Raw genomic sequence first — 114665 nt, forward strand, 5'->3', positions numbered from 1 at the left:
TACGTTCCTTGTGGTTGCGGGTAACGTTATTATTATTATTTTTTTTTATTATTCAGTTTATTTCCGACATGGTTGCATTCACAGTTTTCTTTTTCTCTCTTTTTTTTTTTTTTGTACATGCCGAAAAAGGAGACGAGAGAAGCAAGTTGCTTATCCGAGTCCCGTCCCCTATTTTGAACACAGAAAATTTACATCAGAGCTCGTCTCTCTGGTCAAACATTGTTTGGTTCTGAACACAATTTCATTTTTTTTCTTTTTTTTTTTTTTTGTCCTTTTTTGTGTAGGATTTATTCTCATCTGTCGTCAGTGTTTTCTTCTTTTTTTTTTTTATTCTTCCTTCTCCATCGTTGTTCGTGTCGTCCTTCTTCCTCGTAGATTTCATTCCCAAACGTTGTTTGTGTTCCTCCAGTTCAAAAGAAAAGTTCATCTTCTTTCTCATTGATGTGTTGATCTCGTATTCTTGCAAAAATGTCTTCCGAGTTTTCTCTTTATATCTAGCCAAGTTTGCAGCTTGTTTTGTCTATATTTCTCTTCATTTAACCAAGTTTCTGACAGTGCCATTATTTCAAACTTGTACAAGGTTGTAATGTAATCCTTAATGTTTTCAAAATTTGCATACATACTACGACAATTGAAATGAATTAGTGACAGACCTTTTTTACTCTTGGTTTCCACATTGAATTAATTGTCCGTAAAGTAAGCACAGTCTGAGTCTTGTTTCCAGTGTTTATATAGATCTGGATCCATGTCCGTGTTTACCATCAGTAATGTTGTTGTTTAGGTGGATCCTTCGTATTTTCCCAAGTCTTCCATCGTTTTGATTTTTATCTTTAGGCCTGTAATGATGACATCTTTCTCTCTTTCCTTTTGTTCCAGCTCTTCGACCCTTGCGTTCAACAGTTTTATTTCTTCAGCATTCCTCTCATTCTGTTGTTTCAGTAACTTTGCTTCACTTTGAAGGTTTTCCAGTGATTTTTCCAGCGTCTTTTCCAACGACTTTATCTCGGCTGTGATCCGTGTAGATAGATCGTCTTTGATCGACGATAGATCGTCTTTGAGGTTTCGTATCATCTCCTTGACCTCTTCCAAACCCGGATCAGGTTCTGTAGCGCCTGCAGGCGGTTTTTTGACCATTTTTCTTTTCGTCTTGGGCCCAAGTTTTATTTCTCAGGCTGTCCAGCTGCAGCTGTAAGCTGTTAATCTCACAAGGTCGTGCTATTGGAGCGAGTGAGCACACGTCCTCTCTCTCCGAAGACCAGAGAGAAATGATGGTGGGCATGAAGTCGTACGTAGAGAATTACCGGTCTCTCCTCCATATTGTTTGTTGCATTTTCTGCATCGGAGTACGTACACACAGTTGGAAGTGTTCAATTTTACTCCTTTTTGTGTAAAAAATATGTTCTTTGTTGTCAAAATCTCTTCTAACCTGCGTTGATCTTAAAGATCATGGGTGGGCTCTCATGGGAGGAAGCTTTGCTTTTATAAGTAGGTCTTGTAGGTTCAGATTTTTTATCAGCTGTGGGTGGTGTCGTTGGGGAATTTTTAATCCATTTTTAGTGTCCTCTTTTACGTAGGGACTGGAATAAGATGCGTGTAGCTTCCTCCAGATCCTCCGGTGTGGTGCACATTCTTTGAAACCCTAACAATTGTGGATGAAGGATGCCCTTAAACGTATGTTGTGGGTGGAAACTGGTTTTGAAAAGAAGTGAATGGGTATCGGTTGGTTTGAAATAGACTTTGCCTGTGTTAGTAAATGTAGGTCCTTTGAACGTTACCGTATCCAGGAAGTAAACCTCATTGTCGTCAATTGTAGGTTTCAGTTTGATCGAGGAGTGATGTGTGTTAGGGATCTTAATGAAATCTTCAAACTCCATTTTGGAATGTGTCCAGACTCCCCAGATGTCATTCAAATATCTGAGGTAGGTAATTGGAAATTTTGAGCTTTTTTGGTATACCGTGGTTTCAAAATCCGCAGCTCTGCCATGTACAGTACATGTTCAAAAGCTTTACAAGTGAGATGAATCTGTAATAATTTCAATAATTTTTTGTCCAGTGTGGTGTGCTCTGGATGTTTGGATAATAGTCTGCAGTGGTAATCGTTGCAATGGGCAGCTAAGGTATCCTTGGAATTAGTAAGTCTTGTTGAGGTAGGTACAGTATAAATGTTAGTCCTTTTTGGAGGAGTTGGACATGTGACATAGTTAAGTTTATCCCTGTGGTAAGGTCAATGATACCTCTTGTTTTTCTAGTGTCGGTTTGAGGTGTTTCAAGGCAAGGCAAGGCAAGGCAAGGCAAATTTATTTATATAGCGCATTTCATACTCAAGGCAACTCAATGTGCTTTACATGATAAAACATTCAATTGTTTAAAATCAATAAGAACATTTAAATCAATAAGAACAATTAAAATCATCAGTAAAATCAATTAAAATCATCAGTAAAATCAATTAAAATCATCAGTAAAATCATCATTACATCAACAACATGACAAAAAATCTCTCTCTCAATCATATGCAGTAGAGAAAAAAAGTGCCTTTAACTTTGATTTAAAAATGTTCACATTGGATGCTGACTTCAGCTCCGCTGGCAGTTTGTTCCACTTCTTTGCAGCATAACAACTAAAAGCAGCATCACCATGTTTACTGTGAACTCTGGGCTCCACTATCTGATCTGTGTCCATAGATCTGAGAGACCTGCTGGGTTCATACCTGACTAACATGTCACTGATGTATTCTGGACCAAACCCATTCACAGATTTATACACCAGCAGCAAAACTTTAAAGTCTATTCTGAGGCTGACTGGGAGCCAGTGTAAAGACTTTAAAACTGGAGTAATGTGCTCTGACCTCTTTGTTCTGGTTAAGACCCGAGCTGCAGCGTTCTGAACCAGCTGTAGCTGTTTGATGCTCTTTTGGGGGATTCCTGTCAGAAGACCATTACAATAGTCCAGTCTGCTGGAGATAAAAGCATGGACCAGTTTCTCCTGATCTTTCTGAGCCATTAAACCTTTCACTCTGGAGATGTTCTTTAGGTGGTAGAAGGCTATTTTTGTGATAGATTTGATCTGACTGCTGAATGTAAGATCTGAGTCAATCAGAACACCAAGGTTTTTGACTTGGTCTTTAGCTTTTAAAGATCGAGACTCAAGATACTTGCTGACAGCAGTCCTCTTTTCCTTGTTACCAAAGACAATCACCTCCGTCTTGTCATGGTTTAGTTGAAGGAAGTTTTCACTCATCCAGCAGTTTACTTTTTCTAAACAGTCACACAACACCTCAATGGGACCATGGTCATCTGGGTTCAGTGATAGATATAGTTGTGTGTCATCTGCATAGCTCTGATAATCAACCTTACAGTTCTGTAAAATTTGTCCTAAAGGAAGCATGTAAAGGTTAAACAGAAGGGGTCCAAGAACAGATCCCTGAGGAACCCCACAGGACATTGGTAATCTGTCAGATTCAAAGTTTCCAATGCTTACAAAATAGCTTCGCTCCTCCAAGTATGACTTAAACCATTGCATTACTTTTCCATTTAGTCCAACCCATGTTTGCAATCTGTGCAACAAAATTGTATGATCTACAGTGTCAAATGCAGCACTTAGATCCAACAGAATGAGAACAGATACTTTTCCTGAATCAGTGTTCAACCTTATGTCATTGATCACTTTGATAAGAGCAGTTTCAGTGCTGTGATGAGAACGAAAACCTGACTGAAATTTATCAAATATTTTGTTGAATGTTAAGAATTGACTCAGTTGGTTGAAGACCACCTTCTCAATGATCTTGGCCATGAATGGAAGGTTGCTGATTGGTCTATAGTTAGCCAGTATAGAGGCATCCAGTGTTCTCTTTTTTAACAGCGGTTTCACAGCAGCTACTTTCAGGGATTTTGGTACGGTGCCTGATTGGAATGAGCAGTTAATTATCTGACACAAATCAGTGACAATTGACTTTACAACAGTTTTAAAGAAGTTTGAGGGTATTGTGTCAAGGCAACACGTTGGTGGATTCAGCTGCTGAACAGTCTCCTCTATTGTTTTTGGGTTCACTGTAATAAACTCTAACATTGTAATTGACTCATCCCTCAGTGGTTGAAGCTGTTCAAGCTTTTTGTGATTTTGCTGGTTTGTTCTGATGTTTGACCTTATTGATTGTATTTTTTCATTGAAATATACAGCAAATTCATTGCATTTTCCAGCTGACAGTAATTCAGGGGCTATCTGATCTGGGGGGGTTGTGAGCTTTTCAATTACAGAAAACAACGTGAGAGAGTTGTTGACATTTTTGGCAATAATTTCAGAAAAGTATTGCTGCCTTGCTTTGAACAAGCCATCATTGAATTTTCGCAGACTTATTTTGTATAGTTCTAGATGAATTTGGAGTTTTGTTGATCTCCATTTACGCTCAGCTCTTCTACAGTCAGATTTCAAATTCTGCATTATCTCAGTCCTCCTCCAAGGTGTTTTCTGTGTGTTTGGTTTTCTCTTAGTTTTGATTGGAGACACCACATCTATGACATTACAGACGTTTCTATTATACTCATCCAGAAGATCATCAACTGTCTCAGCACTCAATGTTGGTGTCATTGCTATGGCTTCCATAAACTGTGCACTTGTGTTCTCATTTATGTACCTTTTCTTTAAACACACATAACTAGGGGGAACAGATGTTACAGTCTCTAGGTCAAAAAAGACACAGAAATGATCAGATAGAGCTAAGTCTCTTACATCAACAGCAGAGATATCAACACCTTTAGAGATAACCAGATCCAAAGTGTGACCTTGAGTGTGTGTCGGACCAGTCACATGTTGTATAAGACCAAAAGTATCCATTAAAGCATACAGTTCTTTGGCAGTATTGTCCATGTTATTGTCTACATGAATATTTAAGTCACCTGTTATTATTAAAAAGTTGTATTCAGTGCATACAACTGACAGCAGTTCAGCGAACTCATCCATGAATTCTCCAGAATATTTTGGGGGTCTATAAATGACTAAAAACAGAACTCTTGAATCACCCTTCAGTAAGAATGACATATATTCAAAGGAGATAAAATCACCAAATGTTATTTCTTTGCACTGAAATATTGATTTAAAAATGGCAGCAACTCCACCACCTTTCCTGCAAGTACGACACTTATTTAAATAAATAAAGTCTTGTGGCGCACTTTCATTGAGAATAGTATTACTGATACCATCATTCAACCATGTTTCATTAAGAAATAAAAAGTCCAAGTGATGTGTCAAAATAAAATCATTAATTATTAGTGACTTGTTAACAAGAGATCTAACATTAAGAAGAGCTAATTTTAAAGACTTTACTGGAGACACTGGTGGACTTTTTGGATGACATGTTATAGGAGTCAAATTTTTATCTCTATAAAGCTTTTTGCTTTTCTTTAATTTCACAATTTTACCTGTGTTACCTGTCACCACAGGAATTAAAGAAGCTGCATTAACTCCATAGGGCCCTGACTTTTTCTGGTTGTTCCTAAAAATAGAGCTATTGCAGTCTGGACCCAGCACACATCAGACCTGTGTCGCTCTAAGTTGAACACAGCTGGCCTGAGGAGAAGAGTGATCCTGAGCCTGGTATCTTCGAGGAGGGATGGGTGGTGCAGATTGACCATGGTGGGGTAAAGGGTGGGGTGTTAGTCTTGTGCCAGCCAGAACCAGCTCGTTCATCTGGGCAGTTAAATCCAAGAAGGCAGGGGTAGGAGAGAAGCTGGATGAGGTGGAAGTAGGTGAATTTTGGGGTGAAGCAGGTGGGTCCTGAGATGCGGGGGTTGGGTTGACCTCTTCATTTTGGCGATTTTTATTTCTTGCTGGAAGCTCATTGACTCCATGTTCTTTCCTTGTTGTTTTGTTCTCCGATGGTACATGTTGTCCTCTGTCTTTATCAGAACTGATAGCAGTGTGACTGGTGAAGTAAAACAAGTTGGATGTGAAGAGTTTTACTCCAGCCTTGTTTAGACACAGTCCATCTGCTCTAAAAAGATGACGACGTTCCAAAAAAATAGGAAAATTTTCTATAAAATTTAGTGAAAGGGCAGCACAAGCCGAAGACAGAAATTTATTCAAAGAGTAAATCCTTGAGAATTTCAGATCTCCTTTGCGGACTGGAGGTATTGGGCCTCTTGTTGATGTATTTCTTTGGTCTTTATATTCTGTTTAACGCACTGAGATCACTTTGTTGTAATTTGCGTTATATGAATAAAGTTGAGTTGAGTCAAAAAAAACTTTCAAAGTGTTCCAGATTATTTTGCCCGTGTCCTGGGTCCAGTGTTTATTATCTCGGGCTGTTGAAAAGTGTCCAGCCGTTTCTTTGTACCTTAACGTACAAGAAGGTATCCTGTCATTTGCAGGAGTCTGTTATGTTGATTCTTTAAGGTTGGGATGCTAGTGTTTTTCCTGTTGTTAATGCCAAATGATAGAAAGACTGTTTGCACAACGAAAAAGGATCAGAGAACCAATGCTTTTCTGTTTACTCAAAATAATCATCCTGCAAGCTGCCCTACAGGCCCCCATCTTGACAACCTGCAGGCCCATCCTCCCCCAAAGAACAAACACATTCCACAGGGACACAAGGAATGTAACCGGAGACATTTTACACCTTCAACATGAAGATTGAAAAGGTAGAAACAAACAACACAACTTAAAACACCATCCGATGCTTTAAAGGCAGAACTGTGATTTAAACTAATTCCAGACATGGGACCCTGACTTTAAGCATTTTCTTCACCTAAAGAAAAAATATTCATCATGTGTCTTTTTCTGACAAAATTTTAATCACTAATTTAATTATCTTTCTAGGGAAATGTTTATAGATATTCATATTCCATGATTATTGATCAAGTGTTTCTACTTTTATCTTTTGAGTAAAGTGTACAAGTTTAAATACTGTATCAATTTAGACAGATTTAGAGTAAACATTGGGTTAATTACTTTGAAGGGTGAATTAGCACAATGTAACTCATATAATAATGTTTACAGAAATTTTATTTAAGAAACTTAAGAAAACTAATTTTGTAACATATGCACACCCATCCTCCATTTTGCCCATAATGTGACACACACAAACTTTAGTTTTATGACTCTTTGTGTGGACATAGCCCCACCATTTTGTGTTTTTACAGTAGAGTTAAGACTCCCACTTCTTTCTGCTAACCAATTAGGACTACACCGCAAATGTGTGCTTAACCAACCAAATCACAGCTTGACATGTTTATAAAAGGCCTCTTTTATCTCCAGTCCTCTCTTGTACTTCTTGTCCCTTCTCCTCTTTGCCTCTGTCTTAAATAGTCAGAAGTTTTTTTCAGTTTAGTTATGCAGAATTTTTGAGAAATTATATAGTCTTCCTCCCTGGTCATGAAGTGGCTTCAAGCCATTTCTGCAATGACCGACTTCTATTTTATCTCATTTTTGAAATAGCAACAGTTTTTCTTTCATTTTGGAGCCATTTTTTATAGCTACAAAAGTAACTTTGACTCGAACGCTAGTGCTTTGATCGAAAAGTTCATTTTTGGAACAAAAAGCCTCCTCGCAGATGTTGCAGCACATGAAAAGCCCTGAACCTGCGAACGACACCCAGACTGTATCTCATACGAGTCGAGTCAACTTGGATGGAAAGAAGTACTCCTCCTGGTGAAGGTAAAACACACACTCAACACCGGCTTAAAACCAAATGAAATATCTAGATCAAAACCCTAAATTCATAGTCCATAGTTTTATTTCATTACTGTCATGACTTCCCCAGGTGATGATGTAGATGGTAAAAAAAAAGATGTCGTGTGGAAAAAAGGTCTTCGTTGAAACTGACTTGCAAAATAATACAAAGTTTATTAGCAGCTTAACAAGCAGGATCAAAAAGCAGGAGAACAGGAGACAGCGAGCCTGTGAGAGCAACGGGGGTCAGATCATGCTCTAAAGAAATTCAGCCAAGCAAACATATTTATGTTTTGACGAGAAACCTGAAACCAACAGGTTGAGTCTAAGGCTCTAGCCTTAGACAAAGAAAGAAAGCAACAAATGTTTACCACGGTGGTAAAACTCCCATGTATCAACAGACAAGCACGGGAACAGGCAACTTTCACGGTTCACAAGGCAATAAACATTCAAAGAGAATTGCTTCAAAGGTGGCTAGATTTGATTGTGAAACCATGTGTTCAGGCAACATGACAAAGGCCAATACTCCCAAATTTAAGTGAAAAGGTATATTGCATAAAATGAATGATACATGTGATACATTTATTGCAAGGTCGGGGGGTTCTTTGGGGTAAGGGAGTCTGGTCCCAGGGGGGTTGTTTAGGTAAACGTGGTGATTTAAGACGCAATATTGGAAAGACCCGTGTTGTGCAAAAATCTGTGACCTGAAAAAATCTGTGATCGGAGGTGGCGACAGTTCCAACACCTGTGGCTTCTCGGCGGACATTTACTCCCCCTTAAACATGTTTGTAATTCTTCTCCAGTCTGTATTTACTTCACCCACCGGAGCGTCATGTTTAAGGAGGGGTAAATACAGTAGCTCCTTAATAGCTACAAAGAGATTTAGCACTCTTCTTCTCTACCGCCGAGAAGCCGCAGCGGTCAAAGATTTTTTTGGGTCCCAGACCTTGGCGTAACACCGGCTTCGGTGAAGGAAGCCGAAACTACCGTAAAAATAGCCCAAACAAAGTCTAAACGCTCGCCTCAGGGCTTGCTCACAGTGGACTTCAGGAGAAATCCCCCCCCACTCACCCCCCTTATCATTCTGAATAGCAAAGTGGCTACCGTGGACTCCTTCAGGTTTCTGGGATCCACAATCTCACAGGACCTGAAGTGGACCTCCCACATAGACACAACCAGGAAAAAGGCACAGCAAGAGCTGCTGATCATGTTCTACACCTCCATCATTGTCTGGTTTGGATCTACAACCAAACTAGACAGACACAGACTACAAAGGATAATCAGGACTGCAGAAAAGATCATTGGTGTTGATCTGTCCTCCATCCAAGACTTATACCTGTCCAGGGTCAGGAAACGGGCAGGTAGCATCACTGCAGATCCCTCACACCCTGCACACAATCTGTTTAAACTCCTCCCCTCCAGCAGACGCTACAGATCACTGTACGCCAAAACTACCTGCCATAAAAACAGTTTCTTCCCCCAGGCTGTCACTGTGATCAACACTAAACAGTCATAGAGTGTCAGACCTGTTTCTGTTACTGTGAAATAACCATGGAACTAAACATAACAACCCTGGATCAACCTGTCACTGAGAATGTTCATGGACATAATATTTTCATTTAAATGTTCACCTGCACTACTCATCAATGCACTACTGCACTACTCATCATATTATTATTATTGTATTTTTATTTTATTTTGTTATTATTATTATTATTATTATTATTATTATTATTATTATTATTACTATTATCTTGTTATTTTATTTAGTTTGCACATATTAGTCTAACTACTCTTATATTTATGTTTATACTTCTTTTATTTATTTTTATTTATTCTAGTTGATTGTTATTATTTAATGTTATACTATCTGAGAGAGCACAGGTCACCAAGACAAATTCCTCCTGTGTATTCATACACTCTTGGTCAATAAAGTTGATTCTGATTCTGATGAACAGTTACCGTAGACTCACAGTAGGTGAAGCAGCAGTGGTCCTGGGTTTACTTAGCTTCTCTAATATGTCCCGTGTTCCAGGGGCTGGTGGTGTTGTGCCAAAGTCTGTGACCCGAAAAAATCTGTGTTAAGGGGGAGTAAATGTCCGCCGAGAAGCCAAATGCGGTCACAGATTTTTTCGGGTCACAGATTTGGGCACAACACAGGCACTCTGCCACTCGGCTTGGCTTCGGCTCTTTGTGACGTCATCGACTAGTCGACGTCGACTCGACTAGTATGTACATAGTCAACCTTTAAAATTATGAAGTCGTTCAACCCCTCGTTTTAACGCCCGAAACACGTTTGGTGTGAACGCAGCATAACACTGTTGCTCTTCCCTGTCATAAATTCATGATATTTATTTAGGATCATAAGCTGTTCCTCCTGTGAAGATGCTCGCTCTGCCAGTTTCCTCCATTGACTGGTCAGACGCTCCAATCTTCACCCCTTTTGTGTGAGCGCGCACGTACCGAGGCTGAAATCACTTGGCTTAAATTAAGGAGTTGTGATCGACAGCTCCTCTCTGACAGGTTAGTTTAAGCCAGCTAACGGAGAATAATCCAGGATATACTAATCTAGATTCGTAGTATAGGCCCTTTGCGTTTTTGTTGTCAATTTCATGTGTTGTTGGTATTATTGAAATTATTCTCTCTGTGTGTTTGTTTTTTTTTTTTGTGCCGTTTGATTCTGTCTTATGGTGTTTTTTGTACATGTACCCCCATTTGAGAAACACTGCTTTAAACTAGTTCTTGGAAATGCCTCACATGGATTCCAGGGATGATTGGCTTCTTTTCAGTGTGATTTCCTTCCTACCTTTACTCTAAGTAAAGTGTTACCCACTATTATAACATTAGTTCACAGAGCGTTTATTACTTTAGAGTTTGATGACATTACTCCTGATTTATTCCTATTTTTTTTGTTTTTCTTGTTGTTTTATTGAGCATGTTTTCTTCTTAGAAAACCAACACCACAGACACACAGTCGCCCCCATTACCTGGATTTACCTTTCCTACAGGTTATTCTCCATATGCTGTGATCACAGTTACCAGAACAGGAATCACTCTTTTTGTGTGGATTTTATTAAAAATAATCATTTAAATTTTTTATTTATTAGCAAATCTTTATAATATTATTCATAAATTCCTACCAATTAGTAATGTACCAAAGATTTATTTTATCTAGTCAGTTATTTAATGGAGTTCTTTAGTGGAGTTCTACTGGTTAAGGAAGTGGACTCATAACTAGAGGATTACAAGTTCAAGTCCCACTTTGGTTCACTGCTATGGGCCCATGAGCAAGGCCCTTTACCCTTAACTCTAACGGATCCCCAGAGATGCAGTTTTAAAGGAGCAGTATTATGAATAATTCACTTTAAAATGGTTTAGCTACAGTAAAATACAATCTTTTAGCCTAATTCTGTTTTCTCCCTCCTGATTTTTCTTGTGTTCTGACGTCACATCACAGAAACTCCTCCTCTTGACATTCCTGGCTCCTCCTACCCTGGAGCAGCATTTGTCTGACTCACAATCACAATAGCCTCTCAAATATCCATGTGTTTTACTGTAATGTGCAGTTTTTTGGCTGAAAACTATAACAGGAGTGTGTAGATAGCAAAATAAATTCACTATAGTAATAAAGCTGTGGCATGAAGTCTGCGTCTACAGACACGCCCACTCATGCATATGCATGAAGGCCTCAAAAGAGCCTGTTTTTAGAAGCGTCATGAAATTTACTTTTCAGAGCGCTAACACTAAAAATATAGACGAGTCTGGGAAAATAAACCTCAAATACCATGTTGTTGGGGTTCTTAGAACAAATGGAGATGTGTGAAAAATAGCATAATACTGGACCTTTAAGAATGGCCCAAGCCAGTGTTCTTCCTGTTATCAGAAGCTTTTTGTGATTATGGATGATTTACTTTATACTTCATCATGTGACTGGTGCTACTCTGTAGAATAGAAACACAGGACCAGTGAAGAGTCACATCTACTTCATTTTCATCCAGTTACTAGTTTAATAACAAAAGAGTTTACAAAAGTCACACATTTGATAGAAATGTATAGAATTTAATAAAAAAATTAGGTGAGATTTGGAAAGTCTAATGAAAACAACAAAATTACAGCTGTTGCAATAAATTGATAAAAATAATTTGTGTTCATCTTCACTTGTTCTCAGTGAGCACAGAACTCAAACAGTTAAAGAATGTGTGTTCCTCACATTGTGAAAAGCAGGTGACCACTGAAGGTGTTGTGGTTATAAAAAGCATCATCATATATCCAGGAGTTCACCCACAGACGCAAAAACACAACATCTCCCACCTCCAGCAGCAGCGTAGCACCATTAGAGGCAGCTGTTCTACCAGAAGACGTACTGTCAAATGCCATACAAATCTGTTGTCCGTTCTTCACCAAAAAGGCCCCCGAGTAATATTTAGATGTTCCATGAATGTAGAACTCAAAGTGATAGACCCCCCTCACTGGTGCAGTAAAGAGCCCTGTAGAACAGCTTGGTCAATGAATAGATTCATCTTATCATCTTGATATTCATTAAACCAGTGATGTTCATACCTGTATGTGGGTTATAGGCGTTTCCCAAATTTTCATACACATTTTTGAAGATCAGGTTTGTGTCTGTGTTAAACGGTCCTGTGTATCCTGATCCAGAAGCCAGCAGGGAGGTGGAGAAGGCAACCTTGCTCACTGTAAGAGAGAAAAGCCCTTTTACAGCAGCTGATGGTCCAGGAACAGGACTGATGTGGCACTGAGATAAAATCACAAACCTTCTCTGTCTTTCCTCAGAGCTTCCACCTGCTTTTCAGTGATGTTTGCTTTGGTTTTAATGGTGACCAGCTCTGCTGCCTGTGCTGAAAGAAAAACCTTTACACTTATTCTCTATTGAAAGAAAACAACCCTGTTTTTCATACAAGTATTCTTCATCACTTCAACCTTTCTAAAAAACTTTATCACTTTTTCAACTGAACATCAGGAGAGTCTTTAATGGGACCTTAAACCAGTGGTGGCTGCTGCTAAAACTGATGAGTGGGCGAGAAACTTCTCTTGGTTCAATATTAGAGCAAATCTGCAGCTGTAAAATATATCCTGTTGGCAGGTTTGGGCTACATTACATTTTTCAGTTACAATTATGTTTTTAATTACCCATGTTCAATTACAATTCTTTTTTTTATCCTCAGAAAGTCAATTACAATTATGTATGCAATTACTAAATTTCAATTACAATTAGTCACAATAACTGAGCCTGAAATAAATAACCTAATAAAAGTAAACCTTCCTCTTGTGTTAGCTGTCTGTTAGCATCTCTTATGATAACTGGCCTAAATCAGCTGTAAAATACACTAAAAACAAATATCTATCATCTCATTTATTTCCTATTTATTGGTTTTCTTGTTAAGCTTCAGAATCAATGAAAATATAGGTTTTAATCATTTTGGTGTGGGAGTCTGAGATGTTTTTGTGTCACTATACCCCTGGATAAAATGTGGGAATGCTTGATATGAAACACATTTTAATAATTGTTAACTACATAGTGTAGATCTGTACATAGAACTGTGACATTGTTCCCCAGTTTTGCATTAAATTAATGTTATTACGAATACGACAGCAACAGATTTTTAAAATTACAAATACAAATATAATTATCTTATACCATAATTGTAAGTAATTATCAATTACGCAATTACAAATATAATTAACCCCAACCCTGCCTGTTGGTTTAAATCAGGGTTTGAAACTGTAAACACATTTAATACAAAATATTCAACCCATGTTTTATGTTTTTTAAATGACTTCAGCACTCTAGTTTATTTGAATTTGCAACAAACTATAAAGTTATTTTTATGAAAATTTATTTTTGTATTTTATTTTATTTTTACCTTGTCTGCACATGCAGTCAGATGTCAACACTATATGTAGTTTAGTCTTTTCACGACAGCTATGCATGTTTTATTATTGCAATTAAATAAATGATTTTATTTTATAACATAAATGTGATCATTACCAGCCCTCCTCTAAGGAAGGGTGAACAAAACTTTATTAAAGCTGTAACCTTAGTGAGGGGGAAGGGAACAGTTCTGTCATTGCTAATGTTATACTTACTTTGGATTTGTTGCTGTTGTTGTGCATCTTGTTGTTGTTGCTGTTGTAGTAGTAGTTGTTGTTGTTTGTGTTGTTGCTGCAGTTGTTCCAGCTCACTTTTATGCAGTTCCAGTTCTTTCAGTGTGGTTGATTGTTCTAAAATATGAAGTAAATGTTGAGAACATGTGAGATAAATGAAGGACAGATGCAGCTTATTTGAATATACAGTGTATTTGTTTAAGCTTTAAGATGTTTATAAAGGCTGGGATACACTGTGTGATTTTTTTTCAATCGTTGTACTCAACTCCAGCTCAAACTGTGCGACTCAGACCCAGAGCCTGAATGTGCACAGCTCACGATTCATGTTCTCACACTGTACGGTCCGACACTCTGATACGATCAGACTGCTCACACTGTACGTTCATACACGACACGTCGGGGTCTTGTTTCCGGAAATGCAATGTACAAATTAGAAGAAGAAGAAGAAGAACACTGAAGCGTCACCATTAAAACAGACGAAGAAGAAAAACCCGGAAGTGGGGAGACGTTCGCCATTCTCAGCAAAAAGAGCTTTAAAAAAGAAAAGACGGCGATGTGATGGACCAGGAGCTGGCTGGACTAACGTGGGCATGACAGTCCGTCAATTTTACAGTGGTCCTACGGTGTTCGCGCATGCACAGTGTGAGCATCTACGGTAAGCCGGTCCATGGCACTGCTTCAACTGTGCAATACCCTCATGAGTAGCGGCTGGATTTTAAGCATGTTTGAAATCCTTACGACCTACGATTTCTGATCGGGAGCTGGTGTTAATCGCTTCTCGTGACCCCATGTATTCCACACCATGCACGACACACGATCTAGCAGAGACTTGCACAATCCCACGAAATAGTCGCACGAGTCAAAAGTTGGCTCAAAATGGGCCAAAAATCGCACAGTGTATGCCTGCCTTAACATAACTGTAACACTACATTGCACTCTCAGCTTAAAATAGTCAACCCTTACCCACCCCTTCCTACCCTGACTCCATGTTCCCTTCCCCATCACTAAGGTGTAACACTGCTCTCTCTTTTTATATTCTCCCTTTAATAAAGTGTTTCTTACTGGTGATGGTCACAGTAATGCAATTAAAGAAGGGGTGTCAAATGATTATTTTTTTAACTGTGATTAATCTCACAACTTCCATAATTAACTCATGTTTAATCGCTAATTAATCGCATATTTTGTATCTGTTCTGATTGTACATTAAAAGGATATTTTTCAACTTTATAATACTCTTATAAACATAGGAGTGGACCAATATGTTTACATTATGCAAACATATTTATTATTGCAACATTTAGGAATGGGCACATTAAATTGACAATGTACAGTAGTCCCTCGTTTATCACGGGGATTACGTTCCAAAAATAACCCGCAATAGGCAAAATCCGCAAAGTAGTCAGCTTTATTTTGTACTATTATACATGTTTTAAGGCTGTAAAACCCCTCACCACACACTTTATAGACTTTTCTCAGACAGGAATTAACATTTCTCTCCTGTTTAAACTCTCTCAAAGTTCAATTTTAAAACATAAACCTGTTTTCAACATACAGCACTTCAGAGTCACACTGCTAGTGATCACACATTGATGCAGAACGCATTCAGAGTCTTTGTTGACGATGACATCAGGCCGTCAACATGGACAATGGTCTGTTCACCCATTCAACCATGGAGTAGAAGCTGTGTGTGACAACCTGGAGCTGTATGTCAGGGTCTTTATAACCGGGACCGGACTAGGAAGGATTTGGTGTTGAGGAGAATCAGTGAGGAGGTGATAGAAGCAGGTAAAAGTTCTCTCTGTAGCACTGAGCTAGCATAGCATTAGCTGCTAATCACACTGGCTTTTTTCACTAGTGGTTTATGTTTATGAGAGGAGAAAAAGGAGCACAGCTCCTCGCTTCAGCAGGCAGTGAAAATCACCGAGTTGGATGTGTCGCTGGTAGGTGAACGCAGCATTAGCCAATCAGCAGGCAGAACACAATGCACATTCATATGCTGTAAAAAAATGCATCCAAAACTGCACTGTAAAAAAAATCTGCGAAACATCGAGGCCGCGAAAGGTGAACTGCAATATAGTGAGGGACTACTGTAGTGTCCAACTCAACATTTGGAAAGAATTAATAAAACAGCCAGTTTTCAAAGAGCTTCATCACAGCAGAGACATTTTCAATTCATCTAAACGTACCACCTCAAAGCAAATAGCACACAATATGATTGTGTCCAACCACCTCACATGGGTAGAAATCAAACATACAAACACAAAGTAAGCTCAACACAGGGTGTTACAAACAATAAAAATAAAACAAAGAAAGTGTGCCATTAAGTCTGTGTAATCCTGCCTTATCCTTTACCATCCTATTCTTGACAGAATGAACAAAACCATAGCGCTACTATATACAGTATGTGGGTTGTCCACATTACTTTCGTTTCTTAGCATTGTGCCAGTTGCTCAAAGGCAAAAGCATGTTTACATTTTCAGATGACAGAGGGGTGTTCCATAAAGCGGGTTATGTTCAAACTCTCAGTATGCTCGGGCTCAAACGAGGGAAGCTCTGAGTATCTCATTCCAAAACGTGAGGTATGTTCTTCTCTGAGTATGTTACCATGGCAACATTGTCCGTGAACTAAACCTGGTCACTATCAGGTTTTATCGAAGAAACCCTGGGTTTCTACCTGGCTCCTCCCACCTGAACACTGCTTCTGAACACTTTAATGTAACTTGACACTCTTTTCTGAAACATATTAGTAACATCACACACCACAGACGTGCTCACATCATTACTAATGTTGTGCTGCTTAACATTTTTTTTTTTTTTTTTTTTTTTGTGCAAATGATAGTTTTCTTTATAACATTGTGGATGCAGATCATTAAGTGAAAAACACTGAGAGGTTGAGCTGCATTAAAACATCTACTGACGTCTGTAGTAAAGTTCCCTGGATACAAACCTGTGAAGAATGTAAAGGAGGAGATGATAATTTAAATATGTAATGGCAAAGGGTAGCTTGAATGGGAAAAATGTGGTAAACAATAGTGAAAAAGGGCAAAAATGTGAAATAAAAAGAGGCAAAATGTAAGAAAAAAACAAACAAGTGTACTGGGCAAAATGTAGCTTATCAGGATGAAAAGTGGCCAAAAAATTAAAGAAAGGACAAAATTGGAAGATTTTTATTGCTAAACGGTAGCTGAAGTCTGAAAAAAGTTTTGAAAAAGGGTGAAAATGGGAAGAAGGAAGGAAAAAAGTAAAATGGGGTTAACGTTTTCCCTTTTTAAGGTTTTCTGGGTTAATAATGATTAAAATTAAGACATAGAGAGCCACATGTTGAGGATCACTGACTTAATAACAGCTTCTACATAGTGTCTTTGATAATGTAATGGACTGGTCTGGACGCAAAATGCTAGGGCTGAATTTTGGTCCCAGTCCACCCTGGTGTAAATGTTTCCAATATCTTCCACTATGTTCTAATACTGATTGATTAATACATCACATTACCTTCATTCTGTCTTTGCAGGTGCTTCACCCCCACCTTTAGTTCAGCCAGCTGGCCAAGGATGTCTCTCACAGTGTTGATGTCAGGGACAAAGTTCTGCTGTTGGTTCAGGACACTTGAAGGTTCGTCTCCTCCAGATTTGGTCTTAATGGTTTTATTCTCAGACTCAGCTTGGGGTACAGCTGTTGAGATGCAGCAGATACTGAGCAGCACTAATGGAAGAAGCAAAGCCATCTCTCTTCTCTGTCTGTGCATTTCAACTGTTAAAACAGCCTTAAATATATTCCTGACAGGAGGACGATGATCAATGAGTTACCAGAAGAGTTTATCAGACACACGTTCAGTACACAAATAATTCTGTGAATTATTGCTGAGGTCATGCTTGATGATTACTTTAATCTCACCTTATCTGAACAAAACCAACAGCATCAAAGACCTGTTGACCAGCTCTCTATCAATGTTTGCTTTAGTTATAATGGTTATACAATCCAACTTTTTAACTATGCATGCGCAATAATTTGACAAAATCACTTTAACCAACGTAATCTTTCAATGTGTTTTACATTGTGAAGCTTTTTCACTCCTCAAAACTCCTTAAATCAGCATTACCGGCCCACATACAAAGTTTGGTCAAAAAAGATAATAAAAGGTATAATGGTGGGATGTTTGTGTGTGTGTTAGCAGGTAGAGAGGAACGGGGCAGGGGGAGGTGATTCAGGGAAAGACTGTGATAGATTTTTAAATTATCTTGCTGGTTTTTAAGTGTCTAAATGGTCTTGTGCCTTCTTATCTTTCAGAACTACTTTTATCCTATAAACCTTACCAGGCCCTGAGGTCTTCCAGCACTGGCCTCTTAGTAATACACAAAGTCAGGACAGACACACGATGAGGCATCGTTCCAGTTTTATGGTCCACGTCTGTGAAACAGTCTGCTGGAGCACCTCAGGGTGGCAGAGAACGTTCATATTTTTTAGATCAGGCTCAAGAACCACCTTTTCAAATTAGCTTATAACTAATTATCTATTTATTTTAAGATTATTATCTTTCATATTGTATTGTTATATTTTGTTGTTTTTATAGTTTTAGGATTGTTATCTTTTGTTGTTTAGGATTACTATCTCAGTGTTTCCTCAGATGGATCCTCTGCACTAGGGGCTGTGATGGGCCGTGGCTGCAGTGGTTCTGTCTCTTGGCCCTCAAAGTTGGTGAATGGCTTTTGCTATTTTGCTATTTTGCTGGACCGCCGTACCGGTATATTGATTACACAACGTTCGGAACGCTACACTGCGCCGTGTCAGCCTTTTCAATGTTGCACTGCAAAGGTAAACAGTTGTGCTCTGGTTACCATGGTTACAGTGTAAATGGATAAGAAAGCTCTGAAGCTGCAGAACTAGTAGAACATGGTGACACAGGAGAACTTGTGTCAAAAAGAGGAGGAGCCATGTCTGTTGTTTGGTAAGCAGAACAAGTTGGATGCAGAGTGGAGGTGGAGAGTTAGACACAAGTTCTCAGACGTTTGTGAATAAAGGAGTTCAACAGCAGGTAAATCCCTACAACATTTGTTCTGCTTGGAAGAGACCAAACGTATCGTTAGCCTCTCTGCTAACTAGCCTGATGTTAGTGTGTGTGTGCATTGCGCACGGATGTATGAGGGTGTGTTTGTGTGCTTAGCACAAGTGTTTGTTTGCGCGTGCATGCTTGTTTGTGACTCGTGCCAGTGTTTGTGTGTATGTTTGTGTGTGAGAATAGACCATAATAAGTCAATCTACTGCAGTACTTCCTGTATCAAGCGCCTACAGCAGGACGTGCAGGTGTGTTTTAAATCAACCTCTATCTGCAGACCTCACACACTTTATTTAGTGAGCAGCTAATAATTTACATGCTCTGCACCTGCAATGCCAACAAAATAAAGTTGTCATACTTTTCATCAAGAAAAATAAACATTTCAATCTGAATGAGGAGAATCAGCATTAAGAGTTTAGTTCCTAAAAGCATATTATTGGCCTTACTTTACAGCACTGTAGCACTTTTATTTTCTTATTTGTTCACATGTCTGTTGGTTATTTTATGATGAAGCACGATTAATTTTTATATTAGACTTGCACTAAAGTTGAACATGATTTTTTTTTAAATGTATTGCTTGATTGATCAAGCTACATCACAGAAATTCTCTGTTTAGGGTTGAATGTTAAAATATGGTCAATAAAATAAATAAGGGACATCCTGGATGTGTTTTTTGCTCTTTATCTTTTTAATGTATTGGGAAGTATCGGGTCGGGACTCGGTATCGGCCAATTCTCAAAATCAAAGGACTCAGACTCTGGGGTAAAAAAACCTGACCGGGACATCCCTAGAATAAACATTGTTTGATTGATTGATTGTATTCCTGGAATTGGAGAGCTAGCACACCCCTGCAGAGCTAAGCCAGGCCGAACTCAAAGAAGTCAGTATAAATACTGGTAATAAAGAGCTAGAGAACCTGCAGCCCATCTGTGTGACATTTCTCCAACACTTACCTGGGGGTTGGGGGTTGGAGTCGGTGGCGTGGTGCGCTGGGTCCTTGGCTCCTTGGGGGCTTTTCGGGTCTGTATGGGGGGGGCAATGGCAGCCTCTCGGCTTGGGACCTTGGGGGCGTTCGGGGGGCTGCTTGGCCGTGGGGTGGTCGCCGGGGGCCCCTAGATCTCTCGCTCTTTCTGCTGGCCCGACTGCTTCTTCGGGCCCGGGGGCGGCTCATGGGTTTTGCAGTAGCGGCTCTTGGAATCACATTTGTCATGGACGCACTGGCCTTGGGCTGTGGGATAACACTCATACTGGGCTCAACCTTAGACACGTTGTTCCCAAATACCTGTTTTATGGAATTTCCACTCACCTCTTCCTCTGTTCACAGCCACCACCATTATTCCTAAACCACACACTGGTCACCAAACTGGCTTGACAACACAACAATAAACACAATATACACAACCACAATTTCACATCGCATCACTTAAAACTATTCCTCACCCATTCCATATCCTATCTTGTATCCCTCTTCCCTGCTAACTGCAGACAAGGTAAAAGAAATGAAAAAAAAAAAAAAAAAAAAAAAAAAAATATTTCTTTTATTTTGCGAAAATCTGTAATGGAAACCCAGCTGTAGATAACTCCAACTTGAGAACTGTTTACAAAACCAGTACTTCAACACAGTATAGAAGGTATTTTAGCCAAATGTCCAATAACAAACCAACTTTACCTCTATTTGGTTTCAGTGTCCGTGCTTTCCTTTCAGTGAAATACTCATTGGTGTTAATGGACATACAATGGAGCCACAAGCAGGCTCCGTCACTTTCTTCACCAACTCCTAAAGAAGATCCCAAACGGGATCAGGCAGTTTCAGGTTGTGGTGTTCCTTTGTAGGAGGTGATATTTTCTGATCCTTGGAAGGTACAATCGCCTACTTCTGCTGCAAAGGAAAAAAGTTCATCCTTTCACTTACCACTAACTGTAGACCCTCAGTCATTACAAAAATATTTTAACTGCTGATTGTTCAGTGCTTGAAATCCTCAATACCCTGTATTGTGTGATCATAGTTTACATATGTAGCCACTGAAGAACTGGGGAACCATGCTCGTATTCATATTCAGGACTTGAAATGGCTTTTTAAATCCAATCACACTTGATTTAAAACTGGCAAAAAATTATAATAGTGTGGATTCCTTTATATAATCATTTTTCTATGTGTCTTTGAATCTTCTGTGTTTTTCATTTTGTGCCTTACACTGACACTGTGTTTTGCACTCAGCCTGCTGATGAGACCAAAACCACAAGGACTTTTATCTCAAGGTTGAAGTTCCCGTGAAAGCCAGGCAGCTGGTGTTTTCACTTGATAACGTGTTCCACAAGCCTCAAACCAATTAAGAAACTTCATGAAACTGCCTCGTCCAAGTTTGACCAGAGATAACACCCAAACCCGCCCAGTTTCTCTTTTCTATTATTTCAAATGAAATGAGCCTTTTTTTGACAGGTTTATTTTTATCTATTTTGTTTCTTTATTTAATTGAGTAGGGACAGTACATATCAATGAACAAACAACAGATGTAGACATGTCAGATTTTAGCCATAGGCTAATTTCCATCTGACAGGTCATGGAGTTTTTAAGCTATATTGTATTTGTAAGCTGTTGATGGTAAGATGGTGGATCTAATTTCAAGAAAAAGGCTTAACTTTAATTAAGACAACAATGCTTTATTGAAACTGCAGGTCAAGAGCACACAGAAAAGCAGACATCACTCACTCAATTTCAATTTTCAGAGATTGATTGTGAAAAGTGACATGCAATGATGTCTGTGAGATTATACTTCACTGGAATGTACATGCCATTATGAAAGTTCACACAGTAGTATGGTGTACAATCCACAAGATTTTCAGCATCCATAAAAATATTGGCTTGGTGGGGGACCTCGAAGATAAATACTGTTCATTTCAACCAATTGTAGAGAGAGGTTGGCATACAAAACAATACAGTGATGCATTCACAATATATGTGTTTTTTCACAACTGCAAACTCTGACGACATTAGAAATCACGCAATATTTATCACATGTATGCTTATTCCTGAGACAACATATTCAACATGCCCTATTCCTAAGAGTTCTTCAATCCTTCCTTCTGTCACGGCTGTTGACCTCATTTGGAGACATGATTTATTGCTCTGGTTGAATGATGGAGTCCAGTCGAAGCGTATTATAAACTAAATGAAAAAGAGTACAAAAGAAGAAGTGTCCCATCCTGTTGGAATGAAAGGCGGCCCACAACAAGGATGGTCAAAAGTTCCCGGGGGAGAGGAAAAAGCAAGACTGACTAAAAAGTTCTAATAGCTTAAACTTTATACAGATAACAGAAAAAGTTCCACCCTGAGGTGAGGAGAAGGAGGATGATGAAGACGTGTATGTTATGAGGAAGGCTGGCGTCACTGTTATCTGTCCTTGATAGTGTGTGTGCGTGTATATCTGCATGTGAGTTTGAGTTTGGCCTTCAGAGACTGTGTGTTGCACTGTGGATACAACACGATCTGTACTGTTTAATCTAACATGACTCAGCTGTTCAAAAGTGCAAAGACTAATGCAGTCATCATGTATTAAAACATGACAAATTGTACACATTAACACACATTTGACGATATGATAATTAATATAATTGCCATAACACTTCTAATTTACATAGTGAACAGTTTCACCTCAGAGGCTGGGCCTATTTCATTTTCATTTAAAAAAATGTTGTTTTTCATGCACATTCTGACTACATTCATACAGTTGGTTGTGCTTCATGAGAGATTTACAAATATTCTTAAAACTACTTTTTAAAGCCCACTGTTTGAAAAAGCAATGCTTTGATTCAAAGTACATACACATATGCCTCACTGTAGGTCCAAGTGATTAAATCTGGGAGGGAACATGCAGCAGGTAATGTTGTTTAGGTATAATGTTATCATCTGGAAAGAGCTGTTTGAAATGTTTGAAATGCTGCTCAATTAAAAGCTTCAGCCTGGAAAGAGTTGAGAGTGCATTAATAGGTGAAAACAGATTTTTTTTACTATCTCCAACAGTTTATGTAGCAATTGTGTGTGAACATTTTCTCCATCTGTGTGAACATAACCAGCATCTGCCCTGCGGACTGTTTAAGTTTATTGTCATTTGATGACAGTGTAGTGACAGATATGGGGCAAGGCTACAGTAGAGTAAGGGAAACCAATAATTTCACAGTTAAATGTGTCCAAGTCCAAATGTCCAGAAAGCATACAATGCTTTAAAACTAATTTGATTTGATATGGGGCAAAACCTTCAAGAATAACATGCATGATGTCCTGTGGCATTTGATTGATTATATCAAAGTGGGGAACATCTTCTCCTCTTTATACCAAATGTTGTTTTTAGATGTTCTCATAGGAAATCAGTACTTGTTTTTTCAATGTCATTACATTGCCTATCATGATTTGCCGTTGTCCTTTTCACAAACAAATCGTCTTTATATTGTTTTTGCATCTCTTCAAAGTTGCATCCACAGTGCCTACATTTACTGTAGGCAAACCCAACTCCTTCCTTAAATCCTGCTACTTCATGTTGAGCAAGAGTGTCTCCACACTCAGACATACAGTAAGTGCATCATAAATTGTCCTCTCACCATCTGAAGTGACAACCTGAACACCATTATATACAGTAGCTCAATCAAATCATGGTTAATCCGATCAAGTATTTTATTGATACCACAATGGGAAATATCTTCTGATTTTACCATGACAAGCAGACGAATGGCAGCAAGTCCGATTTTAATCTGATATCGTTATGTGAATCGCTGGTAATATTTAGTATTGTCATTTTTAAATAAAAGTAAATATAATAAAAAAAAAACATTTTAATGCTTTCATTTGTTAATTTTCCTCCCTCTCTCTCAAGTACCCCCTGTAGTGCCATTGCGTACCCCCATTTAAGAAACACTGCTTAAGGACTAGGCTTTAGTAATGAGTTTGGAGCTCTAAACATCAGCACACACACACACACACACACACACACACACACACACACACTCAATTAGAATTACGTTTTCAATTGTCCACGTTCAATTACAGTTCAATTAAACTGGCTTCATTTTCCAATTACAAATAAATTATAATTATAATTTTTCAGAATCAGAATCAGCTTTATTGACCAGGTACAGTTTAGAACAATACGAGGAATTTGACTTGGTAGTTGCAGTGAAAGAAGACACATCAACACACCGGAGCAGCCTTTTGCGGCGCCCACATATTTAGGTGAAGAAGGGATCAACAACAGGAGGAGAGGAGGTGAGGGGAAAAAAACTGCCAGTTTGAAACTGATTTCCTTAAACAGAGAAAGCAGTGTGAAACCAGGAAAAAAACCGCCTCTGCAAACATAAATGTAAGCATGACACAGTCAAACAACTCGAGACAAGGCATGTGGGAAGGGTTGGGTGGGAGGTTGGCTGGGGGAGGGGGTCAGGTGGGAAGAACAGCAGGATTCCAGCTATTTGGGGACATGGGCGTGCTGCCAATGGGCGCTGCAACCACGCCTCCATGCAGCTGCGGATGGGAGGTGGGGAAAGATGGCCAACGAGGCATTTGAAGTTGAAGACCTGTAGCTGCGTTACTGACAACCAGATGACGTGTGGAAAAGTTCAGCATCAACAGTTCCAGGTGGGAATGTAGGGAAGGAGCGGGGGGAGGGAGTGGGGGTAAGAGCCGCCGTCTGCAGAAACTTCCTGGTGATAAGAGATGAGACAACCTTGGCTTTAGCCTTGGCTAGCTGGGGAGCCGAAAGGGAGATAAGCAATGTGATTTGATACAGGCTATGTTAATTTCCAATAGCCTTCTGTCCTGGGTCTCTCTGCTGTAATCCAATGAGTGGCCTAGTTTCCACTTCCAAGCCGGGTCTCGAACTTCTCCCAGTTGTTATCCATAACGCGTAGACGATCCAAAAGCAGCTCTTGCTTGCTTTTGATATCGATCAACACATGAGTCTGAGTGTTCAGAGCCCTGCTACATCCTTCAGAAATCACTGGCAGCTTTTCCAAAACAGTCGCCAGCGTAGTACGGACTTTTCGATAGATTAGGAAGCCACCAGCTCCGATCAGCAGCATGCCTACTATCATTATTCCAATCATGTAGATGTCCTCCACGTCTTCCACGGAAAGGATGGACAGACACACAACTCGCCACTTGTTCCAAGGGTCGAGGGTGTATCCAGCCGCAAACGTCCCGCTTGGACATGCGGGTTCACCACCCCCGGTTCTTTTTGTCGAAAAAATCTGATCGATAGCACTGAGAGACCAACTAATTAATTCCATTATTCCGGTTTTGGATGAGTTACAGAGAGAGGCTCTTGTTAGGCTTCACAAGACCAGACAAAGCAGCAGCTGGGAGAGAGATAAGAAGGAAGTCAATTACAATTACGTTCTCAGGGTTCTCTCAATATTTACAAAGAATTTATTAAACTCATTTGCTATGTCGGAGGGATTGGTGAATGTTGGATTTGCCTTCCGTGAATTGGGAATTTATTGTGCACTTTTTTGTTCTTTAGTCATTCCTTTATGATATTCCATGTGTTTTTGATAGTCGTAGCAGATTCTGAGTTTATCAGGTAGTATTTCTTTTTTGCTATACATAGTAAATAAGTACATTTGTTTCTATATGTTTTGTAAATGTTAGTATTCTGTAGAGTTGAATTTTTAATAAACTTTTTGTTGATCTGTTTTTCCTAATTGAGGATTTTAAGAAGCCTGCAGTAAACTAAGGTTTATTTAAGCTATGTTGCTTCTTAATTCTTTGGCTCACAACTGGGAAACTCTCATTAAATTCAGATAAAAACAATCACATAAAGATTTGGTAGGTTTTGTTTGCCTCCTTCTGTTCATAAACATCATTCCAGCTCACTTTACTGATTTCACTTTTAAATCATTTGATGTTCACATCGCTCATCTTTCCAAAATGTATTATTTCACTTGTACACTTTTTTAATGTTATTTCTTGTTGTAATATGAAAAACAGGAAAGTGGTCCAAAATGTCACTAAATAATAGACCTGATTTTGTTGGCTGATTAAAGTTGTTGGTTATAATGTTATCAGTAGCTGATTTTGGGGTTACTCTAGTTGGTTTATCAATAGGAGGAGAGAAGTATGATGAATATAATATGTTTAGGAAATCTGCAGTCAGGGGATGACTCATGGTTTGATAAGACTGATGTTAAAGTCTCCAAATAAATAACAATTTTTTTCTTCTTTATCATTAATATCAAGTGAGGCAGTGAGTTTGTCATTTAAAGAATTGATTTCTGCATGAGGTGGGTGATAAATACAAATAATTATAACATTTCTTCCACTAAAAGCAGGACACCATAATGGTTAAAAAAAAACTGATTATGTTTTGAATTCATTCAAGGTTAAGTCCAGGTCTTTTCTAATTTAATCTGATATTGATTTTGAATATTGCAACTTCGACCCCAATTCTTCATTTTCTGTTTGAGGATACTAAAGTATAATGAGGAACATTATATAGCTGAGCATTTTCATCTGAAAGCCAGGTTTCTGTTAATGCAATGATTGAGAATTCATGTTTTAATGTTGATTAAAAATTTTAAAATTGGTCATTATTTTTGGGAAGTCTACGTACGTATGTTCAAATGGATTCCAGAGAAAACAGTTTTAGTAGATAAATTATCCATTAGACTCTAAAATTCTTCTTCTTTATAATAGTTACAAATGTTGGATTCTCTATCAAATTTATTAAATAAATTAACATCAGGGTCATGTGAATCTATAAAGTCCAAGAGATGATAATTGTCAGGAGAGCAAGTGTTCAAAAATTCCATCAGAAAATATTTAGAAGATAAAAATCATTCAGTCAGATTAGACAAGGTGGTCTTAATGTCCATTTCTGCACCTACCTGGTGTTATTGTTTGTCACTTTTTACCCATTTACCCATTCAGGCTGAGATGAAAAGATGAAAGCTGTGTAGAATCTACAGGAAGGAGGTCTGAGATCCTTCAAACCACCCATAAACATTGACCAGCAGATGTCCTCAGTGAGCAACGCTTTTGGGACCAAAGTGAGTTTCTTGTAATATTGTAAACTTTAATGAATAATTCAGTGATAATCCTGAATCAAGTTAGTAAATACTGCTTGTTTCATAATATTGAAAAAAATTGATTTGATTATGACTTTTTATCTCATAATTATGACTTTCTCATAAATATGATTTGGTTTTAATTTTTTTGTTACTAGTAATAAAATGTCATAATTATAGAGATAAAAAAGTCTTACATATGAGATAAAACCATAATTATGAGACTAAGTCATAATCAGTGACGTGCCGTGACCACTAGGGTTGGGTAAGCACGTTGCAAATCGAGACCACCAATGACAATTTCATATGTTTCTGCTGGCAAGTGTTAATTCAATTCAAATCCATTTTATTTGTATAAAGCAATTTCCAACAAAGTCATCTCAATGCACTTATCAAAATATAAAATTCATAATAAGAAAGAAAAAACCCAATAAGATCCACATGAACAAGTGTTTAGCCATCTAACAAAATCAACATCATAAACACCATTAAAGAAACATTAACAATTATTTAATATAGCCTCCATACTCTCCCAACAAGATATATCTCATGACATGGCAGCACATCTGTTGTTTGTGTTGGAAACAGAAACACGGAAAAAATGACAACTTAGAACAGCCTCAGTGAGGAGCATCCACAAAGTCAATCCTTCCTTTTGTTCGATTCACTGTGAAAAGCATGAAACATGTTCTGACCTTACCTTTGCTGAAGCTCTGGTAACTCAGGTGTTGGTCTCCATCTTTCAAAAGCTGTCGTTTTTCCTCAAAACAAAGTTTCTCTATCATCTCTAGCGCTGTCATCCACACTGTAGCGTTATCCCGCCCACTAGCTAGAGAACGTAGCAGCAGCAGTCACGTGTCATCTATTCACTAATGTGTTGTGAACTTACGTATAGCATTTAGCATAGCGCAGTTACGTGCAAAGGCAGCTCTCTACGCTGCCTTTACGTGTAAATGGATGTCATATTGGGGACCTGACTGCGCATGCGCAAACACGTAAAATCCCGCAATGGGAACGGAGGCAGAAGAGCAACGTGCCTTTAGGAGGGGGCGTGGCCTCTCTCTGCCTTACAGTGGAGCGGAAAAAAAAAAAAAAGAAAGACTGTGCAGCTGTTCCAGGAAATAGCGCTGTTTAGTAATTTGGGCTATGAAACGCACAAAATGCGGACACTTTCAAACTTATAGGTACTGTAGGCTATTGGAAATGGAAAAATAAATAATTTATAATTAAAAAAAAAAAATTATAATTAAATAATCAAAATATCAATTCACCCTTGGGTAGGCACTGCCTACCTTGCCTACCCTGATGGCACGTCACTGGTCATAATTATGAGATAGAATTTATAACTTCTATCTCAAATTTATGACTTGGTTTTTAACATATTTTATGTTACGAATGATGAAAAGTCATAATTATGAGATCAAAAGTCAAAATGCTGGTAAGCACACGTAACATTGGAGACAAGAGCTGATCCGCTCGTACATGTTGTATTAATGAGAAAACGCACCTACAATTATCTAATGGTTTTAAAACATTTACAAACGTTAATGTCAAATGTATTAAGCGATGGACCAGAGTTGGGGAATATGTCAGACAGAATGAACTAAATTTAAATTCAGAAATGACATTAAAATGTTCTTTTTTTTTTCTAATATTGTAGTTAATATTTTGCCTAGAGGATGCATTTGGGATCAGCCTTTGAAGTTGGTACTAGTGAAAAGTGAAGTTAACAGACAATAATTGTGTTATTTATTTTCCAGATTGAGAGAGCTTAAAGAGGAGGATGTTATTCATGTAGCACAGCTTGAAGCAGGCATCAGGTGCAGGTGGAGTTGGGTCTGGCTCAAGTTGGAGGTCAAAACCAACATGAAGGGAGTGCAGTACAGTTTCCCCACTGTCTAATTACTTCAAAACATTGATAAAGCAGGGTTTGCCAAGTGTAGTTTTTGCTCAAAAGAAATTAATTATGACAGTAAGGGGTCACATGCTCTTTTGGCACTCTGTCAAACAGATGTGCACAGTCAGAAAGTATGCACCATCAAAACAACAGCCAGTGTCGTTTCTAATGACCATCCAAGTCAAGATGTTCCTATGAGCCCTGAAGCAAGGAGGGAAAGAGCCTGTACCCATAATTCAGCAAGTTGCAAATGCAGAGGTGCGTATATGGAAAATTAATTTGTGTCAAATAATTTTTTAGGCAACTTTACATTTACACTGATCTCTAAAGGTATTATGTGTAATAATTTCTGTTTGTTTTAATACTTGCTGTATGTAACAGAGATGGCAAAAGATGCTGAAAATGGAGAAGAGGAGGAGGGCTTTTGACTGCCAGACATCCTCTAGAGCAGCTGAGAACAAGGCAAAAGCAGTGGAAAAAGAAAGGGTGGCTCGTAAAAAGCATATGAAGCAACAAAGAAAGCTAGCTCTGAGAGGCATGTCCAAGCCTAAAGGGTCAAGAAATAAGGCAAATGATGGTAACTGTTAATGGTAACAGTAGGAGAAGTGGTGTTCACAAATCGAAAAAAAGGTACAAATTTCAGGTACTTTTATATTGTAAATTGTAATTTTTTATAAACCTCAACTTAGTAGTGCAAATAAATTATTTTAGGCTTGAATAAAATGGTGTTTTTGTCTAATTATACTATTTAGTGTTCCATATTGGTTAATTTGTGTTAAAATCAAAACAATTTTCTGGGGGACGATCTCCCCAGACCCCCTACAAAGAATTTTGTTGTCATCTTTTTCATGCCGTTGGTGTTTGCATGTCTGTATTACTTGTACTAGTAAAGCCAGAGTAAAGACACACTACTACTAGTAGTGATTGGTTGTACTGTTTTGTAGATCCAATGATAAGCCTGATATTGCTTGACCTGCCCCCTTATTAGCATATAATGCTAACTTATTGGTGACCCGTTTTGCTTCACTTCTAAACCTAAACTTAGTCCATGTCCTTTAAATGTGAGTCTAGTAGAGTTTAACTGGTTGGTTATCACTGGTATCACTGGTATTAGATGAAGGCTCAGTTTTCCAGTGAAGACGAAAAAGCACAAAAAGGAAACGTTGACAATCAATCACAGGCAGCGGGACGTTTAGTTTGTAAAGCATGTTGTTTTCCTGCATTACGCCACAATATTTATGTAACCATGTGCATCACTGCAGTATCTGTAACTACCGTAAGAGTTTGACAGGAAGGTTACATTTCTACATTAAAATGCTGAAGGAGATCCATGTGGTCGTTTCTCCGTCTCCCAATCAATGAAAGCACACATTGATATCATCATAAAGTTATAGACCAATAAATACGGTGGCCAATACAGAAAAAGTGGTTAAAAAAGGTGTCAGTATTGGAACAATTAGTTTAAACTGGCAAATAATGGCCATGACAAATCGTGAATGTGGTTAAATTGGCAAAAAATAAGCATGAAATATTGAGAAAAGAGGTTAAAAGTGACAATAATGGGTCAACATATGTGACATTAGGTTTAAAAGTGGTCGAAATGTCTTTTGAAGGTACCTGGCGACCAGTATCTTGTGACCATAAATGGGGTCCCCAAGGTTGAGAACCCCTGCTCTATGCAAAGAGTTAAATTAAGTAATGTACTTGCACCATAGTGTCTCGTCATCTTAAAGATGTAAATCATTGTTTTAATCAGAAAGAAAATGGGTTAAAAGTGACCAAAAATGGTGGAAAAGGAATGGGATTTTAAAAACCACAGACAATGGTTAAAATTGCAAATTATAGTGGCAGAAAACAGACAGAAAAAATGGGAAAAGGGGTTTACAATGTGAATATGGGAAAAATTAGTTTAAACCGGCAAATAAAGGGCATGACAAATCATAAATATGTTTAATTTGGCATAAAAATAAGCATGAAATATGGAGAAAAGAGGTTAAAATTGACAATAATGGGTCAACATATGTGACAATAAGTGGAAAAAAGGTGTGAAGGGTTTATAAGTGCTGAAAATGTGCAGAAAAGGCTTTGAAATTTGATTTTTTTTTTAAAAAAAAGGCAGAAATGGGAGTAATGTAGCAAAAATAATTAAAAGGAATTAAAATATGGCAAGAAAAAGTGATTAAAATACATTAAAATTTGGTAAGTTTGGTGAGTACATTTTATTTTCTAAAATTAAAATATTAATTGTGAATTATTTTTGTTTGTGTGATATTACAAGTAAATTAGGGCGAGCGCTGCATGACAGAGATGGACAGAACTAAAAAGGAGCAATGCTTAAAGTCACATGACTGATGGAATAAAATATAAATACACAAATAAGTCAACATAAAATTTGGAGATTATGACAGACACTTGTACAAGAAGTTATTGGATTTTTGTAATTGAAAAATTTTATTTGAAATAAAAGTTTTGTTTATCCCTTGTCAACCCTGATAAAGAAAAATTCAAACAATAATTAAAAATCAACAAACCATTAATTTTATGGTTTTTTAACATCTTTTCTGAACGTAAAATCCAATAACCAAAACACACACTGACCCCGAGCCGTAAACAGTACAGTAACACTCCAGTAAATATCCAAATATTACAAAAACAGAGCAAGATTTAAATCATAGACTGTAAAAAAAAAAAAAAAAAGACATTGACAGGAGAGAGATGCAATCCTTTAATTAACCGATGACATCCTATCAGAAAAATAAGATTTATATCTGATGAACTGCAAATAAAATAAATAAAATAAGTCCACTGATAACACTTGCGTAAATCGGGCGCTTTCACACTGATAAATTAATTAATTATTTCATTTATTCTGAGGTAATTCTGAGAGCCTCAGTCCTGTAGATAATATAAAATATAAATATATTTCACTGATCTGTATGAACGCAAGATCACAGCCACAGTAGACATGTTAAAAAAAAAAAGAGAAAGAAAATTTAGCACATTATGTCCAGCACATGTCTTGAAAGGAATGTTTGATTAGTTCAAGCCAGCTAACGGCGCTTAATCCAATCTAGATTCGTAGCATACCCCCTTGAGTGAGTAGATGACTCCGCCTCCTCCCCTCCTGTCACAGATGAAACTCATCACCTTGATTAGGTTCCTTATTTAAACAAGCTGCTCACATCACTCTTTTTTCCTCTGATGTTTGACACTCCAGGTTTAGCTGTTTAAAGCTGCACTACAACAACCCCATGCTACACAAATTAAGATGTTTGTTCATACATCACAGCTTAGGATGGATTTCTACCTCCTCAGTGCTTGAGAGCATTTTGACTGATTTCTAAAGACCCATAGAAGATTTTGTTTGTGACAAAAAGCTGAGAAAAACTGTTTTTCTGAAAAAACCTATTAGTGACTTTGAAGCAATTTTTTTTTCAACTTTGGTTTCCTTCTATGAAACTACACTGAGACCAGGCTTTGTATGGCAAAATTATTATTATTTTGCTATCTAGGTCAGAGTTGAATGTTTTTCAAGTCTCTCCCCCATCATTCTCCACACACGCAACGTCTATAGACGTGAATGGCACTCTGAGTTAATGACTTGGCAACATAACTCAACCATATGCTGAGTTTTGGTTTAAACACAGTCCACCCAATTGTTTTCGCTGTCATGCTTTAATGTCTATTTTTTAGCTAAGTCTCGCTGTGATGACTGTTTTTGCTATGTAATGCTTTGATGGCTGTTTTATTGGTCTGTTGTAGTTTCAGGCCTTTTTTGTTGCTTAATCATGATTTGAAGGAAGTATTGTTGCCATGTCATAGTTCGAGGGCCGTGTTGTTGCCGTGTCGTAGTTTGATGGCCATGTTGTGGTTTGAGGGTTACAGTGTCGTGGTTTGAGAGCTGTGTTGTCGAGTCATGGTTTGAGGGCTGTTGTGTTGCCAGATTAACAGAGTTGTATTGTTGCTTTGTCATGGTTTATGGGTTGTATTGTTGCTTAGTCATGGCAGAGCTGCCAAGCCTCACCCTTTGAGTGTGAGTCACGCAATTTGACACATTCTCACACCACACGCCACACTTGACATTTCTCACGCTTATATTTCCCCATTCAATACTCCATACATTTTTCTCATGATAATGAACTTTGGTCCTCGCGGCTTGCCGTAGCTCGAGTAACTCTGATTGACTGAGGAAATAACCAATCCCAGACCAATTCATGTCTCCTTGTGCCTAAATCTAACCAACCACGGCAGGCATCACACAATAATAAACCATAAGAAGCAACGTAAGGCGGGGCTTGACGAGCCGTCTCTAACGACACCTCAAACAACACGCACCAACTCGTCGACATGCTTTCAGAAAGGAAAGACAGACGGCGTCTGAGATGGTATATAACTACCCAATTTTGTTCACTGTTTATATTGCTGTGTGTGTGTTATAGTGTTAGTTTACTCGTCTAAAAAACTAACAGTTTGTGTCTCTCTCTCTCTTACTCACATTTGTATAAGGATGTTAGATCTGACGATATTAGATTGTTAAGGATTGAAACATGACAATGATCTCCCAAACCACGGAGATTGTAGAACCATCTGTAGTTCACATTTTAACCCTCACCGTGCCGTGTCTGAGTCATGTCTGTGGTTCATACACAGCACATCCAAAGGTTTTTTTCTCTGCCAAATCACACCATTTGCTAGTCAGCATGATAGCGTTACAGACCCCGAAGAATTATTAAGCGCTTAAGCAGGGCAGAAATACGCACCGCTATTCCTTTTTCACCATAAATAGGCATCGACGTGTATGGTTTTTAACTTAAAAAGAAAATTATTTTCCCATTTCATGAACGATGAGGAAGGAAGAAAAATATGAAAGTTGCAGAAGATTAATACAAGTCTGGAAGAAGCTGCACACCTCAAGGACCAAATGAATCCAACATTCATAGAGAATGAAAACATGGAAAAATGGATAGAAATCATTAAAAGAACACGGTAAACTGTTCCTCTTCCCTTTGTACGTTCAATCAGAGTGAACCTGATGATATATTCCTTTTAACTGAGGCATAGGTTGACATGCTAAATCTGCAATCTGATCATGTTTGTTATCACTACTGAGAGAAACACTGTGATAAGCTTTTTATTTATTTTTGAACATGTAAAAACAATACATCTCTGTTTCTGTTTACATCACGTGCGCCAATCATGGTGAGTCAATGCGAGAGCAGGACGAGCTTCTCAGAGTGGAAATACACGTATTATTCTACTCAGCTGTCTCCAAAAGATGCAGCGGTGAAGCTAAGCTAACGCTGCGATGGTGGGTGTGATGGAAGCCTCTGCACTGAAACAACAGCATATGGATTTTAACGGACTGTGACTGTTATCCAGGGACAGGTCAGCCAAACTATTGCACGGTATGTTGTTGTAAATAAGCAGCCTGTCACAACTGCTGAGTCACTGCTAACAGCAGCTCGTTAGCCTGATATGTTTAGCATTGTGTAGCTGAGAAAAATGCTGTGAATTTATTTTTCCACCATTATTTTTATAAGCATTTTCAAAAGCAGAATGTGCACCTGGAATACCCACAGCGTACTTTCCATTACTGTGCAAAGGCTGAAAAATGTAAGTTTTAATTTTGGAGCAGCTGTTTTGTGCTTTATATGCACATCATTTATGGTTGTTTTATAGCAGTTTTTGTTATGTATTTCATCCTGCATTTTGTTGGAGCGTATATGGTAGCCCACTCAAGTGCACATGTGCGTCTCGTTGCCAGGTCTTAGATAAACAGGCCAAACATCTGCATTACAAAAACATAAAAATCCCCACCCGTTATTTCTGCATACTATTAGTCTAACAGCATACTTACCGAGTGCGCATCGTACTGAGATTGTATATGCACATGCGCACTACCGGAAAATTAATTTTTGCTAAAAAATGTTTTGTTTATTTTCAAAGTGAATGGACACGTGTTTTCTTTGTTTATTAGATTATGTTAGTCTAAGGGTTATAATCTCAGTACGTGACATCAGTCCACTATGCCTCCCTGGTCACCGTTGAGCTGGTTAATCGTAAAGATTAGCCTTTCAGTTTGGTGTGGAAATATGGGACCTGGGAACCGCGAAGCACCGGTGGTCATTTTATAGATGGAGAAAAAGAATAACCTGGGCGGATATAATCAAATCACCAGTGACGTCCGGTGAGGACTAGGATACAATTTCATACGTTTCTGATGGCAAGTGTTAATCTAACAAAATCAAAATCGTAAAACACAATTAAAGAAACTTAAACAATTATTCCATTATTCATAAGAAGATATATCTCATGACACGGCAGCGCATACGTTGTTTGTGTTGGAAACACAGAGAAAATGACATCAACTCAGAACAGCGGTTGTTGTAGTTTAAGTGGCAACAATTTTAACTGGCGACAGACTTCCCTGAGCGTAGCTAGTGGCTGCAGCAACGGCAGATGTGTTAGATGACCAGGGTGCTAAGCTGCCCTTGACGACGCCGGATAGCTTTTATTCACGTTGTACAAGTGTCTAAAATGTTAATATGTGATTGTGTTATTGTGTTTACGGACGCCATACATGCAGAACACCGGACTTGTCGACTTGTCGCTTGGTGCAAAGTGAACTCACCACGTCTGTTGTAAACAGGAAGTTACGTTTCTCACACTTCTTCAGCCCGAAGTGTTTTAATTATGTTCTTACAAAATCTACAGTCTGATTGGGCTTTGGAAAGCACAGAATGCGGACACTTTCAAACTTGTAGGTACTGTAGGCTATCGAAAATTGAAAAATAAATTAAAATTATATATTATAATTAAAACAAATTTTCAAATGATCAATTTACCCTTGGGCTAGGCACTGCCTACCTTGCCTACCCTGACTGACCTGAGAATAAAGGCTTACAATTTTACATATGTATGCATCATTGTATTTATTTCTTTCAGGCTGCTAAGGGCTCGATTGGTTGGCCACAGTCTCATAGCGTCTGTTTCCCCAACCACGGTTAGGAAATGAAAACAGGAAAGATTTTAACAAAAACATCAACTCGTACTTTTGCTCTGCCGTTTATGGCGTCCATCGGTTGTCATAACAACAACAGAAGAATATCCGTTGTAAGGGGAAAAAATACAAATTGTTTACATAAACCTAATGAATATTAAGAAAGTTAAGAGTACATTTTTCAATATAAATGTCATCAAAACAATTCTAAAGCTACAATCTATCTGGAAATAAGACAATTTGCCACAAAAATTTACAGGTTTCGTTACCATCCCGATATAACTGAACAGAAATGGCAGGACATCAATTATCTGTGAAATAACTATTAATTAATGCCAATATGAATAACTTGAGGCATTTTGGCACAAAACATAAACAACATTACAACCAAAATGTTGGCAATAAATCACTTTAGTCTACCTCCGTCTCTGTCTTCATTCCATGTTTCTTTACCTGGTTGGTGCTAAAAGTCAGGCCTGAAGAGTCACACACATCTACTTCATTTTCATCCAGTTACTAGTTTAATATCAAGAGTTTACAAAAGTCACACATTTGATAGAAATGTATACAATATATTAAAAAAAGGTGAGATTTGAAAAGTCTAATAAAAACAACTAAATTACAGCTGTTGCAATACTTTATTAGTCAGTGTTATTCCTCTACGTTTTAAGATCAAAACCAAATCATGAAACAAAATATTTGCAGTTTCATTGATAAAAATAATTTATGGTCACCTTCACTTATTCTCACTGAGCACAGAACTCAAACAGTTAAAGAATGTTTGTTTCTCACATTGTGAAAAGCAGGTGACCACTGAAGGTGTTGAAGTGATTATTATTATCTCGTATCATGCTGTTCACCCACAGTCGCAAAAACACAACATCTCCAACCTCCAGCAGCAGCGTAACACCATTAGAAGATGCTGATCCACCAGAAGGCTGACTCTCATATGCAAGACAAATGTGCTGTCCGTTCTTCATCAGCGCAGCCCCCGAGGAATATGGAGATGTTCCATAAATGTTGAACTCAAAGTGATAGACCCCCCTCACTGGTGCAGTAAAGAGCCCTGTAGAACAGCTTGGTCAATGAATACATTCATCTTATCATCTTGATATTCATTGAACCAGTGATGTTCATACCTGTCTGTGGGTTATAGGCGTTTCCAATATTTTCAAACACATATCTGAAGATCAGGTTTGTGTCTGTGTTAAACGGTCCAATGTCTCCTGATCCAGAAGCCAGCAGGGAGGTGGAGAAGACAACCTGCCTCACTGTAAGAGAGAAAAGCCCTTTTACAGCAGCTGATGGTCCAGGAACAGGACTGATGTGGTACTGAGATAAAATCACAAACCTTCTCTGTCTTTCCTCAGAGCTTCCACCTGCTTTTCAGTGATGTTTGCTTTGGTTTTAATGGTGACCAGCTCTGCTGCCTGTGCTGAAAGAAAAACCTTTACACTTATTCTCTATTGAAAGAAAACAACACTGTTTTTCATACAAGTATTCTTCATCACTTCAACCTTTCTAAAAAACTTTTTCACTTTTTCAACTGAACATCAGGAGAGTCTTTAATGGGACCTTAAACCAGTGGTGGCTGCTGCTAAAACTGATGAGTGGGCGAGAAACTTCTCTTGGTTCAATATTAGAGCAAATCTGCAGCTGTAAAATATATCCTGTTGGCAGGTTTGGGCTACATTACATTTTTCAGTTACAATTATGTTTTTACTCATGTTCAATTAAAATTAAATTACAATTACAGTGACCAGCATTTTTTTACCAATTACAATTAAATTACAATTATTTTTATCCTCAGAAAGTCAATTACAATTATGTTTGCAATTACTAAAGTTAAATTAAAATTAATCACAATAACTGAGCCCAAAATAAATAACCTAATAAAAGTTAACATTCCTCTTGTGTTAGCTGTCTGTTAGCATCTCTTATGATAACTGGTCCTAAATCAGCTGTAAAAAAAACATCTATTTTATTTCCTATCTATTAGTTTTATTGTTAGGCTTCAGAATCAATGAAAATATAGGCTTTAAATATATTTGGTGTGGGTGTCTGAGCCTTATTTTGTGTCACTATACCCCTCGATTTAAATTTCTTTTTAAATGGTAAAATGTGGGACAGCTGAAACACATTTTAATAATTAACTACATATGTGTAGAACTGTACATAGAACTGTAACATGGTTCCCCAGTTTTCGGTTGAATTAAAATTGATTTTTTTTTTTTAATAGAATTTCCTGGGAAATTACAAAGTCAATTCTCTGAATTTAATTACGATTACGACAGCAACAGTTTTTTTACAATTACAAATACAATTATAATTATGCCATAATTGTAATTAACTATCAAGTATGTGATTATATTTATAATTGACCCCAACCCTGCCTGTTGGTTTAAATCAGAGTTTGAAACTGTAAACACATTAAATACAAAATGTTCAATGTTTTAAATGACTTCATCACTCTCGTTTATTTGAATTTACAACAAAGTTTAAAGTTATTTTTATGGAAATGTACTATTTTATTTCCTACCTTGTCTGCACATGCTGTTGAAGGTCAACACTATATGTAGTGCAATGTTTTCATGACAGCTATGCATGTTTAATTATTGCAACTAAATACATGACTTTATTTTATTGCATAAATGTGACCATTGTCAGCCCTCCCTAAGGAAGGATGATAATGGAAGGGTAGGATAATGGAAGGGGTGGGGAGGAGTCAACTATTTTAAGGTGTGATGTTACAGTTGTGCATATTGCGTTATGGGGTTTACTTTCACTTTTGGGAAATTTACAATAATTGAAACCTTTCATATTTCCTTATTTAAAGTGAATTTTTAGCAGCCAAACATATTGATTTTTTTTTTTCTAATACATATGAGAAGTTATGAATAGAACATTGTTTTGTATCAAATATTTATCAGATCCATTCAGGTGAAACACTTCAACAGTTCTGTCATTGCAAATGTTATACTTACTTTGGATTTGTTGTTGTTGATGATTAAGTTGCTGTTGTTGTTGTGTGTCTTGTTGTTGCTGCTGTTGTAGTTGTTGTTGTTGTTGTTTGTGTTGTTGTTGAAGATTTTTCAACTCACATTTTTGCAGTTCCAGTTCTTTCAGTGTGGTTGATTGTTCTAAAATATAAAGTCAATGTTGAGAACGTGTGAGATAATTCCACCCTATGAAGGTCAAATGCAGCTTATTTGAATAAACAGTGTATTTGTTTCTGTTTCACAGTCTGCTTTAAGATGTTTATAACATAACTGTAACACCACATTGCATTCTCATCTTAAAATAGTCGACCCTTACCCACCCCTTACATTGTCCTACCCTGACTCTCTCCCCTGTTCCTTTCCCCCTCAACAGGTGTAACACTGTACTCTCCAAATTAAACTCTTCCTTGAAGTTTTTTCTTTCCCTTCCTTATGGAGAGCTGGTGATGGCCACAATAATGCAATTAAAATAAAATGCATTTATTCAGTTACAATAATAAAACATGAAGAGCTGGCATGAAAACATTGCACTTCACCTTCGACAGCATGTGCAGACAAGGTATGAAAAAAAGAAAGTTTATAACATCAACGAATAAAAGCAAGAAAGGTCTGTGTGCGTGTGTGCGTCCGTGTGTGTGTGGAGTGAATATCTCCCCGAAACGGTATGAGTTCGAGCTGAAACTTTGTCAAAGGATTCCAAATACCAGTGTGCATTCGTTATTTTGGAGTAATTTGGCTTTGCAAAACAGTGTCTCTGATAAAGTAGTGGACAGGTCTGGACACATAATGCTATGGCTGAATTTTTGTCCCAGTCCACCCTGGTATAAATCTATGTTTTCAATGTGTTCCACGATGTTCTAATGCTCAGAAATGTGCATCACATTACCTTCATTCTGTCTTTGCAGGTGCTTCACCTCCACCTCATGTTTAGCCAGCTGGACGCTGATGTCTCTCAGCACAGTGTTGATGTCAGGGACAAAGTTCTGCTGTTGGTTCAGGACACTTGGAGGTTCGTCTCCTGCAGGTTTGGTTGAAATGGTTTTATTCTCAGACTCAGCTTGGGGTACAGCTGCTGAGATGCAGCAGATACTGAGCAGCACTAATGGAAGAAGCAAAGCCATCTCTCTTCTCTGTCTGTGCATTTCAGTTGTTAAACCAGCCTTAAGTATAGTTCTGACAGTTGGAAAATTATTAATGAATTACCAGAAGAGTTTATCAGACACACATTCAGTACACAAAAAATTATGTGAATTATTGCAGACGTCATGCTTGACAATTACTTTCGTTCAGATACGGAGAGATTAAAGACCTGTTGACCAGCTCTCTATTTAATGTGTGCTTTAGTTATAATGGTTATACAATCCAACCAATTTAATAATTGGCCAAAGTCACTCCACCCAACGTAATCCCTCAATGTGTTGTAAAGCTTTTTCACTCCTTAAAACTCCTTAAATCAACAATCTTAGCCCACATTATGCCATTAATGACTCCTCAAACAACACGTATTCACAAGTGAAATGCAAGCAGGAGAAATGTGACGTACACGGTTATAATCAGGGTATTGTGCGATCCACATGTGATCCACCGCTTGTATCGTATACATACCCCACCAAAAGACAAGACCCTGAAAAACATCAAGTGTGGCCAAAAATGGTAATAAACGGTATAATGGTGGGATGTTTGTGCGTGTGTTAGCAGGTAAAGAGGATCAGGGCAGGGGGGAGGTGATTCAGGGAATGACTGTGTGATTGATTGTAGTCCTTGAATTGGAGAGCTAGCACACTCCCGTAGAGCCGAGCCGAGCTAAAAGAAGTCAGTATAAATACTGGGAATAAAGAGCCAGAGAACATGTCTTCAACCCTTACCTGCTCAGCAGTCTGCTACAGATGGATAGTTATTATAAACTGGTGATGGAAACACCTGAAAGTTGAAAAAACACTCAAGTATCGCTATAAAGATTTTACGCTGTCAGGAGGAGGTATTTTAGACTATTCAATATTGAAATGTGTTGCAAAAGCGCTATGAAAACACTTTTTCCACAAGAAAAAGATCAGGAAATTTCTTAGCATTACACTTAAATTTTATTACAGCCACATTAGACAGCAAACATCAAAGGAATACAGAGTGTTATGAGGAGGTTTGGAGCATCCCTCTTCCTAGGGCAAAGTCACGCGGGATGAGATTTCATCCACTACAAAACCCCTATCCAATAGCTAATGTACACCTGGTCTACCCCAGACACAGCCCACGTCACAAAACAGAACTCAACTGCATCATGCCAGCGTAGCTCCTGCCACACAAACCTTGTTCCTGCAAACCCAGAACGCCTCCAGGTACAGACCAGCGAACAATGGAAAAGCAGAGCCGTCACTCACATAATTTCAATACATCCTTTTACCTACACTCCACTTACAATATGCTTCACTCACAATCCACAACATTTACGTTTGTCAGTCTTACACTGTACGTCTTCCCTCTGTGTTTTTAGGAGCTTTCATTTTTTATCTCTTTATTCGAACATGTACTTTACCTTTGGAGCCAATATTTAATCTAGATTAGTTTAGAAAAGTGATTCACTTTATTACATATAACTCTCACTTTTATTAGCTCAGAAATGCATTTCATCATGATTTAATCACCACATTGTTCTTGTTATTATTAAATTATGAAAAATAAAAGGTTAAATGGCAATCTCTAATTCCCCTGATTTATTAGCTTGGAGGTGGTTCTCAAGATCAGTCATGTATTGGTGAGTGGTGCAGGCAGTAGCGATGTTAGCTTGTCCAGGTTGGTACAGGAGGTGTGTGGGTAGTCATTTGTCTGCCCGTCATCATTTCAAAAGGTGGGACGCCGGATGATTTGTTGGGCGTTGCCCTGAATGCCATTAGGATGAGGGCAAGTTTGACATCCCAGTCCTTTTTGGTTGGCAGAAACATATTTCTTTAATATTTCTACTACCGTGCAGTTGGACCATTTCACCTGTCCATAGGACTGAGGGTGGTAGCTAATGTGAAAGTTATTTATTTATTTATTTATTTATTTATTCAGTTTATTTCCGACATGGTTACATTCACTTTTTTTTTTTTTTTTTTTTTTTTTTTTCTTTTTTGTACATGCCGAAAAAGGAGACGAGAGAAGCAGTTTGCTTATCCGGGTCCCGTCCCCTGTTTTACCATCGCAAATTTACATGGGTTTACATGTCTCTCTGGTCAAACATTCTTGATTTCTTCTGAACGTCCATCTGTAGTCAGTGTTGTCCTCTCTAGCTTAGCTTTGACCCCAAGGATCTGCCAGAGTTGTTTCATCGTATCAGCGGTGAAATGAGTTCCTCTGTCAGAGCTGATGCAGGTCGGTAAGCCGAACCTTGAAAAGACGTGGGTGACTAGCAGAAATGCTGTTATCATTGCAGTATATTTTGGTGCAGGTAGACACTCAAACCATTTCATGAACGCGCATGTCACTGTGAGGAAACATTTGTTTCCTCTGGTGGACTTGGTTAAGGGTCCGACACAATCGATTTGGAAGTCGGACCAAGGAATAGTGATGCCTCTTTTTTGTAAAGGCACTCAGTTTATTGGGTTTGATGGTTGGAACTGACAACAGGCGAGACATCCTTTTATGTAATCTGTTATCCTTTTTCATGTGTGGCCAGTATGCGATTTGTTGCAGAGCTCATTTAGGGATTGTCTGGTGTATTATCCCCCATGAGGCAAATCATGAAAGAGATTGTGGGGTCTTGGCCTGCTCATTGTTGATGAAAACGGGGTTTACCGATGCAGTGATTTGCAAGGACATTGGGTTTCGGTCTCGACAGCGACACGAGAGCATTCATTGAAACTGGAGTGGGTCAAAGGACCAGGGTGTTCCTGATAGCGCCCCCCTGTTTGGCGAGGGCATCAGCTTTCTCGTTGAGGTCCAGATCTAAACCGGGGACCTTTCAGTGGCGCTTGACCTTTTTCCAGTAGACCTGTACGTTGTGTTTTAACACCAAGTCGTCGCAAGCAGTGAAAAGGTGTCACGGCAAATTTGCGGTTGACCTCATTTGGAGACTTGATTTATTGCTTTGGTTGAATGATGGAGTCCAGTCGAAGCGTGATGATTTTATAAAAAAAAAGATTTATTATAAAACTAAATGAAAAAGAGTATAAAGAAGCTTCCATCCTGTAAGAATGAAAGGCAGCCACCACAAGCATGATCAAAAGGCTCCGGCCAGACGAAAAAAGCAAGACTGGCTAAAAAGTTATTCACGCACACATTTCTACACCGTTTAACCGTCCTACCCCCCGACAGATAAGAAAGAAACAACAGGGAGGAGGTCATTATGTTCTGTTTGTTTGGAGATGGCGCTCCCGGTAGCGGGGGTGATAATGAGATGTGCGTAGGTGTGTGTGTGTGTGTGTGTGTGTGTGTGCGCGTGTGTGTGTGTGTGCGCGTGTGTGTGTGTGTGTGTGTGTGTGTGCGCGTGTGTGTGTGTGTGTGCGCGTGTGTGTGTGTGTGTGTGTGTGTGTGTGTGTGTGTGTGTGTGTGTGTGTGTGTGTGTGTGTGTGTGTGTGTGTGTGTGTGTGTGTGTGTGTGTGTGTGTGTGATTACAGATCCAGAGTACCTCGGTTCTGATTGGTCGGTGGTCCCTCTTGTGGCAGACGGCTTGTTAAAGAAAAGTCTGAGGGTTCTGGCTTGTGATAGGACCGATGGCCCTGTTCCTTGTTCAGCGTGTTTTACAGCTTGTTTAGTCAGCAGGTTTCCACTGGTTCTGACTTGTGGCCTTCAGACTCAGCTCAGATCATGCAGGCCTTTGTTCTTGTGTTGGTTCAAGGTTTCAGCTCTTGCAGTTGGAACAGGAGGTTTTTCTTCTCTGGGACGTCCAAGTTTGTTTAAAAGGTCTAATGAAAGAAAACACTGAGGTTACAAAGAAAACAAAAGTTGACAAACGAGAAAAACGTACACTGCAGTGGGGTCGGCAGCACCACCGAAATCCAATTTTTGAATTTTGCGGTCTAAGCAATTGTATTGGTCGACGTGTTTTCGGTAGCCAATTAGAGTGCTTTGGATGTTTTGTGGGTTGTGGCTATCATGTATGTGTGATAATGAGAAACCTTTTGGAGCAGAGATCATATTTTCCTGGTTATTCTGGCACCAAACATGATATACCTTATGCAAAGTTAATGAGAGATATTCTTTAGGAACACTTCCTGTGAATAAAGAGAGTTAGTGGCCGCACAGAAAAATACATTTCAAACTTTTATCAAACATTTGTGTCTGCTTTTAGGATGTTTCATTGTTAATTCTTGGAGAACAGTAGAACACAAAGGAGGAGTGGAGAAGAACAAACAGTCGTAAATTCCTGTACTCAGCTCCTTTGTCTCTGTTTGAGAGGGAAAAAGGGGGAAACTCTTCCTGACCAAGTGGTCAAAAAGTGTGCCGTGGTATCTTTCATAAACATGACTTACACATTGGAAATAGATTCCGTTGGAGAGTAAAATAAATCCTGTATGCAGACAGGAGTCTGCTACATAGATATAATATACTGTGGTGTAATTGTTTAACATTTGTGCTATTGAACGCACCCCAGAGCTGTTGTTAGGATCAGCCAATAGAATGTGTGTATGTCTATGGCCTGCTCTGTTGATTCACGTGACGTCACTCACATTGCTGCATCGCAACAAAGCGACAGCGCAAAATTCAAATGGAGGGCAGGAAGTGAAGTAGCTTGGGAATCTGCCATCTGAAATCATCAAAATGCGTTTTGTGGAGTTTACGGTTGCTCCAATCGTTCTAACTGAAAAAAGGAAAAGAGATTTTATAGAGTACCGAAGATTGTCGTTCACAAAGGTGAGAAATGTAAAAAGCTCACAGAACGACGCCGTAAAAAGTGGATTTTAAACCTGTCTGCGGTCTGGAGGAGCAGAGGCTGCTGATGCCCATGTCTGTAGCGACCACTTTGTAAGAGGTACAGTTGGGCAAAAAAGTATTTAGTCAGCCACCAATTGTGCAAGTTCTCTGGGACCTGTAATTTTCATCATAGATATACGTCAATAATGAGAGACAAAATGAGAAAAAACAAATCCAGAAAATCACATTGTATGATTTTTAATGAATTAATTGGTAAATCCCTCAGTAAAATAAGTATTTGGTCACCTACAAACAAGCAACATTTCTGTCTCTCACAGACCTGTAACTTCTTCTTTAAGAGGCTCCTCTGTCCTCCACTTGTTATCTGTATTAATGGAACCTGTTTGAACTGGTTTTCAGTATAAAAGACACCTGTCCACAACCTCAAACAGTCACACTCCAAACTCCTCTATGGCCAAGACCAAAGAGCTGTCAAAGGACACCAGAAACATAATTGTAGACCTGCACCAGGCTGGGAAGACTGAATCTGCAATTGGTAAGCAGCTTGGTGTGAAGAAATCAATTGTTGGAGCAATTATTAGAAAATGGAAGACCAGTCGTCCTGGTCCTTTGCAGAGAAACAGCCCCAAAGCATGATGTTACCACCCCCTCCTGGTTAGTGAATAGAGAGGCACTATAACAGGGTGGTGGGTGGGTTCACACATTCAGGCCTGTCCCTGGCCCCACTGTGGTTGGTTGGGCCACTGTGCAGAGTTTAAGTAAATCTGGATGGTGCCGTCAGGCGTGGGCCTTCAGGGGGGAACTTGGGGATTCAGTTGGGGACTCTCTGTGCGGTATCGTCTTGCGGTGTGTGGTCATTCCTTGCGGCTGGGTATTGGCCTCATCTCCTGGTAGTCTTGGGGGTGATTTCTGATCTCCGATGTGGGTTTGCCTGGGGTGCGGTGAGGGGGTACTGGCGTCTTGCGCTGGGATGGCGCTGTCTGCCCAGTTGTGTGCAAATTTTGCAAGAAAGTGTCTGCAAATCACTGGAGCTTTGTAGCCCCCAGTAGCACCTCAATCCTAAACATGTAGCAGCTAGCAAGGAAAGCTAGCACGGACACTCGGACAGTGCTAACTTAAACATGCTCCGAGCATGCTGTGTCTCCAATCCACACTGGACAAGATGACAGGGTTCAGAGCCAAAATGAACAAAGTCAGTGGATAAATATTATCTGTAGGAGAGAAAAAGCAGCAAGTTCGGTGTTGCACATATTGTTTCTGTGTAAAATCTGTGAATGTGTGTTACTGTCAATGAGGTTTTGGAACAGCTCTTTCACAGTGAAAAGGCATTCTCATCTAAACTAGTAAAAAATATGTTTGAGAGGAAATGAGTGTCAACAACATCAATCAATATGGTTCATTGTGTGAGAGTAATGAATGTGCACCCCAGATTTGAAAAGAATTGGATGAAATAATTTGCAGACACACTAACTCTGAAACTGAAAGTTTGACCTGATGGTGGTACTACAGGAAAGGTCATATCATCACCACAACCAATAAGGTTCATACTATTGTTATACTGTTGTCAGTAAATTTGAGAAGATTTGGATGAAAACTATTCAAGATAAATTAATTGTAATTTAAAAGTTTGTCCTGATGGTGGAGCTAGAGAACAGGTCAAGGTTTCATTATCAAGGGCTTATTTTCTCATCCATTTTCTTGCTTATCCATTGCCGGGGAGCAGGGGCAGCATCCTTAGCAGGGAGGCCAAGACTTACCTCTCCCTTATTCATGTATTCAACAAATAAACAAAGTGTATGACACAAAAACTTGGTCAACAATTTTCTGAAAATCATTTTCTGGAAGCAAATATCCCTGGGGTCAGATTGACTCCAAGGGTGAAATGTGGTACTAATGATTGAGGATTATAAGAGGATTAAGCCTTAAATGTGACGATAACCAGAGGGGGGAGGAGGGGGAGGTGTGCGCGTGCATGCGTGACTGAGCAGTATATATGTATAAGCATTACGTCATCCAGCCAGCTGATATGATCTGTGAGTTGTGATTGGTTGATGAAGCTTTTCTGAAGCAACGACTAAAGACTGAACACACACACAAACATTCCTGCAGAGAGTAAAACCGGTCTGATCAGATTTCACTGCACAAAAACTGTGTGAATCAAGCTCGCTCGCACGCACGCATTAACACACACCTTAGCAAGTGGGTGTGACGCTGCACAGTGCATGAGTGTGGAAAACAAACTGTGAAACTGAGTCACACAGTCTGACACACAAATAACACACACACACACACAAACAGGTGCGTTCAGTTGGATTAGCTGAGGTACTCTGAGTAGAACGACACAAGGTAAGGTACACAAACCGTTTAGTTACAAGTTAATGTTTGACATTTCAGATGGAGGGACAGATGGACAGAATGACAGACAGAAAGAGAGACAGACAGAAAAAAAGAGAGACAGAAGGAAAGAAAACCGATGGACAGGCAGACACTCACTAGCTAGTACCGGTAGTCATTGTGTAAATCAGACGTGGGCAATTTTATCACAGTGTGGCAACGTAAATATTATGATCTGATCTGCATTTAGACTACTGACCAATATGAGCATAATACAGGAAAGAACAAAGGTTTTGTGTTTTTATTGTTGTTTTATGTACATTTGTCTCATTTTGTGCGTTTTTGTTCATGTTTTGTTTGGTTTTTGACTTATTTTGTGCATTATTTCCCCTCGATTTGTCTTTTTTTGTCTTCTATGTGTTTATGAAGTCATTTTGTGTGTTATTTAACTCATTTTTTGTATTTTTGTTCTTTTGTGTATATTTCTGCATATTTGTATGTTTTTTGGAGTTATTTTGTGTATTTCTTAGTTTTTTTTTTCTATTTCTCTATAATGTTGTACTTTTACTTTGGGGTGGTAAAAAAATTCAACTGAGTGCCGCGTGTTGCCTCCTGACTGCCAGTCTGGTTTAGAGAGGTCGCTCTATTGTCACACCTGTCCATGCAGCCTGCTTTCTGCTAGTTATCCAATCAGATCATTAGGTCCTCTTTCTACAGATGGCTACGCCACCTCGACCCCCGCCTCCAGTGCCAAAGCCCCGTGGTCGATTCTTTAGCAACGCCGCCACGGACAGGTGAGCTCTCTTTCTACTCAGCCTCCTTTTTAGGACAATGGAACGGAATACGATACAATAGATAATAGCAAAATATAGTGAAAGTCATTGTTTAGAAGATGCACCGGTTTCATCCAAACTGTGACTGTGACAATCCTAACAGAGGACAGAACGGGTTTATCTGCCTGAAACATGATTACAAGAAACACATACAAACAATAACAGGCACATACAAACAAACTAGCATAAAAACAGAAACCACAATGCAATCAGTCATTAAAAAACCTCTGCTTTTCAGATCCAATGAAATGCTCAGTGAAAATCTCCCACCAGTGGTCGGTGATAAAGGTAACACAAACACGCATATTATATATATATATATATATATATATATATATATATATATATATATATATATATATATATATATGTTACTGAATATTATAATGTATACATTTTCTGTAAATTTTTCTGCATTAATTTATTATGGAAAATGTGTAATTTAAACATCTTTGAAGAATGGACAGTAGCTAACAAGACAGGGACATTTGAGAAAACTACAAACAATTTTCATTACCATGAAATACAAGTGAGAGCTTGAAAATGTACTAAATTTCCATCCAAGATTGTCTTCTCATTTGTTCAAATGTACAGTGGGGCTAAAAAGGTATTTGGCAGCCACAGAAGTGGTCCCACTTAAAAAGATGAGATCTTTTCATTATAGGTACACGTCAAATGTAAGAGACAGGATGTGGGAAAAGGAAATCACATTGTATGATTTTTAAAGTATTTATTTGTAAATTCTTGCATAAAATAAGTATCTGGCACCAACAAACAAGAAATAACTCTGGCTCTCACAGACCTGTTACTTCTGCTTTAAGAAGCTCTTCTATGCTCCACTTGTTGCCTGTAGTAATGGCACCTGTTTGAACTCGTCATCTGTATAAAAGACACCTGTCCACACCTTCAAACAGTCAGACTACAACCGGCACCATGGCCAAGACCAGTGAGCTGTAGAGGCGGAAAGGTCCCACAGCTTAAACCAGCACATGACCAGGCCCGTCTAAAGTTTGCGGATTGACCATCTGGATGATCCAGAGGAGGGGACTGGGAGAATGTCATGTCAGATGTGACCTCAACCCAATAGAAAATCTGTGGAGGGAGTTGAATGTTTGTGTTGCCCAACAACAGCCCCAAAACATCACAGTTCTAGAGAAGGTCAGCATTGAAGAATGCGCCATAATAGCAGCTACAGTGTTAGTGTGTGCAAACCCGGTGAAGACCTACTGTTTAGTTTCTGCACCATTACACAAATAAATTATTTAAAAATCATACACTGGCCAAGTTTACATTTTAATCAGAATAAAAATGTAATTATCTTTAAACTGACCCTGTAAACACTTACATCGGAATGCAAATGTAACTATAAATTAAACTTAATTCCGAATTAGATGTCTGGTTTATTCCTCAATCTTGTAACCGTTTAATTCCACTTAATGTTAATTCCGGTCGTTCTGCGCATGCGTGACTTCTCGCAATGACATGCTGGTGACGACACAATCCAAGATGGCCGCCCAGATTGGAGCCAAGACTATAAATTTAATCAGTCTTCGAAGACATGGATATAATGAAAAGAGTGGATGGAAGGAATCTTAAACATCCTATAAATTATATTGTGCATTTAATTTTGATTTACTACCTTGTTTAAAAAAAAAAAAAGTAATATTTTTGGTAATAACAGAGTGGCTAAAATCTTTGAAGTCTGCATTGTCCACACTAAAGATTTTTTAGTGTTGTTCTAAGTAAAAACAAACAAATTACATATTTCACCTTAATTAATGTAACAGTTTCAGAATGAACACAACCTCTGTGTGATTCAGTGTCTCTTTATTGTAGCTCAGGTGATAGAGAACGGGAGGTTGGAGGTTTGATCCCAGTGCTATACATGTTTATGTGTCGAAGTGTCCTTGAGCAAGACTCTGAACAGTTGCTCCCAGTGGTCGACTAGCACCTTGCAATGCAGCTCTATCCTTGGTTTGTGAAAGTGAGTGTGAATGAGCCGATATTGTGAACCACTTGTTCCTCCTTTACCTCCGTCACTATGTCTACGACAGGAACACTGTAAAGTGAAATAGTGAAATGTCAACACTCTGTAAACTGCATTTACGATCAGTCCAAAACACAAAATGTTTTGGGGAGAAATCGATACTAATAGCATTGAAAATTAATTTTGTGTCAGGGGGACATCGTATCAGAATACATTGCCATAAAAATACTTTTTTTGATCCCAAGTGTCAAGTGTGTGGACTTTGTGTAGATCAGGGGTCACCAACCTTTCCGAAACTGGTACTTCATAGGTACTGTATACCCCCAAATGGCTACCAGTTAGAAAAACACCTTTTAAATACTACATTTTAATGGTTTCACTTTAACTAGAGGGTAAGATAATTAAGGAAGAATAGCATTAACTTAAAAAGGTAGGAAATGTTGAGGTTTCAACATTAAACACTTTATTTCTTCTAATATGTGTAATTGTTTTCATTGAATTTTATAGAAAATTCACCTTATGTTTCTAAAAACACAAGGTGTTTAATACCAAAACTCCAGCAGTGTTTAACTTTAATACGTACTAACTACATCTCTCATATGTGTTTGTCCTGGAAAGTAAATCAGATTTTAGATGGATCTCATTGGTGACTAGAGCTCCTGAAGGCCCCTCACATCATCCATGAGGGCTTCCTGGGGCCCCCGGGCACCGTGTTGTGACCCCTGGTGTAGATGATGATGTCACTCTCATTGCAGGTCAATCTCTGTCCACTCCAAACTTCCCGACATTGACGAGTGTCACGGACATCATAGCAGCCAACATCCCATCATTGGCAGGAATTGCGGCAGCAATTGGAGGCTCCGCCCCTCAAGCCCCCCAGGCCACATCGCCCCCCCCTGCACCCCCCTCTATGGACAGCCTTGCCAATAGCATTGCTGCCAGCATCCCTGCTTTGGCAGACACAGCTGGCACCGTCTCATCCCCTGACGCGGCTGTAGTTGTCCCCGCCCCTTCCTCCACACCTGCTTCTAACAGCTTTGACAGAGTTCTCAGCTCTCTCTCTAACATCCCAGGGTTTTCCGGGGAGGTAAATGCACCATCAGCCCCACCCCTGAGTGATGTCCAGCCCTCCCCCTCTGACAGAGGTAAGTCACACCCCTGAGTGAGCCATCAGAGCAGCTTTAGTATGTCACCCCCAACTGTCTATATCCTTGTGTCGCCCACATTTGGGCATAAACACAAAGATCCGTCCATCAGTCTTTGCCTTGCTCTTCCAGCTGTTTCTTCTGTCCATGAAGTTCAGGGGCATCAAACACATTTTAGCTCAAGGGCCAAATACGGACCAATTTGAGCACAAGTGGATCGCAGGTTTTAGGCGGAACAACAAACAAGTTTGCATTTCCAGTTATAAATCAGACAAAGTATGGAAGGCATCAACAATATCCAAGCAATGCAGTATGTGACAAATACTTAAAGTGTAACTAAACCCAGATTTTTTTGCTGATCTGCTACTAGGGGGGAATTTTAAAAGAAGCCTTAATTATGGGCGGGGCTCCTGCAGCAGTTAAGACACGGCCAGTCTATTCTCTCCAAAGAACAATCTATACTATGCTAACTAGCGACTTAATACTACAAATCTCCATTCACAATCCACTCAATCTAAACTACTCACAATAGATTGCAGCGCCCACAGGAAGGGCGGACTGGCGTACGGGGACAACGAGGATATCCCTGATGGATCGGGCCATGAGAAAGAGAAAAAGAAAGGTGGAATAAACATATCTATCAAGTATCCCGTTTTGGCAGGGAAACTCCCATATTTTACCCCTTTTTCCCAAACATCATCTTGTATTAGTATTTTCCCTTAAATATCCCATATTTTTATGTAAAAACAATTAAAAGATAAATAAATTTAAAAAAAATTCCTCTGTCTCTCTAAACTGAACACTGTCACAAGCCTTGTGAGAACTGCCACCTGAAATGACCTGGGGAGCAGTTCTCGCGAGATTAGCTTCGACAGCGGCAACAAACTCGGAAACAACTCAGACGAGAGATGGAGGGATGTAAGAAGATGTTCCGGCGAAAAAACAAAGAACTTGTGTAAATACCTTGGAAAATGAGACAGAGTTTACCTTCCTAAAGAGCAGCAGGATGAGACACAGTTACACGTTCTGTAAGATTAATCACTGAGATTTTAGCGTCTACCATGGGGGAAGGAACGAAGTAAGTCACCATGAAAAATCACAAGCGCCACAACTATACACTCCTTTCAAAAAGTGTTAAAGAATGTAAAGTCTTCAACAAATGTGTCTAATAAGTCATTAGTGAATGCCAGAGAACCACATGAGTGAGCATGAGAAATGAAAAGAAAATATATAATGAAAATAAAATGTTAATATCCAACTTAAAGACAAGCAACATGAAATCACAGTAAATATGCAATTTGATGACTTGTATATAAACTGTAATTATATTAAACAAAAAACAAATGTGCTTCATATAGACATTCATGGTTTAATTTAGGCTGTATTATAATGTAGGAATTAGAGCTGGACGATATGTCGAGATTCAAGATGTATCGAGTTTACGTTTTTGGCAATATAGAAAACTACAGTATTGCATATATCGATACTGTATGTATCATATTTTGTATAAAAATACTTGTTTTAGGAGTCGCTGCTTTTGCTTCTCAGAATAGTGTGTAAAGATCAGTTAGATGGATTAATGAGGGATACCGGAGCTTGGTTGGGGGGTGGGTCAGCCAAATTTTATTGTATTAATGACCTGTTTGCATTAAAATCACTACATGCTGTAAATTCACTTTACAGCTGTAATTATTTTACTCAAGGCTACAAAAGGGTTCAGGTTAATGATCACTATATGACTATAGTCCAAAGCAACATCAAATGTAGTTTTTTTTTTTTTCATCCAGGGACATTAAACTCGTATTGCCGGCTGTCTGGCTGGCTCCCCACACTGCACATGAAGTGGACCGGTCTGTCAATGACACCCCCCCATCCCCCCAGTCTGCCCCTGGTGCTAGGTTTTTATAAAAGGGGAGGGGCTAATAGTGTCATGCAAGATGGTTCCAAAATATGACATGATCTTGTTCTCAGCCAATAGCAAAAATCAATTGTAAAAGCGTTTCAACCCATAGAGGGCAGTCACCCTGACATTTTATAACAAAATACGCAAAATTTAAATACTTTGACTAAAATGTTGAGAGTTGGGCCAGGATCAATCAATAGTATGACCTAATAACCAAATACATATGTATTTAGCAGAAAAAAGTGGTTTTGGGGTTTAGTTAATCTTTAAATGTCCTTTAATGTATTAATTTTTTTAACCAATTTTCATTTCATTTGGGAAGATTTTGTGGAATAATTTGAGAAGAATTGCAGGGTTTTGGAAGAAAAAAATGATTTGGTAATTTAGTCAATGGTTCATGTTTTCTCTGTCATTTTCACTTTCTGCACCGGGCCTTTAGTTCGACACACGAGATTGAATTTGTTCGTTTTTTAATAACGCTTCATTTAACTGGTTCCAGATTTAACATAATCGAACCATAAAGATCAGGATTCTTACGTTACTGTGTTGTCTTGTTGGACCAATCAAAAAGAAGCAGATTCTGAGTCCTCCAATGAAGAGGAAGATACAGGAGTCGGTCAGCCCATTGGTCTCCAAGAACAAAAGGAAGCAATAGCAGAAGACAGGTATGTACCTGATAGTCATCATGTGACCTCCTCTGCTGCATGTTTCAACCAATGATCTGCTTACAGCATCTCATCAGGTCCATCAAATGGTTTGGTGCCTACTCGGCCGGCCCCGGCCCCTCCCGCCGGCAAATCTGGACAGCCCATGAAACAGAAGGTTCCAAGGTAAACACAGTTTACGAGCCCGGTGTTGCTGGAGATTTATTTCCATTAAAAGGGAGTTTTATATTTTGTTTGCGCTGCAAGACGACTAATTTGCGCTATATGGATAAAGTTGAATTTAAATGAATTAATTACGTCACATCAACTATTAAAACATTTCCCCCTTTACTTTGTATGTAATAAATAAATGAAGATATAAAAAAAAGAAACATCAAACTCTGTAAAAATATTGGAGCTGAATAATTTTAGAACTTGTGAAACTATTCTGTCATATTGACACACAGTGCAAATGCAGATGTATAGTCATTTAAAAACAGGTTTCAAACTTCTGAAAAATTCCTCCGCAAACACTGAACACGTAAATTCATAAGTAGATGTTAATGCTACACACACACAGAGCCAACCAGACATGAATACACAGAAAAAGCTTTTGTTCAACTCATGTGCAACCAGTGTTGAAATTGTATGAATTGAACACTAAATAAATTACTCTGGTATTACTTTCAAAGACATAAATGTGTGATGTGATTTGAGCATTTTTGTAGTGATGTGGTTCATTTAAAGATTTTAAATGAATGCTTTAAATGCCATCGCTGGTTTTCAAGAAAAAAGGAAGTCAAGGAGAAAATCTTTGTTTCGATTGGCCATGGTTACATGTTGTTTTTAAATTCTAAAATTATTATTTGGAATTAAATAATTTGGAAAAAAGTATACTGCATTCCGAAATGAGGTTTACATGGAAAACACGTTTATTCAACTTTATTTGATTCTGCTTTAGGTCTGGGGGTTAGGAAGGGTTCTGATTGGACAGATATCATGTCTATCGGGGGGAAAAAAACACCACAATTTTTTTTCTTTTTGATGAAAACATAGAAGACCACATAATAAATACTATTTTCACTTTTATTTTGATTGTAGTTTTGAAGCAGCAGCTCAACAACAACATACTATAAGCTTTTTCTCCACCTTCTTTTAATTGAACACACCCGAGGACAGATGACTAGAGTAGTATTTTCAATGTGGTTTATTCACAAGCAAAGTTTAGTAGACTAAGCCCATGCTCAGGTGAACGGAGGAAGAAACTTATGTCTCTGTCTGTCTATGTTTGTCTCTATATCTCTGTACGTCTCTGTCTCTATCTACGTCTGCTTGTGCGAAAGCAAGCAAACCCCTCCTTGCACCAAACTCATGAGAGGCTGGTACAAACATGATCTAGCCATACTCTATATCACATGACAGTCTAGTTCTCCTCAGCTTTGCAGTGAACTTGAGGTCTTATCCACAATGTGTGAGTGTTCAAACCAAAGTAACAGATCGTCATGACCTATCAGACAGGCAGACATTGAAAAATACAGGAATTATATTTTAATACTGTTTCACTTTTGCCTGCTGAGGAGGAGAAGGGAGAAAGAGTACTGAATAAGGGAGGCAGACGACCAATCAAAACTAGCTGTTAATGCAACGGCTGCTCTGCCTCCACTATACAGGATTTGAAGTAGAAGGAAAACTTTTGGACGATCCACGCGTCATTTGAGAATCTATTTGGCCTGGTGCAGAGATTCATGTCCCCCGATGAAGCCTGTTTCATTTAATGATGTCCGTGTGTGTAATATGTCAGTTAATGTACACGTTTATGCTTCCGTCCATCCACTCTTTTCATTATATCCATATCTTCTAAGGTTAAATAAATAGTCTCGGCTCCAGTGCAGTGCTCGCTTTTAGGCGTCAATCCTGGATTATATCGTCACCAGCACATCATCGAGACTGGACGCAGAACGTCCAGAATTAATTCAAAGCAGAATTAAATGTATACAATATCGAGGAATTATTCCACTCGGAAAGTAAATCAGAATCAACCAGCCACTTAATTTTGATTTAAGTTTGATTCAGAATGGCCATTTCTATTCGGAATTAGGTTTTTACATGGTCAGTTTAAAGAGGATTTAATTTTTATTCATAATTAAAGGGGAATTAAAGCTCTCATTATAACGTGCAGTGGTGATGGTGGAGAAGTGTCTTGCCGTGGTTGTGTGCTGCTGGATAGCAAAATGAGCAAGACTTGTATATTTCCACACAGTTCTTATTTATTCTAAAATAGAAGTACCAGCTTCACCACTCATGACAATAAAAGAGCACATCGGTCCGAGTACTCATGGCCGATGTCCACGACATAAAAGTAAGAGAAGAAGAGAAAGAGTAAACAAAGAAGAGTGACCTATTGTTATTATGGCTCTTTGTGTCTATGCAGACGGTCGATTCAGCTTATTCAAGCTAAGCTGAATGTCTGGGAGCAGGATATACTGTATGGAGAAAGTGCACATAGTTGATTTATTCCAAAGGAACGACGGGGTCGATATGTTTGGGATTAACAATGTTGCAGAGCAGTGTTGGGGGACTTGAACCAGCAACCCTCCGGTTCGCCACGGACTGAGCTACTGCCGCCAACCTATTGATCATACCAAATAAAAGAGCGTAATACTCTCAAAAGTGACTGTTACATCATGTAAAGGTGGCCATTCTCTTTTGTCCTATCATTGGTTAAGATCGCGAGCCTGGATTTAAGGTCAATGCCTTGAAAGAATTCCTGTTCATGTTCAGAGTTTCTCGCCTGTATCTATAAGTTTCATTTTCTCATCTGTAGAATAAACCAATAAACGTCTCAACTGATTAAAGATCATTTGTTGATCGTCAGTGCCTGTTTGAATTCACAGGCAGTCGATTTCTTGTTCTGCTGCAGCTAAAGGAAGCAGGCTTTAATCCACTGCAGACCATCATTGTGGATCCTTGAGCATTCCTTCTAACTCTAACTCCTACTCTGTGGTTGCTCACTGCTCCTCGGGGAAGGTTTAAAAGCAGAAAACACATTTTGTGTATGTAGTATATTTAAAAATAAAGGTAAACTATCACCAGTTTGACGACATTCTCAAAGCATTCCTATGATAGCCTTGACGTGAAACATGTCCTTTATGATGTTAACATCACACCAGTCTGGACAGGTTTACACACACTTCTCATTCCATCACACATTGTTTTGAACCTGTCTATTGTTAACCTAGTTGTTTAAAAGCTGAATGATAAGCTTGATCCTTAATGACATCATTGCAATATAATCCAGTGGAAAAGGGAAAGTACAATGGGTGAAGGCGGGTGTGGCAAAGGGGAACCCCATTAGGGTGGTTCACAATATAATGGTATAAAATTAGTTTTCTAACTTTTGCCAAGATCGCATTTTGCCTTGTTCCTATTGATAATTTGAACATCTGTACCAAATATAGGCTAACACGTGTTCATACACTGTACATGGATGCATCAAAGCCACATACAGATTAGAAGCTCCAAAATTTAGAAATCTGAAAGAAAACCTGTCTTCTCTTACATTATTTATGAGTAAATACAGAAATGTGATTCAACTAGTCCAAAGGCAAAATAAAATAACATCCTGATTTTTGAATGAATGTTAGACATGGGATGGTTTGTGTATATCTTTTTTTAATCCAAAAATATGGCTATTGAGTTTAGGTTACAGCACAGTGTCAATGAGTCACAAGACCTATTAACCAATCACATCGCACCCCCCCTTTTTTTTGTTGTTGTTTGTTTATTAGGGCCGCAACTATCAAAGTGTCGAGAAAAAAAGGCGGTAAGAAGGCGAGTACTCCTCGGAGCGCCATGGTCCGAGCCAGCTGGTTGGATATGTGGAAGGGCTTCAGGTGAGAAAGTGGGTGTGGTTTCAACTTAAGGCTGAGTTTAAATCAGTGGTTCTCAAACTTTTTTGGCTCTGGTACCCTCTTTCTCATACTTTTGAATCCAAGTGTGTGTGCTTTTGTGTCATTTGTATATTTTGTTTTTTTATTATTATTATTATTCAGTATATTTTATCTTATTTTGTGTGTTTTTGTAGTCGTTTTTGTGTGTTGTTTGTATAATTGAAATTATTGTCTCTCACTGTTTTTGGTGTTTGGTTGTTTATGTCGTTTTGTATGTTTTTCTGTTATTTTTGTGTATTTTGTAGTATATACTGTATTTCTCTCATTTAGTGTGTTTTTGTTGTTATGCTGTGTGTTGCTGGTAATGGAAAAGTATTCTTCTCTCTTAGTGTGTGTGTGTTTGGTGTCATTTTGTGCATTTTCTTGTTTGTCTGTTCTTTTTATTATTCAGTATATTTTTCTCTTATTTTGTGTGTTTTTGTCATTTTGTGATTTGTGATGATCATTTTAAACTAAAATAAACAATACAAAACCCCATATGTTTTAATGCTTTGATTTGTTAATTTCCCACTCTCTCAAGTACTCCCTGTAATGCCATTGCATAGCCCTATTTGAGAAACACTGGTCTAACTAATGTGGTTTGTGAATGGGTTTGGTCCAGAATACATCAGTGAGATATTAGTCAGGTATGAACCCAGCAGGTCTCTCAGATCTGATGTGAACATTTTTAAATCAAAGTTAAAGGAACTTTTTACTGCGTATGATTGAGAGACAGATTTTTGGTCATGTTGTTGATGTAATGTGTTTGTTGATGATTTGAATTGATTTTACTGATGATTTTAAATGTTCTTATTGATTTTAAACAGTTGAATGTTTTATCATGTAAAGCACATTGAGTTGCCTTGTGTATGAAATGCGCTATACAAATAAATTTGTCTTGCCTTCTGTTTGGAACAGACACAGTGTTTTATGGGCAACGTTGGATGGGCAGCTGATGTGTCTGTGGAAAAAACGCACAGTAAGAGGACGATCGCCTATTTGTTTGTCTGTCTGTCTGTCTGTCTGTCTGTCTGTCTGTCTGTTCGTTTGTCTGTCTGTCTAAGTAATGGATATGTTTGATTTCAGGACCAGATCAGTGAGGTTCTGTTTCATGTCTCAAGTATAACAAAAGTGAAAAAACAGGACAATGGCAGGTTCTCAGTTTACTTCAAAAAGAAACATTATGACTTCATGGCCCACAGTGAAGGTAGGAGCTGCTCTGGTTCTGTCTGATTCTGGTGAAGGTTAAAGGTCAATCAATGTTCCTTCTTTCAGAGGTTAGCGAGGCTTGGCTCACATCTCTTCTCGCCTGTCGGGGGGTAGCAAGTCCCCAATCCTCAGAGCTGCATGGACCAATAACCATAAAGGACCCCCGGAGTCGTGTCTATGCTGCCCTTTTTGGTCATGACGTCTGGGTTTACCCCAACAAGGACAGCTTCCAACTGGGCGTGGCCTCCTATAGAATCATCCTTAATATTGCTACAGTCAAAAGCACTGGGAAACACTCCATGAACCTCATCACACCTCACCGTATTCTCAGGTGCTCACCAGGACACTTATCTGTACACCAGTACACCCTACTTTACACCAGTACACCCATCTACAGTATACACCAGTACACGCATCTGTACACCAGTGCGCCCATCAATACACCAATATCTGTACACCAGTACACCCATCTATACACCAGTACACCCTTCTTTACACCAGTACACCCATCTACAGTGTACACCCATCTGTACACCAGTGCACCCATCAATACACCAATATCTGTACACCCATCTGTACACCAGTATAACCATCTATACACCTATCTATACACCAGTAATCCCATCTGTACACCAATACACCCTTCTTTACACCAGTGGAACCATCTGTACACCCATCTGTATATCCATCTGTACACCAGTACACCCATCTTTACACCAGTACACCCATCTATACCTCATTGGATCCATCTGTACACTAGTACAACCAACTGTACACCAGTGCACCCTTCTGTACACCAGTACACCCATCTGTACATCAGTAAACCCATCTGTACACCCTTCTTACACCAGTACAACCATCTATACACCAGTGCACCCATCAATACACCAATATCTGTACACCCATCTGTACAACAGTACACCTATCTATAAACCAGTATACCCATCTATACACCAGTACAGTACACCCATCTATTTACCGGTACACCTGTGTGTACTAATGTTTAGTGTCTCATTGGAGTTCTTGGTGGTCATTCTGCCCCCTCTCCTCTTGCCCACAGCCTGTCCTTTGATTCATCAAAGGAAATGTCCATCTGGTTGGAGCGTCTGTCCTCCACTATCACCAGTGCTCTTTCCTGTAGCAAGGTGTCGCTACGTCTCAGAGAGAACGCCCATAACACCATGTGCGGGGACTGCGGTGCGACCAATCCTGAGTGGGCGTCAGTCAACCTGCTTCTGGTCATCTGTCATGAGTGTGCAGGTAGACACTGACATCATGTTGTTCTTTTCAACCGGAGGATAAAGGCCACACCCCCTCTGCTCTCAGGTCAGCACCGGACGCTCAGCTGCAACCTGTCCAAGGTACGAAGTCTGACGATGGACAGCAAGGTGTGGACTGAACCACTCATAGAGGTGAGGGGGAGGGGCTAAACCACTCATAAAGGTGAGGGGGGAGGGAGCTTGAACCACTTACAGGTTGATCTCAATACCCACACTCGCGCCCCTCTGTTGCACGCTCCAGCTGAAGGGTGCGAGTGCATAGGGCTTCCCAATTGTAAGGACTTAGCTCCGCCCACTGTGCACTCATAATGTACACTTCTGTGAAGTGTGCATGCAAGCGGACATTGATGAAGGGAATAACCATAAGTCCTTTTGTCGTGGGATGTTCCAATTAAAAAAAAAATTGATGGCGGACAAATTCTCACAATAAACCCCGTTGGCAGCAATAATAGAAAAACAAATATTTTTAAGTATAAGTAGAATTATTTAATTTTTTTTATATGTATTACGTTAAAATACATTGCCAGCGCAGCTGCATCAGCACCATTTTGCATCACGATTGATGACATCCTGACTCAGGTGGATGACGTAACCGCAAACTGTTCCAATTCTACCCTTTCAGCACTTGTTCCCTTACACACTTTACATCCAAAGTGCACTTAAACCAAGGCCACTCTTTGTGGAAGTCTGTAGGACTTGATGTGGGTATTAGGAAGCAGCCTTAGAGGTGAGGAAGGCTGAACCACTCATTGAAGGGGGATGAACCATATAACCAGGTGATCTCTCCTCCCAGCTGTTTATTCGCTATGGTAACTGGCTGGCCAATCAGGTGTGGGCTCCAGCTGTGCCAGCGGCAGAACAAGTCAGTCCAGAGTCGACAACTGAAGAGCGATCAGAGTTTATTCAGGATAAATACAGGAGGGGGCGCTACAAACTAGTCCACCCCCTGAGCATGTCTCCCTCCATGATGGAGCAGGTCAGTATTTAAACACCAACTTCTTCTGCTAAGTTAATGGTAAAACAAACAATCCCCTGCATTTATTTATTCATATATTTATTCATATATTGTACAAATACATAATTATGATGATGTGTTGCAGAGGTTACTTCAGGTGGTGTGCAGCGATAACGTGGAGGAAACAATGTCTCTGATCTGTTCTGGAGCAAAGGTGGGACCCCTCAATAGTTATGCTCTGGTCTAGATGTGACCACGCCCCCTCATTCACTGTTACCTGTACAGGTGTGTCCATCAGACCCCCAGAGCCCCTCCCCCATCCTGTTAGCCGAGAAAGCTAACCAGGCCCTGCAGACGGAGCTACTCCGAATGAATGAGTACACAGGTAACACACACACACACACATGCAGTAGGTGGTCCTTGTCCAATGGAAAAAAAAAAAACTTGGAAAATTCTCATTCTGACTTCCAGATTATTGCTGTAAAGCGTGACAGAGTTAGATGCTGGAGATATGAGGAAATAACGCGGCCGCAGAGCGTCCTGCTTTAATACAGAGGGATGTTTACAGTGAAACAGAACTATTGGCTTCCATAATACACAGTTTAAAATATAAATAGTTTAAAGTGACCTGAGCCTCATTAAAATATGTGTGGGAACAGTTTGTGGTCCATCCTCAACTGCATATGACAGCTTGTTTCACTCTGTAGTGGATCAAACTGTGACTTTATGTTGGACATAGTATGTCAACAGCCGCAGCCGAGTGATCACAGCTGCTGCTGCACGAGGCACGAGTCCGTTTGGCTTTAAATGTAACTATCCTGCCTTCCTTATGCACACTGTACACGAAGGCAGTAAGCTCAACACCTTCCGCACATCAAGACTCTGGACACCAGGTTGACCGACTGAGCCCAGGGTTATTGACAGGTGAAAGGGTGAAACTGAGAGACACAAGACATTTGTAAATTTAGCTGCATGAATTTAAACTAATTAAACGAACCTAATAATGTTATATCACTAAACAGAAATAGGTTTCATTATCAAGTATGAAATATTAATTAACTATAACAAACACACACTAAATCAGGTAATCTGAATAACAGGCAGAACAGTAACTAATATTCTAGTATTTCTAGTGCAATATAATGTTTCACCTTATGGGGGCGCTGCACTTATTCCAGGGTTAGAAGCACGTAAGAGGAAAAGGACTTACGCACACCGGAGAATGTGCGTAAAGCCAGATTTGAATGGGAACACCCACATTTCAGGGCTGCTCCACCCACAGTGCTTGATTCAGCTATGCAGGACCCACCACTGATACATGCTTACTGTCAATTTCATCACTGCACTTACTATCAACTTCTTATACATTTGTCTCAGCACAGCACAATTTTAGTTTTGATTGCTGTTATTCTGATATGGATAGACTATACAATAATGCATCTGGCAAATAGCACCTAAATTACATCAATTAAAAGTCCCATGTCATGCTATTTTTCACCATCTCCATTTGTTCTAAGAACTCTAAAACATAGTACTTGAGGTTTATTTTTCCAAACTTGCCTGTTTTCCAGAGTTTCAGCCTCTGAAAAGTCACTTTCTGAGCAACTCTACACAAACTGGCTGATTTGTGGCCTAAATATGCATATTCATGAGTGGGCGTGTCTATAGACGGGACACTGACATCCTCCTCCCCACACGGTGACGTAGGGCCAGAGCACGGCCCGCCCTCCTCCCACCCACTCCGTATCCGAGTTCATGCTGATTTATAACTGTGTCTCAGAGACAGAGCGTGGGGGCGTTCACCGGTACATAGAGGCTGTAGAAAATACATACATAGCACTGCGCAAAGGACGCTGAAACGCTCACTTTTGTGGGCGTGTCTGTTTACATGTCAATCACGGCAGCGAGCTTCCTGGAGGCGCGGTTTCTCCAGCTTAGTGCCGCATCAAATTAGTCATCAAAGTGGGAACGTGTCATTAAATTGGAGCGAGGCGTTTGGGCTCACCCTGCAGTAAGAAAGGAGCAAATCACCCTCTAACTAATGATTGAGGGAATCAATGAAAAAACACTTTGGGCATGTGTATGAAGCCCTAATAACACTTTATGATGTTTAAAGCACAGAAAAGTTGGTTCAGCTTGACATGGAAATATCAGGGCCTTTGAGCTACCTCTAAATATTGATTTATTTTAATAAAACTTTACAGACAACGTTTTTTGGTCAATTGGAGCATTTTGGGAAAGTTTATGTTTAAAACAGCTTTTTCTTTGTTATTATTCTAAGATATTCCACCTCAACACTCTGCCGATCAGAGAGGAAACTCCACCCCCTCAGGTATGAAGAATTAATGGAGATCACGAGTGTTTGTTAACTCTGTGTTACTTATGTGTGTTTTTTATGCTTACCACCTTGTGTGTGTTTGTGTGTGTGCGTGGGATCCTGTGCAGGTGAGGAGGAAGAGGAGGAGCTTCATGGTAAGCTAGATGAAGATCGTTTCCTCTTCTCTCTGGAGAACACGTCTGCTGCCTGTGACGTTCTGGACCTCAGAGAGGTGGAGTCCATCTTTCTCAGAGACGAGTAAGAACACACCTGTGATGGGCAGACCATTACCTGCCATGAGCAAAGGCGTCTGATTGGTTGTTCTGTGTTCACAGGCCGTCTCAGGACTTTGAGCTGGTGACACTGAGCGATCAGCTGATCTGTAATGCTGACGACAGAGAGACGCTCCTTAATCACTTCATCCACATCCTAAAGGTACTTTTATTTACTTATTCCCCATTTGTTCCAAGGCCACAAATTATTATTACACTTACCTTATCACATCATTACCTTAAAGGTCCAGTATTATGATATTTTTCACTCATCTCCATTTGTTCTAAAAAACCCAGCATCATATTTGAGGTTTATTTTCTCAAACTCGCCTGTTTTCTGGAGTTTTAGCCTTCTGAAAAGTCACTTTCTGAGCTCTCCTAAAAACAGGCTGTTTTTTTGGGCCTTCATGTATATGCATGAGTGGGTGTGAACACACACGCTGCTTTGTGGAATCAGATTTGTGTCAAGCAATAGTTCATTGTTTTGTCCAACCGCTGCGTTGCATTGCGTCACAAACCAGTCAAGATCATCCCATAAGCGATACAAGGCAGTGTAACGGGTACTAAAAGTGGAACTGATTGTAACCGCTCACTCTGCGCCACAGGAAAGTAAACTATCAGCTGAGTCAGCTGTTTCAAACACTCACATGAGGTGCTACGTCGCTTTCTTCTCCTCTTCATCTTTTCTGTAAAGATATTAAGTGTCATATTAACTGTAGGATCAACCTGCATTGTTTGTTTTACCTGTGAGCTAGTTTGAGAAGGAGGAGCTCACATTCTTAAAGGGTAGGAGGAGCCAGGATTGTTAGGAGGAGGAGTTTCTATGTTATGTTGTCATAATGTGAGAAAAATCCCACTCTCCCGTTTGGAGCCGACTTTGCAAAATGGGGAATAACATGAGAAGGAGGAAACAACTTTTTTAACTTTGGCCCTCTGAATGAGGCTAAAGGACTGTATATCACTGTAGCAAAACCATTATATAGTGTTTTTTTTCATGATACTGCCCCTTTCACATAACTAGCTGTAAACTAAAAAAAACTCAGTTTGTTGGCACTGACTGGAAATGTGTGATAAACTAAAATATCTAAAGAAAAAGAAAACCTCACTAACTTTAACCTTAACTACCCAATAGGAATATTTAATCTCGCGCCTTGACAGCATCTTCCACTCAACAGAAAAATACCTTTAGAAGAAATATAAATATAGTGTAAAAACAACTCCACCCTATGTTTCAACGGTTTTCTTCATTTTATTTCATATTGTAATTTTATGTAGAGTTAAAACATTCTGCCAATGACTAAATTGTGATTTGTTGCAGGTGATTCTCCCAGGAGGTGTGTCATACGCAGAGGTGGGTGGGGCTTCAGCCGCCAGTAAAGTCACTGTGGTTGATGTGGGTGGGGGCCCGCCTCACCTGGATGCCTGGTTGTTGCTGTGGGAAGAGGGAGTCAGCATTCATCCCATCCACAGACACTCCCAGCAGTGCGTGAAGATGGAGCTCGGAGCCCTAAGTCACCATGGTAACGTCCAATAGGATTCCATGTTCAATTACAAATCAATTATGATTATGGTGACCGGCATTTACAACTAAAATTACAATTATTACTTTCCCCCTGAAAATCAATTCCAATTACGTTCTTAATTACTAAAATTCAATTATTTGTTTTAAATTACCTGTAAAATACACAAAAAAAATATTATTTATCATCTAATTTGTTTCTCATCTCTTGGTTACCTTGTTGTGCTTCCTAATCAAATATTGTTATTAATATTTTTGGTGTGGGAGTCTGAGCCTTTTTTGTGTCACTATATCCCTAGATGAAATGTTTTTAATGTAAAATGTATGAAAGCCTGATATGAAACATATTTTAATCATTGTTAACTACATATGTGATGAACTATAACATGTTTTGCCTTAAGTTATATTTGACAATTATTATAGAATATTCATGGCAGTTACAATTACAAAGTTAATTATCTAAACTTAATTACAATTACAACAGCAACACATTTTTAAAATTACAATTACAATTAAAATTATAACATAATTGTAGTTAATTATAAATTACACAATTTCAATTATAAGTGACCCCAATCCTGTTTTCTATTAGTGAGACTTCACATTTTCTTGTTTCAGAAATGAAACCATTGGAAAACATCATCACCATGGCAACCGTTGACAGGTAAACAACCCTGCAGCTTCCTGGAATCATGTACGGGGAATGTTACACATGTTCCACTGTTGTTCCTGTCTGCAGGAGTGTGTCTGTGCGTTTCCCGGCTCAGTACAGCTGTCAGACCTGGTTTAGTCACCTGCAAACAGCGCTGGCCAATTACAGCACAGCTCCTCCTCCTCCGTACACAGCCAATCACAGCTCAGGCCATCTTTACCCAGTGTTAGATAACAAAGGGACGGTGCCTCCTGCCATTGAACGCTGCATCTCCCACATCACAGCAAACGGTCGGTTCACTCACAACTTATACTGTATGTTTGCAGGCTTCTGATTGGTGCAAGGGTCATGTGACTGTTTTACCCCGTCTGTACTGTATTGTGCAGGTCATAGAGCCCACAGTGGTATTGAAATGTGGGGAAACAATTATCAAAGAAACGAGCTCTAGGAATTATACATAAGACTGAATATTTTGCACACACTACTAATCTTTTTATTCAGTCTAAGTTACTGAAAATACATGACCTTGTGAAATATTATTCTCTGTTAATTTTATTTAAAGCGTTTAAAAAATTTCTACCAGTCAACACACTCATGGTACCAGGGGCTTTGGAAATATTATGATTCCCAGGATTGGAAGCACCAGGAAGAGTTTTTGTCTGTTTCTGTATGTGGAGTGACATCATGGAACAGCCTGGATTCACAACAAAAGCAGAATTTTAAATCACTTCATAAACGTGTGATCTGGTCACGAAAAAGTGACATTTAAAGTGCCTTTAAATGTGAATGAAATGTATTGCCATTGTATTTTTCTTTGTATTCTTGCATATCTTAGTTACTGAGTATTAGTCAGTTTTTGTGTTTTTTGTTCTTTTTGTTCCTTTAGTTTTTTTTGTTTTCTTGTCGTTGCTCGAAAAAACAAAAACAAATCAATAATATGATTTAGTGATATTGCTGAGCTTTACTTGTTGCTGGCTCTCAGGTCTGAAGGTGGAGGGTGTTTACCGGCGTTGTGGTCTCGCTCCCAAAGTCAGCCGCCTGGTGGAGGCCCTGATGGCATCACCAAAGACTGCCCCCCTGGAGCCGGATGAGCAAGGTGTGCTGGACGCTGGCTCCGCCCTCAAACAGTATGTCCGCCAGCAAGAGGCACTAATCCCACCAAGTCAAAAAAAAAAATGGATTCAGGCTGCAGGTAATGAACACATGTGCAGAGATGTGAACATACAACAGTCCAGGCGCCTCATTTATAAAACGTTGAGTAGAATTTACACTAAAATTGAACATATGTCAAAAATTTAAAAATGCTTATAAAACCATGCGTAGCTCACCTGCACGTGCTTTTCCCTTCTTAAATCATAGCCCAGCTAGAAGTTGGTGCAGGTGAATTCACTTCATATGTCGCCCTCGACACGCCCACATTCTACCATAAATGGTCAAGGGAGGTTTTTGCATTAAAACAAGCTGTTGACCAATGGGATTATACCATCGTTCGTGGCAGAAGTAACAAGCAAGGAAGTGAATAGGAATTTCAAAATGAGGAGATGATGTTAGTGGGGTATGAAGGACAGAAAAAAGTTATTTACAGTAGTCGTCACTGCTGAAAACAGTGTGAAATGAAACAGAGGTGAAAATGGACTCAGTGCTTCTTTTCACTTTTGTCACCAACTGAGATGCACCATCAGAGTATTTCTGCTCCAGCGCAAACCTGAGCCCACACTGCACTGGGTAGTTGTGGGTCCACAACAGAGCGTGCACGAGCGCGGGCACAGCTTACCTCCTCCGCAGGTTGGTGCAGGTGCAGCGCGTCACATGGCTTTCAACACTGCAGCCTGTTGTGAACGCTCAGACACTGCTGTGTCAGGATACATGGATCATGTGTTGATGCCACCATGCTCCAAGTTTGTACGATTGTATTTACATTTTACGTACCGGTACATGCATTCATTTTCACTCGCTGTATGATTATGTGAATCTATAACTTTGAGAAGTGCCGCTAGGCAACACAGGTGGCCGCCTACGGCACCATCTGCTGGAGGGTCACCCCCTAAAAACAAAATAATAATAACAATTTTAAAAGGTATAATAAACGTGAAACACACCTTTCACAATCACTGCACATATCTTCTCTTAAAGTGAGGGTAGGTGATTTTCTCCAGATACACTTTTTTAGTTTTTGGTTGAAATTGTCTTTATGTCCTGACAGAAATTAAGATCTCATGTGCTCTGAGAAAGGAACAAAGAAAATATGTCAATAGCAGCTGTAAACCTGTAATAACTTGGACCAATGGAAAAAAACAAACCTTTTTTTTTTTTTAACCAATCACGTCTCCCTGTCTCCCTACTCGTTCTCAATCCCTCGCATGCACAAACTCAAACTGAAAGTGCGTCACTGCTGACAGAGTTAAAACAGAGTTTTTGGTCACATTTTTTAACATATATAATGGTAAAGTTTATTGTTTACTTACTACTAAATGCAACATGAGACAACAAAGTTTCAGTAAAAGCAATGAGCTGAGCTCCTCTTCTGCAGCAGCTGTGCGCATGCATGTGAGTGAGACGGAGCACAGAGGGGAGGGGGGAAGGGGGTAAAGGCGGAGCCATCGGGGAGGCTACATTCAAAATCATGCTAGTTTTTGAGATTCACCTACCCTACCTTTAATTAAATATTAATATTTAGAGAGAAAGAGAGAGACAAGATGGAAGCGTCATGAAAACAAGAGAATATATGAAACAGAAACACCAAGAATGCATGGGAGGTGAAAAAGTTAGAAGCCCTAACTTATAACTTAAAATATAAGTTTAATGTTAGCAAGGCTGTTGCCTGCAATGTAACTTATTATCTAAATAAATTCATGTATACCTTTCACAATTATCCAGAATGACCTAAAGCTGGCCCTGTGTGAGCACATTAAATGTATGATTTGAATCTGGCTTCAATTCACCACCTCACCCTCAGCACCATCGTTTTCCCCACGACTCCAAAGTGTCCGTGCACCAGGTTAGCGCACCAGTGCACACATTCTCACGTTACGTTTATTTTTTTATAAATCACAACCTTTGCTTGGGAAGTGGCGGACACCTCCTTCAAGCCCTGTTTTTTTATCCTAAGCAAGTTTTATAAATGAGGGCTCTGGTCATCAGACCTTATTCAGACTGACAGGATGTTTGTCTCTCAGCCATTTCAGATGAACAGAGCAGGTTCAAAGAATACAAACGGTTACTACGGAAACTGCCTGAGAACAACAGAGCAACCCTGAATGCTTTGTTTGGACACTTTTACATGTAAAACACCCACACACACACCCACAGTATACACACACTGTAAGACGCCAATAGCCATATTCATGCTGTTCTCCTCTGTGCCGTAGGATCCAGGTGTTCTCTCCGGTGAACAAGATGTCGGCACAAAACCTGGCGATTGTTTTGGTGCCGTCTCTTTTTCAGGGTCTGAATCAGGATTTGATCTCTCTCAGCAGGGAATTCATCATCCACCACTCGCTGCTCTTTCTGGTGAGGACACACACACACTTGTAACATGTTTAGGATGTGTCTGGACTAGGGCTGGGACTTTAATGTGTTAATTTCGATTCATTATTACAGAAAAATAACGCACAAAAAAAATAACGCAATTAATGACTTTTTTTCCCCACGAAATCTTTCTCATTTTACGAGTTCCCAGCAAACCCATAATAATCGTTCCTGTGCTTTGTGGGCTTTAATTTTAGTTAATAAAAACATCGGGATGGAAAACAAAAGCCCAGTTGTGTACAAATAGTGATAGAAAGAGTTTGTCGATCACCAATCGCTGCTCCAGACCCAACTTATCTACTGCTATGTAGAAAGACTATTCCAAACTAAATGAATCAGCTTCATCAGTTACTCTGTTTATTTCATGCCACAGATATACTAAATATTTTTGCACTGTTCAGTTTCCACTTCTCTGGAATGTTCTGCACTAAGTGCTGTTTTTTTTATTTTAATACACAAAAACACATCTGTTATAGACAGTTTACAAAAATAAATTTGAATTGGAAAAAATTTAGCTTCTCATGTCAAATATTGTTATCAGATTACTTTAGATGAATCAAGATTAATTCATAACAGTCTTAATTCAGTCCTTTTGTCCAACTGCCTTTTGCTTAGAATTGTGTAAAAAAAACAACTATAGATCATAATGATGGACTGAATGAGTGACAAAACACATTCTAAAGAATCTCATTTTGTAAATAAGTGAATGAAACAGTATTTAGTGGCTCCTGAATAGATTTATTTCTATAGTTTTCATCATTTCTGGTCATCTCCCTCCTGTTGTGGGACCAAGACTGACCTTTGTATTTTCAGTTCATGTTCAAATCAAGATCATTTTGTGTTTTAGTGTCATTTTTCGTATTTTGTTGAATTATTCAGTATATTGTTTCTCTTGTTTTGTGTGTTGTTGGTATTATTTAAATTATTCGATGTGTGTGTGTTTTTGGTGTCATTTGGTTGTTTTTTATGTCATTTAGTATGTTTAGTATGTTATTCTTCTGTATTTTGTAGTGATCGTGTGTATTTTTCGCTCATTTATTGTGTCTTTGTTGTCATTTTGTATGTTGCTTGTAACAGTAAGTATTTTTCTTTCTTAGCGCATGTGTTTTTGTTGTTGTTCGTCTGTTTGTTTTTTAATTATTATTATTCAGTATATGTAATTTGTCTCTTGTTTTGTGTTTTTGTTGTTGGTAATATTTAGTATGATTATTATTTTTAACTAAAAAATAATCATTATAAAACCTCTTATTTTTGGTCAATTTTCTGCTTTCATTTGTTAATGTAAGCGTCTTTGAGCTCTGAAAAAGTGCTATTCAAATAAAATGTATTATTAATTTCCCTCTTTCTCTCTCTCTCAAGTACCCCCTATAGTGCCATTGCGTACCCCCATTTAAGAAACACTGCTCTGCTGGACTAAAATGTTTTTTTGTTGTCTTCCAGACTCCAGACTCAGAGCAGACAGAGGAAGAGGAGCAGATAACAATCCTCTGAGCACGAACACCAACTCTTCCATGCACGTCTCTGCTGAGGTCTGTTTATGCTGACATGGCATTAATGTCTTTTACTGCCTAAAGATAAATAAATCAAACTTTTACAAAATGTCTCAAACTCTCTCTGTGTGTTTGTTTCATGATTATTAATTTCTATCAACTTTTAGAATAAAGAAGCAGCAGAGACATGAATTTGATCATTTGTAAATGTTTTTAATCTCCTTTAAAGTCAATCCTTTGAAACGATTTAAACAACCAAAGCACAGGAAGTATTATAGATACTTGAGAGGTAGGTTATATTATTGGCCGACCGATGTTATTGGTCTGTAATATCGGTCTACATTGTTTTTTTTCCACCACATTTGTGTAATGTAACTACTCCTGTGAGGTCTGGAGGCAGCAGAGCTGAGAGAGATACCTGGACAGGGAGGGATGAGGAAAAAGAAATAAATACAATTGAAATTAAACTTAAGAGAGAAAAAAAAGGCAAAGGAAAAGGAGGTATAAAGGGGGGGTGGGGTCCCACTCACTTTGCCTGGGTGCCACTCCCCAGGTTGAAATCACTGTCCCCCCTTCCTTAAGAGTTTATTTAAATTTATTATTTATTTTTTTTCTTTCTGTTTTTTAATTTAATTTCCCTCTCTTCTCTATATATATAGTTCCTTTCCCCCACACGTTTGACTATTTTCCTCCCTCATTGTAATAGCACAACACCATTATTATAGTTATTATAATATCACAAACGCATACACACACGCCCCCCACACACACACTTACTGTATTTTACCGTATAAGATTTGTAAATACTGTCTATGGTCTATGGCAGTTTTTTCTGTAATTGTCTCTTTGTGTTGTATGTGGCAAGATGTACTACAAGTATGTGTCTGTGTCTGTGTCTGTGTGTGTCTGTGTTGTTGCCGAGGTAATGGTTCGTTCGATGAAAACCATCTGAGCTTTGGGACCAGGAATGCTGTGAGCAGAGGGCGGAGACACTGAGGTTGGAGCTGTGTCTCTGCTGCTCTCTGCAGTGTGTCGATGTCTATCTCTGAGGATGGATCCTGGTCTCTGTGGATTACTGGTTCCCATGCTGCTGCTGCACATTTCCTCTTTAGATTGTGTTTATATCACAGACAGCACAGGTGAGATTTATTGCTTTTTACTACAAATCGACTACAGAGTCACAGAACTGTGTAAACTACAGCACTACAGTGATGCAGAACTACCATATACTGCAGAGATTAAGTCATGGTCTTAAACCAGAGGTTGACAAACTTCAACAACCAAAGAGCTTCTTAATCCTCACCCACCAAGAGGCAGGAAGCAGAGAGCCCCAGATCTGACATTCCTAGTGGATTAATCATAAAACACACTGGGAAGACGAACACAAATACTTTCTATATTTGTGTGTGTCACGCAAGGCAATTCATTGTGCTTTACATTAATAAATGGTGCAACAGAAAACGTTAAACAGTTTTAAATCAGCCGTAAAAACATGAATCCAACAGTAAAATGATTATAACTCATATGCACTAGAGTAAAATAATCCTTTGCTGGCAGTTTGTTCCACTTCTTTGCAGCATAACAACTAAAAGCAGACTCACCATGTTTGCTGTGAACTCTGGGCTCCACTATCTGACCTGTGTCCATAGATCTGAGAGAGCTGCTCGGATCAGACCTAACATTTCACTAATGTATTCTGGACCAAACCCATTCACACATTTATACACCAGCAGCAGAACTTTAAAGTCTATTCTGAGGCTGACTGGGAGCCAGTGGAAAAAAACACAGTTACTGTCCAGCTGTTCAGCTTCAGGCTGCTTTCAGACTTTCACGGTTCTGTTTCTGGCCCCAGGTTTCTCGCTGTGGTCAATAAGTCAATGTCTACATGTGAGGCTCCTTCAACTGACGATTCAATGCTCATTGGCACCTTTGTGAGCCTCTATTCCTACTAAGAATGCTTATGGTTGAGGTCATTGTTTAGAATCTCCATAATAACTATTTCACTATAATCTGGTGAGTTTTTACACACCGTGGATTTACAGCTGTTTATGGTAATTTTTACTGTAATCAGCCTGCTGCTAGCATGCTACGCTAACTAAAACATCTATCGTATCAGTCAGAATATGTCAGTCCTGTGAAGTGACAGGGTTTATGACAATTAAACTTAACAATACACTGAGGTCATTTACCAGTATAGAATTAGTAATCAAGACATGGTTGCATCAAAATGATAATTGTTTGTTTTATATTTCCTATCAAAATAATACAAATATTAATTCTGTAAACGTATTTAAACAAATATGTTTTCTCTTTATTCTTTTTATCTCACAGTTTTAACATTTATTTACATGTCATTGAAACAGAATATTGAAAAGTCTTAAAGTGATATTTAGGCACTTGATAACAAACTTTTAAGCACAGCTTTCAGTTCAATGAAATGTTCTGCTACTGCACTGCCTCACGGTGACAACATGCTAACCTAGAATCATACACAGTGGTTAGTAAAGTGCAGCTTTCCATTTTTTTCATAATGGACAATTTTGTCTAAAAGAAGGATTGTCACATTAACTTCAATAATAAGTAAAGGTGAGATAAAAAAAAAAAAAAAAAACTGTCTTTTAAAGATCAAATTAAACAGTGTAACTACATTGTTTTCCGATTTTTTTAAGTCATAAAAATCAATGCATGTCAGTATCTGTTTCCATTTCAGTTTTTTTGCAAAATAAAAGCAATAATTATAAAGATTTGACAAAGTATAATATGCTCTTTGAACGTCTTTCTATCAAAGATTGTTTTGGAGCCTCAGAAAATCCCTTGAGATCTCATTCCGTGAGACTTCTCTGAAGGAAGACGGACGCTCCAAACCTCCTTAGAACATTCTGCATTCCTTTGTAGTTTGCTGTCTAATGTGGCACTAATAATGTTTCAGTATAAAGCTAAGAATAGTCTCGGTCTCATCTTCTGTCTTCATGTACAATGGAAAAAGTGTTTTCATTGCGCTTTTGGGACACATTTCAACATTGAAATGTCTGAAAAAACTTCTCATGAAAGCGTAAAACTTTTATTCTAAATTTGAGTTTTTTGTTCTTTTTTGTTTTTGATTCAGGTGTTTCCATTACCAGGGGGTCTTTTTTGCGCTACATTACAAGGGTAATGGAAACGCAGCTACTGCTGGTACCAGGGAGCAGGTTGGCTTGCGCAAGTTACCATAGTAACAACTCCTGGATTACATGTGTTCGAAATGTCATACTAACTGACACTAGGTCTGACGTCAAAATGAGTATGTAGTGCGTTCACATTGGATAGTATGAAAAGATTGAATACCTGACAAATAGCTAGTTATGAACTATATGGGTGAGATTTTTTAAGTAGGCACACTAGTCATACTCAACCGCCCCACGATGCATTGCGAGTGGACATTCAATGGTCATAAAATGGTCCTGGAACCGACTTAAAGCTAAAAATCAAACATCCCTTCCATTAGTTTTTAACGCTTTTGTAAATAGGGCTCTTGTTTTGAAGTTAAAACAACGTTTTGTCAGTGGCACAATCTAGGGTCTCCAAAAATCTCTGAAATGTTGGGATTAAATATGTTTCTGTGAGTTTTATGGATGAAATGAGCACTTTGTCACTTTGTCGACTTGGTCACTTTCTCATTTAAAGGGGACATATCATGGTTTTAAATCCTTCCTTTTTACATATAAATCATACAGTTGTGGTCTATATAAAGCAGAACTGCACTGCTTGGGTCTGAATTCCTCATTATTATAGCTCCACCCCTTTTCTACCCCTTTTCTGATGTGCTTCTGAGAGCAACTCGTTTTGGTGCGGTCTCTTTAAATGCAAATGAGACACTTCATACCCCGCCCCCTCTTCAGGTGACTCTTGGTTCAACTCCACCCTGCTCAGCCATTTTTGTAGTTTGATAGAAGAGATACGGTTATGTAGCAGTGCATAAACTTTTTATTCAGAGGTTATTTACAAAATGTCAACAACGGAATACTTGTCCATCCAGCCTTACATGTTGGAGCCAGAGTCTGACCCAGTGGAGCGACATGAAAATGAAGATGATGAACCTGCAGAACCCTAACAAGTGAGCTAACACAAGCACCGAGCTAACGCTAGCGCCAAGCTAACGTCATGAAATGCATTTTAATACAGTCTTTTCAAAGACAAAAATGGCAAAATGAAATGACTAATGAAAACTTTAGACTTAAATTAAATCACGTAGACCATATCATCAAGGATCTAAAACGAGCACACAGCGCTAACATATGAAGTCTGAAAACGGTGCAACTGCTAATGCTAACAAAACAATGACAAGGACGTCTTATCATCACACTTTTTAGCGTTATTTACAGCTTACCGAAGTGCTTTGTTCGTCGTCTCCAAAGATAGAAGGAATTGAACCCTCAATCAGAGAAAGTCTTTTGGCAAATCCTTCTTTATACTGGTGGAGGTTGATGAAGCAGTCATCCTTGAAGTGCTTCTCGCACACAAAAATGACCTTACCCACAGATGTGGGTACATTTCTGTGAAAAATAAAACTCAACCAGGCACTTTGAAAAGGTTCTGATGCTGGGAGACGGTGTAATGAAGCGCGTGGGTTACTACATCCAACAACCAAACATTTTGACTTATCCTCTCGTAACTTCGGCATCCTTGACCGTGGACTACAAAATAAAAGCGAGAAATAAAAATGGCGGATTGCTCGAAGTGTTGGACCTGGAGTTGATGTACTAATTTGGCAGTTCCGTTGCAAATACTGTGACGTTATTGTTCAATAAACGTAATAGAGAATAGAAAAATCGAAACATATTGAAAAACAGAATATAAAGATATCTACGGAGCACCTGAAGAGACTAATTTGGTTTTTTTCTGTACTTCTAAGCACTCTAAATATACAACAAAATGCATTTAAGGGCTAAAAAAGTGGATTTAGCATGATATGTCCCCTTTAAAATATTTTCAGAGCTTTCAAAGGTGGAGAATCAACAGAGATATTTAGCCTCAGTGTGATTCAGGTTTTTGTCATTGAAGGTTCCAGATGCATCTTGGAAAACTTGGAATTATACTTCAGTGGGAACGCTCATCATCCTAATCATACTTAGTATATAATAGACAGTATATACTCATTAAGTTTGTAGTGCATAGTACGGAGTATGCCACGTCAAAAGCAGCCACAGAGTTAGCTTTCTGGAATGTCAAGTCCTATTATTTTCCCAAGCTTAGCCTGAACATAGCACAGAGTTTCTCTTCATCCAGGTTCTTGGAATACTCCTTGGTGGAATGTGTTTCTCATTGGTTTTGTTGAATGAATCTTTGTGTCTGTAGCTTGTTTTGTGTCTGTAGGTTTTATAACTTTGTGTGACATAGTGCAGCCGGTGGGCGTGCCTACTGTGTCCATCTGTTTATCAGTGTTTACTTCTGATATTTCCTACAGATAATCTTCATCAGGTTCTCTCAGAATTCTCCATCTTTCATCCGATCAGGACGGACTCAGAAGGACGATTTTTATCATCATCAGTCTCCGCCCATCACCTGCGTCGTAACAAAAGACACGCCTCCTCTCAACGAGTTCTGCCTACATGGAGGCGGAGTCACACCTACGCACAGGGGGAAGGGGCGGAGCTGTTCTACAACGTGACAGCCTTTGGGGAGGAACTTCATTTGCGGCTGCGTTTGAACCTGCGGCTTGTGGCTCCCACCGCCACCATGGAGTGGGAGGAGTCAGGGACATCTCACTCTCAGCCAATAGGAGAGGCTGGCTGCTACTACACAGGAACTGTGTCCAATATGGAGGACTCCTCTGTTGCCATCAGCAACTGTGATGGGCTGGTAGGTCACCTGAACTTTGACTGAATCCAGGTCAGTGGCAGGAAATCTTCATCATCTTATCAAACAATGGCAGACTGAGGGCCATACATCACTAGTACACTATTACATCACTAGTACTTAATAACGTCAATAATGATAACACCAGAGCTGTAAAGAGTACTGACATATCCTACTGAAGTAGAAATACTGTTACTTGATTGAAATTGTACTTAAGTACAAGTACAAGTAAGTCATACATAAAATACTCAAGTACAAGTAAAAAGTATCTCAATTAATTAGTACTCAAAGTAAAAGATACTCGTTACTTTCACCCCCCCATGTTTATTGTTGGTAATAAATCTTGCCAAAAGTAAACATCTCATGTATGAACGTACAAAGGAAGAGACCAAATCTCCCACAATTGGAACTTAATTTATTTTCCACAAAGACATCTGTATAAAATGAAAGGTTTGTCAAAATGTACAATTATTTTTTAAATAAAATACCCAATGAATTCAATTCAAAATTACGTTTAATCTGGTTGGTCAGCAATGATGTGATGCATTTGATTCTTGTCTGGTCATTTAATTTTTTGCTTTTTATTATTCTCATCGTTAAATTTGCTTCCTTTATCTCGTAATTATGGAGTAATATCATGACTGCAGAATGTGAAAGTTAGTTTCATAACAACATTAATGGAGGGAAGATCATGCTCATTGTGAGTCTTGACCAGGTGAAATTCAACATCACTCCAGTCACTCAGTCCCATCTTCACCTCAGATGTGGAGATGCTGGTTTTCATCTCGAAAACGTTTATTTCCTTGCCCTCAGTGGGCGGGGCCTCCCAACCAGGAATATTTGAGTGCGTAACATGTTAATGATGATCAAATTCACCCGCTGCATTTGTCAACACCCGATCATTTGTACGCTGGGATTGATCAGATCTGAATGTTTCATAAATCACACGTTGGTCCTGTCGTATACGACTCAGATTTACACCCGTTTTCACGCAAGGTTGATAAATGAGGGAAGACTCTGCTCTCTGTATCACAGAGGACTAAGAGCCTGCCAAAGATCTAGAACCTTTGATTTTCCAACTTTGTGTTGAGTGACAATGAATAAGGCAAATGAGGTACTTGATACATGAGAGATAAAGTAAAAGGTTAAGTTGTCTCTGCAAAGGAAGAGACTGATTTCTTGTTCCATGAGTAATAAAAGCTCTACTGAGTAAGTCCTCTGATCCAGGACGTCAGTCGCAGAGGCGCCATCCAACCCCTCTTCCTCCTCTTCCTCTTCCATCACTCGATCAACCATCAGCTGATGTCACCTGAGTGAAACCAGTGTTAGGTTTGAATTCCGTAAGTCTGTATTGATTTCAGTCATGCTGTAGTTCACAAACAGCTCAAAGTGAAACCAGACGCTGAAACGTACTTCAGCTGAAGCCGCCTCGCCAAGCACAGGCCAGAGCAGAGTGAAGCCAGATGTTCTGCAGGAGGAGGAAGAGGAGGAGGATAAAATACTCAGAGGTTCTGACCTGGTGAAAGCAATAACAACAACTTAGCTCAGATATAAACACACAATGTTGTGATAGTTAGCTATCAATCACAAACTTACGGCTTTTGTCAATAAAATAAAACAAATAACCAATCACAAATTATATCATAGGAAACACATTTAAAAATCCAGACCAGGCAATCCTTGAACGTTGGTCATTATTTTTAATGATTCTACAGCCTGAATTTCTCATTCTGATGTTTCTGTTTTGGCCAAAAGGCTGTATGTTCATTATCTCTGCATTTGTAATTCACAGTGGTTCCCAAACTTGTTTTTGCTAACCCTAACCGTTGAAGAAGGAAAAACTCTCCGTTTTTAGTTTTTTTCAATCGGCCAGTACAGGTGACCAAAGCTTGTAAAAAAAAACTGCTGCAGGATTCTGTGGTCATCTTTGAGGGGTTTTTTTTCAAATGGTGTGTCATACATGTTGACTTCTAGTTTTTAAAATTTAGAATTAGAATATATTTTATTAACCTTCAAATTGTGAAATCTTGGTTCCCCTTTGTCACGAGCCAATAATAACTTGTATTCACATCATAAGCCAAAATGTAAGGACAAAATTAGAAATAAATTATAATAATGCGATTTCTAATGATCAATATACCTTGCCTTAACTAAAACAAAACAGGAGAACCAGTGCAAAGCATTAAAGAAAACAGTGGAAAAGTATTATATTCAAATTCATAAGTTTGCTTTTTATCAAATGTTGTAGCTTATTTTGGGTCTTTATATTTAGTTTTTCTAAATAATAATAATAATAATATTAATATTACTCTAAATAGGTTAAAAATTACTGAAAGGCTCTCGGCTTAAGGGGCAAAACGGGAACAAATGGGCCATACTACTACGCAACACTAGTTCATAAACGTAGCTTAGCTCCTTCGACCCTCCCTTTCTTACGCCTGTTTCACATTTATCTATCTATCTATCTATCTGTCTGTCTGTCTGTCTGTCTGTCTGTCTGTCTGTCTATCTATCTATCTATCTATCTATCTATCTATCTATCTATCTATCTATCTATCTGTCTATCTGTCTGTCTGTCTGTCTGTCTGTCTGTCTGTCTGTCTGTCTGTCTGTCTGTCTGTCTGTCTGTCTATAAAGCAAAGAAGGTCTGCGTGTGTGTTTGTGGAGCGAATTTCTCCCCGACGCGGTGTGTGTTCGACCTGAAACTTTGTCAACGGCTTCCAAATACCACAAGTGTGTGCATCCGTCATTTTGGAGTAAATTGGTGTTGGAAAATGTTCGTTTTAATTTTACGATTACGGCCCTCTCGGTATCAAGCGCAGAGAGGTGTTGAGCTCGCTACTTCTGGTTTCGGGTCGTGACGTCACTGTGTTGCAGTTTGTTTGGGTTTAAAAAAGGTCCAAATTAAAGAACATTTTTGTACCGCTAAAAGTTATTTAAGTTAATATTTCATGGTTATTTAATATTTCATGGTAATTTAAAATTATTCCCGTGATCCTAAGCTTCCTTTAAATCGCTAGTTGCGGGTCACGGAGTCCACTTCCTCCTCCGTCTTTATCACTGTGACATGCTCAAACACGGGAGCTCTCTGAATAGATCATTTGAAACCGTCAGCCACTGGTGAGTCTTTTGCCGACAAGTTTCCCTTTGTTTAAAGCATATAACTGCACCAAACAACAACAAAAATATGAAAATGACTCAAAATCACACAACAATGGCAACAAAAAATGCACAAAAAGAAAACTGAAAGATATAAAACAAATACACATAATGACACCAAAAACATAAATTACAGAAAATACACCAAACAACAACACAAATATGAAAATGACTCAAAATACACAAAACTAAATATTCATAAAAAAAATACACAAAATGATAACAGAAATGCACAAAACTACACCAAAAAAGGTACAAAATGACTCCAAAAAACGTGCATTACAGAAAAATACACCAAACAAAAAAAATATCAAAATGAGTATAAAAAAAAAAACAAACACATTTATCATGCGCATGTCCCATAGAATTAAAGCAGGGAAAGTGCACACGCTACTTTATTTTGCACCCGCAAATAAACCCCTTTATAACGGTACAGAGTACAGAGTATGTTCACCTCTTTGTAAACACACATACTTATTTGACCATAATTGACAACTCTTCTTAAGCTCCCACTATATAAATACATACTTCCGACGGACACTGTACAAGTTGAACAAAATGATAAAAGCAGTGTGACCATTTTTTGATCTCCACAAAAGAGGAAACCCAGACCTTTCCATGGTTTTATAAAACACCTTGAACGCCCAGGAAAGGATTTGGAAGGTGGACATGTCCAGGTAGAGCCAGACTTTTAGTCACTATTGATAAAAGCATCCATACAGTCCATTCATTGGCCCAAAGTCACATCTTGTGTTGTAGATCAACTCCTTAGAGAGTCTTGTTTAGCGTGATGCAACAGGTTACTTGGAGTTTTCCTTTTCATCACGCTCAACATTTACAGTCAGTTTCTAAATATATCCATTTTTTTTTTTTTTTTTTATCACTATAGAAGGCTGTTGAATGCTTGACATACAGTATGCAATTTGTTCCACTCTCTTGCCAATGCATGGAAAGTTTGGAAACAGTTTAAAATACAACTTTAACACAATATTTTTTACATATGTGTTTAGTTTGACAGCAAATGGGTTGATTAAAAGTTACAAATTACGAATTATATTTTTAGCAAAAACTACTTTAAGGTTCATTTTGTTTTAAAATGTGAAAATAGGCCTCCATTAATTTGCAAATGAATATATAAACATACAGCTCACAGCTGTTGTTTTCAGGCCGGGATGATCCGAACGAGTCAGGATGAGTTTTTTATTGAACCTCTGGACCAAAGGAGGCCAGGAGGAGAAGAAGGAGAGAAAGGAGAGGAAGAGGATGAGGAAGAGAGGCAACGGCACATCATTTATCGCTCTTCTGCCATCATTATGAAAAAGTCGGCTTCTACTAATCGGACTTCTGATGACTTAATACGAGGTGAGACACAAACACATCAGGACTAAGGGTGCATCCTAATAGTCCCTCTTATCATCTTTCCTATCCACTTTTCCTTTACCCCCAGAAGTGTTTAAGTGGCGGCCATGATAAGAAGCAATCCAATTCTCTAAAAGCTAAGGAAAAGCGGCTCAATGCTTTAAAGGGACCCGCTCATCTGAGCGTTCAGGGAAACTCACGATGACTGAAAACAAAGCACTCTGTCATTCAAGAGACATTTTTAGCCACATTATATTTTGTTCAACATATTTCATTCATCGAGGAATGCTTCGAGTCGTTGTACATATCTTGCATAAATGCAACAATTTCATAAAATCTTACTTACTTTGGATTAATGTTGATTTGTGAGTAGAAGGTGAGTTTGAGCAACCATTCTCAATGTGACGTTTTTTTAGTTTCACTTTAGTTCCTCGTTGCCTGGTAGCTTCTTTTCCTTTGATTTACATTCAAACCTTGTGATATTTGAGATTATATCAGCGGTTAGAGGCACAGAGGAAAGTATTATAATTATTACCATAGCAGACGTCACTAACCTTTGTCGCCGTCAGATTATTATGTCACATAGTGGAAGTGCGTCCGATTATCAAAACAACGTGATGGCTTTCCCTAACTGCTTTTGGAAGTCTCCTAACTCCTTAATGCTGTGACATCATCCACAGGTTTAAGGAAAAGTGGATTAAAAAGGAGATAGGAGGGACTAGGCAGCCTGAGTCTCTAATGGAGTGTGTGAGTGTGTTTGTCTCTATGTGTTGGTCCATTGATGTACCAGTGTGCAGGGTAAAGTGAAGGAAGCTATAGACACAGCTCTGTACATTCTTTAAACATCCTCCTACTCAGATGGTGAAGAAGATTAGCTGCTTGTGTTGTGTATGAAATCCTTCACGGCTCAGCCTCAGTAATGGATCTGTGGATCAACTTCTTGTTTCCAACACAAACAAAGCTACAGGAAATCTGCTCTTTTCAAAGATTTAGTGGGTCAAAAAAAGAAATGAAAATATCTGAGTGTTTTAGGACACTTGGCAGACACACACACACACACACACACACACACACACACAGTCACAGCTGCCACGTGGCAGTCTCAGCTCTTTTTCACTGTTTGCTCAGCCCAACGAAAGGTTCAGATCCTGACACGAACTCTCTGTGGTCTCAGTGTTCACGTCATACTCCTTACGAATGTCGGAAACATTTACACAGATGTTTCTGTCATTAAAAATAGTGCTGAGGATGGATTAAGAGAGACGATTGGTCCTCGGCTGGTCACATGTTCACGCAGACAGGGTTTCAGACTTTCACCATTTGCTCTAAGTTCTGAACAGGAAGGCTGGAGTGATTTCAAACTAAAAATTGTTGATGGGAAAATGGAAAATTCAAGTGCAACAATCAAAGTATTTAAGTTTGAAACCAAACACCGATGATTAGAAACAGAACACAAACTGATCAGATGAGGAAGACATTACTTACGCAACTAGAAAAGTTGCATTGCCATGACAATGCAAGTGGGAATGCAAAAAATAGTTGCCAACTCCTTCAGCTGTATGTGTTTATTGTCAATTAACACAAGTTAGTACACATTACCAAAAGCTTAGATGTTTGTAGGCAGTACTCACAGGGAATGAAAGCCATTACATGAAGTCCTTGAGGATTTAAAAAACATGTATTTAGAGTCAGAGTTAAAAACATTGTGCAGGGCAAGATTCCAACTAGGTTCAACTTGATGATTGCTTGAAGGAAGGTAGAAGCAGGCTCTGATCACACTGACCTAAAGAGAATGCTAAGCATTCCCGCTAAAAGTATGAGTTTAAGAAACAGTAAGATTGCAGCAATAATTAAGCTAAAATTGTGGGTATACAGTAGCTGCAGGATTATAGCTATAACAGCAGTTTTTCAAAAAGTTCATGAGCAGAATCTGCCACACTCCAGCAGACTGAATCAAGCACTGCAAAAGCAGCCTAATTTGCATAAAACCTTAAATTACATTAAAAGTAAGAGTGAGTATTTTACAAATGAGATATTATCATTGTCAATAAGCAGCAGAATGTTTTGATCTTTGAATGGTGTAAATGGGTTAAGATTTGCATAATCACATGAGAAATAACACAAGACAAAGTTGAAGAGTGAACTGATACCAGCTGCATATTTCTGGTCCTATAAAAGATCAAATCCAGGTGAGATCAAAGTCCTCACTGAACATGTGTGTATGTTGTCTTCAGATCATCCGCTGGGCTCTGTGGTCCTGGACCAGAAGCTGGAGCAGTTAGACTTCAGACTCTCACGCAGACGGCGGTACATTGAGGAGGCAGAGCTGTTCAACATCGAGGTGAATGTGGTGCAATGAAAGAGATCCAAAGAGGCGGAGCTAGCAGCTGAACCTTCTTCCTGTCTTTCTGCAGGTCCTGCTAGCCGTGGACTACTCCATCCTCCTGTTCCACGGCCGAGATCAGATCCAGAACTACCTGCTGACCCTGATGAATATAGTAGGTGGATCACAGAGTGGATCACAGGGAGGGGGGCGGGGGGGACACTCTCAGCCCCTGAGAGCTCACTTGTGTGTTTCAGGTGAACGAGATCTACCAGGATTACTCCCTGGGGGTCAACATGAATGTAGTCCTGGTCCGTATCATTATGCTGTCTGCATCCAAGGTACTGGTTTCAGAATGGGACACAGACACGTCATACATACAGGCTGATTTTAGAGCACCACACTTCTGGTTGAAGTACAATTTGAGAGTCTCTGAACTTCGGCTGAGTTCCCTCCTGTTAAATGAGAACCAAAGTGAAAGTTAGTTCTTAGTCAATCTTGGAAGCTTCAAGCCTCCAGTCAACTGACAACTGAGCATGCCACAGTTTACAGTTTAACAGCTTCAGAAGCAACACGTCACACTGCTGCTCTGAAACCACCCACACTAGTTCCTTATGCAGTCTTGGTTTAAGCAATCACTAATTCAGTCCCAGGAGCTGGTGGTTGTGGGAAACCCTCAGAAGAGCCTGGAGAATGTGTGTGGATGGTCTTACTTGCAGCAGAGGGACGAGAGTCACGCCCAACAATATGACCACACCATCTACCTGACCAGGCAGGAGTTTGGACCCTCCGGAATGCAGGGTAAGAAAACCTGAACCAAAGCCCCAACCATCAGACAATGTTTTCATTCTTCAGTATCCAATCACAGAAATATAACACAGCCTATGCTAGCCTCTGCTATCCATGGTAAATGGTAGAGAAGGGCGATATTATCGGCCCATTGATATTATTGGCTATTCTTAGCCAAAAATGTGACATCAGTTGACATAGATTGACTTTCTGACCATAAAACGTTTAATCATTCTTTGATTATGGGATATTGAGGTGCCACTCTGGCTTCTTACCTCTAACCCTCACCTGTGTTCATGCAGGTTACGCTCCGGTCACAGGGATGTGTCAGCTCCATCGGAGCTGTGCGCTGGTCTTTGAGGACGGGTTCATGTCAGCGTTTGTAGCCGCTCATGAAACTGGACATGTGTGAGACACACACACATATACAGTATACACACTCTCATACTAGTTATTATTTTAAAAAACACACGCACACACCTTCCCTCTGTTTGTCCGTCTGTCTGTCCTTAGGTTGGGGATGGAACATGACGGTGAAGCCAATGACTGTGGTGATGACGTGTCTTTTGGCAGCATCATGTCTCCTAATGTCCAAGCATCATTCTGGAGGTACCACTGGTCCCGGTGTAGCTGGAGGGAGCTGCAGCAAAACCTGCAGTGAGTCCATGTCCTCTCACCTGTCCCTCTTCCTTTGTCCTAGAAACTTTCACCTGTCCTGTCCCACTTGTCCTCTCACCTGTTCTCTCTGTGTCCTGGGTTACCTGTCTTTTCCCTTGCACACTTTCCACTTCCCTGTCCTCCAACCTGTCTCTAGCTGTGTTTCCGTTACAGATTTTCACAAAATAAAAGCGATATTTCTAAATGTCGACATAGTATAATTGAGCTTTGAACGTGTTTCCATTGATTGTTTTGGGAAGAAGCCTCGTAACTCTGGTGAAATCTCATCCTCTGAGACTTCTCTGCAGGAAGACAAACCTCTTAAAAACACTCCATATTGCTTTGTTGTTTCACGTCTCATGAGGCAGTAATCATTTTAAAGTATATTGCTAAGAAATGTCCTGGTCTCCTCTTCTGTTTACACGTACCGCCTCATGTTTTCTCGGAGAGAAGTGGTCAGGTACCTTACGTCATGTGACCAGGTACGTCACGTTCCGTGACGTGTATTTTAGGAAAAAGTGTTTCCATTGAGTTTTGGCAACATATTTCAATATTGAGATGAAATTCTGAAATTCCTCCTCGTGAAACGTCAAAATTCAGGTGTTTTCATTACCAGTTTTTATTGCAATATTTAGATTTTGCACAATTCCAAACCAGCTACTATTAGTCCCATATATATGACTAAATGTTAACACTTTACCTGCATTTTTATACATATGCCTGGCATTAAGCTGTTATTATTATGACATGACACTTCATGAGCATGAATAAGGTGTCATAAAGCGTCATTTGTTACCCTAGCCCTTCGTTACCCTAACCTTTCGTTACCCTAATCTTAACCCTAACTTTATTTAACCACACTAGATCCCTCCACCTAACCCAAAAAATGCCGACATGAGAAGAGAGGTCCAAACAGACCCAGTTGTGGTTGTTAGCCCAGACAGCCTCAGTCTTCTGACCCTTGGCAAGAGTTATCTAAACCTTTACACCACAAGACACAAAACCTTACAACAGCGGGTCAGTATCACAAACCTTTTGATGAGTGACAGAAGGAAGAGAGGAACATGAATGACAGGCATTGGCCCATGCCTCCCTTTGATTCCCTATCTAACTGGTGAGGCAAAGAACTCCCCAGGGGGTCTCATCGAGAAAAAACATTCCTTTACTTAACCTTACTCCTAACCCCTCTAGATCCCTCCATCTAACCCAAAAATGCCAAAATAGCCCCAAAGGTGTCATAATTAAGCAAATGACACTTAATGACACATTAATGAGGGGCTTCATGACATCTTATTAATGTTAATGACACATAATGACAGCGTAATGTCAGCCTTGCGTATAAAACTTCTAAGAGAGTGTTACGGATGAATCTACTCTGTCTTTTCCCAACTGTCCTCTCTCCTGTGTTTCTCTGTCCTGTGTGACGCGTTTACGCTCCACTGTCATCTCACACGCCTGCCTTATTTCGTCACCTGTCCTCTAACCTGTCCTTTCACCTCTCCATCTCTCTGAAGCTCATACGACTGTCTTCGGGATGACCCCTTCAACCACAATTGGCCGGTTCCACCCCCTTTGCCAGGTTTTCAGCATTCCATGGAGGAACAGTGTCGCTTAAACTTCGGACCGGGATTCAGTGTCTGCACCGCAGTGAGTCTGTCCCTCTGTCTGTATCTGTGTCTGTGTCTCTGAGATGGGGACATGCAACTTGGTCATTCACGTTCAGCTTTCCTGCAAAGTCTCATGAGGTTTGAGGAATGATCATCAAGCCACGGAAGGATTTTAACTTGATGTTTCTTCATTTTAAATGGCGCCATCTGGTCAATGATCAACAATCATTTCACATTGAATAAATGTAACATTGGTGAAGTCAGGGTGGGGGAAATAAAAAGTCTCTGAGAAAGTAGTGGGAGTAGAAGCATTCCAAAGCTTAAGGACAATTTGTGGTCTGTTATAGCCATTTTCAACAAGTCCAAATCATACTTTGGAGAAAAGCTTCAGAAAACTCAGATAAAACCAGATCATTTGAATGGCCTGTATATTAGAGTGCTAATTAAAGGTGCAGTCTGCAATCTTGGAAAGCTTGCATGATTGGAGCTTGCAAGACCTCCTGTTATGTTGTATTTTAGTGCATAATTCTAAATTTAAAAAAAGGTTGTATTTTTTTCAATGGTTTGCTGTGTCGCAGAATTGCATTGTTTAGTCTTGATGTTTAAAATAAATAACAATGTGTACACATTGTGTATAGACTTGAAAAAAAATAAAAATAAAAAACTTTTAGCCACATTATGTTTTATTCAACATATTTAATTCATCTAGGAATGCTTTGAGTGGTTGGACATGTGTATGTCTACAACATTATGTAGGCCTATATCTTGCATACATGTAATAATTTCCTAAAATCCTACTTATTTTGGATTAATATTGATTTCTGAGTGGAAGGTAAGTGTGAGAAACCATTCTCAATGTGAAGTTCTTTTAGTTTCACTTTTGTTCCTCGTAGCCTGGTAACCTCTTTTCCTTTGTTTCACATTCAAACCTTGTGATATTTGAGATTAATATCAGTGTTTAGAGGCACAGGGGAAAGTGTTAGAAATGTGATTTTAGTGTTTCATTTAGGGAATTTTTTAGTTTTTTCACCATGGTAGACATCGCTAACCTTCACCGCCATCGGATTATTATGTCACCTAGTGGAAGAGTATCTGATTGTCTAAACAATGTGATGGCACTTCCCTAACTCCATTTGCAAGTCCCCTAACACCTTTCCTTAACACAGTGACGTCATCCAACGGGTTAAGGTAAAGTGAATAGGAAAAGAGATAAGAGGGACTATTCAGACACAGCCTTTAGTTATGGGGAGTAATTGTACATTTTTGTCTGCAGTATCCAACCCCTGAACCCTGTAAACAGTTGTGGTGCAGTGACAACAACAATCCGTTCTACTGTAGAACAAAGAAAGGTTCTCCTCTGGATGGGACCAGGTGTGGACCAGGACAGGTGAGTGCAGACGGTTGCTGATGACATTATTGCTGTGCGTTTCATGTCTGTCGTCTGATTCCCGTCTCCATGGTAACTGTGTACAGCACTGTCTCAGGGGCCTCTGCCTAAGGCTGACCTCTGACCTGCTCCGTCAGAGCGGGGGCTGGGGGGAATGGGGTCCGTACGGCAGCTGCTCGCGGTCCTGTGGGGGTGGAGTCAGGTTCAGAGCACGCCGCTGCGATAACCCCCCGTGAGTGAATACGCCTGTATGATTTTACCACGGACCAATCACGGAACACTGACCGCATGTTGTTCTCAGGCCAACCAATGGGGGGCGACGCTGCGTCGGAAACACCTTTGAATTCCAGCTGTGCAGTCGCGAAGACTGCCCACCAATGACCGATTTCAGGTGGGACGCAACCACCCCACAGCTCTGCATTTACCCTGACCCCCCTCCCCCATTGATTGACCTCAGACTGTGTTCTGTTTCTCAGAGAGGATCAGTGTAAAGTCTGGAATCCGTTCATTGAACATGAAGGAAAGAAGCATCACTGGCTGCCCTACGAGCATCCTGACCGTAAATATACACAACAGCACAAACACATTATTACTATACACACACACACACACACACACACACTTTTTTGAGCACCTGAACGCTGTTGCCGTGTAAACAAAAACACAACAAAACGTTTGCATTTTTACTTGAAAACGTTATTGTTTAAACAGGGCCTGAGCTTCTGTACATTACATGGGCCCGGGCTGCGCTCAGGCGCTGCACAGTAAATGAGCAGTGAGGTGATGTGCTTCGATTAGCGTGAGAAAGATGCATAAATGGATGCTGAGGAGGTGAATGGAGACTGGACTCTAGAAAATGAATAACTGATGTTTAGAAATGACTCGTCTTCCTGAGCCATGTGCAGATTTCATGACTGTCGTGCTGGAAGGGGTTCAGGTCTAAAGCAATCTGGCCATTTTTTTGTCAGGCTCGGGTCGTGTAGGGTTTACCTTTTGATTACAGCTCTACCATTACTGACACAAACTGAACCTTTACTGTAACACTCTAATGTTAAAAGTACAAATAAAACCCTATAAAAGATAAATACTAGTTTTAATGTAAGTTTTATGTAAGTAATGTTTTTATTCTATATAACTAAAAAGAGTTGAAATTCCCATCACTACACTACTATTCTGTTAGCATATGGTAGGAGAAATTAAATTAAATTCAAGCTAATTATGCTATTTTTAAAAATGGCCACAAAGCGTATCATGTGGTGTATGGTGACAGGCAAGTAGGTAGGTAACTCCTGAATATGGGAGGACATTAAATCGATCAGAAAGGATAAATAAAATATTAATATAAAATGAATGAATTACTTTCAATTTTAATTTATTGATATGCCAAACACTACAGTAATTATTAAAAAAATGTTGTGTAATAATGAGTAAATTCCACTCTGTAGGAGCTTAGTTATTTTTTCTTGTGTGTGTGTCCACAGCTGACCAGCGTTGTCGTCTTCATTGTCGTTCTAAACAAACAGCAGATGTTGTCTTTATGAACCGAACAGTGTATGATGGAACACTGTGTTCCTACGGCGATGCCTACAGCGTGTGCGTTCGTGGAGACTGTGAGGTCCTAACTTCCTTTTTTTTGTTTGTTTGTTTGTATGTATGTATTTTTGTTTTGTTTTTTGTCATCCAATCTGCTATCTAGGTTTTGTGAAGTTCATCTTTGGTTTCATTCTTTCTGTTTTTGTTTTTTTGAAATTGTTTTTGTATGAGTTTGTTGAATTAGCTTTTTTTTTGTTTGTTCTTGTGAATGTTTGTTGTTTTTTTGTTATTTATTGCTGTTATATTTGATTCGTTTCTTCTTAGGGCCTATACTACGAAGCTAAATAATTGGTGGGCTTCACCGAACCAAACATTGTCTGTCAGAGAGAAGCTGTCCTACGAATCTTGATTACAACTCGCTAAGTTAAGCGTGTTGATTCCAGCGTGGTTACATGTGCGCTGTTGAGACAAGGGAGGAGATTATACCGTCAGACCAATCACAGTCACAGAGGAACTGTGGAGAGCAACTTACTTCACAATTGAAAAATAGTTATTCAATAATATCAAGAATCAGCTGACTTATTTACTTCATCAGTCCATCAGATATAATTTCCTAATTATATATTTCCTATAGGATGTCATCATCACATCAGATCCACACAGTGACGTGTTCACTCAGTGATCCTCCTTTTATTGGACAGCTCTTTTTCTAAGAAATCTGATTGGTCAGAAGGCGGGACTTTAGTACTCGCTCAGATCCTAGCCAGAACAAAACCTGATCCCGACCAGGTTAGCCGTTCAGCCTAAGTTACCATGGTGATTTAGTTCTGGAAGACATCAGCAAGCTTTGTAGGCCAGCACACACTGATTAAATCCCGGAAGTTAGCGCGATAAGAGGAAATCAAGCTTTGTAGTACAGGCACGCAATGTAGTTCTCTGTAGTTGTTGTATTTAGTTGTTATTTTATTTGTTTGTTCTTCAAATGTTCTGTTAATTTGTTATATTTTTTGTTTGCTTCTCTTTTTGATTGATTGTTTTTCATTTATTTCATTATTTAGTTTGTTGGATTCTCCCTGCATGTTTGTTTGTTTATTTGTGTGTTTGTTGTGGGTTTTTTTTACAGGTTCCTTTCAGTGAAATATGATATTATTGAAAAGTCAATTATTTCAGTAAATCAATTCAAAAAGGACAACTCAATACATCGTATTGATTCATTCCACCCAATGTAATGTATTTTAAGGAGTTGGATTTTAAAATGTTGATTATTATTGCTTAAAGACTGATTTAAATAAAACAAAGGAATTGATGGTAAAAATGTTGGTCTATACACAGTCCAGTGTGCACTCAGGGATTCTGTGTGATAATTACTGGATCAATGCTGCGTTAGTGAGGAAACCAGTCTGTTAGTGACTGTAGCTGCTTAGTTTTTGATATCTTTGTTAGTGGGGAACGTACTGTGTTAAATACGCTGTTTTCCATACAGTTGGTCTTGTGCTGCGTTGAGTTTATTTTGGCCTTGGTTCAAATCCTGTCTGTGCCAGTCTTGGGTAAAATAGTTTTCCTAGTTGTTCATGGCTAATCTTTTAGTGTTTGTGATATTTTTGTAAGTTCTTGAATTTGTAGTGTGTTTAGTTACTCCCTGTCTGTGCTTCCAGGTTTTCCTGCATCTTCACAGCCGGTCTTGTCAGTGTGTGTGTGCTGTGAGTGATTAGGCCCCCTGCTGTTTTTCACTCAGGTATGCTTTATTTCATAACGGTCCACCTTCAATATTTGTTACCAAAGCTGGTTAAAGCTATTTAAAGTTTTCTGAGGTGATTCTGGAGACTTACAGATTATGAAAGTGTAGATTCCTAGATTTCAAATGGTGTCATACATTTAAAATATTAAAAACTGGCTGTGTCTGCTTGTTCCAATACCTTAACGTTCATTTTTATGCACTTTGTTCATTCGTGCAACTTGGAAAAGTTGGGGCTCCATTTTTTTTAATGCAAATTGTAGCACTGGGCACATTAGCCGTCATGATAACGCTGCTTTTGCTATGTAGCCAACATGGACAAACCTTTCAGTAGACCAACATTTTTATCTTAAGTTCTTTCACTGTATAAGATAATAATCAACATTTTCAAAAGTATATGTCTTAAAAGTGCTCGGGAGGATAATTTCTTTATCAAATACAGTAATTACATATTGTATGCCTCATAGATTAAGAAATTTAAGATCATTTGCTGAAAAAAAGTAAAATGTTGAAATTGCCGCTCGGAAATTTGTTTTGATCTCTATTGTAAACACTCTTAAAAGATATTTCAAAGGTCTCTGTTGCTTTAAAAACATGCCTGAGTCAACAATCGGCCAAGCACGTTTGCACCAGTTTCACTGTGTTTGGGGTCATCCGGCCCAACAAGATAAATGTCTACCCACAAATCTCTGTACACACTTCCTCATTTCTAGCCACCTGCGTTGCGTGTTAGCTTTTTCTCAAACAACCAGGCCTGTTAAAAACCTTACTTGTGACTATAACTTAGAATAAATGACACTGAGGAATCTGAAACCCGGATATGACTATTGATTTTTTCTGTTCGCTGAGAACAAGATCATGTGACCATCTTGCATTACAAACAAACACTGTTAGACCCGCCCCTTTTATAAAAACTAGCACCTGTGGACTCTACAATATGTGGTGAGTAGGTTGGATTAAGAGAAGAGTGAATAGAGAGGTACAGTACATTGAGTAATGAGTGGCTAGTTAATATAGCATAGATTATTCATTGGAGATTTTATAGTATAGACTTGGTGTCCAGAAGCCCCGCCCATAATCTAGGCATTTTTTGAATTTTCCTCCTAGTGGCAGGTCAAGAGAAAGCAGGGGTTTAGTTACTGGTTAATGGTATTGTGAGAAAAAATGTGTGCATTGGATTGTGGGATATGGAGTACCGTAGACGGATTCAATAGAATAGTGATTTCTTGTGTTTGCCTCCAAATACTTTACCAAAGTGACTTCCCAACACATGTCTGATGATTTTTCTGAACGTTGTTGCAAAACAATGGCGGATGTTTACTTTGGAACATTCAGAAACTAAAAATATTTGTCTTGTGAGGTGAGGTGATGTCACTGGGAATACTGGGAACAAACTAGAACAAAAATGGTGTCAAGCCAATCACTGTCCTCCTTGTCTGGCAAAGAAACACAAGAAATGACAGTAAGAATGAAGTAAAAATACTGAACTATACATTTTAGTTTATACAGGACTCCACATCCCACAATGCAATGCACCAAACTTTTCTGACAATGTCAATAAACAGTGTTTACAGTGGAAATCAAAACAGACTTTCAAGTGGCAATTTCAACCTTTTATATCCTTTTTCGTGCAAAAAAAATCCTTGATCAATTGATTTCTGAGGCCAAGTCGCAAAGACGCCTTTATCTGATACAATAATTCTCAAGCAGCTTTAGATATCAACAAAAAGACCAAATATCAAATTTTCCTTTTTGAATTGAATCACTGAAATTAATAATTTTTGGCTCATTGAATATACGTGTGTGCGTGTGTGTGTATGTGTGTGTGTCCTGTGTTTGCAGCATGTTGGCTGTGATGGACAGATTGCGTCCGACCAGCAGGAGGACAGATGTGGAGTTTGTGGAGGAGATAACAGCAGCTGTAAAATAATAAGAGGAAACTTTACCCGCAGTACAAAGAAAGCAGGTGAACTTCTCCGAGTTTGGGTTGAAAATGTTGATGACACAGTAGACACAGATTTCAAAATAAAGGTCGTCTTTGAACTGTTGCTTCATTCTTGCGTGAATGAAGAGGAACAACTTCACAGAGTAACATCTGAGGGAGTGTCGAGGGCGAGCTGCTCCCATCTGGGTTTCAACCACACGTTGACATTACAAACTTCAGCATCAGTGGAAAAGAACAGAATGTTTGGACATACAAATACCAGGACCTGCTGGAGCCATGAAGGCCATTTACCAGATCATCTGGATTAACCCAGATGTCAACCTTTATATGAGACTGAGGAAGCTTCCCTCCTGTGCCTGTTCTCCTATAAACATAAATGAGATCAATTCTAAAGCAACCAAAAATGAAGTGAACTGATGTTTGGAATCCGTGTACTGTTTGTTCTTTGGTTATTCTGTTTTAAAACCAAATCAAAATAACAAATAAATGTAGTGTTTTTACTGATTTAAAACCAAAACAGAAATACAGAAAAATCAAAAACCAGATAAGCAGCATTTTTCTGTTTTAAAATAAAAATAATAATGGTCAAATCTTATTCTGTTTCTGAGATATTTGGATATTTACAGGGAAATTAGAGCTTAAGCACGTCACATTCTGTCAGACTGAAACAAGCCAATACTGGACCAGGTCTCCTCACACAACAGCAGTTTTCTGGTCCTACTCCTGTTTTCATGCAGTCTGTGAATGTTTCAGTAAAAAGCTGCTCAGGTAGATTCATGACACCAACTCTGGCTCCTTCAATCACATACAGTATCATGTGCATGCTTTTCATAACACCCATTTTTTTTAAATGTATTTATGTATTAATAAAGTTTCGATTCACCAGTTCATCAGCAATGTGACTCATCAGCGTTGCTCCTTTTTGTCTGAGAGTAAAAGTCCGCCCCCGTCTGTGGGTTCCCTTTGTGTGGTGAGATTAAAACATGAAGTTCTCATCATAGTTTCCCATTAAATATCCAAATATCACTCAAACAGAATAAGATTTCATTTTAAAACAGAAAAGTGCAGCTGGTCTGTTTTTTTTTTTTTTTTTCTGTTTTGTTTTTAAGTCAGTAAAACAAAATAACGACACCGTTTATTTGTTATTTTGTTTTGGTTTTAAAACGGAATTACCAAAGAACAAACAGTCCAAGGACTGTATGGAAATGATCTTGAGTTCTTAGTAAAGTTTGTCTGCTTGGTTTTGTTGTCAGGGTTCCTGAAGATTCTGGAGCTTCCCAAAGGAGTCCGCCACCTCCTTGTTCAGGAGTTTAAAGGGACTCCTCACGCCCTGGGTGAGGGGGGTGGGGATGGGTTGGACTCAGGGTGGAAGGGTTCTGTTTTCTGGACTCTAGTCCTTTTTGTTTGCAGCTGTGAAGAACCAGGTGACGGGTGAGATCTTCCTTAACCATGAGGGCGAGCTTCCTGAGACCCGGGTGGTAATTGAGGGGGGGACAGCCTGGCAGTACAGCAACACTGAGCATCGAGAGTCGCTCCAGACAACCGGGCCACTTCAGTATGATGCGCTGCTCATGGTGAGTCCACGCTCTGTTCCATGTCCAATCAGAACAACAACGTCCAGCTGAGTGTTTTTCCATCAGGTCCGCTCTGATGGAGAATCCAAGGTGTCTGTGTCCTACAAGTACATCATCCAGGAACGAGCCATCATCCAGTCCAACCTGCTTCACGAGGATGCAGTGTTCTACGAGTGGGCTCTGAAAAAGTGGTCCAGCTGCTCCAAGACCTGCGGAGGAGGTACGGAGGAGGTTACCAGTAGGGATGGGTACCAAATTCGTTACTGTTTTAGGTCCTGACCGAATTCCTTCGGTACTACCTAGTACTGATTCACATAAAATCAAGCGATACCATGTTTCGGGACCTAAACACATCCTTGTGACTGTGAAGGAGTAGAAGATTTTGGGATTTCCTCTTCAGTACCTGAACATTCAAAAGCTTAATGATGGCAGTAGCTGCCGGCAGGGTTGGGGTCAATTATAATTGTAAAATTTTAATTTTAATTTTAAAAACCTGTTGTAATTGTAATTTAATTGTAATTGAGTTCAGATAATTGACTTTGTAATTGTAACTGCCATGAAAATTCTATAAAAATTGTCAATTATAGTTTAACGCAAACCTGGGGAACAATGTTACAGTTCCATGAACAGTTATACACATATGTAGTTAACAATTGTTAAAATGTTTCATATCAAGCTTTTTCACAGTTATTAAGTCAGTGATTCTCAACATGTGGCTTTTTATGTCTTAACTTTTAATTATTATTATTCTCCAAGAAAACCTTAAAAGGGGGAAACTTTTTATTGTATATTCATTGGCCATTTTGCGACTTCCTTTGTTCTATGTTCACTAAGTTCTGACACTTTTAAATTTGAGCTATCGTTTGCCAATATTTTTTGTCCATTTTTGCAAGTTCTTTTTGACACTTTTATCCAATTTCTGTCCTTTCTTTATTTTTTTTGGCCACTTTTCATCCAAATAAGCCGACCGATAAATACCACTTATTTCCTTTTTCCTTACATGTTTACTCTTTGTTCCACATTTTTGCCCTTTTTCACTATTGTTTGCCCATTTAAGCTAACCTTTTGCCATTACATACCACTTGGTTCCACTTTATTTGTCAATTTTTTGGCCACGTCACACTTTTTTCTTGCCATGTTTTTGTCACTTTTGGACAATTTTTGGCCACCGGTTACCATGTCTGCCTCTACTTGCTTGTCAAAAAAAAATCAAAAAATCTAGCAAACCGGACCGGCCCACTTCAGGTCGACGTCTCACCGGTACAATGCCCGGTGCCAGATAGCCAATCCACCCCTGCTTTGGAGCTATGTTGGCATTTTTTTTTTTTGTTTAGGTGTAGGGATCTAGTGGGGTTAGGTAGGATTTTGGTTAGGGTTAGGGGTTACGGTAATGAACACCCTTCATGACATCTTATTCATGCTAATGACAGGTGTCATGTCATAATAATGGCAGTGTAATGTCAGTCTTTATGTATAACACTTCAAGTAAAGTGTTACCGTTTGTTATTAATATTATTATGGGAAATAAACATGGTAAATTGCAATATTTAGGGTTTTATTATTTACCATTCATTGCCACACAAAAGTACCAAAAATTCATACAGCTAAGTACCCACACCAATTCACAGGTACCCCTGTTCTGCAGGGAACGTGTGAAACTGGTTATCTGTGGTTACCAAGGCAACCAGGGCCTTGCTCTGACCGTGATCTGTGCTCACCAGGTAAACAGTACACTCGCTTTGGATGCAGGAGGAAGGCTGATGGGAAAATGGTGGAGAGGATGTTCTGCTCCAATGTCAACAAGCCCAGAGCCATCAGCCGCAGCTGTAACTCCGACGCCTGCGAAACATCACGGTAACAGAATCAGGTTTGGATGAAAATATGTGACATGTGATCTACTGGTCCAATCAGTACGCTCCCCTGTATGACTTTTCCCTCAGCTGGCTCACAGGCCCGTGGGCCGCGTGCAGCGCCTCCTGTGGTCAGAGCGGGTGGCAGCGGCGCTGGGTGAGCTGTCAGCAGCGCACACGCTCCGTGCACAGCAAACTCTGCAGCGACCCTCGACCCATTAGCAAACGGACCTGCAACCGCAACTCTTGCCCTCCTACATGGAGGGCGGGGCCGTGGACTCTGGTACTGACACAGTCTGTGTTCAAAATTGCATGTGTCTGACGTTAAAATGAGTATGTAGTGTAATTTGTGGCACAACTTTTTAAAATACAACAAAAGGTGAATTTTAAATTCTAAAACAAGCAAAACATTAGAAATAAATGAATATAAAGGCCTAAATTCAGGATTAATGTTGGATGAGACACAGGAAAGAATTTAGATGAGCCTGATGACACAAATAAATAAAGTAAAACATGAGCTAAGGGGTACTTGTGATAAGAAAAAAAGGCTAAGGGGTACATGGGGCAATAAAGTTTGTGAAACACTGCTATATGGGGACATTTTTTAAGAACTGGTGCAGTGCCTGTAGGAAGTACAGTATGTATTGATGTAGAAAAGTGAGAGGTTAAGTAGCTTTTTCATGGATGGCCAAATGAGGTTGTGTTTAAAGTTGGGACGTCAGGGACATTTAGGTTTGTTGTGAAATGTGTGGAGTGATAACTATTGTTTTCATATATTTTAGTTTAGATGCACAGAACAGGAGTGAATCGCTGGCCATATACCGCTTCAGCGCCCGCCACTGCAGACGGGTTTTGGGGCATGGGGGTGGCCGCTCCAGTAATTGGCTCTGGTGCGTGCGCACGTGGCTACTCCAGCTCTCCAGTGATTGGCTCTGGTGCACACCTGACTACAGTGTACAGTGACTGGCTCTAATGCGGGCACGTGACTGTAATGGCTCCGACGGATGGTTTTCATGAAATAATTCATAAACTGTACCATTGCAGCCCAAACAAATCCGACGTTGCACACCTTTGAACCAAGCTGCAGCCATGTTGAAAGTATCAGATCTGTCTGTCCCTGAACAGTAGAGATATTTGAGCCACAAATACACACACACACAGACACAGACAGAGATTCCTTGCTTTATAAATAGATGCACGTTGGACACAGTAGTCATACTCAACCACCCCATGATACATTGTTCTTTAGCTTTAAGCTAAAAATGAAACATCCCCTTTTCAAAATACAGTAAATCATCTCTTAAATAGGCCTTTTGTTTTGAAGTTAACTGGAAGTTTTGTCAGCAGCACAATGGAGGGTCTCTGAAAATTACCGAAATGTCACATACGTGAGTTTTATGGATGAAATTAACATATGTTGATATTCTACTTGGTCACTTTCTCACTTCAAATGTTTTCAGAACTTTTAAAGATGGACAACAGAGATATTTAGCCTCAGTGTGATTCAGGTTTTTGTCATTGTAGGCTCCAAATGCATCATGGGAAACTTGGAAGTATACTTCAGTGGGGACGCTCATCATACTAATCATACTTGTAGTAAATAGTAGACAGTATACACTCATGGAGTTTGTAATGTATAGTACAGATTGTGCCATTTCGAACACAGCTGCAGTCTGTGCCCAGCAGCCAATCAGGTTGCTTCAAATGTGTGTTTGTGTGTAGTGTTCAGCGCCCTGTGGAAACGGGACCCAGGAGAGGCAGGTTGCATGTTCCCGACATGAAGGTTCCATGGGAAACTGCAGTGAACCTCGTCCAAGCACAAAGCGCGTTTGCCAATCCTCGCCCTGCAATGGTATGCTTCAGCCAATCAGAGACATGCATTTGTTCCTGAGGCGAGGGTTGTAATCTGTTTGTTTCATGCAGGTGACCAGAAAAACACCATTGTTCAGTGGCTCTCTAAGTCCAGCCCTAACTTCACTGTTCCACACACATACAGTAAGAACCCTCGAAACCACAGTCGTGGTTTCCTTTCAGAATAAGAGACAGGAAGTAGCTACTACAAAAGGGTAACCAACACACTCTACTGATGTCATTTTTACATCTAGGTCATCGTTGTCGTGGCGACCGCTCAGTGTTCTGTCAAATGGAGGCGTTGAGCCGGTACTGTACGATTCCTGGATATCGTAAGATGTGCTGCAAGTCGTGCAGTGAGGCAAACTTGAACAACTCCAGTAACTCCAGTAGTCCTAGTCATTTAAGTAATCCAAGAAACTCCACTGATCCCAGTACCTTCAGTAGCACCAACTCACCCACAGAGATGAGCAGGTCAGACTCTTTGTTAGTAATCGTTTATTAAGGACTTGCTAATGTCTCGTTAAAATGTTTTAACAACTTTTAACATCTCATTCATCATTCAGTGAGCTCGTTATTGATTTAACATCTTTATGGATCCTTTAACACTTCGTTGAAGGGATCCTCCACTGTTTTTACAAGTTTAGCCTAAAATCTTTTAAATGTACTTAGTAGATCTATGCCTAATAATCACATTATTATGCACCATATTCATTTAATTGCCTTTTTAAAATAGAACTACTTTACAGTTTTAGAGCCTGTGTCTCGCCATCTTGAAATCACATGATTGATGATGTCACATGGCCCCATGGCCTGTAAACATCCCATTGTTTTCTATTGGAGTGAAATATTCAGCCTGATTTTTAGATCACGGAGCAGTTTTTTTGGTCAAAATGACCACTTGTGGTGCTTTGGTTGCTCTAAATAATAGGGAAAAGTTAAAGATACCAATGCAAACCTCTTGTTTACAGAAAGAGGACAAAAACAATTGTGACCTGAAAAGACCTCTAACCGCAGGGGACGACAGTTCTAACTCTGCGCTTTCATAGTCGACAATGAAGCAGTGAAGAAGAGCTCTCCGAAGGGGCCTTTACTCTCCCTTAAACAGTGCACGCCCGACACTCTAGTGGCTGAAGTTGGCGAGTAATCACGGAGAGTTCACTAACTTCAAAACTACAAAGGTGGAACTGTCGCTTCTTGTGGTCACAGATCTCTGTTTTTATCCTCTTTCGGGAAACAAAAGGTTATATCGAGCAACCAAAAACAACACAAGTTGTCATTTTGAGTGAAAAAGCAGCTAAATTATCTAAAAATCAGGCTGAATGTTTCACTCAAATAGAAAACAATGTGATGTTTACAGGCAGTGGGGCCGTGTGACATCATCAATCACATTATTTCAAGATGGCGGCACACAGGCTCTAAAACTGTAAAGTAGTCCCATTTTTAAATGGCAATTAAATGAATATGGTGCGTAATAATGTGTTTTATTAGGTAGATCTTCTAATACGTACATTTCAAAGATTTTAGACCAAACTTGACTAAAAACAGTGAAGGATCCGTTTATCAATCAGTGTTGGCCTGAGGAACGTTCTGCTCTTTCTCTTTCAGTTTGTGGACCACACAGGTGATGACGTCATCCTTCACACCCTCAGAAAGGGATTATGATGTCATCACTGATGTCATCAAGCCTCGTCATCCCACCTCCTTGGTGACTCCGGCCCCTGACGGCAGCCATTTTGTGTACGTAGACTACGACGAGTATTACGAGGATCCAAACACCGTTGGTTCTTCCAGCAGCGCGCCAACTGTAGCTCCACCCCTGACCTTTGAGGAGCCTCCCATCAAACACACAACCACCCACCTCCCAGACTTTTTCAGCCTTTCAGCAGCTACTGATGACATCACCACCACATCATCTTCTTCATCTTTATCCCCGCTGCCAGAGAAGAGGAACAGCCAATCAGAGGAGGTTCTGTACCGGATCGTTGGATTGGACAGCGTTCAGACACAGCAGAGCTACTTTGTGCCTCGGATCCGTGAGCGAACACAGAACCAACGTATCCAGCAACTGCTGAACGAGAAGCTCCAACAGGACGTCCTGAACAGGAGTCGGACTGACAGGAAACCGGGACTCTGAACAAACGCTCGCTCACCACATTGATACATTATCCTGATTCTGAATAAAGTATTTTCTGCTCTGAATGCTTCTGACTTATCCTCTATATATGTTTATCCTGTTCAGGTCACATGGTCTCTTGTAGCTCATCCTAGCTAACATCAGATACAAGGACGGATCAGTGCTGGAACAAACATGTTACATGTTAAATAATAACTCAGGGTGAACTGTTATGCTGCATTCACAACGGACGCCGTGCCAATGCTTCCGCAGGATCGAAAAACATTTTCCCCAAAATTGCTTCATATGCACCTCTGAAGCGAATATGAAAAAGGAACGAACCGGACTCCCTTTCTTTTCACCATAAACTACGGAAGACCCCAGTCAAATCGATGCTCTTTACCCTCTGTGGAAGCTGAAGAGCCGTCAAAACACTCAACGCCGGCGTTCCTGGATTCACTAAGTTAACCAGCGACGCATTCAACTCGGTGGGTTTCACTGTTTTCTTCGCCAAATACTTCCTGGTGAGTCCATGTCGTAGAGCTCCGGGTGGTCACACACCGCTACAATTATTTTCTCCTACATACTGAAATGGATGAAAAGACCGTTTTCCCCGTTGATGGCCTGACGTCATTGACAACAATGACTCTGATTGGCTTTTGCGCCTGCGTGTCATGTGAAATATTTGCTCCAGTTCAATATTTTCAACTCAAGGGAATAAGGAATGTCACTGGAAAACGGGAGCGCACATGTCGCGGCCAACGCTCTTGTCACGCAAATCAAACCGTGCTGCCCAACAGGAGAAGAATTTGCCTCTGACCATGTCTTCCCGTTGACCTTGTGTGTAATCTGGCCGCACAAACATTTTGCGCTGCGTCTGGTGTGAATGCAGCGTTAGCCTGTAAACTCACACTGCGTCCCAATATCCACACGTGCACCCCTCAGTTGCGTGCTCCAGCTGAAGGGTGCGAGTGTGTAGGGTGTTGTAGCAGTGTGCTTTAACTCCGCCTACTATGCATCCTTCATGTACACCTGTGAGAAGCATGCATGCAAGCGGACTTTGATGAAGAGAATCACATAAGTCCTTTTGTCATGGGATTTTCCAATTAACAATAAAAATCGATGGCGAACAAACTCTCACAATAACCCCGTTGGCATCAAAAATGGCAAAAAATGTCTTTTCAAGTGTAAGTAAGGTATCAATTATTTCTTTTCTGTAATATGTATCATATCAAAATACATTATGTATCACAAGGGCTTTGATACATGTAGATATTTCATACATTTCCCCAAATTCCTTGTAATAGTGAGAATATGAAACACATAAAATGGCTGATCTAATCTTTCACAGGAAAACACAAAATTACATTTCATTTTATTCAGTTGAAGACAGAAAAATACCAACTTTTCACAGGTCACTGAAAGGCTTCCACACAAGGATATGAGTAAGTTATTTTAATGCATTTTGTGTATTGTTTTATCAAGGAAAGCTATTTTTATTTTAATTACTTTATATTATTGTGTATCTTTTAGAGATATGATGACGATTGTCCCAATTCCACCCTTTCAGCCCTTGTTCCCTTACACACATCCAAAGTGCACTTAAACCAAGCGCATCCTTTGTGGAAGTCCGTAGCAGTAGCGGCTGGCCAATAGAGGGCGCTAGGGTGCCGCCCCACCACTCACCACGTTAAATAAAAACGAATAATGAATTAAAATACTTCAAAACAAATGTATATCTGTATTTAGGTAATCAGAATAAATATTATATAGATAATGATGATGAGTAAAGTTGTTTTGTTCATCTGTGTTGTGTAATGGAAATCTTTGAGCGTACACTATATGTCTGATTAAATAAAGTCAAAATAGACCAAAGTATATTTTGTGGATTTTATTCCAGAGATCTGTTATGGAAAATGGGTACAGATGAAGAGGTCTTGTGGGGGGGATGAAAAAGGGGGAACCACTCAGTAACAGCAAATGTTTCTTATAGGCTGTAAAAGACAAAATAATCAGAAAGGCTGCTATTGGCTAATCACACTGAAGAGAGGAAGGTATTCAGTTTTTTCCCAGTTCAGGACACACTTTGTTATGAGATTATCTGTGTGCTGACACTAAGAGGGAATCTCTGTGGGAACAAGACATGTTTAGCGAACTTGTCTGAGAGAGAGACATACTGTAACACTAGGGAGCTTTGACATGAAGGAAGGGAGAAATATACATATATATATAAGTATCTATATTGACATCTTATAAGTTCAGAATTATAATGTGCATATAATTGTACCATCACATGCAGTTGTCTGATTGGTGACATGTTTGAGGCGCACTAATCTATACCATCCATTCAGTCTCATTAAAAGTTGTACATGTGCAGTAACAAAGTCATTGGACTGTCTCGGGGGGCAAAATGTTGCACCTAGGTTTGAATGCAGCCACTCGGTTACACAACACGGGGCTGACGTCACAGCCGTTCGTCTTAAAGTGTCTGATTGACAGGTGGAGACGATAGAAAGAGAAGCAAAATGAAGAAAGAGAAATTCAATGATTCTGTTTTCCCTGCCTCCTTTTTCAAAAGTCAGGATCAGACCCAGCATGGATAAAGACAGGTAGGATCCATTTAAAGCACTTTTCAGAAAAGGCAAAGAAACATCAACAAACTAGGGGCAAACTAAATTTAATGATTTCAAATCTTGAATATGTCTGTAATTTGTAAACTAGGTCTTCAATTATATTTTGTCAGGTCTTAAATTCTGTATGTTCATTTACCACTTCTTTCATCACCGCCTTTTTGTTTAATTACTTGTTAAACTAACTAACAAAAAATAAATAAATAAATCTGAAAAACAAAATAAAAATAAAAAAATTTCAAAAATTGAATTTCAAAAAGTATACTGACCCTGAAACACTCACTCACTCCATTGTATGAACTACATTTGTTCATGCTTGTTCATGGGTTCTGGGGCAATGAATTTGGTTAGTTTGAAATGAATTCTGTGACTGCTGTAAGTTTACACTCAGGGTGGAAAACCATAGACATTTTTTACGTAGACGCCATCAAACGTCACCGCCATATTGGAGGGGTCTCTTCACTCTACGCTAGCACTAGAGAGAAACTACACCGGTGTTTTTGTGCAGCTTTTGGTTGCAATAATCTGTGCAGTATTCAAACCAGATCCTGTGGGATTACCTTTCACAAGAAAGATTAAACAAAAAATTTGGTTATTTTACTATTCATAATATTATGTCATTGTAACTAACGCTAACATTTTCATTGTCTCTTGCTGTTTTTTTTTTGTTTTTTTTTCTTCACATTTTAAAGATTTCCCAGCGATAGGAGACAATTGAAAGTTGTTTTAAGACGGGAGGGTTTTGTTGCTACTAATTCATCAATGCTCTGTAGTGAACACTTCAAACCTGATCATTTTGACAGGACGGGTCAGAATGTCAGGCTTAGCGATGGTGTGACCCCATCTGTCATCAACTTCCCATGTCATCTCCAAAGAGTAGGTATAGTTTTACACACAGATATCTATGATTCATATGTAAAACAAAAGATAATATCACACTTTGCTAAACATTTTTTTTTACAATTAGTTATTTCAGCATGTTTAGGAAATATTGATGTATTGTTTATTACAATACACTGTGGGATAATAAAACCTCTTTATTTCTCTCACTCTCGCGTGTGTGAGAGTGAGAGAAATAAATTCAAATGAACAATCAAACTTGTTTCTTTATTAAAATATCAAATTAATTCATTTATACATTCATCAATATGCCATAGCCAACCATGTCTTTGTTAGAGCATAATGCAAAGTATTTTAGCATGAAAGCACCTATTTTTCAATGTTGACAATGTTCTGTATCATAACTAAATCTCTGCCGTTTGTAACAAACGAAACCGTGTAAAAACCGCGTAAAAATTCGAGGAGTTATGATGATTATTGTAATTGGGGATACACCTTCCTCAGTAGAAATAAATGCAAAACGGGTGCATTGGAGACCCATCCAAGATGGCGGCCGCGCTGATACGTCAGCTCCCATATGCAGCAGTCTATGAGGCGTTTACTTATATAACGTTTATGGTGACAACTGTGTGCCTGTGAGCTCACACTCAGGGCTGACAAAGTACCTGTGAGCTCAAACTCAGGATGAACAGTGTGCCTGTAAGCTCAGATTCAGGGTCTAAACTTGCGCCTGTGATTAAATTTTTTTTTAATTTTATTTATTTATTTTTTGCCTGTGAGCTCAGACTCAGGGTCTAAAGTTTGTGCCTGTTAGTAATTTTTTTAAATTATTATTTATTTATTTATTGCCTGTGAGCTCATATTCAGGGTAAAATGTGTGCCTGTGAGCACACACTCAGGGTGTAAAGCCCACAGCGGACGTCCTTGTGGAGCAGTCAGATCCAACATGGCGGCTGTAGCGCTTCGGTCACTGAGTAAAAACCTCCGGGAGGTTCGCGTTCTTCTCTGTCAAACCTCTGAAGCCAGTAAGGGGGCCAGGTGAGTCCAGAACCGCTTTATTACCAACACCACAGTGAATGCTAAAGCTAAGCTAAAACATGGAGACTGTTTTGATCCCTGACGACCGACCTCCTGATAAACATAACTGTCCTAATAGATGCGCATTTGTTGTTATCCTGTATTTACATTAATGTGACTTTTATACGGAGAATATTCCTGATACAGTGATTCATTCATAGAGTAAAAGTACAATGTAGAGCTTTCCAATTAAAATCAATGGCTTAGATAGAAATAATCACATTATTCTAGACAAAAATGAATGAGAAAAACTGAATGAATTGTCTAGAATCAGCGAAACCGGAAGTTCAGTGACGTCCCGTGGGATTCATTTGATACACAAAGCTTTTGTTTATAATATTAAGGCTAATGATCGATACTCAACTGTAGCTCAGTCATTTAGCATTTTCATTTTGAGACAGATTTTGAAACTACTTAAACTGAGGTGAAAATTTTCCAAACATACAATAAAATACAAAATGTGTTTTAAATCAGATGTAATTAGACACTCATTTAAAGAGTCTTATTGTGCTAATAAATGAAGAAAATAAATTACAGCCACTGAAAAATCTCCAAAATAGGTCAATTTCTAACCTTGACGTTAGCCCTAAACCTAACTATTTCATACTGTAGTTGTAACATAACCTTTATATCATAGTAATAAAAAATTATTCTCACCTAACAACATTCAGAAAAATAAAATGTATCTGAAAATGTAATAAATGAGTGGTTCTCAACCGGATAATAAATGGTGGCAACATTCTTTAAAATATATCAAAAGGTGAAGTTTATTTTTATTTTACATTATTTTTTTATTTGTGACAGGGGGACAATGTTCATTAATAGACATAAACATGTAAATGTGCCTGATTGTTGCCAAAGGCCCGTTTCTATCCCCAGGAAGTTGATGTTGTGTACAACAGAGAATACATTTAAAAAAAAAAACAGACAAGACCAAAAACAGCATGGACAGTACAATAAAATACAAAGACTAAAATATAATGACGTTTAGCTTAGGGCAGACCACAAAATAATCTAAATCGGCCAAAACATCAGCAATAAATGAATAAAAGGCTTAAATCTGAGATAAATGTTGGAAAACAAATGGTGGAAACGTTTCAGACGAGCCTGCTGACACAAATAAACAATGCATAACATCAGAGATTTTCAAATGCCGATTTAAAAATAAATAATTCAGCTGATGGCCGATATCTAAAGCTCATATTTGAGGCAGATATACTTTTTTTTTTTTTTTTTTTTTTTTTAAAGCACATTGATTATGAAAGACAATTGAAACATTCATATGATATAAATGTATATATTAGAAATTAAATAAAATACACCAATAGAACTCTTAACATTTATTGAACTTTAAATATACCCGTACACAAACAATTAAAACAAAAAGTACAGGACGGGTAAGTAGCAGTAAAGCACGACAACAACATACAATGTAAACTAAATAAATGTTTTAGGTATAACCACTCACTCCTTCCTTCTGTTCACAGCCACTAACATTATACCTAAGCCTCACACTTATCACCATATACACAACTATACACAACTACAACATCACATCTCACTCTCACTTTAAAATAATCAACTCTTCACCACCCTTTCCATTTCCTACCTTGAATCTCTCCTCCCTGTTCCCTTCCCCCTCACTTCGGTGTAACTCTGCCCTCTGTTTTTATATCCTTTCTATAATAAAGTGTTTCTAACCCTTCCTTAGGGAGGGCTGGTGATGGTCAAAAAATAAATAACTAATTTAAAAAAACATTTTTTTTATGGCCGATGTTGAAAAAAGTCCGTATATCGGCCGGCCGATATATAGGCCCACCTCTAAACATTACATGGACCAAACAAAAGTTGGGAAGCACTTTATTAATGAACTCCAAGGAATAGTGAAATGTATTTTTCCATTTTTTTCTTTTTAACAATAGACTTTAACCATGTTTTAAAATCAGTGAAAAAAACCCACTCGTTGGTTTAAACCTACTGGTTTTATTGTAAGTTTAACTTTCGTAAAGGCAGTGGCTCAGTTTTTACAGTGGGTTGCTTTCTAATGGAATGTTGGTGCTCTGAAACTGTGTGTAGCATAAAGCAATCTGTAAGGCACATGTGTCAAACTCAAGGCCCAGGGGCCAAATCCGGCCCTTTAAAGCTCCAATTTTGGCCCGCAGGAGAAAGTAAAAAAAAAACAATCGAAAACATGACTCATTGCGTAGGTCACCAACTAATCCAGTTGGAGATATCTCAGCACCTCCAAATAAACAAAATCAATGAAGCTGCACATTTTTTCACATACATACTGTAAATGGTTACAAAGTCCTACAGTTTTCCTCTAATTTCCCCAAATTAAATAAAAATTGGTCACACAATCAAGGAAATTTGTGATCCTGTGTAGGCTATGATATCTGTCACCTATTGCTTGAATATTGTCGGTGCCTTACATACTTTAAATACTATTTTAGCAGAAGTTCAAACTAGGGCACATGAATGTATTTGGCCCCTGAATTAAAGTCTGTGTAAGGAATGTCATTCACCATTTTCACAGCTTCAATAAGTGTTGTGTTCAAGGTCTTTATTTTTAAATAGCGCTTTTCAAAAAACTCAGACACTTTACAATGAAAGTAAAATAAATCTACAATTTTGTTTTTTATTCCATAATAGACGTCAAGCTTCACTGCACGTGTTCCACAGACAACTGATAATAGTGATGCTTATAGATGAAATCATTATTTTTCATATTTGATTATAAGGCTATCAAACTCATTTTAGTTCAGGGGACAAATATGGAGCAGTGGGTGAGGGGGAAAAAAGCTAATTTAACATACACAGTTTCTGAAACACTGACAATATTCAAGCAATAAGTGATGGATAATAATTCCTTAACTTGGTGACCCATTTCTGTGTAATTTTTAGGAATTTTTTTGAGAAATTCCAGGGTTTTAGAAAAGTCGTTTGATCTTTCCACAATTTCAGGTTAAAAATGACAGCAGTCATGTGATAAAAATCAACAAATGAATTAGTTTGTAATTTACACAATTATTCATGTTTTATTCTGTCATTTTTAATTATTTAAGATAAATGATTAGAATTGGTCATGCAAAGATCTAATTGGATAATGCATAGCTGTAGACTGGATCCTGCCTCAGCGTGTTTCTCAAACGGGATGATCATGTGACCTTGTGTTTCAGGGACTTTGTCGAGCAAAACTATGTTTCTCTAAAGAAGTCCAACCCAGAATTCCCCATCCTGATCCGCGAGTGTTCTGGAGTCCAGGCTCAGCTCTGGGCCCGCTATGGTAAGTCCAGTCGCTTTGCATCATGGGAGTCGTGATCATTGTGAAATATTTGGGAGAAGCCTTGGCTTTGGTTCCAGTGAGGATTTAGAGCTGGTTAAATGTGTGAAAAATCATTGGTGGAGATGAAAACAGAGTAAAAGGCAGACTTTGTTCTGAAAAGGAGACCGGAAATGTGCAAAAAGCAACAGTAAAATGCTAAATTTAACGTTAACATTTAAATGTTTAATCCCTATTTAAGATGTATTCTTTCATTTCGCATCAACATGTGCCCTTTAAAGGGATCCTCCACTGTTTTTACAAATGTGGCATAAAACCTTTAAAATGTTCTTATTATGGCGCGCAAACACTGTGCAAGTTTTTTCAATCGTTGTACTCAGCGCCAGCTCAAATTGTGCGACTCAATTGCAGAGTTCAAAATATTGCAGCTCACGATTAATATTCTCACACTACAGTATACGGATCGACACTCTGACACGATCTGACTGCTCGGTCTGTACGTCCATACACCACACGTCGGGTCTTGTTTCCGGAAATGCAACGTACAAATTAATTAGAAGAAGAACTCTGAAGCGTCGCCATAAAAACAGAAGAAGAACCTGGAAGTGGAGAGAGACTCGCAAATCTCAGCAAAAAGAGCTTTAAAAAAGAAAAGAAAATCAGGCTGAATATTTCACTCCAATAGAAAACAATGGGATGTTTACAGGAAGTGAGGCCGTGTGACATCATCAATCATGTGATTTCAAGATGGTGAAACACAGGCTCTAAAACTGTAAAGTAGTCCAATTTCTAAAAGGCAATTAAATGAATATGGTGAATAATATTGTGTTTAATTAGGCATAGATATACTAATAAATACATTTCAAAGATTTTAGGCCAAATTTGTAAAAACAGTAGAGGATCTGTTTTAGACACTTTTATTTGTTTTGAATTCTTCTCGTGGACCAACAGTTGTTGTTGTTTTAAATGTATTTGAATAATAAACTGACCTGTTTCCAATATGTCTGTGTTTCTTCAGACTTTGGTAAAGAGCGGAGTGTCTCTGTGGACAACATGTCAGCCAATCAGGTCGCTGCTGCTCTGGAGACATTGGTTCAGAACAAACCCTGATTGTGGAAACCATTGAAACTTTGTCAGTGTGTGTGTGAGCAGATAAACGATGTGTGTGTGTGTCATTAAAACATTTAAACCAAACTGTAACCAGTGAGCTGTCATTTGGTGTAAACATGTGCTGAGGTCCCTCAGACAGGAAGTGACACGTTTCTTCTTCCTGTACTTTTTCATCACTGTCGATAAAACTGTTCTCAGCATGATTTCATCATCTTTAATGATTTCTAAACTCTTGGTCACAATGGTTTTGTTTTTCTTTAACCCTCGAGGCACCTTTGGAAAAAAATTACACTTTTTGAGCTCAATTACCAAAAATTACTGTACTTGTCATAAAACTGTTGGCTATAATTTTTTTCCCGTCACATCTTTTCAACAACTTCAGACTTAACCATAGATATAAAGTTTTGATTATATTTCTGTATTTTTGTACCTTTTCATGCCCTTTCTGTCATTAAAACACCATTTAAAAAATAAGGTGCAAAGTGAAATATTTGGTATGAAGTTGTTACAGCCTTGACTAGATCAATAATTGATAGGATGAGAATTTATTGAAAAAACAAAACCTACACTTAGAGAGAGCTTAGATGCTAAAACGGTTCCCTTCATAAGTGTCTTCAAAATGTCAAATATTTTTTCCCACTTTTTTCACATCAAATCTTTTCAACAACTTCAGACCTAACCATAAATGTAAAGTTTTTTGTTTTCTTATTTTTTATTTTATTTTTGCATATTTGTCACAAAAACACTTTTTTTTTTCAATGAGAAAAACACATTGGTTTGTTTTTTTCTCCAAAATAAGGTACATTTTGTATTTTGAAGGTAGAAGCTTAGATTTATTAAGTATTTATGGGAAAACCACTGTTATAAATCGTGATTACAGTATATCCAAAGTATGTGGTTATAATGGGATTAAATTTGTCCCAAACACAAAGAGTGTTGGGACGTTCTATATCTCCTGTTCTATACATCTTGCAATAAAAGTGATCATGGAATTATAAACATGATGATAAAAGAACTCCTGACCAATGTTCATGTAACTTAGATATTGAGAATTTAAAAAACTGAATAAGCAGAAGGTACATGTTAGGTCACCAACTGTGCCCCGAGGGTTAAGATGAGTCCCTTTCTAGAACAATATGTCTGTCTTTTCTTTTACTGTGTCAGTTATAGAAAAAATGCATAGTTTTACTAAAATAACAAAAAAAAAAAGTTCATTTTTGTACAGAACCAAGAACAAACAATAAAAAGAATTAGGTACAAAATACAGGACAAAGACAAGCTGGGAACAAGTCTCACATTACTGTAATTCAGTCTTTTTTTATTGGCTCTTGTACTTTTTTGAGTACATTTCTAAATCAGTAATTTTACTTTTTACACCCAACCGTTTCTGAGTAAATGATTATTTTTTGTTTTAAAATGATGAATGGACATTGTGAAATTATAAAAAAAAATGAAATGACCAGACAACAATCAAATGCATCACATCATAGCCGACCAATCAGAATAAACGTAATGTACTGCATCAAAACAGCATTGAATGGAGGTTATTTTCTCACTTTCATAAATGTAGCTACAGTATACTGAGAGCCTGAGAATTTTCATTGGTGTTATTCTGTTTTTTTATTTTTTATTATTTATTTATATATATTTTAAAAAAAAGAATTGTACATTTTGACAAACCTCTTAAATTATACAGATGCCTCTGTGGTAGAGCTGCACAATTATGGCCAAAATGATCATCACGATTATTATGATCAATATTGTGATCACGATTATTTATCATATTTGGTAAAAACCTGTTTTTTTTGTTTAACCTTTGTTAACTTTTTGTTTTCGGTTTATTTTTGTCATGTTTATTTTTGTTACACTTGTAAGTTATTTGTATGTTGTAAATTGCAAATAAAAATAAAGTTTAAAAAACTGTTTTTATTACTTTTAAATGTTATGGTCATTTTTATATTCATCATCATATCCTCAAATGTATGTTCATGTGTACAATTTGTCATGTTTTAATACATGACGACTCCATTACTCTTACACTTTTGAACAGCTGAATCATGATTAAACAGTACAGGTCGTATTATTCTCAGTGCAGCACAGTCTCTGCTCACATGCAGATATACACTGACGCACACACTTATCAAGGACAGATAAAAGACTGGCACCGAACCTTCTCATAACATCTTCATCATCCTCCAACATTTCCACTATGGGCATCTGACTCCCTCCCTTTTGTCTCTCACTGCTGGGACCTTTTCTTATCTGTATAAAAAGCTTAAGCTTTGAAACTGTTGGAGCGGGGCGCGGCACTTCCTTCGGACGTCCGCCTGGACGGACGCTAATTTTGTTTCACTTTGTTCCATTTTGTACCTTTTTACTTAGCAATAGAATAAACTTTTTATATAAAATCATCAATGCTTCTCCTGGACTCCATCATTCAACCAGAGCAATGAATCATGTCTTCAAATGAGGTCAACCGTAAATTCTGCCGTAACAATTGGCGTCGACGAACTGAATCCATCTTCTGCTCTGTGGGGCATCGACCGTGGACCAGCACTGGGTCGACACATTTGAAGCCCCGGGGCTGGCCCGCGGTGGTCCGCCCTCGGACAGAGACTGGAGCACGAACCATCGGTTGAACCTCAAACACCAATTCGGACTAAGGTAAAGCTGCCTTTATAAACATATATGTATAAATTTTCATTTACATATATATATATTCGCTCTGTGTTGATTTTTTTTTGGAACCAGTTAAGCATTGTATTGATTTTCAGCTTTGAGCTTTGATTTTGATCCTCAGCTGTTCTGTGTTTTGACGCAGTGAATAGCCATGAGAAAGGCTCAAATGGTTGAGGTTCTGTGCTTTTTAATGCTGTAGGTTCTCTCTGGTTTTCTTCGGGCTCGGATATTTTGTTTAGGCATAAAATACGGCTGGTCATTATTTACTTTGTTTTGTTCGGACACCCACAGCCTGTGAGGTCCTGACCATAGATAGACGGGCAACCAAAGTTTCCAAAACATCCCAGCGGTGCCATGATCTGAGTTCACCTCTGTACCGAAAGATTAAAACCCTGAACCTAACCTAAATTGTGTTTCTGTGAATCAAACAGATGAAGAATCCAATAAACAAATAATATATGCATACGCATATACAATCTTGGTATGATGTGAACTCAGATCAGGCTTTCAGTGAGTTTTACTTCTCTTTTTTTTTATCTTTGTATGGTTGTTTGGCTTTAATGCTTTCATTTGGACAAGTGTCAGCTTTCGGCTTCTGTGCGCCTTGATTTTTTTTGTTTTGTTTTTCTCTCGAAGAGAGAGTCTCTCACACACACACACACACACACACACACACACACACACACACACACACACACACACACACACACACACACATACAGAGAGAGAGAAAGGGAGAGAGAGAGAGCACACACACAAACACGCGCACGCACAGCGCACGCACAGGCACGCGCACGGGCGCACGCACACGCACAGCCACACCCATCCCAAGAGAGAGAGGTGGCGCCCCTCACTGGCCAGTTTAGTGCACTACACACTTGTGACACAACATTGTGATTTCTCACTTCTCCCCTGCCGATAGAATAGTGCCATTACACACAGACACTATTTTTATTTTTATTTTAAATTTTATTTTGATTTCATGTTTGATGGGCAACACACACTCAAACACACACACACAGATGAATACAGTATTTCATTTTATTTTATTTTAATATTACTGTTACCATCATTATCATTTTTTATTATTTAAATTGTTAGTTTCTGTTGGCTTTGTGGTTGCCCCCTGAATGACATCTTCAATGAAAGAATGAAATCACCTTCAACTCTTATGCTAATGAAATGTCAACATCATTCAAAGGACCAAGCATCAGAAGGAAATGGACAATCAAAGGTGTGTGACCTTTCAGGACTCAAGGACTCAACTCCCATTCAGCAAAGCAATGCTGAAATAACTCGCTCAGTCCCAAGTCAACTCTTCATCGTCTATGAATGGGCCGCATGCCAATGCCCCATCATCAAAGACTGAGAACCTGTGGGCGTCGGAGTGGACACTCCCCCCACCAATGAGTTGCGAGTTAAACGCCACGACTACTGCCTGAATGATGGGCAGCAACTGCAGACTGGTCACACGTCTGCTGGAAATCTTCACCAAAAAGACACTGTTTCAAAAGCCACAAGGATACCAAGCAACAAGAAGTCCACCACAGCCTTTGGTGGTAGTGCTAAATCACTTTAGCCTTGAACTTTGGCATGGAGGGGGACAACTAGCAAATAGCCAACAAGCTTCTCCTTCGCACAATACTAACCCCTCTATCTTCTGACTGTGCACTAGATTATTTTGTTTTCATTTATTCTCTCACACGCAGACAGACCAGGCATACAGTCACACACCCACATTCATAACTATGAGAAACACAGAACTTCACACAGAACCCTTCTGTTTGCCACATGAGATCAAGTGTGCCCATCATTTATCTTTGCTTTTATTCATTATGTTGCTCATTTATTTACACTGCTTTGGCCTTTATGAGAAAACAACAAACAAAGGGGAAGAAAATAGTGTTACTGATAAGGTTGTTTTTGTTTGCTTTTCTTTCATTTATTTTCTTGATTGAGGGGAGGCCCCCACAATGCAAGATATGGTTACATCCGCTGAAGACAGAGCCCTCTGTTGCCTCAGCTTTTGGAGCTGAAGTTTTAATTTTTATTGGCCATGATTTTTTTGAGCTCACACGTTTTTCTCCTTTGTTATTTCTGAACGATTCTTCTTTTTCTCTTTTGTTTTTACTCAATTTCAGGAAAATTGAGACAGAGATTGAGGACTGCAGCCTCAACAAGTTTAAATTTTGACATTTTTTTGACCGATACCCTCGTAACCAATCTGTACCTTACCCTTTTTGAAGCTGCTTGCGACAGACAGCCTAGTTCAACATTCATTGTTTTCATTTTGCGCGCCTCCCCCTTACCGCGTCGGACTGTCTGGCCGGCCCAAAGCCACTCGACAGCATGGGGGGGGTACCAAATTTTTCCTGAGAAAAAAATGTCCCATTAGTTGCTATGAGTACATAGGCAATTACTTTTCAAACAAGAAGTCCTGGTTTAATGTGCAGAAAAAGGATAAACCTTGCTAGGGAAAGCGCTCTTTGGGGGATAGCGGTCCACCTGATTTGATACATGCTTGGTAACCGAATACCGTTCTGAACAAATTTCTACGTTCCCTTTGAGTGAGGGTTATTAGAGGTTGCGTGCTCCGTTCAATCTTAGAGGTGCCCAATAAAGTCCTGACAGTCTGCGTTGGTGTTTATAGTTCTCCCCAGTGATAGCCGGAGGTTGAGAGTGTGTTCATAGTT

General features: G+C 39.1%; 3 protein-coding genes across 11 annotated transcripts; all 3 read left to right on the plus strand.

The window, feature by feature from the left end:
* The first annotated feature begins 18732 nt into the window (after nt 1-18732).
* LOC114475474 (arf-GAP with Rho-GAP domain, ANK repeat and PH domain-containing protein 1) lies at nt 18733-70746 on the plus strand. Of its 6 annotated transcripts, none has more exons than XM_028466311.1 (26): nt 18733-18817; nt 39692-39810; nt 47688-47764; nt 48042-48091; nt 50546-50935; nt 53410-53503; nt 53570-53668; nt 57271-57375; nt 58330-58390; nt 58498-58618; nt 58687-58951; nt 59681-59880; nt 59947-60032; nt 60694-60876; nt 61001-61069; nt 61141-61240; nt 63137-63187; nt 63301-63430; nt 63508-63607; nt 64763-64964; nt 65582-65627; nt 65703-65905; nt 66598-66807; nt 68792-68897; nt 68984-69125; nt 70584-70746. In XM_028466311.1, exons 3-26 carry the CDS (start codon nt 47688-47690, stop codon nt 70632-70634), a joined length of 3141 nt encoding a protein of 1046 aa, XP_028322112.1. In that variant the 5' UTR covers nt 18733-18817; nt 39692-39810; the 3' UTR covers nt 70635-70746. The 6 variants fall into 6 exon arrangements, with proteins under 6 accessions (XP_028322112.1, XP_028322113.1, XP_028322115.1 ...); XM_028466312.1 differs by having other exon boundaries at nt 39692-39795; XM_028466309.1 differs by lacking the exons at nt 18733-18817; nt 39692-39810 and adding an exon at nt 46821-46982.
* An 879-nt stretch (nt 70747-71625) lies between these two features.
* LOC114475471 (A disintegrin and metalloproteinase with thrombospondin motifs 2-like) lies at nt 71626-100439 on the plus strand. Of its 4 annotated transcripts, XM_028466303.1 has the most exons (25): nt 71626-71772; nt 76077-76471; nt 80794-80989; nt 83221-83327; nt 83401-83484; nt 83567-83650; nt 83957-84110; nt 84401-84506; nt 84612-84755; nt 86270-86402; nt 87636-87749; nt 87836-87981; nt 88051-88140; nt 88226-88308; nt 89231-89364; nt 92860-92983; nt 94216-94296; nt 94373-94536; nt 94603-94756; nt 96258-96390; nt 96477-96669; nt 98109-98238; nt 98310-98381; nt 98492-98711; nt 99846-100439. In XM_028466303.1, exons 1-25 carry the CDS (start codon nt 71685-71687, stop codon nt 100372-100374), a joined length of 3858 nt encoding a protein of 1285 aa, XP_028322104.1. In that variant the 5' UTR covers nt 71626-71684; the 3' UTR covers nt 100375-100439. The 4 variants fall into 4 exon arrangements, with proteins under 4 accessions (XP_028322104.1, XP_028322107.1, XP_028322106.1 ...); XM_028466306.1 differs by lacking the exon at nt 71626-71772 and having other exon boundaries at nt 76333-76501; nt 80774-80989; XM_028466305.1 differs by lacking the exon at nt 71626-71772 and having other exon boundaries at nt 76333-76501; nt 80781-80989.
* Nucleotides 100440-104704: 4265 nt separating this feature from the next.
* On the plus strand, nt 104705-109383 carry ndufa2 (NADH:ubiquinone oxidoreductase subunit A2). The gene is made up of 3 exons (XM_028466366.1): nt 104705-104861; nt 108080-108186; nt 109202-109383. Exons 1-3 carry the CDS (start codon nt 104770-104772, stop codon nt 109291-109293), a joined length of 291 nt encoding a protein of 96 aa, XP_028322167.1. The 5' UTR covers nt 104705-104769; the 3' UTR covers nt 109294-109383.
* The last annotated feature ends 5282 nt before the right edge of the window (nt 109384-114665 follow it).

This window comes from Gouania willdenowi, chromosome 14, assembly GCF_900634775.1.
Source record: "Gouania willdenowi chromosome 14, fGouWil2.1, whole genome shotgun sequence".
In the NCBI taxonomy this organism is placed as follows: Eukaryota; Metazoa; Chordata; class Actinopteri; order Blenniiformes; family Gobiesocidae; genus Gouania; species Gouania willdenowi.

What these genes read in the sequence shown, in the direction of transcription:
- LOC114475474 (XM_028466311.1), top strand. Translation starts at nt 47,688, where the DNA reads ATGGCTACGCCACCTCGACCCCCGCCTCCAGTGCCAAAGCCCCGTGGT. An exon ending in GGACTGAACCACTCATAGAG is followed by an intron (nt 60,033 to 60,693) that starts GTGAGGGGGAGG and finishes CTCTCCTCCCAG; the next exon opens with CTGTTTATTCGCTATGGTAA. An exon ending in CTCCCTCCATGATGGAGCAG is followed by an intron (nt 60,877 to 61,000) that starts GTCAGTATTTAA and finishes GATGTGTTGCAG; the next exon opens with AGGTTACTTCAGGTGGTGTG.
- LOC114475471 (XM_028466303.1), top strand. Translation starts at nt 71,685, where the DNA reads ATGGATCCTGGTCTCTGTGGATTACTGGTTCCCATGCTGCTGCTGCAC. An exon ending in TGCTGACCCTGATGAATATA is followed by an intron (nt 83,485 to 83,566) that starts GTAGGTGGATCA and finishes TGTGTGTTTCAG; the next exon opens with GTGAACGAGATCTACCAGGA. An exon ending in CGCCGCTGCGATAACCCCCC is followed by an intron (nt 87,982 to 88,050) that starts GTGAGTGAATAC and finishes TGTTGTTCTCAG; the next exon opens with GCCAACCAATGGGGGGCGAC.
- ndufa2 (XM_028466366.1), top strand. Translation starts at nt 104,770, where the DNA reads ATGGCGGCTGTAGCGCTTCGGTCACTGAGTAAAAACCTCCGGGAGGTT. An exon ending in GAAGCCAGTAAGGGGGCCAG is followed by an intron (nt 104,862 to 108,079) that starts GTGAGTCCAGAA and finishes CTTGTGTTTCAG; the next exon opens with GGACTTTGTCGAGCAAAACT. An exon ending in TCAGCTCTGGGCCCGCTATG is followed by an intron (nt 108,187 to 109,201) that starts GTAAGTCCAGTC and finishes GTGTTTCTTCAG; the next exon opens with ACTTTGGTAAAGAGCGGAGT.